General features: G+C 42.1%; 4 protein-coding genes and 1 long non-coding RNA gene across 8 annotated transcripts; 4 read left to right on the forward strand and 1 right to left on the reverse strand.

Annotated features, from left to right (window-relative positions):
* The first annotated feature begins 2607 nt into the window (after positions 1 to 2607).
* C2H5orf24 (chromosome 2 C5orf24 homolog) lies at positions 2608 to 12621 on the forward strand. Of its 2 annotated transcripts, none has more exons than XM_084838930.1 (2): positions 2608 to 2864; positions 8009 to 12621. In XM_084838930.1, the coding sequence occupies exon 2, from the start codon at positions 8012 to 8014 to the stop codon at positions 8576 to 8578; it is 567 nt and encodes a 188-aa protein (XP_084695056.1). In that variant the 5' UTR covers positions 2608 to 2864; positions 8009 to 8011; the 3' UTR covers positions 8579 to 12621. The 2 variants fall into 2 exon arrangements, with proteins under 2 accessions (XP_084695056.1, XP_084695057.1); XM_084838931.1 differs by lacking the exon at positions 2608 to 2864 and adding an exon at positions 3426 to 3504 and having other exon boundaries at positions 8009 to 12615.
* Positions 6465 to 17348, reverse strand: LOC146354459 (uncharacterized). The gene is made up of 2 exons (XR_014788397.1): positions 17150 to 17348; positions 6465 to 6572 (listed from the first exon to the last, which is right to left on the reverse strand). It is a non-coding gene; the product is annotated as an uncharacterized LOC146354459 (long non-coding RNA).
* Positions 17349 to 18318: 970 nt separating this feature from the next.
* Positions 18319 to 26721, forward strand: TXNDC15 (thioredoxin domain containing 15). Of its 2 annotated transcripts, none has more exons than XM_084838928.1 (5): positions 18319 to 18471; positions 20222 to 20709; positions 22338 to 22501; positions 23019 to 23149; positions 25198 to 26721. In XM_084838928.1, the coding sequence occupies exons 1-5, from the start codon at positions 18402 to 18404 to the stop codon at positions 25392 to 25394; spliced, it is 1050 nt and encodes a 349-aa protein (XP_084695054.1). In that variant the 5' UTR covers positions 18319 to 18401; the 3' UTR covers positions 25395 to 26721. The 2 variants fall into 2 exon arrangements, with proteins under 2 accessions (XP_084695054.1, XP_084695055.1); XM_084838929.1 differs by having other exon boundaries at positions 20225 to 20709.
* Positions 26722 to 27495: 774 nt separating this feature from the next.
* On the forward strand, positions 27496 to 67770 carry PCBD2 (pterin-4 alpha-carbinolamine dehydratase 2). 2 transcript variants are annotated; one of them, XM_084838933.1, is made up of 4 exons: positions 27496 to 27555; positions 34933 to 35064; positions 64394 to 64474; positions 66103 to 66740. In XM_084838933.1, exons 1-4 carry the CDS (start codon positions 27520 to 27522, stop codon positions 66196 to 66198), a joined length of 345 nt encoding a protein of 114 aa, XP_084695059.1. In that variant the 5' UTR covers positions 27496 to 27519; the 3' UTR covers positions 66199 to 66740. The 2 variants fall into 2 exon arrangements, with proteins under 2 accessions (XP_084695059.1, XP_084695058.1); XM_084838932.1 differs by lacking the exon at positions 27496 to 27555 and adding an exon at positions 27827 to 27958 and having other exon boundaries at positions 66103 to 67770.
* Positions 67771 to 78742: 10972 nt separating this feature from the next.
* CATSPER3 (cation channel sperm associated 3) lies at positions 78743 to 124034 on the forward strand. The gene is made up of 8 exons (XM_084829807.1): positions 78743 to 78858; positions 79722 to 79875; positions 87737 to 87976; positions 109844 to 110026; positions 111775 to 111915; positions 113811 to 113930; positions 114388 to 114545; positions 123579 to 124034. The coding sequence occupies exons 1-8, from the start codon at positions 78743 to 78745 to the stop codon at positions 123712 to 123714; spliced, it is 1248 nt and encodes a 415-aa protein (XP_084685933.1). The 3' UTR covers positions 123715 to 124034.
* Positions 124035 to 144179: the final 20145 nt, after the last annotated feature.

The raw sequence follows: 144179 nt of genomic DNA on the forward strand, positions 1-144179 counted from the left end.
ATAAAAATTCACTGCAACTACAGATAGAAAGACCCCATTGGTGCCAACGGGAGCTGTTTTCTATCACTTATTGCAGTGCAGGAACCCCATTTTTTTTTTTTTTTTAACATCGGGGGTCATAGCAGGGGAGGAAAGGCGTTAACCTCCACTCCCTGTACACTGTGGTACTAATAAAATCACCCAACACTTTTTTTTTTCTTTCAAAACCTGATGTCACTGCAAGCAATACATTTCAATAACACATAGTTAGGCTCCTAGTGTCTGGGCAAGTTCACAATTGCACATAAATGTGGTAAGAGCATTTGAGGGGCTTTAAAAGACATGATGCGCAGAGATATATAGCTTCATTTTGCTTGCCTTGCATTGGATGCAATTTAGTCATTGCAACAGTTAAAAGTCAAGATGGAGAGATCCAATTGCAAGTTAAAAATGCATCTGAAGATTTTGCTTACATAGCACGGGCCTCATTGTTGTCTCTACTACAACAGATTAAGACTAGAGGCAAACAGGCAATGTTTTTCTTGTAAATTCCAACCCTGCCCCTAACCCCAGCTACCCAATCAGGAGGCTGTGAGAATCTTATTTCCCCCCCCCTCCCCTGCCCCTAATGTTTTCTCCTCCTTACCTTGGCTCCTGTCTCATTCCCCCCCCCCCCAACTTCTTTGCTGTCTTTCACCTGTCTCAAACTTTTCTCTCTGGTGTCTCCCCTCCCACCACCTTATCTTATTTCGCATTTCTACGTTACCTTCTCTCCTGTCTCCATTGTCTGTTACTCTCGTCTAGGCCAATGTATTATTTTTTGATAGTTTCTAGAGTGTTAGATCATGGGAATGCTGTGCACATGGCATAATCTTGATTTCTGAAAAGCACTTGACAAAAGTATCTCCTGATATCCTTGTTGATACAATGGTAAAATAATGGACTCTTCCTAGTGTTGGCCAAGTCCCCTGCCAACTGCCAGCATTCCACTTGCTATCTCTGACCTCAGAACGATTCCTCCAGGGGGTGGGGCTTGGACACCAAGCCCCGCCTCCTGGAGGAACCCAGGGGGCTCTGTGCTACAGAGATTCTGAATCTCTGATCTATGTGAAACTCTTGAGTGAGGTCACCCAGAGATTTTGAGTGCAGTGCCACCAGCATGCTGATGACATGCAAATCTATGACCCATTTTGCATGTAATGGCAGCAATACCTGGGTTGTTTCTCATTAGAGGCACAAGTGCCCTCTGTGAGATGGAGCAGCAGCTTAGGGGGGTACACCAGCTGCAACCCTACTTGGATAGAGTCAGGCTGGCTTCAGTGATCCATGCCCAGGTAACTTTCCATTTAGGTTACTACAATGCATTTTAATGCTGGGCTGCCCTTGAAGACATCCATAAACTTCAGTTAGTACAAAAAATGTCTAGGTTACTGACAGGAGTTGGCTACGCCAGTATTGTAATCACATGAACTGATTCCCAGTTTGTTGCTGGGCCCAGTTTAAAGTGTTAACCTATAAAGCCATTCATGGCTTTGGGTCAGTGTATCTGAAGAAGTGCCTCTTCCTGTATATTCCAACCTGATCCCTGATATCATTATTAGAGGACCTGCTTCACATGGTGTGGCATGGAGGGTGGCTATGTAAGAGCAGGCCTGTTCAGTAGTAGCTGAATGGAACGGAATACCCTCCTCAGAGAGGAGTCTGGCACCTACTTTGTCATCTTTTCAGCAGAGAAAAATATATTTAAAAAAAAATTCTCACAGCGGGCCTATCCATCTGTACATTTCTGCTGCTACATTGTGTTTTCAAGTAGTTCTTTTTCTCTGATACTTTTCGGTCTTGTTTCGATGCTTGTTGTTCTAGCCTTTGCTGCTTTTAACCGATTGCAGCTTTTAATTCATTGTTTTATCATGCTGCGTTTGTTTTGATTTTATTTGCAGGGCAACTAATAAATCTTAGAAATAATTAAATAAACGGCATTTAGTTTTAGTATTTACTAGAACACACAGTTCTTTTTGCACTTTAAGTCATTTATACACCAATCCTAAACATGTGCGGCATGAGCAAGCCCCACCAAGTTCACTGAGCTTGCTCTTTCGAAATCAGGTTCAGGACTGCAGCCCTGCGCTCCCAACAGCTGCCCCTCACCAGTTACTTCTGTTGTGAGCGGACACGGTACTTATTTTGCGTTCATTTCCGCTTCAACTGAATGGTCACGGAGGCCGTGCTTTTTGCGGTTCTTCGCCATCTGACCCCACAGTTTCCGCGACTTCTCTCTCTCCGCCCCCGCCCGTATATGCCCGCCAACCGAGGATCGCACTTCACGCGTCACGCGAAGTGGGCTCTAGCCCACGAAGGGGAAGTCGCGCTCCACAGCCTGGACGGTGCCACCAGGCTCTTTGTTGCGCCTTCTCCCCCTCAATACTCCTCTTTTCCTCGAACATGTGACGCTGCGTCCCCACGGACGCGCCAGGCCAGGCCCCGCGGCGGCGGCGGCGCTCTTCCTTCGAGCCACCCGCCCCGGCGAGCGGCCCCTCTCGGAGGCGCCCGTCTGCCGCTCCCTTCCTCCTCACAGACCAACCGCCACCCTCCCGCCGGCCTCGGCCGCGGCCTCTCCCGCTCGCTCCCGCGGCGCAGCGGCCCTGACCAGGAGCGCGCACGTTGCCGCCACGGCTCCCTGCAGCTGCTCGGCCCGGCCCGGCTCGGCTCGGCTCGCTCCGCCGCCTGTGTTTCTGCCCGGCCTGTCGTCTCCGCCTGCCTGTCCGCCTGCCTGGGACGAAGGAAGCCGGCCGCGGGGAGGGGCCCCAGCGCCCCGCAAGGCATCGCCCGGGCCCTCGCCGAGCTCGCGCCGCACGGACCAACCGCCCCCGCCCCGAATCCCGCAGGTAGGAGCCGCCCCGGGCCTAGTAGCGCCTTTCCGTTCCCCCGTTTTCTCGGGCGGGCGGGCAAGATGGAGCCTCGCCCAGTTGGGGGGGGGAAGGGCCGAGGAGCGCCCTCCCTCCGGCGCAGGCCTTGAAATAAGGACGGGCCCCCACTCGCTTTCTGGGGGGAGGGGTGGAGAACGTAAAACAATTCCCTCCTCCCGTGTCTGAGAGAAGGGGGCACAATTATGGGCCCTTCTTTCATGTCTCCCACCGCACTAATGCCTGGAGGGAAGAATCAGGACTGGAGTAGATTTGGACCCGCTTTTCTTAGTGTGTGTGGGCGGCCGGGGTGGGGGGAGAGGATCCTGTAACAAAATCTCTCCCCCCGCCCCCGAGAATACAAAAGGGAATCTTGCCGCCCCTTTAATTTCGTTTGTTCTCCAAAGAGGCCTCCGCAGGATTAAGCCATGGTTTTGTTGTTGTTCTGGAAGAGTAGATTTGGAATAACCATCCTTAGCCCTGTCGTCACAGGAATTTATCAGAACAAACAAAAATACACTGAAAGCGAGCGAGAAAGTCCAACCTTCTGTTACTAAAGCAAACGAGAAAGAAGTCCATCCTTCTGTTGCTAACTGTCCCACTAGCAAGAACAAAAGGAAGGGTAAGAACATGTTAAAGGATAACTAGTTTGATAAACTATCTTGAATAAGGCAGATGTGCAGACCTAACAGTTATTTACCTGAAATGGAGTGGTGGCAAAACCCATCACCCTGTACCCCCTAATCTATTTAATTTTCCCCAGTGATGATAATGAGGCACCTTCTAATACACAGCCATACGATTTTCCCTGTAAATGCCTCAGCAAGGTCGCTAAGACTCCCCTGTTCCATGGGGCAGTGGTGGGTGGAGAGAGCAGTGGTAAGCTGCTGTCACTCTCTGTTCCTCGCTGTTCCTTAACTGATGTGGCCACCCACTTGCAAGGAGAGCTACTGAACCTCTCATATACAGTACTTCTCTAGAACTCGTTCCATCTTCTTAAGTGTCTTAGAGCACAATCCTGTACCCACTTACCTGAGAGTAAGCTCCACTGAACTCAATGGGGCTTACTTCTGAGTAGATGTGTGTAGGGTAGTAACACATCTTGGGTATTTGTTAATAGCCAGTATTAGCTGTTCTCTCTTTGGGGGGAGGGGGCGCAGGGTAAGAGGTAAGTTATTTTCCTTTTTTATTTCTAGTCTACTACATATTTAATGGAACTCTTTAGCTGTTCCAGTATTTTGTATATATCTGTAAGCTTATAGCTAATACATCAGATGGATAAATATTTGTCTTTCTTATCCCTTAAATATTGTTTTGATAAATGCCATGCTCATTTATTAAGATCAGGTATTTCAGTATTTTTAGTTTGGACTGCTACCTGTGTAGTATTATTAGTGTATGTGTAGTCCTGTTGATTATAGCTGGGGCCTAAGTTTAAGCTCATAAAGACTTATGCGGCAATCCTGTACACACTTATATGGGAGTAAATCTTAGAATTCCGTGAGGCTTACTTCTAAGTAGACCTGTATAAAACTGCACTGTTAACCTTTTCAGCACATTTAGCTGGTGCAGCATAACACATGATATTGGGCTCATGTGTTAACTTGTACTGTAGATGCTTAGGAGGAAACAGTGAGTTTTCTGCTAATTTCTGTTCAAGATATAGCTGTGAAAATATTGTTTTTCTGATCATCTTCAATCCAGTTTTTGGCATGCTTTAAAGTTCTCTTGCTACTGTCTTTATTTTGCATCTTCAGATTATTACTTTGTATTGTTAAATTGTTAAATTATAGTAATTATTAAATTATAGAATTATTCATTTAACATATGTCAGGATCCCAATGAAAGCTGTTGAATTCCAAAGAAGGTACATCAAGATGCTTTTATACACATTGCAGTATGTGAATTGCAGATGCAATCTTTTGTTTAATGATAAAAGCCAGAAACTGCAGCATGCCAACTCCCTTAGGAATGAAATTGACTAGGCCAGAAGATAGCTGCCTGCAAGGAAGTTCTCTCATTAGTAGATTTCTTATGAGCAAGCATTGCAGGCTATTTCTTAAGACTTACTTACCAGACTACCTAGGACTAGGGGCATTGTTTGAGAGCACATGATGCAGCAACCTTGCTGGAAGCTAAGCTGGTCTGGGTCTGGTCAGTGCCTGAATAGCAAACCACCTGGAAATCTTGTATACTTCACCTTGAGTTTCATCATAGAAGAAAGGCAGGATATAAATATAGTTTTAAAAAATCTTGTTCTCATCTTTGTCACAGGAACTGCAAATGCTCAAAGAGCAGCATAGCAATTTACTGGTGGGGGAGTTGTGGATTTGCTTGATTTTAATTACTTTATTGATTTCAATTGGTTATTAAAAGCTAAACATGATTCTGCCATTTAACCAAGGCCTATCTAGTCCAGCATTCTGTTTGCACAGTGACCAACCCACAAGCAGGACATTAGTGTGACAGCATCCTCCCACTCATGTTCTCTAGCAACTGGCATACAGAGGCATATTGCCTCTGATACTGGAGGCAGTATATAGCCAGCATGACCAGTAGCCATTGATGGCTTTATCCTCTATCAATGTCTAATCCTCTTTTAAAGCCATCCAAGTTGGTGGCTGTCACTACATCTTGTAGGATCTTTTGCCCCAATGTGCATCACTTTATGTTTGCTTAGACTGAACTGCATTTGCTATTTTAATGCCTAGTTTGGACAGATCCTTTGGAGCTCTTTGCAATCCATTTTTGTTTTAACCACCCTAAATAATTTGGTGCAGCAAACCTGGCCACCTCACTGCTCACCTGTAACTCCAAATCATTCTCCACAAGTTAAAAAGCAGCTGTCCCAATGCAGTTCCTGGGGGATCCCACTGTTTACATCCCTCCATTGTGAGAACTGACCATTTATTCCTACTCTTTGATCTCTGTTCTTTAGCTAGTTGCCAGTCCATAAGAGAACTCTCCTCTTATCCCATAACTGTTAATTTTGCTTAGGAGTCTTTGGTGAGAGACTTCATAATGATAGAGGGGTTTAAAATAGTCTTTCTTTTAAAGGGCTTTTTTTTATCAGTTGTTAATTCCTGCAAAGAGACATTGGAAGTCTAGGGCTGCTACTGTAAACAAAATAAAATAGGAGTAAATCCCACTGCATACATGGGGCTTACTTCTGAATAGGCATGTATAGAATTGTACTAGGAGCCTTTGATTAACCTGAACTTTGATTTTATGTCTAAAGTGGTAGTCATTAAGGCTGCTGTCCTACACTCATCTGGGAACTCAATGGGAATTAGGTTTAGGTAGACAGGTATAGGATTGCACTGTCAGTCAAGGTGAATACTGATTATTTTGTCTGAAAAGTTAAATGGCTAACCCTTCACAGCAGGTAATAACATAACAATCTCCAGGTGGAGTCAGCCCCGATTCACCAGGCCAACGATTCAGGGGAACAATTTTGCTGGATGGTGGTTTATAGACACAATGGTAGTAGAAAGAATTTTTCCATATTGTAGTGCATATGTGTGCACGTTCTCCCATGCGCACATGCTTCTACTTACTACATTCAGTTAGTTTTGGTGGGACTCAAGCTCCAGTTATGTTCTAGTCTGTCTTCTTGATGATCAGTCAGCTTTCCAGTAAACCAGGAGGACCAATGATAGAGAACAGGGTTCCAGTGGGCACCATGAGTCTCTGAAGGGCATAGGAATGGAAGGAATTGTGCCTTCAGAAGGTTGATAACTATAGACTCCACCTCCAATAATTTGATTATCTCTTTGCAGGATAATGTAAAATAAGGGTTGCATCATAGAATCAGAAGGAGCCTACAAGACCATCGAGTCCAACCCCCTGCTCAATGCAGGAAGCCTGATTCCCAGGCGGTCTCCCATCCAAGTACTAACAAGGGCTGACCCTGCTTAGCTTTCGAGATCTGACGAGATTGGGTGCATCCAGCCAGCTGAATATCCAGTGGTGTCCCTCCACTGATGAAGGCTGTGTGATCCAGAGCGTTTGTCACTGGAGGCTTCCATTAGTGGAAAAGGAAGGGAGGTGTTTTTTGCTGATTCAGCTGTCTCCGCCCCCCAGAAATCTGCCCCAGAGGGTTGCGGGACCCTTTGGAACATCATGACAGGAAGTGCGGGAGGAGTGAGGAGGAATTGGTAAAAAAAAAAAAGAGGCCTCCCTCCTCATTCTGTTATGGGAGCTTCCATTGGACCAAAGAGCCTTCTGTCAGTGGAGGGTCACCAGTGGATACAGCCCTAAGTGTGTCCTGGGAGCTTTCAACACCATCTTGAAGGCCAGCTTGCCCCAGAGATCTGTTGAACAGAGTGTTGGCTGGTATACCAATAGCATTCCCAATCTTCCCTGTTCTCAATGTGTTCTATATCAGACAGGTCAGGTGCCGAAAATTATTAAATGAATGTAACCTTAAAAAAAAAAGTTAAGCTCTTCTGAGAGGAATTATTGGATGTAAACCAGTGTGATATCATCTTCCTATACAACCAGGTGCTTTTCACAAATTGCTGAACTATAATCAAATGAGTAGTCTTATGAGCCATATTACTATATTCTTATTAATTTTACTCTAGAAACAAAATTTCCTTAAAATTTCCATACAGCTTCATTGATGCCATTGCTTTTACTACAACTTGGCATGAGAATAATCCTTTAATAATGAAGTATCAGTTTAGTGGGCTCTGCTTAAGATGTATATTTTTTGTTTAGGAAGATTACTTCATAATGGTTTACTCTTGGTTTATGTTCAGTAATTCCTGAAAAGTGTGTAGCTTTTTTCAAAGCTTATGTTTATTTAGAAACATTTAACTCACTGTGAATTTTTAAAGCACTAATAATTGTAACACTGAAATTTTGTGTAAGGTTATTTGTGCAAACTCAAAGTTTCGTGAAAAAAAAAGTAAAATTAGCATAAAGCCAGATGGCAGGTGTTCTTTGATAATGATATGGAGGGACCTTTGCCTCAGACAACTCCTTTAAGTGTTGTTTTATGTCCTGAGCCAATTTATCTCATTTTGGAGGACATTCATAGCCATAAACCAAACAAGTAATTTCCTGTTGAATGTTGTCTTGGTTTTATACATCTTTCAATTTTTCATTTTTTATTTTGATAGAAAATGATGCATCCTGTTGCCAGTGGTAACTCCCCTTTCTGTGGGACCGGAAAGAGTTCCTGCCTTAATGATGACAACGGGACGGCCACTGATCAGTTCGATTTATATTCCACGCAACAAACCAAGTATAGCCACACAGTCAGCCACAAGCCAATACCATGCCAGAGACAAGATGCATTAAATGAACCACATTTGCAGACCACAAGTGGCAGGAGTATAGAGACAAAAGATGAACTAAAGAAAAAGAAAAACCTCAACAGATCTGGTAAACGTGGAAGACCTTCGGGGACCACAAAATCAGCGGGGTACAGAACAAGCACAGGTAGACCGCTGGGGACCACCAAAGCAGCTGGATTTAAGACAAGTCCAGGTAGACCCTTGGGTACAACTAAAGCTGCAGGATACAAAGTCAGCCCAGGGAGACCTCCAGGTAGCATTAAAGCTCTATCACGGCTTGCAAATCTAAGTTATACTTGTAGCAGTGCAGCTTTTCCCTACTCTGTGGTGCATAACAGAGGAGTGCATGCTGCTGGTGAAACAAGTAGCAAAATCAAGCAACCCACTGAGTGAAAAAAGAGGAATTAGATAACATATCCTCAGTAATTCTTTTTAAATTATCCAAGTTGTGGCATGTTTTTTTCACTTCTTTTGTATCTTTTCCATAACTTACTTTCCTACGTTTTTTTTTAAGAGATGTCATATCATAATCATGTAATGTTTGTTTTGTTTACAAGTGGACTCCTTAGTGATGCCCTTGTGTGTTTGCAGAAAGTAATTACTAATATTCTAAGTGGCAAAGTTATTGTCTGGCCATCTTAGTTGAGTGGTTAGCAATTCAAAATAGCAGAAATCTGATTCCTAGATTATTTAAGGTCACAATAAAGACTTGGTCAAAAATAATTCAGATAGACTAGAAACCAATCATTCAGGACTGTTTTACCAGTAATAGCTCTGAAAATTTTGCAATGTATGTCTCTCTTTTTTTCTTTTTTCTTTTTTTACTAGGAGAGAGTAGAAATTAAATTTTCCACAATTGCTGGAACTTAACACGGACCTCAAATATTTGTAGATATTTCGAAACTTCAAAACTATATTTTTTAAAAAGTGGTCATTCCAGGCAGTCAGTGCGTTAAAGTGCTATCAGTTTCAAGTAACTCAAACATTTTAAAAAATAGTTCTTATGTAGTACCTGATACATATTCAAAGTTCTATTTTGCCATTAAAATATGATAGCTCTCCTGGATGTGTTAACTATTGGACAACGATTTACAATTTATAAAAGCCTAAGATTACACATACCAAATTACTAATAATTAAATATCTGAAATGTTTTATAAGTAACTTATAAAAAGTGCTATCAAATATGCATATAATGTACAAGTGTAGTGAAGTGTAATGGCTGAGATTCTGCACATTTGTGTGCTTATAAATCCAACTGATTTCAGTGACATTTGGCATACACAAATGTATACAGGATTTGGCCTATGTTCCAAAATCTGTCAATAAATGTATGAGTTTTAAGTGACTTTGCTACATCTGCATAGATGGCCACAGTTTTTTAGGATTTCAAATATTTGGTTTGGTTGAACATTATACCTTTCAGGTAGATGATCTTGTCATTTTTAATAATTTTTCCAGTAGAAGTCTTATGATTTATCACACAGACTGTAGCTAAGAGAACGTATATCTACCAAAGGAAGACATTTCATGGTTCATAATTGGAAATTATACAGTTGATGCACAAACAAATTGCAATTTAATGTGTTTATAGACCCCGAATATATAACAGACCATAGGAATACAGCTATGCATGGAGGTGCAAAACTATAAATGCATTTTCTGACACTTTGTGCACCTAAAATAAATGTTCTACATTGAATTGGGTATGTGTTGTTATTTTTAAATGTATGTGTGGGAAAGAGAGACGATGTATAATACACACATTACATTGAAACTGAAAAAGCTCTCAATACTGAATATATTCCAAATATTTCTTTAGAACTAAAGCTATTCTGAAACTTAAGTTTACATATAGTTATAGATTAAAAATCTAAATTTGTATCTTCAAGTACACACACACACACACACACACACTGGTTATAGATAAATATTTGCAAACTCATGGGAACAGAACACTTTCAGGTTAAATTAGAGAGATGAAAATGAACAGTATTGATTTTTTTCTTTGTAAGATAAATGTTGTGGCCTGCTGACATTTTGATGACAACTCTGATTTCAGTAATGACAACTTAAGAGATGGATGTCATTTCATGCCTTTTTTATCAGGAAAAAAGCAGCAAGCCTTCAGGTGTTCCAGTGATGCCTAACTCATAATAAGCTGGACTTTATCCTGTATTTTATAATAGGTGTGTTGAATTGTTTTGGGGGGACTTTGTATGCACTGGCAACCATGAACCTCAACAGTACTGGAAGGCTCTTTAGTCATGTAAACTAATGGCAGCTAAACTGCTAGTAAATAGATTTTTGCTGAAGCTATGAAGTTCATTATATATTTCCTCAAGAAACTTCGGAAGTATGAAACTTTCATTAATTTTTCCCACAGTGGTGCAACTTTTGACACACAATGCTAATGTGAGCTAATTCACCCTCAGGACATATGGCTGTTTTGTTAGATGATTTTTTCAACCAAAAGGCTGCTTCAGACCCTTTCTGAACTCTCTTGGAAAGCAGCTGAATGTAAAAACTACAAGAATGGCACACCTTTATGGCAAGGAGCAAGTTACATGTCACCAGTGTACCTTTGAGTAACTCTACTTCTTACCTCCTCCTGTTTTTCTCATGCTACCCTTTTACTTCTCACGTGTGCATCTACACAGTGGTGTCATGCAGTGTGTTGGGAGATATCTCAGAGGCATTATTGCTCCAATATAATGAATTTTGTATTCAAGTATGCTGAGAAAATAATGAAATAACCTACGCAATTTATGCTCATAGATAATGCTTATTATATCAGATGGAAAACACACCCATTCAAAAGACTAATATTGTCAGTTGTGAAAAAAAATAACAGAAAAACACCTCTTCCATTGCTCTAAAGGGCAGTTTAACGCCCAGGATTTATTAATGAGGCCAGAAGAACACTGTTGGGCATTCCTTGATTCTAGTTCATTTTATCCTCTACTGCGGTTTACAAGTGCCATGCTGTGGGGGAATGGAGAAGTCAAGAACTTGAGATGTTTGAATGATATATTCAAATATTTTTGCTACTCCTGTATATAATCTTCAGAATACATTGTGCTTTTCTTTTTTTTGTAACACTGTCTCTTGTCATGAAAAACACTGAAACAGCATGTTAATTCCTATACTTCGATATTATTGGGAAGGTGGAGGAGGAATGCCCCTTTCCCCCATAGTATTAATACATGATTTGTAAAGCAAATTGATAATTTTATATTATATACATGAATTCTGCTCTTCATAAGCTAGGATTGTTGATGTGTATTGGCACTGTTCAGAAAACCACACGTCAAATTTGTTCTTTTCTTTTGGTTAAATATAGCATTTTTAATTTGTCTCAACTTTTGATAAAGAATTTAGCATTAATCATTAATAGGGATCTATACTACCATCGCTACTTTAAATATAGAAATTGCTGTTCACTTTCTGATGAAATTTACTTAAAACTGTAGAACCAAATAACTTTTATTGCTATTTTTGAAGTCTTGCACTGGATGTTTTCGAAATCTTGACTTACACACATTGGTAGACATTTAATCACAAAGGATGCTAATTATTGTGAAGGTAGCACTTCTTTTTGTAATAACTGGCAGTTTTCTTTCAATGCACCCAGTTTCTTTCACATTTTGCAACTTCTTAAGATAACATGTCATTGACCAGGACTCATCTTGCATTTGTTTTGCAATGCACCATTTTATTATGTTTAAAATCTTGGGACAAACCCAGACCAGTCATAGCAATGCATATGGGACGAGAAATTCCTTGATCTACAATGCAAAAGGTAGTTAATATGAGAGCATTTTTATTTTGAAGGGCTTTGAAAGGCAGGGTAGTAGAGAAAATTTTACTGCTATTTCCTAAGTTGTCATTCTGCTTTCTATTACTATATGTACAGTGCAGTATCATGCTACTTATTAAATACAAAACTGTTGCTTGCAATCAGAGTTTTGGGGTTCTTCTTATACATACATTATGCTTTTTTATTATACATATATTTAACATAGCTCACACATTATTATACACATCAGAAATTACTAGAGCGGCCTTTCCTTTTGATTGTTTCTCAGATAGCTAAATTTCGGTTCTGCAATGTGTAATCTATTTCATCTTGAAAATTATCATGTTATGAAATTTTAAGAAATCTATGCTTAAATGGGCCTTTTTAAGATTCTCATCTTCCACAATTTGCTTTTCCCATTGGACAGGTTATTTTGGTGGGAACAATTGCTCATTCAATAACATCACCTTGTCTTCTGCTGTAAAAAGTCTGATTAGATACTGTGTATGTTCTTACGTCCATGAACTTCAGCTACTCGTGTGCAATTGTCTGTATGGGAATGGAGTAGTGTTCATGATCTGTATTTACGTCATCATATGGATGTATATTTATTAATAAAGTAATTGCTTTAAACACCAAATACTTTTTCATGTTTTATATTTTTGCCATATCATTGTTTTTTCCCCCTTTAACATTAAATCAGTGAATTGAACCCACCGAACCCTTGTTCAGTTTGCTTGCCGAGCAGGTGAATTAAGCAACTCTTAATTCTCTGATGTTTTCATTGTTTTATCCAGGGTCCCAACCGTTTTGAAACCATGGGCACATTGGAGAATTTGAGAAACTGCTGTGGACATTGCCACAAAATGGCTCCCATGGAAGATGAAATAGTAAGGCTAAAGGCTAAGACTGAGGGGGAAGTAGCAAAGCAGCCATTATGTGACTAGCCAAATCCTCCATGGGAGCTATTTTGTGGTGGTGGCCACAGCAGTAACTCAAATTCCCAAATGTACCCATAGGTCCATAGAGGCTGGGGACCCTGGTCTATGGTATAATCTAATATGAATTTTATATCACTTTTGAACTCCCTGTTGAGTGTGCACACTGCTTTCTGCTGTCGCAATGTTGTGCACACTGCTTTCTGCTGTCGCAATGTTAAGCTTGTGTATCTAAGCTGTAACAATATAACCCATAACTTCTGTAATGCTTAGCAGTGTTAACACAGCATTGATATTTTCCTTTACCAATTTTAAGGCATTGGGGTTGCGAGAGAGAGAGGCCTAGCAAACATACTCTAGTCTATACAAAGAAAGAACTTTTGCCCATTAATATCACAATAACAGGCTGTTCAATTCATCTGAACAAAGAGCTGTGTTACTACTTCTATGGTTGTTCTTAGTAGCTGTGCCACATGATTTATCAATAGAAATGGCAAGGAAATGTGCTCCCTCAGACAGGGCTTTCTGCCAGGTGCAGAATGGTTGGCAATAGATCTACCCTATGATTTATTCATGCAAGAGCCTCCAGGACTGTCAGCCTTTTTTTTTTTTTTTTACACTACTCATGACAGACAGCATTATTCTGATGGTTGAAGAGCATGTAGGGAGTCCTATGGGACTTTGGTAGATATTTGGGAATTATTCTCTTGCCTTATCCATAGTTAGCTGCTTACATAATGAGACAACCTCAGACTTCCCCTCCCCACCTTGTAGCACAGGCAAGCTTTGTTATATTTGTACAATATGTGACCCAATAGGCTTCCTTTCTTTGGAGTTAAAAATCTGCCCCTGGCAGTACTATCTATTGGGCGTAGCTTTTTCAGTAGGGAGTATTGTAGCCAATCTCAACACCTGTGACTTTCCCATCCCAGTGAAACAAACTAATTTGCAAAGGGATGATGTGCAAGATCCAGCTACTAGACAAACCTGGCTTGAACCCATAATTTCCAGAATTGTGTGCTTGGATTAAAGCTATAAGAGTATTTTAAAATGGCTTTTCCCTTTCTAAGGCATGTTTGCTTTGCTTTTCAGGGTTTTCTATGTTTAAGAAATGTCAATGTACTAACTATTCCATAGTCAAGGTTTTTTCATCTAGAATTGTATGGCAAACATGCAACCTAAATTTCTTGTAAGTTATATAATTGTAAGATGTTTCCAAGATTAAAAGCAGAATAGAACTTGCAAGTAAGATCACGTAAGATTGTTAGCATTGTCTTAGACGAATGGATCTCTTTCTGTGCCATTTTCTAGCTTCAGTAGCGTAGCATGAAAGCTGCCTAATGAATCCATTGAAACTTTTTGTCATGGTGACAGTAACAATAAAATCCAGTTTATTTGGTGTAGACACTTGCACACTGCAAACAGTGAGTGGTTGGCTCTCTTCATCTGCTTCAAACGTCTCATAAATTTTGCATTCAGATACATTGAAACTGGGCCATTACATGTCTGGTGGGTAGATGTGAGAAGAAAAGTACGTTTTAAGAATAGTTATCCAGAGGTGCTAAGTAATATGTGTCATATGCCTCCTTAGATGAGTGCAAACAATTATCTATGGATTGCTTGTATTATTTTGCTGCAGATAACAGGGAGGCTCCCATGAGTCATTCCCCTCATGTTTTATTGTAGGATCAAACCCCCTTGGTTTAAGGGAACATTTAAGGTGTTTACAGATTTACTCATGTACCAAAAAGCCTCATATGCCCCAAAGTGTGGAAATTGCAAGTTAAACCACTGTGACTCAGCCTTTACTTACAGTCATGTAAGCATTATAACACATTATAATATTAAATGATTTTTAAAAAACCTCTGGTTTAAGAGTTAAGTCTATCTCATGCTGGCTCAAGCTCCACAAAGTGAGGGGAATCAGATTCTAAGACTGATGTCTTCATTGACATGTCCTGTGATCAGTGACGATGTTGTGCAATGTCAGAAACCATGTTTGCTTACAACTTACCCTCCATGCACCCACATTTTTCCTTAGTTATCCTCATCAGGTGGATCATGGATGCCAAGTTTCAGGTCATTAGCTCAACAGGTGTCATTTTTATAAGCAGTACATTTCTGAGGCTTATAATGGCAGAACCTTGTTTTTTGTGACTCAACTAAAGAGGCACTCCTGTGCCCCTTTTAATACAGGCTCACATATTAGGCCTACATGTATCTGTTGTCAATTTTATTAGTGGGGGTGCAGGAAAGCTGAGAGTGCTTTCAACAACCCTGCATGTAGCAGTGTAGTCCACAGTTGTTAATTTTCAGTCTGTGGACAATTTAAGTGAACGTAGCAGAGATACCAAGAGATCAAGGCCTGGATCTAGCATCTACATTCTGCAAGCAACCCCCCACCTTCCATACACCCTCCATATCTGCTCCAGTGGGTCTCCCAACCCTCTGGAGCAGATTTGGAGGGGGGTCTGTGTGGGAGGGGAGGACCTCAGAGGGGGGGAGGAGAGGACATGGAAGTCCCACTTTGCGAGAAGTGTCCTTCTACTGGTGGCACATCAATGCTGGATTCAACCTGAGATGCAGAGCAGCACACTAGAAGAAATGCGCCAAACCAGAGATTGCAAATCAAATGAAGTCATGGCACCTTCCTCTTCTCTCCATCAAATACACACCCGCGTGCACACACATAACGAAGTGGTCACATGCAAATACAAGCAGTAGCAGGTCACATTCTCAGGACAGCACTACATGTACTTGGGCAGGAGCAAGGCACATGCAAACATGGGCAGCAGTATGCATCAGCATGCCACACACAAGCACACCCAGCAACAACCAGCAAAATTCTGGTTTTTCACAGCTCTGACATACATAATCCTTTTATATGTCAATAAGTAGGCTTTAGAATTATCCCATGTCTCCAAAATAAGTTCTGGATAAATGTGTTACATTGAAATAAGCCGTACTGGTTTCCATTGGGAGCTATTTCCACATAGTATAATTAGGACAGGGGCCTTTAATTTTAGCTTTGAGATTAGCACAGTGCATTGGGCAAATCTTTGGGAGAAACTAGGCATCCTTTGGTCATGTAGCTCTAGTGTGGCCACAACCTTCTAAAGTTGGAATCAAATAGCTCTGCTAGCTCCATTTTGGAATAACTAAACATTTTACAGACACCGGTTGGGCAACAAACATCAGCGCTACCATGACTGTTTTCAGACCCTGACCAATGCAATTTCTGTACAATACAAGTAACCCAGGAAACTCTATTCCATAAGACAATTCTCAAAAATGTATTTCTTACAAGGTTTTTTTGTTGTTGTTCTTCATGATAATACTGATGACAGGAATATCCTCAAAACTAGAGAGAACTACCAAAACAGTCAAAGATGAAGCTGAGAACAGAATTGTGTTACTTGTAAGAAACTAAAGTCATAGTTCACTGCATGTACAAAGTCCCAAGATTCATCTTTAGTACCTCCACTAGAGAGCTGTACTCTCCCAATATCATCTGACTCTTCTTGTTAAAGTCATAAGCTGTTAGGTAACTCTTAGCCAATAAAGTACCTTGTGTTTTATAACACTGTGGAAGCTCTGCTTATTACATTGGAGGGTGATGCTTTGGGAACAGAATGCATGCTATCAGCACCCACACTCTCAAATTAACTTAAACCTTTATTGCTGTGTTATACAACTATCCTAAAGAATTATTATTTGTGGGCAGAAGCTGAATGTTCCAACATCAGGGGATTTGTTTTTTGTTTGTTTGTTTGTTTGTTTTGCTATCAGTAGCTCGGAAATGGGATCATCCTTAGGAACTTCTACCTTCATTCAGGATATGAGAATTTAGCTGGCACTAAACTTCAAATTGTATAAAGATGATATTGCCGTGTCTTAATAAACAGAGAAGGTTGTCAGGCAGGATAAAAATTATTGTAGAAATTGTTTCCATGGAATCAGTAAAAAATGGGATCCCATATCCGCCTTCTGAATTTTTCGTTAAATGAAATGGTATAAACTCCCATTCAAAAACAAACGATTGGACAATAAAGTACAATACTTTCCTGATGTTTGAGCAAATAATTCTATAGCTTGTAAACAGAGTGTCGATGACGCCTCGTCTCGAGTTTATTGAGCTATAGAATCGGGGTTTGGGATCGATTTTGACACGTTCAATTTGTGCTAATTATCTTAAACTGATACTGTTATTAATTGGCGTGTGCATACCTTAGGTATTGTTTTTTTCAATCCCGTGAATCAAAAGCAGCGCTGTAGCGGCCGCTACCGGCTACATTTTCCGTGCAGCTACAGTCGGACTGCGTTATGCCTTCTTTCTCTTTCCGACTGCCTTTGCCGGCTCTCATATGGTAGGGAGGCGCCGTTTTCCCGGGGTACAGTAAATGAACGGACGATGTTCGTTTGTTGTGAATTCGAGCTCAGGACAGGAGGGTCCTTTCTGCCCAAATCCAACATGGCATTCATAAGCAAATCAATAGGCGAGAATGTTCCGCCCGCGATAGAGATGGCAGCTGCATCAGCCTTTGACATCGCCAAAATGGATCTCTATGGAAACTCCCATAAACCACAGCCAGCATAGGTAACGGTCAGGGATTGTGGGAGTTGTAGTTCAAAACCTCTGAAGGGTACCAGTTTGCTTACCGCTAGGACCAAGTCCAGAACAGCATACGCCCCAGTGGGTGGACCAGGTGGACTGACATAAGTAATTCTACTTCAGCCTAGTTTTCTCTTCCCGACCCCAGTAGCATGGGAATAACCAACTGGACGACATTACAGGGTTGACATAAACTAGTCTCAGTCTGTCCCCTCAATACGGGTATAATATCTCTCAGTCTCAACCCATTCCATTTGCAATATGGGGTCAATGCTAGGCAGTTTATTTTTCTTTGCATAGCAGCTGTAAAAAAAATAGACTGAAAAAAAGACATTTCCCCCACACGACAAAACCTGAGTTTCAAAGAACCCACATTTCTGTATTTACTTCTCCTTTACTTTGTTGTTTAAGCAGGGGCAGGAGGATACAGTACTACCAAATATTTGCAAAGACACTGCCCTGGATTTCTACATTGTCTCCTACGAGCAGATGTCCTGCCCACTATAAAAGCGCGATCCTATGCATGTTTAGACAGCAAAAAAAGTCCTACGACGCCCAGCATGCCCCAACCAACTGGCTGGGGCATGCTGGGAATTATAGGACTTTTTTGCTGTCTAAACATGCATAGGATCGCGCCCCACAGAGATAAAGTCAAGGCGTCGAAAATAACCAGAACGTCCGGTCTGCAGACAAGACACTCCCCAGCCGAGCATTTTCCATAGAGACTTTAGTTTGTTTTCGGAGTGCACCGGAAACGGAAAGGAGCGAAGACCCGGAAGCGGCTGTTGTTGGGCTAGGCACTGTCCGGCGGTTACTCTGCTGGTTCTTGTTCTTCTTCCCCTCCCAGCCCCCTCCCTTGCGAGGAGGATGATGGTGTCCTCGCGCGGGCGGGGGTGGCGCCTGTGGGTGGCCTGCCTGCTTGGGAGCCTTTGGGCAGGTAAGGAGGGTTTGGTTACCATGGTAATGACGCGGTTGTGGAGAAGGGGCGAATGAACCGGTGTCAATCGGGAGAGGAGCCGAGGGAAGGTGGAGCTTCGCTTGGATGCACCTGCTGCTGGGGGCTGGGGGGGCCGGGGGGGCCGGGGCGGGCCGGCTCGGCTCGTGTCGCCACTCCTTGTGTCTTTATCGAGCTTTGGGAGGAAAGAGGGAAATGAGTCTCCGCTTCCCTCAGTACAGCGATGAAGTGGGCAGAAGGTAGATGGTGGTTGCGAAGGACACGGGCCCGGGTGGAGTTTAGTAAACCAAGCCCTTCTTAAGCAAGAATGGTATGCTCAGGAACACTTAACATAGATTAGTTATTCCTTGGGAGATCCGGAGAGTGCATTCTTGCTTTATGTGTTATGTTAGTCAGAGTTGTGCTTGTGTTCATGGAGTGCAAGGACGGTGGTGTTTCCTTTTCTGTATGGATATTAAAATGGATAATGATGTTTGTTAGATAAAACAAAAGAAAAAATGCCCACAGCTTGGAGTTCTAGGGCTGAAACTATTGTAAAATGCTGTAAAACTAGTAAAATGGCAATGTTTCTTGCAGCTGAATAATGCGGGAAACCAGTCTCTACCAGGACTTTAGAAAGGTTTCACAGTTGATCAGTACTATATCCTTATTCTGCCCTTGGATATTACAAGCATTGTTTTTAATAGACAAAAAGTATAGGGCTGGAGGGAATTTGAAAGTCTTCTTGTCTAGTGTAGCACAGGGACAAGGTTAGTAGCCAAGTAGGCCTAAAACTTTAGTTGGATGCGTGACACAAGTAAGAAAAACTCACCAGTCTATTCTGTGTCAGTTACCTACAGTACAAAGAAAAATGTTTGTAAAATGCACTGGGCCTTGGTCAGCACTACTGAATATTTTATGCCAGGTTGGTGTTACAATCCTTATTTATAGGATGGGGTGGGGGTGGACAGAATGTGAGCAACACTGAATGGTTAGCTTTCTTAGAGCTCTCTCAGTTTACTTTATATTTTACTGGATTATAAATTCCATCCATTTCTGCTCTGTTGAGATAAAGGCTTTTCTATTATACCATTGGTTATCCTAAGGAGAATAAAGCCACAGTGAAAGCTTCGGAATATTCAGGGGTGCTCCCTCTATTTAAATGTTCTTCAGGGTGTAATCCTATGGATGGGTACTTGTAAGCCCCCAAACTTGGAGGCTTACAAGTATCCTATACAGAGAGGGAGGTGCCTTGTGCCTCCTGTGCTGTATTTTAGCTAGATGGGCAATCTCGCCTGTCTAGTGGAGGCTTTGGGGAGGGGGAGGAAAGGAGGCTGGGGCAGCAAAAGGAAAAGGCATAAGCCAGCCAGCCCAGTCTCATTCCCTCTCCGCCCCCTGGAACGTCTCCTTTCTATGGTCTCCATGCACTGACTGTGGAGAGGGAGCTGGCACGGTTCTCTCTGTGCTGGCTTCGAGGGGGAAGGGGTGGGGAGCGCAGTTTCCTGGGTCCAAGCTTGGAGCCCTGTGTTTGATTGTGGAGCCAGGAAACTGAAAACTTCTATGTCCCGCAGATGCTGTCTAGGGGACATAGGATTGCTCCCTTAGTCTTCCATTTAACCCTGACTGTGTGAACAAAATGGAAGTTAAGGTATAGTAGAGCTAAGGTAATTATGCCAGTGAGCCAAAAACAAATGAAGGTAGATGTGCTCATATCACTTAAAGTGACGGTTACATGTTCTTGTATTTTTTGTAGCAGCAGCTGAAACAGATGAAACTACTGACTTGCTATCTGAAAAGTTAAGTGAAACTATCCTGCCATTCACTGTAGAAAGCAGTTCTGCACACACAAGCAGCGATGTGCCTAAGGAACCGGTCCAGTACAGGACTGCAGAGATTGCTGATGCTATGATGGGTAGCAACATGCCTGCTGGTCAACCTGTAGTACTGTCAGTTATTCCTGGTGAGACGAAGGAGAGACGTGTCTCTGAGTCAGACACAGACACCTGTGATGTAGCAGTTGATGAATGCAGTGCACAGGGCATTGTTTCATCACTATCTCAGCCAGGATCTCATGCTCAAGAGTCAATAATAGCTCCACCCGTAATACTGGAAGCAGTGCATCCTTCATCAGTAGAGGATTCTAATAGTACAGACAGTATGAAAACCCCAAAAGTGAATTGTGAGGAAAGAAACATTACAGGAATGACTAATTTCACATTACAAATCTTGAATATTTCCCAAGTAAGTGGAAAGCATTCTAATTTCTACGTTGTTAATAAATATTTTATATTTATAAATATGTGGTTTTCTTTGGGTGTTTTTTTTACTGTCAGCATTCTACACAGCACAACTTTCCATTTAAACGTGGGAGGTATGACTGAGTAAAATAATTCAGAGAATAAAGAGGAGAGATTGTTCTGTATTTTTATATCTTTTCTCCAAGTCTGAAGGCTCCCACTATGTTTTGTACCACTTCCTTTACATCTCACATTAGGCAAATCTTCCAGGGGGTTTTCCTTGCAGATGGCCTGCTCCTACTGACCTGCCTTCACGGTTGTTGAGTGCTTGAGCTATATGGTGGACACCACTTGATGTCATTTGGTACCTGACCCAAGCCCAGATGGATCTTCCGCCCAGTGTTTGGACCAGGGACCAGGTTTTGTGACGTGTGAGCTTTCCCAGTTAAGGAATCCCCGTGCGCAATGAAGCTGAGCCAACCTAGTCCTCATCCCTACTTGATGGAGGAGCAACAGGAACTTGGTGGGCTCTGCTCCTGTTTTTGCCCCCCCCCCCCGGCTCCTTCTCTCCAAGGGTGGGTTCCCTTCTCTTCTCCAAGGGAGGAGCAAAACAGACTCAGCCTCTTCACCTGCGCTTCCACCTTCCTCCATTGCAGGAAGGAGGCAGGGCAAATGAAGCAGGAGGCTCCCCTTTGTGAGGAAAAGCAGCTGCTCTCCCTGGCACAGGAGAATCCCAATGCCTGCCACCCCACATCCCTGCTCCTATCTCCAATCTGGATCGGAGATAACAGTGGAGGTTCTGCTGCTGGCGCATGCCGGCAAGGGAATCCCGGCTGTTATCTCTGATCTCAGGTTGGAGACAGTGGGGTATAGTGGAGGATGCCCTCTGAGGGGATTCCTTCTGGGGGTGGGACTCTGAGCCTAAGCCTTGCCGCCTGGAGGAACCCCAAGGGGCTGAACAGGTAGATTGGGGTTCCCCACAGGCCGAGGTTCTGCAACCCTGATGTAAGTGCTAAATGTTTAGTATTAATTTTTTTGTAAAGTTCTTCTTTTAAAGCATCTAGTATAGATCGCTGTTGGATGTAGGATATGCACCATTAAGTATAATATGCGCCATTAATCCAGGCTAGTAAATTTGGATATCATTGTTTCTCAACAATACTCCCTTGATATTCCTCCATCTTCTATAAATAGTTGTTATTTTAGTAGGAATTGGCAGCAAACTACATTAGGATTTGGTAGGCTCTGGATTTCCTACTATACGTGATGGTTAAAAGGTCTTTTCAGTTACACTTACATGCTCTTCAAAGCTATCCTCCATTAAAAAATCAAACAAAAGAAAAAGCGAAATCAGCATGAGGCTGTGAATTGTGCCAGTGCTGCTAGGGGAGAACAGGCGACACTGATACTAACGTAACAAACTGGTTAGTTGGTGAATACCAACATATCTTCTGAATCTCATGATTTCAATGACGGTTAAAACCCCTAATTCATCCTGTTACTGTTGTGCAGGTAAATGGAAAATATATCTTTTTACTGAATGGCAAATTTCATTTTGGATGTAAATTCCTGAGGAAGGAATGTATAAAACGTTTAATGGCAATTCTTTTAAAAATTGTTTCCTTCTCGCAGGATATAATGGAATTCTTAAATCCAAATGGCAGTGACTGTACCTTAGTCCTGTTTTATACTCCTTGGTGCCGTTTCTCTGCCAATCTGGCTCCTCATTTTAATTCTTTGCCCCGAGCATTCCCAACTCTTCATTTCTTGGCACTGGATGCCTCTCAGCACAGCAGGTAACTTTTATATCTCCTTTTGGAACTAGTCTGCTATTGTGTTTGTTATTCTTTTATGTTGCTAAACATGTGTGCTTAAAATACACAAATGGAGTAATGATGTGCAAAGGTAGAGAATGCTTGTATCTCTCAGTGTATGGTTTTGCCAGAGACGTTTCTACCTCCTTCAACTCTCTTTTACACTTAAATTCTTGAAATGTACTTTTTAACTGAATAATGCTTTATCTATAAATTGGTAGTCCAAGATGTAGTACATTTCTTACTAGAATTAAGCAGCCTACATCTTGTTGATTTCACTCTAACCCATGCAGTTTCTTGAGCACACATTTGAGGCTAAGCTAGTGGTGACCAAAGTGAAAAGAAATACCCTTCCCCACTGGAATCTTTAAAATCTCCCCATTGAAGTTATGCAATGGTCCCAATTTTGTAATAAAAACCAAGTGCTCAGTTATTTTGTTATGGGGTTAAATGAAAGATTTATTTAGTAAAGCTGACTCATCACCTTATGTCTTTGCAGTTTGTCAACCAGGTTTGGAACGGTGGCTGTTCCTAACATCCTTCTTTTTCAAGGAGCTAAGCCCATGGCAAGATTTAACCATACTGATAGAACCCTGGAAACACTGAAAGCTTTCATTTTTAATCAAACAGGTAAGATTGTCACATTTAACAGAACTGCAGAGTTTATAGTCTGATACAGTTCCATTTAGGTCTAGATTTAAGAGGCTTATTTTATGATCCACGTGAACCTTGATGTTGTCTTGAGTTAGGAGAGTACTGGGAAGCATTTTTCAGCCTTGATCATGCTACAACATTTTGAGAGAAGCCAATTAATCTGCAATCCTTGGTGCATTTAACTGGGAATAAGAACCACTAAACATGGTATGGATGCTTCCGATTAAACATGCACAAGTGGGATCTGCAACAAATTGTTGCAATGCGGAGTGCTCCTGTTCAGTGTTCCAGCAAGTTAGCCATACCTTATTTCTGGATGCTCTATTCCATTCTCTTCATCAGTTTTCTGTTCTGTTCTTCCTCAGTTTTCTGTTCTCCAGCAGACACTCAACGTTCTGTGTCCATTGGGCATGCTCTGTCCTCATTGGGTTGATTTGGGGGGGAGGTGTTGTCTGTTAGGGTTTTTTCCTAAAGTTTTTTCTACTTCTGCAAACCTTGGGGTTCCACTGCCCCCAGCATACCAGTATTTCCCCCTTTTTCTTAGCCCTGATTTGGCTACAGAGCCATCATAACATCGGAGTTTGCTATTAGTTAACGCATATAATGATAGGATCTGGCTGTAAGGCAGCTTAGGGATCCTTCAACTCTTCTGTGGTAGCAGAAGTTAGGCATGTCTAATGTATCACTCTGAAAGTGCATATATGAAAACTTGGTTTGAGAACTTGGTTCCTGGATTAATTGGTGGGAAGGGGTTGAGTCCAAGAATTGAAGGATATCTATTGTCAAAGTTATCCCTTTTTGCCCATGTTAGCAGGGAAGGAAACCAGTTGTCTTGGGTGTTCTCTTTCAACTCCATTCTCATATACTGCAGCAAATAATTCTGAAAGCTAAGATAGAAATAGACTTACCCAAGCAAGCTCTTTTCTTTTTCACTGGCTCATAAGTGAAAGAGTATAATATAGAGTATTCTCTATACGAGGGGTAGGCAACCTTTTTGGGCTCATGGGTACATTTGTTGTATCCCGGGCCCATGGGCCCATTTGCCTTTTTTTTTTTTCTCCCAGGAGTCTCTTTTTTCTGCCCCCCTTCTTCCTCCTCCCCTCCCTGCTTAAGATTTCCTTCCCACACCACCTCTCCTTCCTTCTTTCTTTCTCCCTGCTGCCACACTCTCCTCCTCCCACTACCTGCAATTTCCTTCTATGCTGCCATACTCACCTTCTTCTGCCTGCCTGCCCACCCACCCATGATTTCCTTTCTCCTGCCTCTGCTGCCATGCTCACTTCCACCCGCTTGCTTCCTCCTCCTCCTGCCAGCTTGCCACTTCTGCTCCTCTTGCCCACCTGCTTGCTTGCGTGTGTGTCCTTCACTTACCCACTCACACTGCCACTTCTACACTGCAGCTTCCTTCAGTGCCACCACCAGATCCCTGCTTCCTGGCTGCGAAGGCAGGGAGAAATGGTGGTGGTGGTAAGAAAGCAAGAGGTTGGGGGTGAGGAAGGGATCTTGGCTGGTGCTATGTTGCCGACCCCTGTCCTATACTTACATGTTTTCAGATCTTTATTAGGACTAAGAAGACTAGAGAATTGTCTGTCCAGTTTCTATTACTTTTCTCATGGAAAAATGGAAGAGTGTAGAACTTAATTTTTAATAGGCTAATAAATGGGCATCATGAAATTAGTTCGATATTTCATAGATATGGATTAGATGGATAATGCATATATTCTTATAGATATATTTGCAGGGAGAACTGGAAATAGTGCAGTTCACTAACATCACTAAAATATATATATAAATTTGAGAGGGGGTCATGTTTTGCATAATACTGTTAGAAGTGTCTGTTCCTGTAATGCAGCAGAGGAATATATTTTGAAATCTACAGAGCTTGGATGATGTTATGACAGGTGGTAGTTAATGAAATTTCTTGAGCCAAAATTTCAAAATGGAAAATGGAGGTGCTTATATACAAATACCCATAGCACAATTCTGTTTAATCCTGTGTCAAACTAATGTTTGTTTTCTTTCAGGAATAGAGCCCAAGACTGATGTGGTAGTGACTGAGGAAGATCAAGCTGGTCCCCTGCCTAGCACACTGAGTAGAGGAATAGATTGGCTCCTCTTATTTTCTTTATTGTTTCTTATCAGTTTCATCATGTATGCTACTGTTCGAACTGAGAGCATCCGGTGGTTAATACCTGGTCAAGATCAGGAGCACCAGGAATGATATGTGAACAAAATTGTATGCTTTCAGAACATGTTAAACTATGTAAAATTGTACAGTGGGTCAACTCCTTGTGACATTTTGTGAGGCAGAACCCTCCCTTGTTCATCATGTGTTACAAAACACATGCCATTACACAGCAGAAATTATTTATGGTACAAATATGAAATTGTATAGCTGGAAATTATTAATAAAATGCTGCTGGACCAATTTTGTATGACAAAAATATCTATCCCTGTTGTAGGTCTCCAGAATCTCTTTTTGCAGTTTGTGTTTTGAGATCAAGAATTCTCTGGGGTTATCTGCTCTCTGGTAAAGCTAACAGATCATTGCTTCACGTTGTAGAAAATTACAAGAAAGTTTTGCACCGTGGAAGATGACTGCAGATGTATAAGATTGTAATATGGAAATATCAGATGTAGGTATGAGCTATAGGTTTTAGAAAGCTACCTGACCCTTCTACCTTGTTTTTTTGCATCTTGGATGCTTGTATAAGCTACGTTAGACTTGGAATGTAATAATGAACTAGGTGCTTCCCTACACACATTTTTAATGTAAGTAGGAAATGTATCAGAATTGGCTCTTTTGTCAGGTGTCTTACCTGTATCTAGGTATGTTCTTGAATCTATCTTTAAAACCTATAATGTCTTTAGATGGACCTCTGATTTGCTGATACTGTCACACTTGTGGTGCTTTAATCACAGTATTTGAATGAATGCTGCTGCACTTTGTGTCAGGACTTGTAAGGAAAGTTTCATTAATTTCTGATATGTAAACGTGATATTTACTTAAGGCTGAACTTGCAGTATAGGTTGGTGTTTTAAGAGGGCAGAAAGCATAGGAAGAATGCACATGATAATAAAACAATTATAGATGGGTAAGAGGATGTACATTATTTCATGCTTAGCAATGTTACATGAAACTTTAGGCAGTGGTGTGATTATATCATTTGAAAGGGAATTTTTTAAAACTGTGTGGTTCTTTTGAGGCTTGTGTTTTTACTGAAATCATTTGAATCAGCAGCTGACTTAAAAGTAGTCAGTTCTAAACTGGGTTGTATCCAGTCAGCTCCCCCTAACAATGGCTTCCTGTGTGCCCTGCAAATCTGCTCCGGAGGGTTGGGTGACCATCTGAAGCAGATTTATGGGGGGCTTTAGGGGGAAGAGAGGAGGGGAAAGTCCCATTGTGCGAGCAAAAGTTCACCGGACTTGGATTTCACCCAGTGTGAAGAAAATAGCATTGTGGCTACAATGAATCCAGCAACATCAAAATTCTGTGGCATTTTTGAGACTATATCACAATAAACCTGTTAAATGTCAAAGTGTCCCAACCTTTTTTTGTCAACTTCATTCGTCTCCTATGCATGCTTTTGGGTGTAGAATACCAAATTGCTGTATCATGCAATGTAACAGAAACCAAGGAACATCTAATGAAGTAGGTGTTCCAGCTGGAGAAAAGAAACACACACACATACACACACGATTGTTATCCTCGTGGTTACTGATCAGGACTGAAGTCTGTAAGCACTCATAAAGCTAGGACCCTATGTAAGTGCTAGACGGTGTGCACTCTTGTATGCAAAATATTCAAACGGAAGATTATACTGGAAGGCTAGTCAGCATGATTCTTGTCTACTTTAGTGCAGTAGTTGTCTTGGGTCAAGGGAGAAGTTCTTGCTCTGTGTCCCCTCAGGTAGTAGCAGTACCCAGTAGTAACAAAGGGTGGGCTTCTATCTCTCTGGTTAGGTAAAATGTAGGATACTTGCTTTAATGGTGGGCAACTTGTTGCCCTCCGGATGCTTGGACCTACAACTCTCATCAGCCTTAGCCAGTGTAGCCAATGATGAGGGATTATGGGAGCTGGAGGCCAAAACGTCTGGAGAGCCACACATTTCTCACCCCGAAGGCAAGCAGTCCACATTATACCTAGTACTGTAGGCACTACTGCTGGGCATGTGACGCAAGAAAGGCTTTTTTATTTTTGGTCAGGGAAGCTAGATGTTGAGAACAGTAGAAACGCCGCCGTTGCTTGAGATGAGAGATCGCTGAGGAAGATGGCAGGCAACTGTGTACCTGTCATAAGTGATACTGCTGCAAGGGGGGAAGGGGGCAGGAGGAGGCGGGAAGCCATGGCGTCCTCCTTCCCTTTCGCACCCCACCCCGAGGCAAGCTCTGAGGGAAACAACCGCAGCTTCTGGTCTGACTTTTCCAAACTGATACGGAGGTGCTGCCTCCGAAGGGCCGCGCACGCCCTTGCTCCTCTCGGGAAGCGCCCGATGCAAGCGCGCCTCACTGCCTTCGCTTCTCGTGGCCGCTGGCGGGGCCCGAGACGGCGCTTGCGAGCAAGAAGGCTCGAGGAGCCCCCCTCGTGGCCGCGCAGAGTCGGTGGCGGCGGCCGCCTCCTGCGCGGCGCAGGCGCTCGGCTGCGTGAGGCCTGAGGGGGCGGGGGCGCACGCCGAAGCCATGCTGGGCAGCGCCGGGCCGGGCGGGCGGAGGTGCTTGTGGCTGTGGCGAGCGGGGCTGGGAGCTGTGGCGGGACGGGGCGGCAGAAACAAGTTCTCCGCTATGGTGAGAGGCTGAGCAGCAGGGAAGGGAAGAGCAGAGGAGAAGTGGGATTCGGACCCCCCCCCCCCGAGTGTCGCCTCGGCCGGGGCGGGTTTCCTCAGACTCCCGTTCCGCACAAAGTGGGACCCAGCGACCATTGCCGATACCTTGTTTTTAGACATCATTCTTACTGGGATTCCGAGAAGCAGAGAGAATAGGATAGGGAAGCGCCCGCTTCAAATCTTTATTTGGCCTCCCCCTTCTTTGCACACGAGGGAGGCTTGACACGAATGTTTCGGGGGGGCCCCCCACACGTTCTTAATCCGAATGTCAAGCCTTCAGTGGTGAGAATGTGTATTCAGTTTAAAACCGGTGCTCTTCCGTTTTCTTGCCTGCGTTAGTACCGTTCCTACCAAATTTTCACTGAGGTGGGAAGTCTGTGTCTGGACTGTGCCGCTCAGACTGGGGAGGATGACTCGCATGATGGAGCACTCCTGGTTGTTGGTGGGGCATTCCTGCGCATAGCAAACTTAGGGAGAAGGCAGGCTGGAACCCCGTTCGAAGTGGTGGTGTGCACCTTTAAAGCTCTAAGCAGCTTGGGTCTGGGTTACCTTAAGGCAGGGGTGGACAACTTGTAGCCCGCCAGATGTTTTGGTCTACAACTCGCCTTATCCCTCACCATAGGCTATGCTGGCTAAGCCTAATGAGCAGTGTAGGCCAAAACTTTGGGCGGGCCACAAGTTGCCCAACCTTGCCCGAAGGGCTGCCTTCATCTGCATGGTTATCTAGGACTTTGGAGGCCCTACTCTTTTCGCTCACTGTTAAAATCAGTTAGGTTGGGGAGCGGGAGAGACAGTTGACTTGTACTTAGCCCCATCAGTACAGGCCTTTAAGAAAGCCTTGAAAACTTAATGCAGCCTTTCCTTAACACTGTGAATAGTTTGTGTGATTCAAAGGAGTTCTCTTAATGTACACTTACCTGATCTTGTATTTTTCCTCTTTGTACATTGCTTTGGGAGGACTTGGCCATAAAAAGCAATTTATACATACTTTAAATCATCACCATCATCATCTTTATCTGTGGTTTCTGATCTGTAATGGCTATTTACACACATGCAAGTGACTGCTTGATGCTGTGCTTTTTAGTGATGATCAGGCATGTGTGAATTAGCTCTACAGTGTTTATAGGGGCAGTTGGGAGGAGACAGGGAATTCTCATAAACATATTAGTGGCCTGACCATATGCATATTTACTCAATGTGTTTACTCCCAAATAAGATCCTTGGGACTGGAATCCTTTGAATTGTTATCCGGTGTAGTGTAATCAAGGTGGACTTTCCCTCTTTCTTTCAATCCATTCTTAGGGGCTCGCAGCAAGTTACACATATACAGGTGATGAAATTGTGATATGAAACAATATTACTGATTATGGGTGTGATAGTTACTCCAGACTAATTAACCTTGAATACAGAGGTACAAAATGCAACCCTGTTTAAATCTATTGGCAGAGAAACTGTGTTAGTCGCAGGTTTGTCAGTGTTGTATAAGGTTAAAGAATGAAAAGGAAGCATATTTTGAGTTGCAGGGAGGAGGAGTATAATGAAATAAGGAACACCGGAAACTATTGGTATTACTCAGTGCATGACAGATTATGGTTAAAAGTAATAATTCCTCTCAATTTACTTTGTTTATATCTCACTATTCCTCCACATTGCTCAGGGTGGTATAAATATTTTTACCATTTTATCCTCGCAACCCTGTGAGGCAGGTTAAGCTGAAAAAGTGACTGGCCTAAATTCACCCAGTGAGCTCCATGGTTGAACAGTGATTTTAATCCATATCTCCCCAGTCCAAGTTTACTAATGGTGTTGACCTTCTAAAGCTTTTCTCTAACTACTGGGTAAAACAAAACTGTAGAACATCCAAAATAATTCAGTAGAATAAAGAGAAGAAGTCTCAGGATGTTGAAAAAAATACATATAGTTTTATGCGGTTGGATCTCTGCAGGCATTTATTATAAAAACTGACCCTCTGAAGAAGGCAAATACTCAGGGCCAAAATGCATAGAACTATTGGAATAAAACCACATATATTTTTTCAATATTTGGAGACTTTGTCTCTTTATTCCATTGTGTGGAACTACTGCAAGATATCTATAATTTTAGTAATACTTTCAACGTTTATTTTGCTCTAGTTGCGTGCTGAGCACTGTAAAAATATAGACAGTTTATTACAGTGATAATAGATACAAAAGAGCAGAGTGGATGAATTCGGGCATATAATTAGGGATTTGTATGTAGAGGTATATATTAATGGTGGATAATATATGTTTGTATACATGTCAGAAGCAGAGTAGTTACTGATTCCTTCCACCAATTCTCTTCAGAACAAATTACTCCCCATGACAGTAACTTGATTGTGCTGTGCAGGCATGGAGTATTGGGTGGAGAATTCAGCCTTCTGAGAACATCAGCTTTCATTTAATATTTTTTAAAATCAAGTTTCTGGCCTTAATGGCCACAAAGGTGGATTTTGACAATTTGTGGGCAATTGTTGGTGAAATCTCAAAAGCCATTGGGAGGGCTTACCAGGGTTTCCAGTGATAAGGGATTGGGGATGAGCCCCTTGCAGCCGACTCATTTATGGCTAGCAGAATAATTTTATGCAAAATAACTGCAAATTTGTATAACATGCAATTTATACTGGGTACTTAATGTAACATTTTTAGGCATATATTTTTTTAATGTAGTGCAGGATATATGCATTCTTTGTAGTAACCTGAGAGTTGTGGGCTTGGAATTATCCTTTTTTTTTTTTTTTACATCTGCTTTCTGTTTCACTAGACCTTCAGTATCCACAAAGCCTGAAAACCTTATTATGGGATGAAATTTCTGGATGGGTATAACCACTGTGATTAAATATATGCTTGTTCTGAGCTAGTGTAAACTACTTTGGTGCTAGCAATCTAGTTTGGCGTGTCTGATGGCGCCTCAGGTCAGCATTGACCTGAGGGATTATAAAAGAGAGTTCTTTTTCTGTAGCCCTAAACCCTGAGCATCCCAGGTGTTTTAATTTTTCCCTAGCTTTCTTTATGAAACAAGTAATCTAATTTCTATTAATAAGCATTTCTGATACCTTTTCATTATCAAAGATTCAAACCAAGTACAAGTAACCTTCTTAGAAATAATTTTCTGTAGGGATTATCTGAATGATGACTGAATTAGCAACACTCAAATTTGGTAGGGGTTAGAAGAAATTTTAGGCCTGAGTATAAATCACAGTGTAAATTTGGTGGGTCATACAGTCTAGTAACATATACAGGATGTTTGTACAATCTGAAGGCCTGGGTTTTATCCTTGACTCTGCCACAAACTTGCTCTGTGAACTGAGCAAGTCTAATCTGTGCCTCAGGTTCCTTGTAAAAAAAGGAACCTTCAGGTTCCTCATGTAAAAAGAAAAAACGGAAAATACTACTTTTCTATTTCATAGGGGAGTTGGGAGATATAGTTTATTGATGGCTTCTACAACTACACAGAAGATAACTTTCAAATAAGTGCATGGCCAAACTAGTCTGACATGGTTTTTGTATGCAACACTGCTAAGAGGGAAGTGGAATTGTACAACATTTAAAGCAAACAGTGCCTGGACATTGAAATGTAAACATTGGACAAACAACTGAAACAACCATGCTTGACCCATGATCTAGTGATTGCATCCTACCACATGATTGAGTTAAAGATGCTAAGTAAATAAAAGGCACTTTCTTTGAAATCACCCAGGAAAGCCATGGCTATGTGCTAATCTGTTCTGTCTCCTGTATTGGTAATTCATATATCATTGGTAGTTAATATTAAATGGTATTCAAAGGGCAATGTTGGGAGAGAACAGAGGCACTAGAGCATTTATTTGACATCACTACCCCTTGGCTTAAGGTCCAGAAAAACATCTGAAATTTCTCAGTGTGGCTGAAAATCATGGCCAATTCTCCCTGCCCAGTCATTTATCCTCAACTTCTTCACCTGTGCTTATGTTTTTTTAAAAAGTCTGAACATTATTGTATCTACCTTTCCCCTTGGATCAGATGTGAATATTTTAAGTATTATTATTTATATGCAAAATAAATGCACACAGACAGAATAATCATGGTCATAAAATATACTGTATCAAAATCAGTCAATTATAAACATAAAAAGTAGAAGTGAATTTCTCCCTAAAGATAAATATTATATTCTCGAAATACGCATTATCTCATTAATAGCACCTTTAATACTAAGTTTAAACATTCATTATTAACATGCTAGAATTAGTCACTGTTTCAAGACATCACAAATTTGTTGACAATTACTGTCAGTCTTTTGATAGGCAATTAATTTGACTGAATAACAATGTCCCATACATTTTTTAACCAATCTCATTTTTTTAGATTTATGGAAAGATATTTCCAAAAGTTTGCAATAAATAAATACATTATTGCAGTCTGCATACTATGAGTACGTGAGAAATACAATTCTTTGGAAATATTTGATGGGAAGAAACTCTTGTCTAATGCATCTTGATGGCTTATGAAATGTACCTTTTTATATTGGTCATTCCATATTAATTTCCATTGTTTAATTCCAGTGCATTAATAGGAGTTGAGTGGCACAGGGAAGATAATTCCAAATATAATTTCTATTACTAAGTATCTAAAGTTCTTCTTATAGAACTAGTGAAAGCATGGTCTGTCGCTACAAATAAGTGAAGGACTTATTTTTGGCTATAAAATGATGTTAAATGCAGCTTTCTTGCTTGTTGTGGCTGTTTTCTCCTTTATGTAATACTTTTAATTATGTATTTGTTTTGTGTTTGTTTTGCTGTCTAGAAAACCTTTTAATAAGGGGAAATCTTAAACTTTTTTGGGGGGAGGTTGTGTCCCCCCTCCCCCCTTGAATGAATAGTAGTTATTTAGATTTGAAATACTGAGCCATCTAGTGGTCAAGATTAACTTTTCATATAACAAATCTAATTCCTTAAATATATAGGATTTGAGTTTCAAAAATTGTCCACTGTTGATATATATTTCATTTTGCAATTGAATTCCAGAGTTTAGAAATTCAAACATTTAACTGGCATTTCAACTACCTATTATTTAAATACCAATTTGCCCTAAAGTGGATTTTTTAGATTTCTTGTTTGGATGTCCAAGGGAAATTATTAATGGAAGATTTTCTGTTTAATTGTCAATAATTTGTAACAGCAAAGGAAAGCAGATTACATATAGTGAGTGGATAAAAACAAATCAGAATACACAAGATCAGATCATGAGTTTTAGCAATGTTCTGAGCAATACTTTTCCTTGAACTATCTGTGTGGCATAGCCAAAAAATCTTGCTCAGAACATGGTTAAAATTCATTATCTAATGTGTATTCGGGTTCTTTTTATAATTTCATTTTACAAATGTAATTATTTATTATATGAATGTAAAACAACTCCAAACTTTGGCTAATCCTGGCCTCAAAAAGCTAGGTCTGAGTAAAATGTTCTTGTGTTTTAATAACTGCTTATATTTGGCTTTCCTGGGTCTCTAAGAGCACAGTCCTGTTCATATCTATGCAGAAATAAGTGCCATTGTGGTCAGTTAAGTGTACATAGGATTGTGGACTAAGAGAAGAACACTCCTTAATTCTGGAGCAGTTCCTAAAATCTGACGTACAAGTGGCAAAGACTATCTGTATAGATGCAATAGTCAGCTGCAGTGCTGTATTAATTTTACAGTTGGACATCTTATATTTTGTCTAGAATATGATATGAATGTATCTTATTATGGGAATAAGAGATAATGTATATTCAGAGAAATATATTTTCAGTTTGGATCTCAAAATATTTTTCAGCCCCAGTTTAGCAGCATTCTACGTCATTTTAAGGTCATTCTGCATTAGAGTAAGCAAGTGGAACCTGCAACAAAATTGTTAGTTTTTTTTGTACTTCTGCAAACCCTGGGGTTCCTCCAAGCCTGCTGATACCTCCCTCTGGTGTATGGAGGATGATGTTTTGGTTACATAAGGACCAGCGCTCACAGAATTGAGTTTGCTATTTGCAGCCTGCCCTTGTTCCTTAATCATGGTTAGGGGATCAGTAGCATCACATATGCACAGACGCAAAATGTTATTTCCACTAACAACCTTGTTGCATTTTGTTTTTTAAAGGGGTATTCTGCTTTTTGGGAGGATAGTATAATTATATACAATATGCATAACCATCTTTACTATTATATATACATTTGTGATTTAAACTACATGCATACTGACTTTTCAAATGTCATAGCCATTTTAACACTGTAGAATTGGTGGAGGTTTTTCCCCATTTTAGAATGAGTGGGAAATAGCTTAACTGACGAGATTTTCAGTTATTTCAAGATTCTCAGTGTGGGATAGTTATACATCACCCAGCAATAACCACTGTTCTAATACTGCTGAGCGCAGGTAGTTTTGAATAATTCAGAAAAATATGGGTACAATGTAGTGAAAGCTGAGCTCTTTAAAGTCCTATTGATTTCTGTGGGAGAGGGTTAAGCACATGCTTCTCTTTCATTGAAATTAGTAGGATTTAAATGTTTAATTTTGCCTGGATCATACTCACTGTTTATATGTGGATTCTGCACTACCTCCTCAGCTAACAGCACAATCCTATTCAAAAGCAAGTATTGCTGCATTCAGTGGTGCTTACTCCCTAGTAAGTGTGTGTAGGATTGCATGTGACTAAGATGTGTTAGTTTAGGTGCTGTAAACTAAGATTTGTTGGTTTAGATGCTGTAAATGGATGGATTTTGCTTGCCTGATATACTGAACATGTAATGAAATAATCTAATACATTTTCTGCTACTGTAGTTCTGCCAAATTTTGTTTGTGAATACACAAACCAATATGACAACAAAAACATTCTGATTGTTGATAAAGAGCAGAACTTTTATCATTTGTTTTTTGAATGTATTTTTTCTCTTTCTTTTCTGCCTTGATAGTCTTCACAGTCTCACTGGTTGACCACAGAAGAGAGGAGTCAAGTTTTATATGACCTCAAAGCTGCAGGTTGGTCTGAGCTCACTGAAAGGGATGCCATATACAAAGAATTCATCTTCAAAACTTTCAATCAGGTAAATACTGTGACTGTTCATTTTTCCTAATTTAAAGGGAATGGATTCATCTATTTGTAGCTGAAAATTCCATTAGCTGCCAGAACCTGTTCTTTGAAGGTCAGCAAATTAGATTTAGGGTATGAAAAGTGCAGAGAAGAATTATGTGATAAGTGATCTTCTCTTTAAAAAGATGGTAGAACTTTGAGCAGAATAAGGCACAATCACAGTGTCTCTTTGTATCTTTGAAACAGAGTTTTTACAGCCTAATGTTTAACATGGTTATTCAGAAGTCACTGATTTCAGTGAGACCTACTGCCAAGCATATATGTTTATAATTGCAGCCTTGGACTCTCTTTAATGCCCTCATCGTTAATACATCCAGTCCAGCCCAGAGTTTAGTAGATGATCCATTCAACACACACACAGAACTCTTGGCAAGTTATGCAGTTCCTCACATTTTGTGGTGATGTACGTATGAAGTGGTTTCCTATATTCTAGGCTAGCATTGTGTGTACAGGGAGTATTCAAATCCTACTATCCAGTCTGAGATACTAGATAGATATGTTGTCTGTCATCTTTTAAAACATATCTAACCAGATACAAAGCTGCGGGGGTGCGGATTTTATGTGGAGAAGTGGTGGTGAGAGTGGAATGTCGGACCTTTCTCCTGTTTGCACGTTCCCACTCAGAATTCACTTCTAGCTGTTTTTTTCTTAATGGGTTTCTGAGAAAAGAAGTAAGCTGCACTGGTAGAAAAGCAGGAGAAAGGTTTAGCAACCCCTTTTTAACCACGACTTCTCTGCTTTAAATGGCACTACCCTGCTATATGCCTTTTTATTATGCCCCATATTCTAACACACAGGTTGTGCTGTTCTAACACACAGGTTGTCCCATATTCTAACACACAGGTTGTACTGTTTCAGGGTCTACTGTTAGACCCTGAAACAGTACTTGATCTGTGTATAACTTGTGATATCATCCATTTGCCTTAAGGTGGCAATTTATTTATTGTTTAGTTATAGTACTTTTATATCACTTAATAACTTACAATCTCTAAGTGGTTCACAATACATATATCATACACTGTAAAACCTATATAAAAACTATGTAACAACAATATAATGTAATTAATACATAATTAATTTAAAACTTTACAACAGAGACAGTGATAAAATGGAGTAGTATCATAGTCCATTACAGGTTAGGGAAAGCCTGGGTAAACAAATATGTCTTTGAGGCATTTAAAGCTCACCAAAGTTTCTGGTTAGAACAATTGGAATACTTGCCTTTGGTGTTAGGCATTATTTACATTTTGAAGGTGGATTCATTTTTTCACCACTTTAGTTCCATTCTTGGTAATATTTGGTAATGCTTTAATTGATTGAAACATCCAAAAGTACATGTGCATATATGCTACACACACACAGTTTTAAAGACCAAAAGCAGATTTTAGCTACAGCATTCTTCCTCAAGTCATTAAATCTTCTGTTTATTGAACATAGTGTAACTGTTTAACAAAAGTCAGACAGCCAAAAAGTATAATTTCCTCAGTGATCTTCACCTTGCCCTTTACAGATGACATAAAATCAGGTGTATAAAAAGCTGACAAGTTGAGCTGACATAAAAGGCATTTCTGATTTATGTATTGCAGATGATATTGGGTTGATTAATCTATTCACTGAAATTTTATTGCTTTCACAGATAACACAAATGACATATAATGCATAGGAAACTGTGAATACTGTATTGTTAACATATTTTATTGGAAAGTTTTATAAGGGTGATCAGCCAGATGGGTGATTAATAAATTTAATAAATAAATAAATTTAATAAATAAAAGTTTTATAAGCCCATAGCCATAATTGTGTTATTTTGCATATTACTTTCAGTAGCAGGAAGTATGGACAGATTCTTTGGAAATTAGGACAGATATGGCTCAGAGGTAGTTAATTGGAGGTTTCTAATGAGTTGCCTTTGAAGTAACAGACTTGTGAAATTGCTCTACGATACTATGCTTAGGAATTCTAACAATGTTTACTTTTTTTAATGAGTTAAAAAATAAGCTATGGGGGCTTATGCGCAAACCTAAGTTGAAGAATACATTGATATTTTACATAGAGGCTGGTTCTTTTCTTGTTTCTTTTTTGCTAATGCAATGATGTCATTTCAGTGATGTCTACAGGTACCCTGCCACTGTTACCATAGCATTGCCTTTGTTATTCTTTGTAAGCATTGATTCAGTGCGGACATTGTCTTTGTCTTGAATAATTCACATCTCAAACCAACTTGGTCCATGTGACCATATGTTTGTACCAGTAGAAAAATCCATTATAATCTGACAGTAAATTTTAAGTATAATAATACTTAACATTTGTATAGCACTTTTAAGTGTTCAGAATGCTTCACATGCATTATCTGGTTGTAATCCTTACAACCTTGTAAGGTAATTTAATTTTATTATCTCCCATATTGCACTTGGGAGGTGCTGAGGCTAAGAGAGGCCCAAGGCCACCTAGTGAATTCATGGTAAAGGCAAGATTCAGATGAGGGACTTCTTGATTCATAGCTCTCTTGGGCACTATGCAGAGAATCCTATATTTATACACAGCTTACAGTGAAAACCAGTCACTAGAGGAAAATCTTGATCCCCTTTGAGCCAGAAAATGTGGCTGTTGGAAGACTGATAAAAATATTTTCTTCTTTTAGAATGAGAGGAAAGAGGAATATTTGAGGCAAATTAGTAACCTTTGCTTGAATAGTTTGCTTTTTAGGTACAGTACTGATGTTGTGGTTAGCAACTGTTGACGCCTCCCTTTTTTTTGTGTCTGTTCATTTCCAGAAAGGAACAGGAAAATGGGGGTATGAGGAAACTGAATATATGTTATTTTCCTAGATAATTTGTATGCAGTTCTGTACAGGTAACTGTTTTATAAAACACATAGAATTATCCATTAAAAAGTAATTACTTGTATGGCACATTTCTGCAGTACAGCATTCATTAACTCTGTTTCCTCTTGATGTACATAAAAAAAAATGTTCCAAAAATCTAGACCACAGAAGGTCATATTACCGAATCTTTGTAGATGAGACTTCTCTGGTCTGCATCTACATCACCTCAGTTTGTTTCTGCTTGCATCCCAATCTGCTTTTTGAAAAAGGCCATCATACAAAAACCTGGATTTCATTGCAAAATGAATTTCCTTCAAAATAATGACTTGGACCCAATGATGTCATTCCACCAGCAGACAGGAAACCACTGGCAGAATGATCCCCCATGCCCCCATCTGCTCTGGATGGTTGGAGTACACTCCGGAGCAGATTTGGGATGGGTGTGGGAGACTGCAAGGGAGACGAGAGAATGGGGAAGTCCAATTGCATAAGTGGAAGTCTGCTCATGTGATATTAGATTTATCCCAGTATGCTGGAGGGGAAAGATTCTTCTGGCTTTTTGTAGATAGTTTAGAATATGATTACAGTTAAAATTGTTGAGGAAATAGAGGGCAGTATCTAAAAGGGCACTTACGCCCATGCCAATTCTGTTGTGCCCCATTGATTCCCTTTCACAAACAGTGCCCACTGCTTGCAGGACAAAGATGTAGCGCTTCTGGAACAAACCGGAAACATGCAAAAATGCTAGTTTCTGGAATAGGATAGGTCAGCAGAGCTTGTGTAAGGGAGCTCCACCGACCTGCCCAATCCAAAAATGAACATTTTCACTCTTTTGGGGGCTTCCTTCGGGAAGGGTTAAATCTCCATTGCGCGTGTGGTGGGTACTGCTTGCACAGTGGAATTGGCAGGACCCACCACTTGCACAACAGAATCAGCAGTGATGTAAGTACTCCTGTGGATACTACCCAGTTTCTTGGTTTTGTAAGCTGTTGTAGAGTTTCCTCCTTTCTCCTTTATTGTCAGCCAGGTTTCCTGTTTATTTTGACCAAATGGCAATAGAAGAGAATAGGACATTTAGAAAAGGGGGTACAAGTTAAAGAACTACAGGACTGGCTGGAATACTTGAAGGCAGTTTACAAAAACTACTATGTTTATTAAATAAAAGCTTCAAGTTAAGGATTTCATTTAGTTTTTAGTGCAACGTTTCTGCCTTTTATATCTAATATGAGAAAGTAAACTGTATGTGAGTGTCAGGACTGTATTTAATATTAAAAACAGAAAAATATTTTCAAGGGTGCTGGTTTGATTTTTTTTAAACACATGATTGGGTTATACTATCTCTGTTAAATACAGGAATAATAATTTAATGGGGGAAGATTGTATGCAGGTTGCCAGTCCAGTTATACAAAGTAATATGTTTGAGCAATCTCACTGAAATGAATAGAGCTCCCTCTAGAAAAGATTTTTGAAGGTTGCTGCCTTCATCTACAGACTTTTCAAGATCCTGAATCATAAGAATGGTAGCAAACGTCCTTTCACTTGTCACATATTTGTATAAAGACTTGCACAGTATATGGAGATGCCTACCAAAGCAAATTAAATAGTAGTTTTTGTATTGAGGTTTTATATTTGTTGATTCCTTAGGTCCAAAATAATTCGTAAAATCTCCCAAAGCTTATAGGTTTCAGTCTGTTACCTATATCCTATTATGTTACCTATATCCTATTATGGTATTTGTGCACATTTTTAGATGTTCTTAGTGATATCCCCTTTAATGGAAGCTTATAAGCAGGAGTCTGCTTATTCTGCATGTGTATAGAACTTGAACTCTGTGAGAATATGTGGAATCATTTTTTTTCTAAAGCACATTTTTATTCTTCATACTTTGGGAGAAACGTTCAAAAATATACAGGTTAATGACTTACATGGATCTGCTGTAAAGAAGGTGCAATAGACGTGGGGTGGGTGGGGGAATGAGGCCTGCAATCATGCTGTGAGTCCAGTGCAGCAGGTGGAGGAGGGAGAGAGCCATCTTGGAATACTTTCAGTAACAGATTGGCACTGCAAGAGGCTTTTGAGTGAAGCCCCCCTAACCAGGAACATCCATCAACTGTTGAGTGGGTAGAGAAAGGGAGAAGGAGACGATGAGGACCCTTTCCAAAGATAATGAGTAATGGTGGCTAGGAGAGATTTCACAGAGAAGGCACTTGTTTGAGGAGAACTGTGAGCACAGCAGCAGATGTATAGCCGTTTCTTGTGTTTGTGGTTGAGAGTTGGTTGGTGGGATGCAAGGATTGGGTTATCTTTCACTGCCCAGGAAGACAGGGATCATAGGATTATCGATCTCTGAAGGAAGTCCTGGTCCTTCAGCTCTGCTTCCAGTTTCCTTCTCTGCCTTCACTCATGACACTCATTACTCTTGGAGCTCTTCCTTTCTATATTCCATTTTTTAAAAAAAAACACCTAAAACAACCCTTTATTAACCCTGATCATTACTTTGTTTTTTGACTTCAGTCTTCTTCAGCCTCTTTTTAAGAAAATATAAAAAGCATTCTCTTTCACTTTCTCCTTGTTCTGTCCTCATGGCTCCAGTGGGGAAGGATTCTTCTGCAGCCAAGTCTGCAAAGCTGAAAAAGAGGACAATATCAGTCATGCACGTAAGACTGGTTTCAGACACTGCCACGTGCAACAGTAGCTCCTTAGTGGCATGGGAGCTTGACCACCAAGGCAACCCACTTGAATCCACAGAATTTTATGCTCCCTTACGTGATGTCGGAGGTTTGGACACAGACGTGTGGGCAGCGGGGGCGGAGGGATTTTAATTCTGGTTTGGGTTTCTGCCACCTTGAGGCTTCTAATCCAAGGGCAAGAGGAGGAGTCTCACCCATTTATACCTCCTGCGTAGTACCAAATGGGAATGACTGCCGTTGTACCCTTGCCCCTCATCCTTCACCAACCAGCACTTTCTAGTCAGCTTGGTCAGCCTGGGATCCTAACCAGAACCAGCAGCTTTGCTCCATTCACCCAGCACTCACCCCCAACAGTGGCCGATTTAGCCATGGTGTAACCCACCCTACCCCCTTGTAACAAGGACTCGTTTATTCAGAAAATCAAAAGGGTGGTAATGGGCGAAATTAGTGATCAGCTTTTGCAATGGGAATAGCCTTCTGTCTCCCAAAAGAGAGCTAGAGTCCAGGCCTCTTATAATTTCTCCACTTCTCCCCCTCCAGTGCCTCGTTCCTCAAGACCTAAAGGAAGCAATAAGGGGAATTCAGACAAGAATAAGGGCAATGCCAGCAATGCCTAAGTACAATGCCTAAGTACAGAGCCTCAGCCTCTAAATCTTTGCCCCCTTTACAGTCTTCACAGGTCTCTAACCAAGACCCTCCTAGTCCCCCTGCTTTATTACTCAAGGGAATGATGTCCTCCACAATTTCACCACTCATGAAAATTTTCAGGGCAGCAATGTGGGCAGTCCTAACAAATTTAGTCGTCACTACAGACTAGACAAATTTGCCTCAGCAGAGACCACCTTGGGGAGATATGTTCTCCAGAGCATGATACTTCTAGAGTCAGCCCCAAGCCCACTTGTAAGAAGGAGGGTAGCTTGGGCACATTCCAGTTCTTAGATGCCTCCTCCCAATAACCATAGAATGGAACACTGGATATTATTCTGGGTTAGTGGGACAGAGGAATCCAACCTCGCCTTTCATATGGCTGACATAATTTTCTTTACCTGACTGGCCTGCTCTGCGCACTCCATGTTGCCTTGCCTTCTAGAGGGATCCTTTTCGCCTTTTGGGTTTTATTTCTGGCTCCACTGTTCTGCCCTCTCCTGGTCTCTCCTCCAGGTATTCTGTCTTAGGTTTGGCCATGTACGGAAACTGGAGGCAGAGCTGGAGGACCAGGACGAACTTCAGAGATCACTAATTATGTGATCCCTTCCTGAGCAGTGAAAGGAGATAACCCAAGTCCTTGGATGCCTCCATCTCATCAGCCCAGAATAGCTATCCAGTGTTCCAATCTGGGATTGGTGGGATGTCAGGCAGGAATTCATCCTGTGAGGTACCACCCAACTAAAGTATGCAAAGGAGAGAGGAAATCCATAGACTGATACTCAATACATAGAAATTTAGTATGGAATATAATATGGCTGATATATATTGACATAATAGTCTTCCTCAATGGAAAGAATATTTAGCACTGTCTTGTTCCATTATCTTATAACAGGAGTTTATTTGGAGCACGTTTTATCTGTTTCAGCTGTGTTCCCTGCAATAGACAATTCAACTTGCTTCGCCTCTGCCCTCTCCTCCATACTTGGCATGAGCTGAGTCTGACAGTGGCTGTGTGTGTTGGCCTATGCTGAAGGCTCTGCCGCCAAACAGGGCTTTGAACTGAGCTTTTGGGGGCAAGGATTCAGTGCTCTAGGAAGTTCCTTGCTACATTTGCTACACTTGCTATAGCCCACAGCTATTGCAATTATGCAAGGTTTCTAAAATGTGAATACTTCTGAGTACAGAATGTAAGTTGAAGAATTTAGTTTCCTTCCAAGTGGAATTCGCAGCTCAGGGACAAACAGACTTTCTTATAAGTGGAGCACTAGTGGTGAACTAGATGGACTGGTCTCTGCCTTCAGTAAACTTCATACATGGTGATGGTTTCTTGGCATAGGTTCTTTCTGTATGTACTTAATTAAAGGCTATGAAGGGAATATTTTACCAAATTCTATGGACTTGGAATTTTTTGGCATAAGTTTTTAATTAATTGGCACTTTGTTGGAGTCAGTTATTCCTTAAGTGTAGGTCAGTTTGCTATGTAATTCTGTTAAACATCTGATAACTTAATCAGTTCTGATATATTATTTTTTCATGTTCTGATCACATGACTTTTGTCTTCTCTGTTGATCAAAGTTTAGCAAATTAGATTTTATGATCCTAGTCGAAGTATTTCATAGCTGTCTTGCATATTTAATCTTTTAGCTCTTTGACTGAAAAATGTCCACGCCTTTTAATGTACTGAAAACATAATATCTTTTAGCCTACAATCTGCAAACTTAAAATGAATTTTATGGCAGATATTCATTTATGGACCACATCTCTTGCTTTTTATATGCCACAGTGGCCTTGTATTTCCCCCCTCCATTGTCTGATAGTGAGGTCATTTCTAGTCCTCTGAGAAATTTTATTCCCAGCCAGATGCAGCCCATATATTAAAAGTAGCACCTGTGGCTAATATCACAGCAGCTTACCATAAATTTACATGGTAACCAGGATTATATTTGTCAAGACTGTTAGAAATGTCTAGATTTAATTTGATTTCCAGTATTGAAGGGGTTCGCCCAACATTTTGTTTCATAACTATATTTTAAAAGTTTTTAAAATCACTCTGCTGTTAAGTTTTTATGATACTCCCAGCGCCCATCAAGTTGATTTGTTAAATGGAGGTCAGAGTAATGCAACTTGGCTACATTAGGATCGGAAACGAATCCATGACAAATTTAGTCCTTGTGTGTGAATCTTCTTTGAGGTACACCTGGTTTCAGGTATAGCCTGTGTCAGTTGTGTTTACTTTCGAAAGATGAACGCTGAAGATCTGATAGTTTTGACTATTCAGAAGGTAAGTTCATTTTCATTTCTTCTGGTAGATTCATTGGCTTAAACATTGCTGTTGACTAAGTTGCCCCTTTTTAGACTGTTACACTTGATTACTTTTTTGAATGAATTTTATATCCACCTTTGTTGGCCCTGTGTTTTTCATATGTTCATTCCTAAGCTGCCTCATTTCCCATTATCCACTGAGTCTTCTGCCATATGCTGTGATTTGTGCACCTGCAACATTTATAACAGTATTTTGGGGGGTAGTTAGGTTGATGGGTAGCCTCCCTACATAGAGGAATAAAATAGCCAATTTGCTATAAATCAGGATTATTTATGAGCAGTGTTTCAAAGTGGAGAAAAATATCTGTATCTGAAAAGGATGGTTGAATATTGAAGGTTTCTGTGCCTGTTTGAGGTTATTTCTTTTATGAAAAGCTGATGGCAAAATTCCCAGAACTCACAGATAGCAATTCATCGGTGTAATTGTATCAAAATCCATAATGCAAGAGTAGACTGGTAATACAAGTCCAAGAATATATAGTAAAAACATGTCGTTCTGACTTGACGAGAACCTCTTCTGGTTTACAACTTCTCATTGGCTGAGAAAACCTTGCATATGATTCAGAAGATCACAGGTCTCCACTTTAGCTCCAACTGCTCATGTTTTTAACATATTAGTGCCAAAAGCTGATTATTTGGATGATGATTAAATGAAGTTTAATTAATCTTTTAACATTATCTTTCCTGGCTTAAGGAGAGGAGTAGGCAACTGTGGTGTACTATCAACAGGTTCTGTTTTTAAAATAAAAATATGAAGTTGTCATAGTTTTTCCTGGTAATGGCCATGAAGTTACACAAGTTGCTGTAGTTACCTGCATTAAAATGTTAACTTCACAGCAGTCAGAGTAGAAAACTCAGTAGAAAGCTGGTTCTGTTGAAGGTGAAGGCAACATTTGCCCATTATACAGGGAGTTTTAAAATAACATCAGATATCTGTCTGCATTTAAATAGTAGCACTTACATACTACATTAGTAACATTTTGTCCATCTGTTTTCATTTGCATGTATGCTCTCAAAGAGCAATAGTTTACTCCTGCAATAAAGTACTTCAGTTTGGTCAGTGCAGACACACTGGAATTAAGGAAGTAGATTACTCTTCATTGTTTTGGCACTGCAGACAGTACAGAAGAGCAGGACTTTAGTGCAAGAGCTACTGCTGGAGTAAACTATTTCTGCATGAGTGGTATGAGCATACCTCATGTTGCTTTTGTTTCCATTTCCACTGGTGAATCAAAGGTCTAAACAGAAACAAGTCCATTGTTTCTGTTTAGACCTTTGATTCACCAGTGATGCCTGCCACAGAATCATGGTTTATCAAACTGTCATATTAAAAACTAATTTCTGCTGCAAATAGCAACATGATTATGAGAGATAAATTAGCACAGTACTATATATTATTTTTATTACATTTATCATCTTTAGATAGCTGGCTTCTCTTACTATCCTCATCCAGTCTGCCTTCTTAATATGGGGTCAGGCCTTTTGTCAGACTAAAAGAATTTATATGGCCTAGCAAAAGGGATCCAGTGTGGTGGTTGTCTTTGAATCCCATTGCAGCAGAAAGGTAATGATAACTTCTACAGGAATCAGAGCTTACTGCTATGTTTCCGTATGAATCAGTTTTTAGTACTTTGAGAACTTAGAAAAAACTATAAATACTAGCTATATTCAATTCATGTTTATCTGTGCTGTGCTGTACTAGTAAATGATAGTATGAATATTAAATGGCAGTACAAGGAGCCATAGCAAATGCTGCAGAAGTATTTGGGAGTCCATTTGGCCATTTGTACTTATTGAATTTGACAATTGCTTGGTACAGAGGATGACACTGATAATTTTTGCCTGTATATTCAAAATGACATGTGGAACTATGAGGGATAGAAATTGAAGAAACAAGTGCTGGGCTCCTCGTGATCTGTATTCCATGAACTGCACAAAAGAGCTAGGCTAGGTGGTGAAAAACGGGGTTCATAACCTCCAAGTTGCACACACTTTCCATAGCGCGTATATTCAAGCTCTGTGTTTGATTTTTCTACAAGACTTAGCTGTGATTTTCCTTCAGTTAGTCTTATGAGGTTATTTACTTGTTACAGTTGAATACTTGATAAATAATTTACCCATCCCTTCCTACAAGGAGCTCAGAGCAACGCTTAGCCTTCCAATAGCCCATACGTTAGATTATGAATAGAGATGGCGGCTTGCTTGAGGGTACCGAGTGAACTTCATAGCTGAGCATCCAAGACCAATACTTTGCACTATGCTTGCTGTCTTTAGCTTTCACCTGAGTAATATATATATATACACACACACACATGTGCATGCGCACACACACATACTCACAATCTAATAAAGCTTCTTTTCTAGAATTTATTGTGAGAATTGCAACTCAGATTTAGGCATGTTAATCCTGGTCTATCCAAAGTAAATTTAGCCAGGAAGTTCCATACTATGTTTGGGTCTTTTAAAAACAATTTTTGGAAAGTATAATATAGATTTATTAACTATAATATGCTATAATAATTATTCTACGGTGGATCTTAATTTAAGTATGTGTGAAAATATTGTCCAAAATCCAAAGAACTGTGTGACTATCTTAGCTTCTCTGTGGGACGTAACACATTTTTTAAAAACAATATTTTTAAAAACGTTGGCCCTTTTAGGAGCCAGTGTGATTGTGTAGTCTGAGTGTTGGACTAGGGCTGGGGTGGCCCAGGTTCAGATCCCAATTCTGCCATGAAGCTCTCTGGGTGACCTTAGGCCACTTACTCTCTTTCAGCCTAACCTATGTAAGGTTGGTTTGAAGATAAAATGGTGGGGGGGACCACGTACATTGCCTTAAGCTTCCTGGAGGAAAGCCAGGATATAAATATAAGAAATAAACATAAATTTGATAGAAGCCCCCACCTGATACAGCATGCTGCCTTTTGAATCTTGGGAGAGTTTCAAACTCAACTTTATACTCTGATGTTTGAAGTGGAGGGAAAAGTCAAAAGTCCCACTAAGTATCTGTTGTGATAATGCCCATTGACTTTTCAGCTTATTTGAAAGAGCTAAAAGAGACATGTTTATATAGAATAAGTTTAATTTGCTGGTTTCCATATAGATATCATTATTTTGTATCCTACCTTTCAGCTTCTAACAGGACCACAAGGTTAGTAGTACCAAATCCACAAGTATATTATAGTTCCTAGCTTTGTAAATCCACCATTCCTCGTTACATTCAAAAGGAGAGGAACATATGGTTGGGTCAATTGCAGAAGGAAGGCAGCTATTTATTCTTAATTTGAGCTGTTGAATACTTGTAAGATGACTTGATTAACTAAAATTTGGACTTCTGCCATGTCTGAAAAACCCATCACTGTTCCATCTGTACCATGTATTGTTTTCAGCTGCTTTGTTTAAGTTGTGTAAGTTCAAGTAAGATTTGCATTGTCTCTGTCTTCAAATGGTACCTCAATTGGACATTTAGAAAATTTTTAATAAACATTTCATCTTGTATATTTAATGAACACTTTTGGATAAATATTCGGCATCTTGGATGTAACTTTTATTGCAGAAGCTATATCTAAATATCTTTAACAGCTTTCACCTACTTTGAAATTGTGGCCATGAACAAGTTAATAAAAATGGTGTATGGCATTCCCCCCCTCCTTCTCCCTAAAAGCATTTAAAAAATATACTCTGTAATTAAAATGGACTCTGGATGGTAAAAATGTATTGGGGCAGGGGGAGAAAAACTACTATTATACCTATTTTAAAAATTAACCATTACTTGCCAAAAGAACATCAAACCCACTTAGCGGACATCCGTTAATCCAGTGGTTAGCTGTTTCAGGCTTTAATGCACACTGTTTTACACGTTAACGGTTTTGAAGTTCCAGGCCAAGGCTGACCTTTCACATCTGCTCCTTTCACAGTAGGAATCTCCACTTACTGCTTCTTGTCAGAGTGGATTACAATGACAAAGTGCAGAGCTTGTGCTGGCTGCAATTTCGTTTTTGATCAGAATTATTTCTTTCACAAACAATCACATTTGCTAAAATGTTACATCTGCTCTGAAAAACCACTGGCAGCTCCACAGTTTATCAGTTGGGATCAAGTACAGCTTTTCATTTTGTCTTTTCATAAAGCTGTAAATCAGCCTTACATGTGTTTGCTGGGGCTTTCAGTTTTTGGTATTTCCTCCCCACTTGCTGTTTTCATCTATTTGTTTTGGCGGGGCCAAGGAAGAAAACTTGCTGATATGGCCAAGTAGCATGTGTCTAAAATTTGTGGGGGACTTGGGTGAATTTTTTCTCTAGAAACCAAAGACTTAAGAGTTTTGATGTTGGATCCATATCTTCTTATGTGTTTCGAGCCTACATTAACTCGACTCTGTGTTTAACGTATTTTGATGCTGTTCATTGGTGAAAGCGTCTGGTAATATTAATAACATTTTGAATTATAAAAGGAGGGTGGGGTTAATTTCCTGTGATTTGATCTTAATTCCTTGAAGAAAGTGCTAGTAGAATAACTAGAAGCGAGTTAGAATAGATTCTTCATACAAAGGACCATGTTCTGTAATCTGAGACTGGATATATATGACACATGTCCTTTAAAAAGTTGAGGGTTAGTCTATGGATTTATTACATTTAAATAAGCATGCGTGTTGTAGAATCTCAACAAAGGTGCCTTTTTGAGATTCCCAAAGGGAACAGTTTCTCTTAAGTTTGAAGTATTTTAAAAGTTGAAACTAACTCCTAGCTTTGGATAGGGACTGCCATCTTTAACTTTCTTTTCCATTAGTAAATACAAAGACGAAACTGTGCATCAGTGTGGAGTATATGATGCTTGGCCAGTTCCTTAAGGATCTCAGATTTGAGTGTTTGCTTGTAAATAGTCCCATCAGTTAGCCAGGGAGCGGAGGGGGGGAGGTTTTTTTAAAATCATGATTGAGTGTGCAATTTTATACATATCTACTCAGATGCAAGTCCCATTGAGTTCAGTAGGGTTGACACCACCCTGAAAGCACGTGATCCTGTCTGATCTCAGAAGTTAAGCAAGGTTGGGCCTGGTTAGTACTTGGACGGGAGATTGCCTGGGAATACCAGGTGCTGTAGGCTCCATCCTTCTTCATGGAGGATAAGGCTATCAATGGCTCCTAGTTATAATGGCTATATATTACCCCCAGTATCTGAGGCAATATACGTCTGTGCTTGTTGCTGTGGAACACTAGCAGGAGGGTGCTATTGCACTCACGGCCTGCTTGCGGACTTCCCATGGGCATCTTGTTGGCCACAGTGTGAACAGAATGCTGGACTAGATAGGCCTTTGGTCTGATCCAGCATGGCTGTTCCTAGGACGTCTAGGTAAGTGGTATAAGATGGCAGCCTAGTGCTTTAGCTGACTAATCATACCAATTAAATTTTTGAATCTAGAATAAGGGTGCAATCCCATGGGGATATTCAACTGCCTCCAAACTTGGAGGTGACCAACTATCCAATATAGGGCGGGTGGAGTGGATCTGCTCCTCCATGCTCCTGCTGCCTTGTGTTTGCAGCTAGATGGCTGATCTCAGCTGTCTAGCCGGAGCAGCGTGCAGGGGTGGGGGAGGCTGGACGGTACATTGGAAGCGTCATACTAGTGCTTCTGCCATCCCCTCCCCGCCCCCAGGAATGCCCCCTTTCCCCCCATTCCACGCTGCTCTCATGAGTGTGGAGCCAGGGACAAACCATGCAACCTATGAGGCAGTGGGTCAGGGAGGCAATTTTCTGGGAGCACTGGCTCCGAGGTTAGTTTCCAGAAAAAAAAAAATCCTATGACCATCTAGTCGCTTGCTAATGGCCATAGGATCGTTCCCTAAGTTAGTCATACATCCTAACGAAATCAATGTAAAAAGTTAGCTATGATTCATGACCCATTTAAGTCCCATTGATTTCATTTGAAATTAAACACAACTAAGTTACTCTGCATTGAACCCAAAATCTGCAGCTCTAATAAAATCTAAGCAGATTTCTTTACCTGCACCTCCCAAAATAATGTGTGTTAGATATATTGCCTAGCCCTTAATCATTCAGGGTACATCAAACTTTTTCAAAATTTCTTTCAGTTTGCAGAAGATCTGTTACTAGGTGCAAGGCATTATTAATAAAAAATACTTTATTTGTAACTTGGCATACTTTTTCACTATCATATTTCACTATCATGTGTGTGTGTCTATGAATTACTAGTTGTGTTTTTTAAAACGGTTTTAATATAAATCCTTATGGACTGAGCTCCTGTATTTAGATCCTTCTTTCTGTAAGAGCATGTTTTAAGATCTTTGCTACCACACAGCTGTGTGTCCTTTTTATCCTCTGTTAAACAAACGGATCTTTGTGGAGAAAGGGCATTATTATGCTGGGGATGCCCTTGGGTTTATTATACTATTGCACTTTTCCTAGGGTTTAACACTGTCAAACATACTGTGTTTGACGCGCTGCATAATATACCAACCATTCAGGTGAGTAAAAGTCATGTGAGGTAACAGTTCAAAACCACATATTCCAATCAGAAGTAGGCCCAAATCGTTTAGTTTTCTTTGAGAGTTAAAATGTAGCAGTACTTTGAGCGAGTTTGATTAACTTTGGACCAAGTAACTTTATCACTGTCCTTTTGAATTGCACAGAGATGCTATTATTTAAAGCAACTGATTCCTTTAACAGGTGCTTTGCTGCTTAGAGCTTATGGAGTTTATACAGACAAACTCTCAATCAAGTGGAATGTTTTGGTTGGGTGCTCAGAGTCCATTTATTTAAAACAAAAAACCCAAGCAAACACTCCACCATCATACAGGCGTATTTCCTAATACAAATACAAGAGAAATCGTCATTTCTTCTCTGATCAGGCATGGAAGATCTTTCTTTCTTTCTTTCTTTCTTTCTTTCTTTCTTTCTTTCTTTCTTTCTTTCATTTCTTCTGGGTTCTTTAATATTTGCCGGACATAGTTTATGCAACCCCCCCACCCTAAATAAAAATATAAGCATCACTTAAAACACACTATGAATCTTGAGTATACTCTGATATAATGTTATATTGAAGAAATACAACTTTATTTTAAAGAGAAGTATAACTTTATAAAGAGGCCTCCGTGCAATATACTTAAAAATCAGTCAGTAGAGTAGATATTCTACCTATTTAACATGATTTCTAACTGAATCTCTATGCCAGAAATATTGTGGTTTAAATAAATGTGGGCCAGAATCCAAAAAGCTAGGTTCAGTGGCACTTTCCATACAACCCCACCCCCAAACAGCTGATTTTTGAGCCTTATCGAAACCTTTTTGAAATTCCCCTCAGATCAAAAGTATTTTGTCATTTGGAATAGATTGGGGGTGGGGTGGGGCAAATGCCGCATAAGAAAATAAATTTGAGGCCCTTTGGGCTCAACGAACTAGTTGCATGGGTTGTTAGATCCTGGCTGTAGAAACCAAGTTCTTAGAATCCAAGTTCAAATTATCTTAATTGAATTTTGTTCATAGTCTGTTATTTTAAATCAAGTTGTAATTTTGGAAACTTCTTTTGAATGTAAATGTATTGGTACTTCACATATGTTTGAACAATTATGTGAGAAATGAATACATCTTACAAGGGGTCATTTATGGAATTTGAACAGACAAAGGGAAAATGTTGCATGAAAGAGTGTGTGCCTAATTGTTACTAGTAGTTTATTTATTTATAAAAATGTGTAACTCTCCTTTTGGTCCAAATGGGCACCCAAAGTATCTCACAACAGTAAAACAGAAATATAATTGTGAAATATTATTTTAGTTTCTTTTCCTTTTGACAGATCATACTGCTACTGTAGTATATAAATGGTATTCATTTGCACACTCACCTAATGCCAATTGTGTGCATATCATACTGCCTCAAATATACATTTCCACCTGTTTTCCAACCAACTTCCGCTACTTCTTAGCTCTCTGCTGGGCCTGTCTATAAGTCTGTTCTTCTGGGATTAACACTATTTTGATGTCTTTTGAAATATGTAGCTTTCTAAAACTGCACCAGGATTAAATTGTACTGATTTAAACTAATCTTTTCTTCACTATGATTATTTTTTATATAAATACTTATAACAATATTGTCTACTCTCTCTTGAAGCTCTTGACATTGTGCTAATACCTGCATGTGAAAATATTCCACTGTGTAACAGGCCATTCCCCTTACCCACAGTTTGACTTGACTGCATTTATTCTTCATCTCCTGAAAATTAGCAAATCATATGACAATAAACAGAAATGCCCTCAGTGAAGAGAGAAGGGGAAACTGTTGTTTATCTGGTCAGGTGGTTTAGATTAGCAGTGGTGCTGGTCTGTATTATGTTACTTTAAATCATGGTGTCCCAACAGGACATAAATTATGAAGATTGTTACAGTATGTTTCATCCGATGTAAGATCAACAAATTGGAATAATTTTATAGGAAAATCACAGCATTTTGGCAGGACACTTGTTAAAGAATTTGATCTAATGTGAAGTTTTGTTCACATTATTTGTTAATATGTAAAACATTGTTTGAATAACATATGAAGTGTAAACATTCTAAATATCAAAGGCAAGAATGGCTTTTACAAGATTACACCGAGTGGCAAACTACTTAAAATAGATCAGTGTTTGTGCTTTTGCTGTCAAAATGTTTGATATAGAACTGGCTAGCTAGTTTCTTCACCAGCATAATTGTAAACAAGTTTGGAAGCTATAGAGCAGTCTACAATTCTATATACTGTTAAAATTCTCCTAATACTCTTGGAAGAGGACAGAACTGGGATGTAGAGCTTGTAATAAGAACATTAGTATTTGACCTGTTGCTGGACCTAAACACACCAAATGCTCTGGGTTAAATCTAACATGCTAGCAGAAGCCCACTAGTGCAATGGGACTTTCTCCTTCTCTCTTCCCCACTTGCCACCTTCCACACTACCCAAAAAATCTGCTCTGGAGGGTTTCCCAGCCCTTTGCAGCAGATTTTATGGGTGCACAGGGGAGAGGAGGAATCACTCCCTTCCCAGTTCCACTGATAGAAGCTGTTCCATCAGCGGAATGACACTGTTGGATTCAAGCCTACATTTTCTGTGGACAAGATGTAGAGATAAGGACATCAGTAGTCAAGTAGCATTCTGATGTGATGTACCTTGTTTGATTTCTAATGGAAGAATCCACATTTGGAGGTCAGCCTGAGTTAGTGTGCGCATGAGGTTAAAGGTGTATAAAGGTGTCATACAGCTGTAAATGTATTTTTATATTCCTCAGCGAGTGAAACATTTTAAATTTCATCTTCATGGATGCCCATGGAACCGTCCTCTAGGATGTGGCAGCATGTTCCCACACTGGGCTGGTTACCCAGACCTTCGCCATCTTCCTCTGGTTTCCCGTCTTCTGTGTTGCCAGTGCAAGCATGTAGTATGAATCTTTGAATGTGCTAATTCGTCCAGAATCAATTTTTTGTTGATGTGTAGATCAGGTTGCCCAGTCCTAGTCATCTGAGGAGCAAAAGAGTATAGTTTTAGGAATGGTTGGTATACTACACTAGAGATGGGCAGAAAGTAGATCTCCACATGTTTTGGACTTCATTGGCCATGCTGGCAGGGGCTTCTGAAGTCCAAAACAACTGGAGATATACTTTCTGCTTAGCCCTGTACTACACTGTTTGAACAGATTTGAGACCCTTCTTTGATGTGAGACCTTTTCTCAGTATGCTTGATCTGAGATCAGGAAGGGAAGAACCCTTATTGAAACCTAATTTAAAACAATAGTATACCGTTTCATTAAGTTAAATCAAGACCTCAGTTTGTAGACCTTCTGTAGACAACAGGGGATGTCAGTTGCCTTCATGCCCTGCTTGAGAGTTTCCCAGAGACATTTGGCTGTCCGCTGTTCAAAACAGAATGATAGATTAGTTGAGCCTTTGCTCTGATCCATTTCCTAACTAATTCCTATGTTTACCTTGTCTACCAGGGCAGAAGTTACATGTAATATTGATGAATACCATAGGAGTACTTAACTTGGATTTGATGATTAATTATAGAAAGTTTAGCAAAAACCAGTATAATGCATTCATTCCTGATATTTTATACCCTAACACCCATTTCACATTCATTTACTTAGGCGCATGTCCCATTGATTTGCATTGAGTTTAATGCCAGCAATGTGTGTTGGATCACAGTAGCTGTTAGCACAAAAATAGAAAATCATGAAGCTAGTCAGACCCAAGTTAGTGAAAGATAAATAGGAAAATAGCTTTCTAAACGTAGCATGACATTCTGTAATTTTGTTCCATTTTCCAGAGAAATTGTATAAATCTTTGAAGTATATAGTATGTAAGTGTGTTTCAAAATTTAGCCAGAATAATAGTATGTAATTGACTATATCATAGGATAAGGTGTGCTACAGCAATTCTTTAACAATATAAAAGCAAACTTACCAAGTACCACATATTTAAAAGTAGGGATTTATTATTATGATATGTATTGCCCTTTATTTTAGTGTGCCCTATCAATAAATACAATTATATGGCAGCAATTGTCATTACTTAGTGAAGCTATTATGAGATATAAGCTTTACCGTTAATGCAGCTTTCAGTAGAATATTGACACATTGGAAGTGGCGGGCTTAGTAAATTAGCATATTTTCCCCCTCTATTGGATGCTTAAACAGGAGTGCAGAACCCCTGGCCTATGGGTCAAGTCCAGGCTGCTGGGCTGCTCAGACTAGGCTGTGAAGCCTCCTGGGGTTCCTCCAAAGGGTGGGGCTTGGCCTCCAAATTCCTGTGTCCTGGAAGTATTCCCCTAGTGGAATCTCTGATCAGAGATCAGTGGGGATTCGGGCAGCAGGGGACTAGGCCAGTGCTGGAAAGAGCAGCTTCCCAGCGCCAGCTGAGTTGCTTCACATGGTGCCCCCATGGGTACACCGGGCCCTGCACTAAGCCAGGGACTTGGCTGGCACTTCTAGGAGCACCTGCTTCTCCCAACACCAGCTGAGTCCCTTTCTCTGTACCTATCCTAGCACAGTACAGACAAAGGTAAAATGGGCAGGGGGATGACAGCAGTAAGTCGGGTCCTGCATCACAATAACATTCTGCACCCTTAGCTTAAAGGATGTGAGGGAAGACACTCATAATGAATACAGTATATTTTTTTGCTAAGTCTCGTGGCTCTTTTGAGGTGATTTCTTTTCTCTATTTTTGGTGAAAAACATAATGATGATACAATAGCTCACCATAACATCTCTTTGTATTGCTTGGATTAAATATTTGAGAAGTTTATAGAATCATAGAATCATAGAATAGTAGGGTTGGAAGGGGCCTACAAGGCCATCGAGTCCAACCCCTTCTCAGTGCAGGAATCCAAGTCAGAGCATCCTTGACAGATGGCTGTCCCACCTCGTCTTGAACGCCACCAGTGTGGGAGAGCCCACTACCTCCCTAGGGAATTGGTTCCATTGTCGTATTGCTCTGTCAGGAATTTTTTCCTGATGTTCAGCCGGAATCTGGCTTCCTGTAACTTGAGCCCATTATTCCGTGTCCTGCACTCTGGGATGATCGAGAAGAGATCCTGGCCTTCCTCTCTGTGACAATCTTTCACGTACATGAAGAACGCTATCATATCTCCCCTCAGTCTTCTCTTCTCAAGCTAAACATGCCCAGTTCTTTCAGTCTCTCTTCATAGGGCTTTGTTTCCAGTCCCCTGATCATCTTTGTTGCCCTCCTCTGAACCCTCTCCAGCTTGTCTGCATCCTTCTTAAAGTGTGGTGCCCAGAACTGGACACAGTACTCCAGATGAGGCCTAACCAGTGCTGAGGAGAGGGGAACTAGTACTTCCCAGGATTTGGAAGCGATGCTTCTATTAATGCAGCCCCAAATAGCATTGGCCTTTTTTGCAGCCACACCACATCGTTGGCTCATATTCAGCTTGTGATCTACAACAATTCCATGATTCTTCTCGCTTGTAGTGTTGTTGAGCCACGTATCCCCCATCTTGTAACTGTGCATTTGGTTTCTTTTTCCTAGGTGCAGAACGTGGCATTTATCCCTATTAAATGTCATTCTGTTGTTTTCTGCCCAGCACTCCAGTTTATCCAGATCACTTTGAATTTTGTTTCTGTCTTCCAAAGTATTAGCTATCCCGCCCAATTTTCTGTCCTCTGCAAATTTGATCAGCATTCCCTGCACCTCCTCCTCCAAGTCATTAATAAAAATGTGGAAGAGCACTGGGCCCAGGACTGAGCCCTGTGGTACCCCACTCGTTACCTCTCCCCAGTTTGAGAAAGTCCCATTGATAAGCAGTCTTTGAGTCCGGTTCTGTAGCCAAGTGTGGATCCACCAGATCGTTGTTTCATGTAGCCCACTTTGAGCTAGTTTGCTCATCAGGATATCATGGGGCACTTTGTCGAAAGCTTTGCTGAAGTCAAGGTATATTATGTCTACAGCATTCCCACGGTCCACAAGGGAGGTGACTTGATCAAAAAATGAGATCAGATTCGTCTGGCAGGACTTGTTTTTAACAAATCCATGTTGGCTTCGAGTAATCACGGCATTGTTGTCAAGGTGCTTCCAGATGGATTGCTTTATCATCTGTTCCAGAATTTTCCCAGGGATTGATGTTAGACTGAGTGGTCTGTAGTTCCCAGGTTCCTCCTTTTTACCCTTTTCGAAGAGAGGGACAACATTAGCCCTCTTCCAGTCATCTGGCACTTCACCCGTCCTCCATGATTTCTCAAAGAGAATAGACAGCGGTTCTGAGAGTTCTTCTGCCAGTTCCTTTATTACTCTAGGATGCAGTTCATCTGGCCCTGGAGATTTGAACTCATTCAAAGTAATTAGGTGTTCCTTGACCATATGCCTATTGATCTCAAGCTGCAATCCTGCCCCTTCAGCCTGTACTTCGCCTTTGCCAGGGGGGTCATAGACCCTCTTTTGGAGAAGACTGAGCCAAAGTAGGAATTGAGCACCTCTGCCTTTTCTTTGTCATCTGTTATTGTTTTGCCATCCTTATTTAATAGCTGAACAACCATTTCTTTCCTCTGTCTTTTACTATGCACGTAGCTGAAGAAAGCTTTTTTGTTGCTTTTAGCATCCCTCGCTAACCTCAGCTGGTTCTCAGCTTTAGCCTTTCTGACACCATCCCTGCAATTCTGTGCTACCTGCCTGTACTCTTCCTTTGTTACCTGGCCTTCTTTCCATTTCCTTTATGTGTCCTTTTTTGTTTTCAGATCATCTCTACGCTTTTTGTGAAGCCACATTGGCTTCTTCTGTTGTCTTCCACCTTTTCTTCTTGTTGGAATTGTTTATGATTGTGCCTTGAGAATTTCCTTTTTTAAAAGCTCCCACCCATCTTGGACTCCTTTTCTCGTTAGCGTTGCTTGCCATGGGACCTTACTTATAATTGTTCTGAGAGTTTATTAAAATCAGCTTTCCTAAAATCCAGGGTACGCGTTTGACTACACATGGCTTTTGCTTCCCTTAGAACCAATAACTGAAGTACAACATGGTCGCTTTCCCCCAGAGTTCCTGTAACTGCTACTTTATCCACTAAGTCATCTCTGTTGGTTAGGATCAAGTTAAGGATAGCCGATCCTCTAGTTCCTTCCCTACTTTCTGTAGGAGGAATTTATCCGCCACACAAGTCAGGAATTTCCTGGAGGGGCCATGTTTTGCAGAATTTGTCTCCCAACAAATATCGGGGAAATTGAAGTCCCCCATTACTACTACATCATGCTTCCTTGAAACATTAGCTATTTGCTTTTCAAAAGTTTCATCCTCATCTTCTCCTTGGTTGGGTGGCTGGTAGTAGACTCCGACCACCAGGTTCCTTTTATTCTTTGCTCCATTTATTTTGCTCCAAATGCTCTCGATGGGGCTACCAAGCTCATCCTCCTGTATTTCTGTGGAGAGATAAGTATTTTTCACATACAGTGCAACCCTACCTCCCTTTCTGTTCTTCCTGTTCTTTTTGAACAAGTTATATCCTTCAATTGCTGTATTCCAGTCATGAGAGTCATCCCACCAAGTCTCAGTTATACCTATCAAGTCATAATTTCCCTCTTGTATTAAGAGTTCAAGTTCGTTCTGTTTGTTTCCCATACTCTGGGCATTAGTATATAGACATCGAAGACCATGACCTTCATAGTCTGGCTTTCTTCCTACATGTGTCTGAAGACTATTATTGGGCACTATTAGAGCTGTTCTCTCCGTTGCAGTGCATGAGCCTACATCCATTGTTACCCCCAACTTTGCATCTCCCTTCCCCGTAGGATTCAGTGTAAAGCCCTCCCGATGAAGTTCTTCATGCTGTGGCCAAACACATTCTTCCCAGCCTTTGTGAGGTGTAACCCGCCCCTTGCCAATAGCCCATCTTCCAGGAAGTATAGCCCGTGGTCCCAGAATCCAAATCTCTCTCGTCGGCACCAGCTTCATAGCCAGTCATTCACCCGGAGTATTTTTCGTTCCCTTTCTATCCCTCTTCTGACTACTGGAAGGATGGAAGAGAAAACTATCTGGGCCCCAAAGTTCTTGAGTTTCCTTCCCAAAGCTTCAAAGTTTGATGTGATCTCTTCATAGCTCCGCTTGGCGGTATCATTTGTTCCCACATGGATGAGAAGAAAGGGATACCTGTCAGTGGGCTTATGAGTGCAGGCAACCTTTCAGTCACGTCTCTAATCTGTCCTCCCGGGAGACAACATACCTGGCGAGTCCACGGGTCTTCGCGACATACTTGGGTCTCGATCCCACGCAGCAAGGAGTCTCCCACTGCTACCACTCTTCTCTTCTTGTTGTTGTAGGCCTGGGTTTCATCGCCTCTGTTTGACTGACCTTCAGCCTCTTGCTCACTCTCATTTAGGTTCCCCTGTGATTCTTCCTCTGCAGGCTGTCCTCCAGTCTCATCCACAAGTACCTGGAATTGGTTCCACAGCTCCACTGCTTCCACTGGTGCAGCGTGGCATCTAGTTCTTCTCCTAACTGTCACCCTTTTCCAAGGAGTATCCTCTACTCCATTTTTCTTCACCTCAGCATTTCTCACTTCTGCCTCATCTTGCTGTTGCTCTTCAAGCTTCTGGTCTTCCCTTTGCTGCTGTAGTTCCCCCATTCTGTCCAAGAACTTTTCGTGATCTCTTATTCCCTGGAGGGTCGATAGTCGCTGCTCCAGTCCACTTACTTTTTCTTCCAGCAGCGTCATCAACTTGCACTAGTTGCAGGTGTAGGCCATGTTGTTCTCAGGCAAGAAAACAAACACTGCACAAACCTTGCAGGTCACCACCACTGGAGAGTCTTGTCCTTCCATAGCCTCTTTTCCCTTTTTGTGTCTAGCTTTGTGATTGTTCTAGACTAGCCTGTGCCTGCTCCTCTACTCAGTAGAGGTTAAAAGCAGAGTCCCACTGGTGTGGAAGTGTGTGTTACAAGACAAATAAAAAAAAAAGTTAGTTGAAAAAGAAAAAAAATGTTAGGGGCCTCCCCTGCTGAACTCCCCTGGCCAACTCCTGTTTGCTCCCCCTGTCCGCTCGCTCTGGTCGCTCACTCTCTGGGAGCTTGCTTGCTTCTGTAGTCTCTGGACCAGCTGGAGCAGCTTGCTTTGCTCTGCTCAGCTGAGAGGCGGGAAACAGACTGAAGCTTCCTGCCCACTCAGCTGCTGGGAGTACTCGGGCCAACACCCCCGATTCAGTTGGAGCTCTCAGAAGCACCTGGTGAGCTCACAGCCACTCAGAAGGATAAAGGGCAGCCCCCTGGGCTTCCTGCAGCCCGCATACCTCTTAGCCTCTGTCTCCTTTGTCTCCTTTGTCTCTTCTACCACTGCAACTCCCCTGGCCAACTCCTGTTTGCTCCCCCTGTTCGCTTGCTCTCTGGGAGCTTGCTTGCTTCTGTAGTCCCTGGACCAGCTGGAGCAGCTTGCTCTGCTCTGCTCTGCTCAGCTCAGCTGGGAGGCGGGAAACAGACTGGAAAAGCATTATCCAAAATCAATTGGCTTGAATCCAAAGAACTATAAGTAGAAGGAGAAAATCTATTGGAGATGTTCTGTTAACTCAGAGGTGGGCTACTGTTTTTGCCCAAGGGTTGGCTTGCCACCTGGGAAACTCAGCATGATCTCCACAGGTCAGTTTGAAGAATGGAGAGCGGCTGTTCGAATCCCCACCTCCTTCCAGTATGCTGCAATGAGGATTAAACTCAATGTTATTCTTCTGGATAAACTACAGTCTTCAATCTCAGTGTAATTTGTACAAATTAAGACAACAGCATCACTGAGCCCATTTTGTTGTTGTTGTTTATTCATTCAGTCGCTTCCGACTCTTCGTGACTTCATGGATCAGCCCACGCCAGAGCTTTCTGTCGGCTGTCGCCACCCCCAGCTCCCCCAAGGTCGAGTGCATCACCTCCAGAATATCATCCATCCATCTTGCCCTTGGTCAGCCCCTCTTCCTTTTGCCTTCCCCTTTCCCTAGCATCAGCATCTTCTCCAGGGTATCCTGTCTTCTAAGGCAGCAATCCTATAGCTGCTAGTCAGTGGCTAGATGGCCATAGGATATCTTGTTTTCTAGGAACCAACCTTGGAGCCTGCACTTTGGTCGGTTCCTGGAGAACTGACCTTCCGCACTGCCTTGCAGGGAGCGTGGAGAAGCCCTACGCTCCGCGCTTACAAGATGAGTGTGGAGCAGCTGAAATGGGGCATTCCAGGGGGCGTTTTGGGGTGGGGAGGGCAGAAATGCCAGTACAACACATCTAATCTGTCGTCCGGCAGCCTCCTCCTCCACTCCGCTGTCCTGCAGCTAGATAGCTGAAAGCGGCTGTCTAGCCGAAAATGCAGGGCAGGAGGAGCATGGAGGGAACGATCCCCTCCGTGCTTCTCCTGCCCTGCATTGGATAGGTGGTTGCCTCCAAGTTCGGAGGTGGCCGCCTATCTGCATAGGATTGTGCCCTAAGATGTCTTTACTGACGTCACCATGCTGAATTTATTATGAGAAAACAAGTCCCATTGAATTCAACCTTTATGAAGGTTCAGCTAGGCTTTATTTGTCTTTTTTTATTTAAACATTTTTATACCACCGTTCAACCCTAACAAGGTCCCCCACAAGGTAATTTAGGTCATCCAACAAAGTTTTTGATGTCTAGGACAAGGAATAATTGTGTCTTAAATTAGCATGCTTATTAATTTGAGCTTGATACTAATTTTCCATTGAGTTGTTTTTAAATATTGTTGGATTATTTGAAAAGAAAAATCCAGATGCTAAAATAACCCTCATTGTGGTAAGTTTAGAGTAGTCACAGTGCTGAGATGAAGGTCAAGGCCATGGTGGAATTTTTTCAGAATAAACAAAACACTTTCCAACATGAAGTGTTTGGCTTGCTGGTAAACAGAACTCACCAAAACTAATCTGACTACTGCCATATCATATATGCTTGACCATGATCTTGGCTCGCAGACTGCTTAATAATATTCATTATTTTAAATTAAAGTTGAAGAAGTGCAGACTCTAGCTCAAATTAAGATTGGTTGTGTTGCCGGAATCTGGTAATTACTTTAATTGATCACCAGATAGTTTCCTTGATCACCAATTACACCCAATTACTGATTATGTTTCAAGACGTGAAGAAATGTCCAAACTGATTATGTAATAATGTTTTCATATATAATCAATCCTAAATAGCTTTTCCCTCCACTGCCAATTGTATTTTATGAAAGGAAGGTTACAGGCCTACAGATACAAAAGGTGATCCATAAACAATAAAGTTCTAATTTCATTTAATTAGCAAGGGAAGTATTTAGGGGGCTTAATAGAGATTGCCCTGCTGAAATTGCTTCAGTGGACCTGCTTCTCATTTTCACGGTACAAAATGCTTGGAATGGGGAGATTGCTGTGTGTTTAAAATGGACTGTAACCAAGTTATGTGTCTCTTACATGTGCATATAAACCTGATTGTAACAGGCTAATATTTCATAGTATATATTATGCAAATCAACTGTTTTTAGAAGCATTGTGTATTTGTTAATTAAAATGTCATGGAACCTTTGAATGCCAGAAGATCCTTCAAATGCTCTTGTAGGAAATGAACTGATTCGTAATACCTAACAGTTCCAATGGGACTTAAGTGTGCTTAACTTTCTCTAGATTGTGTCCAATGCCTATTCCCTTCTAAAGGCAGAGATGTTTAGCCTATGTTCTAATACTGATTGATTCCCACTGGGATGGTTTACTCCTAACTACCCTTTGCCCTCTGATTTGCTTACTATGGTCTACTTGTAACAACATAGGGAGTTGGCTATATATGGTGGCCAGCTCTACGTTGAGGATAACCTTCCTTGCTTCTGCTTCTCCATAATTGTAGTTGGTAGCTGAAGCATAATTTAAAAAAATCCTCACCAATATGGCCAGATACTACAGACAAGCAGATATGCACACCATACTAAACACTGAGTAAGTGCTATAGGCATATGTAGCCACTCCCTATTTCAGCATCATTAGTGAGTATCTTTAAGACACTGGAATGTGGATTAATCTCCCTGCTTTTAGGACCTGAACTAGATGGATGTTGGGCTCATTCCAAAGAATATTAGGAACATAGGAACCTGCCTAATACCAGGTCAGACCCAAGAATCGTCTGTTCTGGCAGGCAGTAGCTCTCCAGGATCTTAGGCAGCAATCTTTCTCATCGCCTACTACCTGATCCTTTTGCCTGGAGATGCCAGGGATTGAGTCTGGGTCCTTCTGTGTGCAAAGCATGTGCTCTAACACTGAGCTATGGACCAACCCCTAGGTTAAGCATCATTAAGGCACACTTAACTTTGCTTTGGATGAGTTACTTATTGGTGGTCATGACTTTGGCCGCCTTTCAGACTATTCCCAAATTCAGCTTTCCACTTTTTATGTTCAGGGTGATTTGTTATTGCTGAGGTAGGTAGGGAAATAAGCTGCTGGTTTGCTTTGAAATTATTCTATAGAAGTAAATAGTGCTTGTGTCTTAATTACCTTCTTTTATAGGCCATTGGTAATTATTTCATTTAATTGTATGCTTTTGAGGCTGAAATGTATTGATAGACAGGCAGCGAGCAAAATGTGTGGTAGAAGATCAGTAGGAGGATGTGTGTGTGTCCTGAATGGCCAAAGAAGCATCATTTGAATGTTGCTGACTTTTATCCATTCTGGCTTAAGTAAGTAAGAGATTGCTCAGCAACCTATCAGTATGGAACTTGACTGAAGAGAGAAGTGTGTTGTGCGCGCAGAGCTAAAGGTGAGGAGTGAAGAATATTTTACAAGTTGTAAAATATTTCAAAGTCACTAAGGGCCTCACTTCCAGAAATATTTGTAACTCTTAAGGTTCTGCCATAAGTCAGTGCAAAATACATCTGGAGTAAAATACTTAGTGGAAAGCTGAATCTTTGAACTTTTTATCTGGACAGACTTCGCACCTGGATATTAGCATGATGTCCAAAATGCCATTTTTGTGTAAAGTGTGTGAAGACTTTATTTTTAGAAATATGATAGGCAAAGTTAATTTTTAATATAATTTCACAGCCAAAATATTTATGCTGTTTCTTTGGACTATGTGTGCTGATATATAGATATGAACTGGACACATGTAGATTTGGACGGGATTTTTATTTCCTTTCATCTCCAGGCAGAATAAAGGCAGTGTACCTTCAATATGTTATAAGGCTGTAACTCCATGAATTATCGTGTGTGTGTGTATTGTGTGAATTACAGCCTAATATTCTGCATGTTTACTTGGAAGTAAATCCTGCTGCATTTCAGAGCTATTAACAGTTATCTAAAACTAGCCACAAATGCCTTTTGTATCAATTAACGCTGACCACTTTTAAGAGAAGGCAGCAACATTTCTAAGTTTCAAACCACTTTCTACAGTGTTTTGAAACATAATTATTTAGTGCAAGTGTTAATGAAGGCTGTAATCCTATACACACTTACTGGGGTGCAAGTTCCATAGATCTCAGTGGGACTTATATTTGAACAAACATGAATAGGTTCAGGCTACTAACCAAACAAGAGCTTCAAGGAAAGTTAGCATTCCGCCAGTATAGGAAAACTCCTGGCCCTTTCAATTGCTGACAGTTTGGTGATTTGTAAATGAAAAACTTCATTGGACTAATTTGCTCTGATTGTAATGACTGCATTCATTTGACTGACAAAGTGGTTTGCAAAGTCATACTTCATTCAGTCTCCAGTGGTGGAGAGAAAAAATACTAGAACTATTACCAACCATTATGCTGTTTCTTAATTATATGTTTGTTCAAAATTGCTATTGTAGAATTGAACGTGTTTCTGTGCAGAGCCTTTTGTAATGAGACTTTGGTAGCTCAATGTTAAAATATTAATTTATGAATAGATATTTTAAAACATATTGAATGCATAATAGATTCATGTCTTTTAAAGTACTCCTTAAATTAGGTTTGCAATCTTGTGCTTAGATCAATACTTTTGGTTTCAGTATTGGAAGTTACCTTACAGAATTAGATGCCTGATGTTTCAGGAGCTATCTTTTTTGTTTGCACAAAACAAAGCTGGTGTAGCACAGCAGCTAAGAGTTTGTGCTTTGTGTCTGGAAGTCTCTGGATGAAATCTCAAATCTGCCATGAACTCACTAGGTGGTCTTAGTCGAGCCAGTACTTTTTTGGTCTCCATTGGTTGTTCCTTCTTTTATTCTTTCTTGCCCGGTTAAATTCTGTTACTTTTCTCCTCTTATTTGTCTATGCATATCACCCAGATGTTACCATAAATTGCCATATATTAAAAGTTATGTATGTATGTAAAATTTGTGAATATTTTTTTATTACCACAGGCTTTTGGTTTTATGACTCGTATTGCTCTTCAGGCTGAAAAGATGAATCATCACCCTGAGTGGTTTAATGTATACAATAAGGTAATGAGCTTAATAATAATTTAGATGATTTAATTGGCCGTTGGGAGATGGTGGGCTCTTACTGGTCAGCATCTTTGACAAACTGAGTAACTTAAAAAGAAAAGTAAATGTGATTTTCAGTTCCCAGTGTTACTCATTATCACTGCTATCATATATTTGTTCTTACCTTTTCCAAAATGTACTGTCTTCATTCAGAACAAGTTTTGAAAATCCTATTTGTTTCTGAAAGTGGGTTGAGAAAGGCATTGCTTCCCATGTTATCCAGGCATATTTCTTTTGTTCCACTGTCACCTGGGATCAAACAGGTTGTGTAGATTTTTTGAACCAATAGAAAGCCCTCCCCCAAACCCCTGTTTTACAAGAGGTGAAAGTAGGACGAACCTACACACCTCCAGGAACAAATCCCTCTTTCAGACCTCCTGTTCATTTCTCTGGAAAACTGTCTGTCTTGAACCTCAGTCCCTTTTAAAGTAAAGAAAAATAAAGTATCTGACATTCTTGCCTTCAAATATCTCAAGTAAATTTTCCAGTTGATACAGTCAGTTAAGAAGTATTTTTGAGGAGAACTCCAGACTCTTAGTAAGCATAGAATCAAAATATACCTGTGGACTCTGAAATAAGGGACAGAAAACATCTGGATGAGGGTGTAAGTTTGTAGGAAAGAAACGTAACATGAAAGACTTGAAGAAGGATCTCAGACTTTTCATAAAGACATTTTGGGTATTATGAATATTATGTTGTAACTGTTCACATTTCACCATGAGAAATGTTTTGTTGTTGTTGTTCAGTCGTTAAGTCGTGTCTGACTAGAGAAATATATATCATCGATCTTAAACCAAATCTAAGGGGTGGCTTGTATGGCTGCGTATGCACAGCATAATTTCTGATAATAACAAACGGCTTTGTTTTGAAACTAGTATTCAGTAAAACTAGAAAGCAGGAAGACAGAGTAAATGCATTTCTAGTTATTTTGATATTCTAACACACTTTTAATATTCTGAGAGTTAGATAAGATCATCTATACTTATGGGCTGTATTATCCCCCCCCCCCTTTTGCTAACCAGGAAAATCTAGCAAAGTAGCACATAACTTTCTATTGGGGAAATGTAAATAATCCCTCGGAGGCAGCTGCATCATACCAATAGAGCACGAGCCTGTTTGTTTTTCCCTTTAGAATTGACCTGCAAAGTATTGCCAGGCTGTTCATCTTTAGGATTCTGGCTTGAGTTGCACAACTTGGCATTTGCAGTTGAGTTAGGACCTGAATTCCTTCTAAAACCAATATACGCAACTGCTTTTTAAAAATGAGTAATTTAATTGGACACCTCTTTCTGGAAAAAGCCCAAGGATCCCAACCCGAAAGTGTTCTGTGCTGGAGCTCTCTTTGGTTAGTCTCCAAGTTTTCTCAAGGCTGTTCACCTGACAGCTGTGTTATGCGATGCCTTTTATTTGAAAAAGCTTTTCCAATTTACAATCAGCAGACAGGAATTAAAACCCCCCAACAATTTGTAAATATACAAATCAAAATGTGTGTGAAAGAGTTTCAAACTGAATCCGGATCTGGTCTGTCTGCATGGGAACACGTTGGCTGGTGAACTGTAATGTTTTTTCTTCTCTCTCATCAACAGGTCCAGATAACTCTTATTTCCCATGACTGTGGTGGGCTGACGAAGCGAGATGTCAAGCTGGCTCAGTTTATTGATAAAGCTGCTGCATCTGTCTAACAACCGGGTGTTGAAATCATCACAGAACAACATTTCCTTCAAAATGTTTCCTTTTGCATTGTATGAGACATTTCTTCAGTCTTCTCTCTTTTAAAGATGTTAATCCTCAAATCCCCCCATCGCTTCAGGGGCTGAAGTTAGAGAGATTCCTTAGGTAGGCAGCATACTGGTGGTACTGGGTAAAGAGGACAGAGCTGCTCTGAACTCCTTTCATTTTGTGTTTCCCTGGCACTGTAACTATCTTTCCCTACCTTATCCTTGGTTAATGCTGACCATTCCATCAGGAATTCCCAGAGAGAACACTGCTGAAAGCCCCAGTGATCTGGGCTTAGAAGCAGGGTCAAGCTCCACTTCGCCAATCAAGGTTCTCTTTTGTCCTCTGTATCCTATAGTAGTGGAAGTAGCACAACTCAACATGACAATTAGAGTCTGAATTTCTGATATTGCATTGAATATTATTTGTAATGGCAGTTTTTGCTTGAAAACTAACTGGTGGTAATTGGCAAATCATTACTTGGAATTAAAGGTACCTGTGCAATTTCTGTGTGCATACTGGTATTTTTTCATCCTGCCCCCTCTCACACTGAGACTCCTGTTTTCCTCACATCTCCAGCTGCTTCTGAGTGACAGGACACTGTGGAAAGGGATGCAGCTGGGGGTGAGGGTGCGGCGGGGGGGTGAAATCCCTTTCCCCCTGTGTGTGCAGACATGCTTTCCATTTGTGCATGGGGCACTTTGGATTTTAGCCATTAGCTACTGTCATTAATTGTGTGCACAAAAGTTGCATTATATTCTTGGAAATCATAATAGTTTACGAACATAAGAAATTTGGGCACAATCTAACTAAATGTTAGTTCATTTAAGTCATTGATTTCATATGCCTTTAACTCTTGTTATAAGCTGGGGCATGGTCCAAGAGGACTGTCCACTGTCCTGCTACCTCAGACCCACATCTGGGTATAACTAGAGAAACAAGGGAATTTTGGATCAAGGGATCCTATCTTGTGGTAATGCTGCCACCAGCCTGTTTGAGTGTGTGTGTAACATTCTCTAGGCCAGGGTGGGGGGCAACTGCAGGATATTCAGAGATCATTTTCATCCCCTGGACCCCTTTTGCAGGTTGCACTTGGAAGGGTTTTTAAAAAAAACAAAAAAAACCACTGGTTTATTGCCCAGATTTGGTGGCCAACTGCTGGATACCACTCAGTAGCACTAAAAGGACTACATTTAGCTTACTATCAAGTTGAATTTGACAGAGCCCTTTTAGAGCTCTGTAGCTGCTATGGAGCGCCATTTTGTTTCTAAAAAACATCCTTTTTTAAAATTGGGGGGCAGCAGGGCATGCATGCGCCCCACAGGCCACATGTTGCCCACCCTTGCTCTAGGCTGACCCAAAGGCACAATCCACATAAAGTAATGAAATGGCAGAAGCAGGTTAGGCAAAGTTTTAGAGCACAGCCAAAGCCTTGCCTTACCAACCAAGAGTCAGAAGATTAAAAAAGAATTATTTGTTGAGGAGCAACTTGTTCTAGGCGCATACATGTATGTATAAGCAAAATAAAACAGACATGTAAAATTATTCAGTAAGGCTCAATTTGTATATGATGCTCGGTCCCATGTAGTTTTCTTCCAGTTTTTTTTTTTTTTTTAAAGACCAAATTCAGTTGCAGAATCTGTAGTTTGGAGTAGAAGACTGGCACAGGAAAAGTGCCAGATTTGTATCTACAGATTTGTATGTGTGGAAGGAACTTCGGGCAATTTTTATCAGAAAAACCCTGATAGGGAAAGTGCAGTGAAGGATGGATCTGTCAATCTATGTCTCATCAAGATTTTTTGAGGTCAAGCTCGTTCTCTCTCATTTTTGGATGAGCTTGCAATTAAAAGAGAAATAAAATCTGTATGGCAATTTCTACGCAGTTTTTTAAATGTATGCATTTTGAAATGTATGCATGCACTCAATAACAAAAGTGTGTTTGTGCACATTTTTGAAATGTATTCATTTTTCTTTATGCATTTTTCAAATGTGAGCATGTTGTTGAATGCATTTTTTTGTTTTGCAGAACATATCACAAGCTCAGAAATGTTCGGATTTCTGACTGCAAATTACATTCAGGTCTGAGAGTAGAAAATTAGGTAAATGCATTTAAAAAAATCATCGGAATGAGTTTTTCACACATCTGTAGAAAAGAGTTAAAAAGCCACTTTCTCTCCCCTGTGCTGGGGAAAAATGTTAGAAGAATATTTTCATATAACTGAGTGTTATGTGTACTTTGGTCCTAAACAGACATGCCCTAACTTAGATGAAGAATATGCATGACTTTGTACTTGTGTTCAGACTTTCAGATCCATGTGGAGAGCTTGTACTTAGTGCCTCTCCCTCAGCTATCAAAGAGTCAACGCTGGGTCAAATTTGGCAGTCAAGCAAAACGACACAGGCATTTCCTGGGTTTCTCTTTTTAGAGGAAAGAAATGTAAAGAGCAGGGGCAGGGGGCGTTGCCTTAGCTGTGACGTTAAGAGGGCCAGGTTTTGTTCCTGACGAGTGATTTGTTCCTCTGCACTCATAATAAGGGCAATTTGACATGGAAAACACTTCATTACCCGGTAGACGAGGGATAGGTAACATGGTGTCCATGGCACCAGTGTGCCTTCAGGCACCTTTTTTGGTGCCTGCTACGGTGCTCAACTCGTCCCATTTCTAATTTTTTAAAAAAAATTCCTTACCAGCAACTGAGATCACTTCAAAGCAAAGTGAACACCTCCAGCTATGGCCATCTTCATTTCCCATGAATGCCTCTGGGTCACACATCAGGCTCAGATATGTTCTTAGGAAATGTAGATGGCAAGCCAATGCTTTCCTCTGCAGTTCACCCAGCCACCAAGAAAAAGAGAGGAAAAAGAAAAAGGGACTTCCATCTGGAAGCTGCCAGGCGGGGGGCGGGGCGTATGAATGACCAAGGAGAGCCAGTGGGGAGTGGGATGCTAGAGAGAGCAGTGGGGGAGTTAGGAAGGGTAGTGGTAAGCCAGCTGGGAGATCAGGGAAGCCAGGGGGGAGGGAAAGCAGCAGAAAGTTGCTTGGGGAGCTAGCTGGGAGCAACCTTGGTTGGGGAAGGTCATGTGCTTGTATGTCTGAATGGATGGGGGCTGCGTGTGTTTGAGAAAAAGAGAGGGAGAAAGGGTTTAGGGGGATATTGGAGGGATCCTGTCAGCATGCTTTTTCGTGTGCTTGTAGTGAGGAGGAGGAGGGAAGAATGTGAGTGTATGTATGCATCATGGATACGTGGCGTGCTGTGTGTGTGTATGTCTGTATGGGTGAAAAAGAGCATAAATGTGTCTATGGGTGGTGAGCTGAAGTGAGAGAGAGAGAGTATGGGTGGTGATCCAGAGCATGAGAGAAAAAGAGAGAGGAAGAATGAGTTGACTGGCAGAGAACAGGGGGAGAGAAAAAGTTTACCTTCTGTGAAATGGGTTTCTGACTGTTGGTACTGAAAACTGTGGGTTCAAAGGAGTTGTTTAGTGTGTTAGAGCTCAGATCCCACCACTGCCTTGTACTAAGTCTTTTGGGGAGGTTACTTGTCCTTTGTGACTAACCATCTCTCCTATGGTGGCCATTTTGTGGTGGTGCCCAGGACAGGTTCTCAAATTGCTAAATGTTTCCATGGGCCCAAAAAGGTTGCCTACCCCTGCATAGACAGTTATACAAAGGAAAAGTAGAAAATATACATTTGTTCATGAGAGAGGTAGTTATCAGAATTCCAACACATGAATACAGTACAACTGCTACGGTACAGTGCTTTTAACTGTAGCACTTAGCACAAGAGCCTGGTTGGGTATTTTAAATAGGACAGGTCTATTAACATTTAGGTCGAACTTTCAAGCTCAGGTGGGTGGAAATTATTTGTATCCCAAAAACAGCAGAATCTTGTGGCATCTTAAAGACGAACAAATTTATTATGGCATAAGCTTTTGTGGATTAGCATCCACTTCATTAGTGTCCAGTAAGCCACTTCTGGCTTATACCATAATAAATTTGTTAGTCCTTAAGAGGTGCCACAAGAGTCTTTAGACTAACACAGCTAACCCCTCTGGAAATCATATCCCAAAGTTATCTTTGAAATGTAGGAGGCAGATAAATGGCAAAACCTTCTGATAGTTATGTGGGACTTAATTTAAAGGCAAAATGGTTGTGCGCCAATACAGTTTTGGATATTACCATCCTCATAAATGTCCTGTTCATAATATTCTCTCCAAATGCAATAAATGGAAATAAATTGTTGTTTGCTTTGGCTGAATTTTTCCCTAAAATTGTATTTTGGGGTATTTTCAGCTAGCATGCAAATAGGAATGAGTGCTAAAGCACTCTTTTATCTCCCTACGTTTCCACATTCACATAAGAGTACTAAAGCATAATTGTGCTTCTGGTTCCTAATGCTACGTGAAGGCCCTGGATAGATTTTTCTTTGCTCAGTACTTTCCAGAAAATTTTCTTCTCTAATAAAACTGTGCTGATTTTTTAAACCAATGTTTATCAATGTCTGCTAAACATAATGTAAGGAAAACTTGAATGTATACTTATAAAAGCAGATTTCAGAGATGCACACTGCAGTGGAAGAATGCCCATCTTATTAAACTAGGTTTGATGATAGAGCTAATGTATGATGGCCCATGTTCTTATTACTTAACATTTGGTGTGAAGACTTCATTTCAAGAGCTGTAGATCGCAACAACATAGTTTTATTTTAAATTCTACATATTCTTTTTAAAATCATTTTGCTAGCAGTAAAATTCCTGCCGGAATAAAAACAAGAATATATCTTTATCAAATATATTCTGCTTTTCAATAAACTCTGTTGATAAAAAGTTGACAAAATGAGGCAAATTCTAAATTGCCATATATGAAGAATGTCACCAGAAGCAGTTACAAGGAAAATAGATATAAATTGAAACGTTGCCATTAAATCAATACATATTATGGTCTCCCATATATTTTTGATGCAGTTTGGTGAGTAACATATTCCCCTTGGTAGCATTTTTAAATCAATTACTAGTTACTTGTATTGACAGGCACTAACAGGTAACGTTTATGTCCTATTAAGTAAATAATATTTATTACACTATTTAATTATACTCACACTATTATTACACTCACACTATTTCATATTCGCATCTGCAGACTGACCCAGAATTATACATAATGGCTCCTTAAAAATTACAAATTAGATTATGGCATAAACATGAGAAAGGGAAGGAATTGTAAGCAGTAAGGTCAGAGAGAAATAGGGATGTCCATTGCTGGGAAATCCAGCCCCTTTGGGGTTTGCTGGATTTCTGCAGCACCCCTGATTCAGCGTACATTTGCAAGCTGAGCCAGGGGTTTCTTCCTGAAATCCAGGAACTTTTTGGTTGATGTTTTTTATTTGCATAAATAAATAAAAACACAAATTGTGTTTTACACAAATTGTGGCTGCGATCTGCAATTTCCGCAAATGGCTTTTTATGCAATGCATTAAAAAAAACAAAAAAACAAATCTGTGAACTGGCCTGACTCAGTGCAGATTGAGTTGGGCCAGCTTGCGGGGAAGTGAGCTGAAGTCTTGGGGGGGGGGGGCGGGAGCTGATTAAAGCTTGGTGAGCTTCACCCTCCAGACAGATTCCTCCCCAGGACATCCCTAGAGGGAAATGAAATGCAAAAAGTACAGACAGTGACAATTACATTAAAAGGTTAATGGTGACCATTCACAAGGCAATGTTTGTAATAACACAAACATCCTGATAGTGATAAGTTAATTAACACATATTATGTGATTAAAACCCATTATCCTGATGTAGGCCACGACTGATAAGATACTGAACTTCTTAATAAATTCCGATTCAGTGATTTCATGCATCTGACAGTCCATGAAAGCATATGCAATTGTATTTGTTAGTCTTTAAGGTGTATTGCCAAATGCATAAACTCCACAATCATTTCAGAACTGATAGAATGGACCCAGACAAGGAGACTCTGTTTCTGTCTCAAAAATATGAGGATAAGCCTCCATTACAAGGGTCATAAACCACACGTCTGCCTTGTTATGTTTGCAACACCTTCTGGCTAAGTTAATTATGTTTCATTTCCATTCTGCCATCTCCCCTGTATAACTTGTTAGAAATTAAACATGCCCTTGGCATGACCTTTTCTAGAGAAAAAAATCTGGCCAAGAATGTATTCTGGTTATATATGAATGTAAATCCTGTCCCTTAATGAATACCTAGGTGGAAAATCCCAGAGTCAGTCTTTCTCCAGGATGCCACCTCTTAATCCTTTAAACATTCTAATCTAGGAGCCCCCAGCCTTTTTGAGCCTCTGGGCTCAAAAGTGCTATGTACACCAGCACAAACATGTATAAAACATGCCATGGGCACTGTCACAAATGGCTGCTGTGGGGGTGGGAACAAGCACAATATTTACTACCGCAATTTAGGGCGTAATCCTATGGTTTACACCCTGGAGGATCATAAGCCCCTGAACTCGGGGGCTTATGAGCATGCAGTGCAGGGCGGGAGGAGTGGTGGTGGTGATCTTTGCCTCCTCGTCCTCCCACCCTGCATTATTTGCTAGATGGTTTTTTTTGCCCTTCTAGCTGAGGTGCTTTGGAGGGGAACGGGAGGAGGCCAGAGAGGCCTCAGGATACGTTGTATCCTAGCCTCTCCAGTCTCCTCCCCTCCCCTCCCCCTGAAATGCCACCTTCTCTGAGGCTGAGTTCCCGACCTTGGAGAGCAGTTGGCGTAGTTCTTTCTAGACAGTGTCTGAGAGGCCATAGGATTGCTCCCTCCAACATCCATTTCACAGAAAAACCGGTGAGGCTAAAAGACAAGTAACTTGTCCAAGAGGTGGAGCTTGTTGGGGTCCCCAAAACATAAAGCCTCTCCTTTGAACCCAGTTTTCTTCTCCTGCAGAACAGCGTTTCACAGAAGGCAAACTAATTTCTCCAAATCGCTTCTAAATGAATTTCTTTAAAAGTAGTACACCACCGATAAATACGTGCATAGCCTTCGTCTCCCGGGATCATCACCCAAACAAACTCTGGCTCCTTGTTTTTTCTTGCTTGCTCAGCTCCCACTTCTCCATATTTTCCTTCCTTAAGTTCTGGTCTCTGTTTTTCTTCCTTCCCCCACCACCCTCCTCCTCCTCCTCCTCTTCTTATTGTTATTCTTATTCTTATTCTTATTGTTATTGCCTTTTTTCTCTTGCAAGAAACCCAATGTCCTCCTCTCCATTTTATCCTGACAACAACCCTGTGAGGTAGGGTAGGCTGAGAGTGAGCTTCATGGCTGAATGTGGACTACAATCTGGATCTCCCAAGTCCCAGTTTAGCATTCTAAGCACTACACCACAGTGATGTACCTTTTTTCCTTTCCTGGAGGAACTACTCTCCCGGAGGAACTACTCTCTTTTCTCTGCCGGTAGCATCCTCAGAGAACAGTTCTAATTGGCCGCTACCACAGAGAGAAGAGAGAAAGTAATTAGAATTGTTTCTTTTCCCTCTTCTTTAGTGAGTTTGCTGGACAATCAGAACTACAAGAGGGTCTGAGTGGACAACATAGGGGATAGAAGAGAAACCGGCAGGCATTATAAGTTATAATTGGCAGTGACCAGAGCAGAGACCCAGGTGGGCACCCTGGTAGGTCTCTGCAGGTAGATTGGTGCCCACCGGCATCATGCTGGGGACCTCAGTTCTAATCCAAAATTAGAAGACCCTGGGAGTGGTGAGACAGCCATCTTAATTATTAAACTCAGAACCAGGGATAAAAGCAGGCCTTCAAGCCACTGAAATTTAAGCAATCTTCCAAGAATTCTCACTGTGACATTGTAATCTTGCTTTTCTCTGCCTTTTGAAACTCTTCCCCCTTTTGGGAGACTGATGGGCACTTTTCCCTACAATAATCGCAAGCCGTACAGACCAAGGATAGGTATATTCTTGTTAATCCCTGTTGCTTATCTACTGGTCCATTAGCCACCTGGAACTTTTTCTCCTCTACTTAATAGTTTATCAAGTTTTTCTATCATTTCATCTATTTGTTGTGGGTTCCAGGAAGAACTAGCTACTCTGAAATCCCCGCCGCTGCCCCATCATCGCCTTTCTGGTGCACCTGCATTCTCCAACACTTGAGATAGAAGGTGTTTTAAATGGCTACCTTTTCTGAGAATGTAGCATTGGCTGACCAATCCTTTTTTCTGGCTATTTGAGAAAGATTGGTAATATCAGTTACTGGTTCTCATTTAAATGATTAAAATAAAGGGTTTTAACTTTCAGTGTTTTAATTTTAATAAACAGTTCATGCTTCTCTTTCAAAATCCTTGTCTCCAGCTTCTGATTCCTCCAATACTAAGATGCCTATTTTCAGTGGCGCTTGGGGACGCAAGGTTAAAAGATCCCCTACAGGAGTTCAGGTTGAACCTCTCAGTGGTCACATGCATGTCAGCCAGTACATGTTAATACGTGCTACAAGATTTTTATTTTTTTTGCTGCAACTGACAAACACAGCTACCCATCTGGACATTAGGTCTGAAAAGGGGTTCTAAGTGCATTTGGCTGAACATGCTTAGAAGCCTCCATGTGACCAGGAACCCTTAGAAACCCTGTTCAGACCTGAGTTTGAAAGTTTCTACATTTCAGACTTGGAAACCCTTTTCAGACCTAAACTTGCAAAGGTCTGAACAGGATCCTGCGTACTTCTGGATATTGTGGGTTGAGCTTGCAAATACACCTCTGCCCCCTACGTGGTTTTAGTCCATCTATGTTCAATGGGGCTTACTCCCTAGAAAGTGTGTTTAGGATTGTAGTCTGGGGTTAAGGAAACACTGTCTTTTTTTAGATAACTTTCCTAAAATAGCTGTTTGGAAGATAAGTATTTGTGCTGTTTTTAAGCAGCCTGCTGTGGAATTTATATATATACACACACATACACATACTGTGTTTTAAGAGAAAAATGTTTGAGTGAGAAAAATGTTTGGGATGAAAATAATTGAGTTCTGTAATTTGTTCATGCATTATTTTTATTCTGTATCATTATTGTACATATGTGTAACAAAGTGATTTAACATAAACAATAACTACTTACTGGAATTTCTTAGATTTATAAAGTTCATATTTATATATGCCCTCCTAAAACAAATCCCTGTATTAGGGTTGCTAGATGTCCCATACTTTATTGGATTTGTTATGTAGAATCTCAGGGTGTTTGCTTTCAGCATGGTATGATTTTTTGTTCCTTTTTGTGAGAAATCAGTGACAACAGCTATACAGATCTGATATGGACACTTGTGCGTTAAGTTTCATGTTTGTTACTCCTTAGCTTTCTTAGGCATAGGAAGAAAAGCCATAGGTTGTCCCGAAAGACTAGTACAGAACTGAGATTGTATTGCCACTTATGACACAGGAAACCATTTTGATAATTACCAAAGCTAATAGTGGGTGAAAGTATATTCACATCTAATGCACCAGAATTAAGGCTCTGGTCCTTATCTTCAAAACTATTGAAGCACTGGAAGCACAGCTGTACTTGTTGGGGTTTCCCATTGTTACATATGCTTTGCAGGCAGCGTTGCAAGCCACACCGATATTCAGTAGAAGATGAGAGATCCGGGGAGAGATTTGTTCTGTACTAAAGTCAATAATGCTACTGTTGGCAGGAGAACACTATCGCACTGCTATTTTGTGTCTCCTTTCACAAACACCTTGGCTCAAAAAGTTCTCTTTTGTCTGGAAACGAAGGCTAGAGATCAAGCTAGGGCAAAATGCGCTTGAAATTTCCCCACTTACACCTTCCATTAAAATGGATAAGGGTATTGCAGACCTTCTATACTCTAGTGTGGGATCTCTTGAAATCGCTAGTTACCAACATTAGTTCCTAATCTAATCAAACAACACTCCTGTCACTTACCAGTTGGCTATGGAGAGCTCAGAGGTTTCAAGTGTCCTTAGCAAGTACTTTAAACTCCACCTAAAGCCTAGACTCCCCTCCTTTGCTAAGCAGAAATAATACAATCATCCTTTTGAGTCCCTGGAAATTGCTCTTCCAGGGCCACTTACTTTTTTGTGAGTCTTTTGTCATCCAAACCTATAACCAATTTTGGATCTCTGAACTTAGAACAGTCTTCCCCAACGTGGTGCCTTCCATATGTGTTGGATTACAATTTCCAGCATCCCCTAGCCCTGGGTCATGCTGGAAGTTTTAGTCCAACATGTATGGAAGGTTGGGGAAATCTAACTAAGGGTGCAATCCTAACTAGATAGGCGACTGCCTCCGACCTTGGAGGCGACCGCCTATCCAAAGCAAGGCAGGAGAGGCACGGGGGGATAGTTCCCTCCGCACCTCTCCTGCCTTGCTATTTTTCACTAGACAGCCGTTATTGGCTGTCTAGCAGCGGGGGGCTGACCAGGAGAGGAAGCTTCTGTACGACACATTGGATGTGTCGTATGCACAGCTCCGCTCTCCCTGCCCCGGAACACCCCCCAGCCCCACCGCTTTTCAGTCGCTCCGCGCTCCTTTTGTGAGTGTGGAGGATGGGGCTTCTCTGCACTGCCTCCGAGGCAGCACAGATGAGCGGGGAGGTCAGTTCTCCAGGAACTGACCTTGGAGCACAGGCTCCGAGGTCATTTCCTGGAAATGAGCATATCCTATGGCCCGTTCAACAATGTCTAGCGTGCCATAGTATTGCTCTCTCCGAGACTGGGTTTGGATGACACGGTGTGGCTCGTTGTGGGTTATTGGACCCATGACATGCCATGTTGCCTGTAGGCACTATTTTGAATATACAGCCCCTGCTCAGGGGTTGTCGTGTAATGCAAACCTGGTGAGCGTGGGTTATGCATGGGGTAAACAATCCTCGCATAACCTTAAAACAGACCATGGGTTATGTGAGGGTTGTTTAACCCATTTTATAAACCTAGGACATCTCCCTGTTCCTCTTCCAATTTAAACATAGTCTTTGAGGTGCTATCAGAAATCATTTATCATTTTTCTTGTGGAGTTGTTGTTGTTGTTGTTGTTGTTATTGTTATTATTATTATTATTATTATTAATTTTCTCTTCTGTCCCTTCTCTGCCTCAACCTTGCCCTTCCTGGGCTCAGTAGCACACAAGTCTGAACCAATCAGTCCAGGTTGATTGGCAAATCTGAGATACTTTGAACCAACAACATAGCAATCCTATTGCTGGCCTATGCAGAGGAAGTATGGGTGCTGTTTTTTATTTTTTATTCTGTAATTGTTACATTTTTATTGTATTTTAATGTATGTTGTTGTTTTAATCCATTTTTATTATGCCTGTAAGTCGTCCTGAGTGCCAAATCAAATAAATAAACAAACAAACAGTACACTCCATCTAGCCTTCATAGACAAAGCTTGGCAAGTAAACTGGACCAACTGCATAAGTATGTCAGTGGCAGGTGGCAGAGGTGGGGGATCATTTTGGGTTCTGCTTCAGGCAGCAGAATATCTTGGGGCAGCCTTATCTAAGGCATGTCCAGTGAATTTTTTAAAATTCTCTTCCCCCCCCCCCACACCATTGGACAGCAAATATACCCCATGTCATATCATAAACTACTTTTGTAAGTAGCCTCAGTTTCAAAGGCAGTTTGCCATGTGGAATGGGGTGCTGCTCTTTGAGAAATCCTAAGTCCTCTTGGGCAGATGGTAATTAGTTTTGTGGTTCTTTAGATCCTACTATTTTTAGGAGTCATCTAATACCCTAGTTCTAATCACAAGTACCTTGAAGCCCCATTTTTAATGGAACTTCCGAGCAGGGAGACATATCAGTATATTTTCAGTCTATCAGTCTGCGAACTATATTTTAAGAACGCAAGAACATTTGTATTTATTTTCAAATGCAATTTTCCCAAGCATACTCATTGTGTACACAATTTTCCTAATACATGCCTTTTGTAGTAAACTTTCCCTAATATATGCAAATTTGGATCCAAGGACCGCATCACAAAATTTGGAGAAGTGCACAATCTGAAGAATAATTGTGCTCCAATCTGCATATTACTCCAAGAAGTGGGAATTAGGTTGGTTCGTTTAAAAATGTGGACCAAATGAAATTCTCCCCAATCCCTAATTCCAAGTAGGCATTTTAAGGATTTCTGAGTTCTTTTTGATTTAAACTGTTTAAGACACCACCTTGCTGTGTTTCCCTATCTTTCTTTTAGTAGCTATTTTGTTCTAGTTCATAATTCTGCCCTGTACGTTTATTTCAAATCAGAATTCATATTCATTCTAGCTCTTGTATGTACCATTCTAGAACTGTATCAGTGTACACTCTGTGAGGTCACATAGGAAATTCAGTTCTTTTTCAACTGAGCTTTCTCGTTCTAGTCTCCAGTGTTGCTTAAGGAGATTGTCTGTCTGTCTGTCTGTCTGTCTGTCTATCTATCTATCTATCTATCTATCTATCTATCTATCATCTATCAATCATCTATCTATCTATCTATCTATCTATCAATCATCTATCTATAATCAGGCACCCACCTACATAAGCGAAGTTCAGACATCTGAAAGTATGGCTGTGGAGGTGATAGAATTGCCTGAAGATCATCGACTTATCGAGAAGCTATCTTATGAGGCTTTTAAATCTGGCTCTGAAGTTGAAGTAAAACAATATCTGTTTGGATACAGGTAAGATTTCAGTCAGGTCCTTTCAGCTCTGCTTCATGTGTTGCTTTTTCCTCTGAAGGTGTTCCACAGAACTTTGAATCACATATTTCACAAAAAATATGGTTGGTGCAATCTTTCCTAAGAATGATAAAGATTTTGAACAACATTTCCTAGGAGTGAACGATGTGGTAAGGCACTGACCTGTCATTATCCTCTGTGAAGAGCTTGGTATTTCCCATGGCAGGAGGATCTGACACTGGTCTACACCAGCCATACCTAAATTTTGTACCAGAGTGTTGCTTGGGTGTTGTGAGAAACACATTGAAATGGTGTTATGCAAGCGTTCTGTCTGGTCTCATAATGTGGGCACATGCATGCTTGATGGTGCCATGTGCATGCTCCCGAGCATATATCATTCTGAGAATTTGTAGTTCCTAGCACCAAGCATAGAGAAAAGATGCTAGGAAACCTATCCCCTTCCTCTAACAAGCAAATGCAACCAGGATAAAGAAAAGTTTTTAGATCCAAATATGGGATGACAATAATCAAAATATTATTATTTTGACAATATCAAACTTTTTACATTAATAATTAAAAAAATTAAACCCTCCCCACCAACAATAATATAAAATATTTGCAAGAAACAACAGAGAAAATTGTCCTAGATTGAGAAAATACTAAACATAAAGGTATACAATTCTGAAATAATAAATAAAAATAAATCCAAAGCATTTCTCATAGCCACCCCCAGTGCATGGTATGAATTTGTCTTTCTTTGAATAAGCAACTGGCTGGCTGGCTTAAGAGATCTGTTTGACTGCTCAGATAAACAGGAATCTTCTCTGTTTTATCGATTCAACTCTCTTATTATCTTTCTCTTCCAGGAGAAGAGACAATGATCTATATCAATTCATCGAGACAATATTCTACCATCCTCTGTTTAAGTCAATTATGATCAGCACCATCACACTTAATGCAATCTTTTTGGCTGTAGAAACGGATTATAAAGTTCGTTATGAGTCACATTTCTTCCTGGAGGTAACAAAAGTCTCAGACTACCAAGGCTGTCTTGATTTCTTATTTTGCTTGATTATTCTGAAGACACTTTGGGCTCCTTCACACTGAGCTTTTATCCTGTGATTGAGATTGCTCCTTCGTGGAAGTTTGCAGGCTCTTTACATGACGCCGCGATCATTCAAGGAGTCTCCTGCACTAAATGCTCTAAATAACTTTGTTCCATTTTTAAATAGATCACAGATAATGAGCCATCAAATCACCCCATTGTGTTCCGCTTCATTTTCCTCCATGAAAAGAGTAAAAGCGGCAAGAAGAGGAGCGAGATCAATGAAAGATAATGGAAGACTCAGATACGGGGAGAAGGAGGGGGAGGGGGGTGGGAAAAAGGAAGCACGTGAAAAAGGGAGTCGTCGTGATCCTGCATTTAAAACAGAAGGAGAAATCCCAGTTTTAAATGCAGGACTTTAGGCTCGTGTAGAGATGCCCTTTCTCTTTTCCAGAAGAGCAGAGGAATAAACTGGGGTGGGGAGGGGAGTGTAAGGTTCACAATTTAAAGGAGAACTCTGTTCCTCCTTCTTTCTCTCTCTGCTTCAAGTCAATATGTGGATAGTACCTTGTTTTACAGCTTTGTCAAATTGGTGGAACACACGATTCAAATGTGCTCACACATTATACTAGCTAGAATTTAGGGGCACGTTCACTGTCAATACTGTTCTATAAAGCAAGGGTTGGGAACATGGGGTCCTCCAGATGTTATTGGATTGCAACTCCCATCTGCCCTAGCTAGCATGGGTAATAGTGAGGGATGATAGGAGTTGCAGTCCAATAGCATCGGGAGGACCACCTCTATGCTGTAAATTATTAATTGGGGGAAAGACCTGCATAAATATTAAGGCTCAGATCTAGGTAAGGTTAATTATGACTGAGTTCTACTAAAAGCAAGGGGCCTCAAGTCACTAACATACCATTGGTTTCAGTGAGATTCTGATGGGAATCCCTCCCCCCATGCACATAACAGGGGCGGGGTCCCCAGTATGGATCGGAATCATGGAGGGGACAAAGTATTAAAGCCCCATGCCAGCATCCCGGTCCAGAGTGGGGGGAACCATGCCTGCAATATACTTTTTTAAAGCCATTAATGCAATAGTGTGAACGTTGTTGCATCTACTTTGGTCATTAGTCATGACTAAGCTTTAAGTGAATCAGGGTCTAAGTCAGGAATGGGCAACATCTGGAGATGGGGGGGAGGCTCCACTGTTCTCCGGAACCCTCAGAAGCTGTCCTGTTGCCCCTCACCACCACCACCGCCATCGCACCACCAAATGTGCCAAGACAGCAATTTTGCTTGAACGATTTTGCTCCCCGCGCCTAGTTTTAGAGCAAAATTGACAAATTTTTGTGGCTCCCGTGCTGCTGAATTTCAATAGCAAACTACAGTTTTTTGCTGCTGCTGCTGTTGCCACTGCCGCAAAACCCAGCAAATTTGGTGACTGGTGGGTGGATGTTGGGAGGTACAAACATATCAGGGTGGCCACATGTTGCTCACTCCTGGTCTTAGTACTCAAAGCATTTCACATACATAGCCTCAGTAAAATTTAAATTAACTCTGTAAGGTAGGCCAAACACCGATCCTGGTGGCTGGCTGTTACTATTGAAAATTTCTTTTGGCCTAGCAGTGAAAACAGAAATGACATGTTTGCTCTTCAGAAAACTTACTATGTATGTTGGGCATGTGCAAGGTTGAAGAGAGAGGACAGAACTGAGATTAAAAATGGGAGCAAAATGAGTAAAATAGTAAAAAGTATTTCATGATACTATGAAGCAATGATAGACCAAATTTCCCAGCCTAGACTTTTCATTCTGTGTTGTGTGTGTCCCTAGTTCTCCGAGTCCAAAAGATTTATGTACTGCCTTTGGCTGCTTTAATATCTTGTGTTATTTAATTGAAAACTAGTATTTACCTTGACTAAACGACCTGATTTGGTAGATTCATATGAATATGGTTTCAAAACTTAACATTCTGCCATGTAATGGAACAAACTTGAGAACTATACCTCAGTAAATGGTGATAAACCTGTCTCCCTGCTAATATCAGATGTATACAAGTTTTGCACATGTTGTTGAAGAGGCTATTTGTCTTTACAGTAGCTATAGGCATTCGTCAAATGGTCTATATGTACTTCCCATAAATCCCAGTTGTCAAATATATGCATAGTTTATTGTCTGCACCAAATCTTCTAATTTACTATCAGCACTGCCCAGCTGAGGAAATAATTAGAAGGAGGCTAAGGAGGCCGACTGCTTGTTCTCTTTTGTGGCCTCTGTATGGTTCAGAAACTTCTAGAGCTTTTAAGAATAGGAATTAATTAGCCCTGCCTCTTCAGCTGTATCTTCTGACTGTTTTCAGACTTGATTAACGCAAGGGATTGAAGGCTGAAAGGTTTGGCATTCCCATAGCCTGGAACAATAACTCACCGTCTCTTCTCCCCTCCCCCTTTTCCTGCTCCTCAGCCATCTTTTTAACATGCCTTTTAACATAGTTGTTATGGTCATTATGGGTTTTAAAGGTTGTTTTTAATGTTTTACTATGTTTTTATTTGATTATGGTTTGTTATGTTCTGACATTTTTGTAAACCACCTTGGTTCATTTTCGAAAGGCAGTATAGAAACACAATAAATAACACTAACAGTAACAACAACAACAACAACAACAACAAACTTCTACCATGTGCATATATGTGTTACTGTGAGGCCTGGGACTTCTACATTTACTTTAGGAGGGTGGCATAATTCAACAACAGGATGTCCGCACAGCTAGCTTCTTGCCCTTGAAGCTGGCACATCAATATGATCCAAGTCCTCCGATATCACCCCATCTGATGCTGCATACACCCACTGGTGCAATTGTTTCCCACCTCCCCTCCAACCTGACACATTCACTGTGTTTGTCTGTCATATGCATGCTGTCTCATTAATTAACCTCACAAATCTCATCTATTCCACAAAGCTGGTGGAAAACTATATTGCACATTTCATATGATGGAGACCTGCTTTATCTGACAACAATTTTTGCACACTGGTACTCAGGGTACTCAGTATTGTTAGCGCTCTACATGCTACCTGATGATTTGTTCGCATTTGAAGAATTCTTGTTTTATCATCTGGCTTGAACGCTATTCTGAAGTTGAAATGAAAACGTTCACGCTGTTAATCACCACTCTCCCATGATTTTGTCTTCCTCTTCAGAGGCACTTATCTTTCACACACCTTGAATGTCTTTACTTATTTGAAGTCAGCTACTGTACACAAACCTCTGAGCTTTAATTATATATTCCTGTGGCATGGAAGCCAAAAAAGAAGTCTGGCTAATGTCAAGATGTCCATTCATTACTTTAGAAGCTTTTTTTTTTTTTTTTAAAAGCCAAGTTTCTGAGAAGGAGAGTTTGCAACCTCTACTTGGACCTTGGGCACTGAGGGAAATGTGTAAGTGTTTTGGATTTTAATTTCCACACTTGTACTATATTCCCAAAAGAAACACACCTATTATTCCGTAAAGGACACAGTTGCATTAATACTACTATTAATTGTGTCTCTGCTATTATTTCCCCCTTCTTGGCCTATTGATCTTAATCACATTCCACCGTCAATGGGATCATGACTCCAGTGCATCAACACACCACAACCCAAGAATTAGCATTGCTTCACAAGACAAATCTTCTACACTGTTCTTTCTGTGTAGGAAATATTGTGTACCTTGTAACATATGGTGAGTGTAGGTCAGGGAACTGGAGATAGTTAATAGAAATGTATGCATAACCCCTATGATGGAATGTACACACGGAACATTTACTATTTCCTACATCCAAGTGATATCCTTGTGGTGTTTAGTCCTGGACCTGGGAAACATCAGTTCATTTCTTGAGTCGTCATCTGTGTTCCTCCAAATGTTACAGCCGATTGCAGGATTATAGCTGCATGTATAAGAATTGTCAAAATAAATGTGTGCATGATCACTTGATGTGTGTATGATCATCTGATCCAGACATAGGTTGCATAATTGCATACCATGTGAACATGCTTTCTTGCTAGGAGATATTTTTTAATGTTTGACAATGCAACTCAAAATTTTAGACACATTACTAAAACCTGAATAGTTTGATTGATTGGCTGGTTGGATGGCTGGCTGGCTGGCAGCATTTATATGCCACACAGTAACATTGTTCTCTGTAGAGACTTGGCAATCTGAGAATGAACAAGATAAAGACTGACTGGACAAGATACAGGCATCCACATTCTGCTGGGTGCCGGTAGCCAATGAATTGGACAGTTAGTTGAAATCAATGTGTGAAATTCAGCCTCACTTGTCTATTTACCCTGCCGCTACTTTGTCCCTTCTTGCCCCCTTAGGGTTGACAGATCATGATGCTGTGATGTTAGAGAAGTCGCAACTGGCAGAGTTCCCCTATCAGAGTATAGACTCTAGACTTCACATATCTCTGTCACTTTAGGTCCCTGATGCCCAGAGCCTCCCTTGCATGCCCACAACCATCCTGCCAATAGTGCACAGCCCAGTTCTACATTTTCTTTAGATCCTCCTTTGTTCAACCTCATGTCTCTACCACCCGTTGTTTACTTAGTTCTTGCTTCTCTGGCCACAGTCTAGTCCAGCCTTCTTCAGCTTGGTGCCCTCCAGTGTTTTGGACAACAATGTCCAGCAGTTCCTCTTTCTCAGCCTATTTTCCAATCTTCCGTGGCTCAGAGGTAGAATACCTACCTTGCATGCAAAAGGTCTCAGATTCAATCCCTGTCATTGCCAGGTAGGGCTAGGAAAGACTCCTGCCTGAAACCTCAGAGAGTGTTGACAGTCAGTGTCGACAATACTGGGCTAGATGGACCCGTGGTCTGACTCAGTTTAAGGCAGCTTCCCATGGGCAGTATCCAATGCGACTGCTCTGCTGATTCCGTTGTGGAACCAGGAAACGAGTGGAAATGCTCATTTCTGGATCAAGCCATTCCAGAAATGAATGTTTCCATTTGTTTTGGGTTATTTTTAGAAGTGTGAAAGTCCCATTATGTGAGTGGTTACTTCTGCAAGCACAGGGGCATAATAGAATACTACTCAATGTTCCTATGTTTCCTTAGGGTTCTTGTCTCTGATTTTTCAGTCCCTTATCATGACATTCTGGGACCTCTTCCCAATCCTCTGGGTACCATGAGAATTTGCTCCTAACCAAACTGCCATGTCTCCATTTCCTTGTAAACAATTCCCTAAACAATGAAACACTGTGTCACCATGTTTCACTGTCACAAGCATAATACACTCTAGATATAAATGGTTAATGACATCTTACATAACTCCCTAAAACCTGAAAGTATTGCTTCCTAATTTTCATAATTTTAAAACTACTTCTTATTACATTACTCAGAGCCAGAACCATAGAAGCAGAACTGTATTCAAAATCACAAGCAGGAATAAATTATGTAGTGGATACCATTTAAATTTAAGATTAGGGTTGAACCAAAATGACCTTATAGTCATGCCTGTAAGTTGTCAAAAGCACCTCATATTTCAGTGATGGGGGTGGAAGCTGTGAAGAAGGATGTATGTGTTCACCTGTTCAGAGTGAAGTAATGCTTTCTGTCCTCGTTTTGAATTGACTTTTTAACATCCCTTTGCTAAATCTAGCTATGTAGCTATGTATTTTCATCATACTCATTATATCTGCCTTCCCCCAACTTGCTTCGCTCCAGATATTTTGCACTGCAACTTCCATCAGTCGTAGCCAGTTTGGCCAATGGTAAGGCATTATGGGAGTTGTAGGGCACCAGGTTGGGGAAGGCCACATTACCTGTCTCACGATTCGCTGGAATCATGCAGTGAAAGAGAATAAAATGTTGCCAGATTAATAGCAAAAGAGAAATGGCTACAAATAGCCTCAAGTGTACCCCAAATAAGGTATCTTTGAGTGGTTGGGGGCAGCATTTCATGCCCCCTTAATGCTCTTGTCATGTTGAAAAAGTTTGCCTGCAAACATTCAGCATGGCCCTATGTAAGAGTAAGGGCATCTCTACACCAGCCTAAAATCCTGCATTTAAAACGGGGCTTTCTGCTTCCATTTTAAATGCAGGATCACAACTGACGCTCTTTACACGCGCTTCCTTCCCCCTCTCCCCTTCCCCCTTCTCCCCTGTAGCTGAGTCTCCCATTATCTTTCATTGATCTCACTCCTCTTCTTGCTGCTTTTACTCTTTTGATGGAGGGAACTGAAGCAGAATGCAACAGAGTAATTTGATAGCTCATTATCTGCGATCTATTTAAAAATGGAACAAAGGGCATTTAGTGCAGGAGATGCCTGGGATGATCACTGTGTCATGTAAAGGGCCTGCAAACTTCCGTGAAGGAGCAATCTCAATCGCAGGCTAAAAGCCCAGTGTGAAGGAGCCCTGATGGGCATGTACTGAAATCTGAATATGGGGAAAGGAAAGCTACAGATTAGATTTGATCTGCTGTTAAACTATCCCAGCACTGCTGGGCCTGGGTGTCAATCCTTGGTGGCTTATGAAGTGGTAGAGCTTTGTAACTTAATTGGATGGAGCCTTTAAACGACTCATTGAGAAGATGAATCATCAAGCTTAAGAGGGCATGACTATTTTCCTGGGATGGATTGGGTGGCTGCTATTCCACCAGACTACTCTGTAAGGCTGTTGTCTGTCAAATTATGTTTGATTTTCTTTGGTTGTTTTTGTTTCTCTGGATTTCTTGAAGAGGTATTACTGTTTCACACTGACCTGGTTTGCATGATCACTGCAGCCCACCGTGGCTTACCTGCCATGGTGAGTTGCGGCACCTGTGGACGCCAGGTTGCCAGTCCAAAGCCCCCCCCACTTCTCGTTATGTGTGAACCCAGTGAGGGTAGGTTGTTGTGGTGGTGGTTGACAAGCCACCCAGAACCCATGTGTTGTTTTAAGGTTGCAGGTGGCTTGCCAATATTCAAAATGGCAGCTGCCATTGCAACATGAAGCCCCATGGAGAAATTCACCCACAGTGGCTTCTCGTTATGTGGGAACCAGGCCACTGTGTAAGAGTCAGAGAACTGTTCTTTTTCTTGCCCAACATGTGTTGACTTTACAGTCACCATTCCATGAAAATTAAATGTAACTATTTTGTCTGACGGGAACTGATGCCCATTAGGCTTCACAGTTTGTTTCTGCAGATCATTGTTTATGGAATCTTTCATACATCAGACCCATATCAAACATCCTAGTTCCACTCAATTGCTACAACTAGAAAAATCAATCCCTGTTTGGTTAATAAGTCCTTGCCTCAGTCCTTTCCATCCCATGCACCACATCACTGAGGATGTTCATTTCCCCCTAAAAAAGTAAGATCCCACAAGCAGATCATGCTTCTACAAAGGCAGCCTTGAACTTTTACCTTTTTGTAAAAAGGCGGTAAAACAATATTATTTTAATTACCATACCTTGCATCAAGAAGTGAGCAAATAAACATCTGACAAAATAGAAGCTATGTTTTAGAAGCTTTGAAGAATCTGGTTGTATTCTGTATGCTAAGGACTCATGCAATGCTTTCAGAAGTTCTTTATTTTTGAAACAATGAGCCTATGGCCTACCTCAGGGATGGGGGAGTGTGGCCCTCCAGGTGTTATTGGACTGCAAGTTCCATCAAATCTCAATATTAGCTATCCTGTCTAGGGCTGATGGGAGTTGCAGTCAAGCAGCATCTGGAGCGCCACACATTCCTTGCCCCTGGTCTAGGTAATGCAGGTAGCTTTTAGCAGCAGCTGAACATTCCTTTGTAACTCAGTCCCCAAATATGTTCCTTCTAACAATACAGTTCACATGCATTTTATTTCCTTTTTAGGTATCAGATCTGATTATCTTAGCTATCTATACCATGGAGTTTCTGATGAACCTTTATTTGGACCCCATTAATTACTGGAAGGATGGTTATAAACGATATGATTTTACTGTCCTTGTCATCGCTTACCTCCCGTATACCATTGACAGAAGCAACCCCAAAATGCACCATGTTGCGACTGTGCTGAAAGGCTTTCAGGCATTACGGGTTCTCAAACTGATCTACTATAGCCCAGGGATGACGGTAAGTGGATGTGCTTTTGTTAGTGGTGTAAAAAGATATTGTAGATACTGCTTTACTCTCCCTGCTCTGGACTAACATCTTGTTTCTCCTGAACACCATAAGCTGTTTTCTTTCCCTTGTCCATTCAGGACTAATTCCATTCTTTTTTATTCAAAACGGGATTCAAATGTGCAGGTGGGAATCACATGTTTGAATACTTCCCCGGTGTTGAATCTACCCACCAACTCCTCCTTGCATGCAGATCATTAGCATGGGTTTTAGCCCACCTCCCACCTTACATGCCTGTCTTCTATCTGCAAGTTACTTGGGAAGACAGACGGACTAATGTTAGCATATTAGAAGAAGGAAAGACCACCAGCGTTGAAACAATGATTCTCCAACATCAACTTCGCTGGACCAGCCATGTTGTTTGAATGCCTGATCATCGTCTTCCAAAGCAGCTACTTTATTCCCAACTTACTAATGGAAAGCAGAATATTGGTGGACAGCAAAAGAGATTTAAAGATATTATCAAAGCTAATCTAAAAAAATGTAACATAAGTATTGAGAACTGGGAAGCTCTAACCCATGAGTGTTCCAACTGGAGGTCAGCCTATATTAAAGGCACTATGGACTTTGAAGAAGCACGAGTACAGAATGAAGGGAAGGAATGAGCTCAGCGGAAGGCACGTCAAGCAAACCCTCACCGTGACTGCCTCCCACCTGGACACCCATGTCCTCACTGTGGGAGGCTGTGTGGATCCAGAGTTGGCCTTCACAGCCACCTGCAGACCCACTGCTAAGACTCTATCCCTGGAAGACAATCTTACTCCGTTATGAGTGATCACCATGATGATGATGACAGGGAATATTTTTTTTTAAAAGGGAGGGAAGCATGTTTGAACTCACACAAAGTTTCATCAGTAGGGAAGAAAATAAATGCTCTCAGTTTCAGACTAACAGCACAGTCCTATACGTGTCTACGCAGAAGTAAGTCCCATTACATTCAGTGGGCTTACTCCCCAGTCAGCAGGTACGATTGCAAATCGTATAGTGCCAATGACTTTTTTTTTTGCTGGGTTCTGTTTGCTGTACTCACTGCTGACATCTGATGTCAGGATCAAGTAATATTCCTAGTTGTCGACATTTTTAATGTCTGCCCATTTCACAAATGAAACTCTATAATATGCATCTGAGGAAGATTTGTGTTTTGAAGTACTCTCAAGGAAATTCCTTCTGTGAATGAAGTAATTATAATGATGCCGGCTTGGATCCAGATTTAAGCTGGATCCGCTGCATTGGCAGAAGTGGACTTCCTTGCCCACCTCTTCTCAGGGCAGCCCCTCCAGCCCCCCTGAAAATGCTACACAGAGAGTCAGGAGGCCCTGCTGACTGACATGTAGGGGAATGAGCTTGTGGGGAAGAGGACCAGCTGCACCAGGTGGACCCTGAGCCTGTTTCTGCCCCTGCCCAACAAGCAGGTTCTTAAGGCGGGGCTGCCAGAGGCAGTGCCCCGGCGTCACTCCAAGTGCAACGTTCAGCGTCGCACTTGGAGACACACGGAGGAGCATATAAAGACCCACCTGCTGCCTCTCCACAGATACCCGCAACCAGTTACTAGTAGCAAATAGCAGCAGCAGAGGGCAGCAGTTTTAAAGACCAGGAAGAAAGGGGCAAGCACAGATCTTCTCTGCTCCCTCTTAGCTGCTGCTCTCTTTTATACTGTTTTATATTTTACATCTTAACATTTTTATATGTGCCTGGGAAGTCCTTCGAGCAACTCAGGGGGTCGGGGAGGTGCCACCATAACCGTGGTCATGGGTAGGGGGAGGTATGGTGTTGGGGGATTAACAAGCCAGCTGAGGAGAATCGAGGCTAGACACCTTATGGCTATCCCCTCTTCTGGGTCTCCCCCCAACCTGATGGTTCCTGGCGGCCTTACTAGCTTGCCCTTGGGTCTGGTGGTGCTGCTGCTGAATGCCAGGTCGGCCCAAAATAAAATCTCCTTCATCCATGATTTGATTGTAGATGAGGGGGATGACCTGGTATGTATTACTGAGACATGGGTGGGGGAAATGGGAGGAGTCACTCTCTCCCAGCTGTGCCCTCCTGGGTACTCAGTGCAGCACCAGCACTGACTCGAGGGTCAGGGAGGGGGAGTTGCCATAGTCTATAGGAATTCGATTCTCCTCTCTAGGCTTCCTGCTCATTCAAGTGCAGATCGTGAGTGCTTGTACCTTGTGTTGGATACCCGGGGCAGATTAGGGATTCTGTTGGTGTACTGCCCACCCCGCTGCCCATCAGACTCCCTGCCTGAGCTGACGGAGATGGTCTCAGACTTGGTGACGATAGTCCTGGGGGATCTCAACTTCCATGCTGAGGCCGCTGTACCTGGGGCGGCTCAGGACTTCATGTCCACCATGACAACCATGGGGCTGTCCCAACATGTCATCGGCCCAACACATATAAAAGGACACATGCTTGATCTGGTTTTCTCAACTGGGCAGGAGGATGGTGATCTGAAAGTGGAGGAATTAACATCTGTCCCTTTGTCATGGTCAGATCACTTCCTGTTGAGGTTTAGACTTTCGGCAGCCTTCCCCCTCTGCAAGTGTGGGGGACCTATTAAAATGGTCTGCCCCTGGAGGCTAATGGATTCCGATGGATTCCAGAGGGCTCTGAGGGATTTTCCTGTTGGTATGGCTGGTGCTCCTGTCGAAGCCCAGGTCGCTCTGTGGAATGCAAAGAAGACTCGGGCGGTTGACACGATCGCGCTCAAACACCCTCTCCCTCTGAGCAGACCCCAGCCAGCTCCTTGGTATACAGCTGAGCTGAGGGCAATGAAGCAAGAGGGAAGACGGCTAGAACACCGGTGGAGGAAAATGCGTGCTGAGTCTGACCGAACATAGGTTAGAGCTCATTATGGAGCCTACTCTGTGGCGGTGAGGGTGGCCAAGAGGCAGTTCTTTTCCACCAGCATTGTGTCTTCTCAGTGTCATCCAGTGGAGCTTTTCCAAGTGGTTCGCGGCCTGTTACATAGAATCATAGAATAGTAGGGTTGGAAGGGACCTACAAGGCCATCAAGTCCAACCCCCTGCTCAAGGCAGGAATCCAGGTCAGAGCATCCCTGACAGATGGCTGTCCAGCCTCATCTTGAATGCCTCCAGTATGGGAGAGCCCACTACCTCCCTAGGTAATTGATTCCATTGTCATATTGCTCTAACAGTCAGGAAGTTTTTCCTGATGTCCAGGGAGAGAGACTGTGGAACCCTCGGTTGCACACTGTGACGAGTTTGCACAGCACTTTGAAGATAAAGTCGTTCAGATTTGTCATGAATTGGACACCACGATTAATGCAGTTCCATTGGTAGAGGCGTTCAGAGCACCGTTTGGTCCAGTTTTATTGGATGAGTTTCAGTTATTGAGGCTTGAGGATGCGGACAAAGTGCTTGGCCAAGTCCGATCGACCACTTGTGTGCTTGACCCTTGCCCTTCATGGCATATTACATCAAATAAGGAGGGGATGTCTGGCTGGGTCCAGGAGGTTGTAAATTCCTCCTTGAGAGAGGACTGGTGCTGACCTCTTTAAAAGAGGCGGTAATCAGACCACTCCTGAAAAAGCCAAACCTGGACCTGGAGGATGTTAACAATTATAGGCCAGTGGCCAACGTCCCCTTCCTGGGCAAGGTGCTTGAGCGGGTGGTTGCAGGACCGCTCCAGGCACTCTTGAATGAAACTGATTATCATTTCAATCAGGCTTCAGGCCTGGTTTTGGAACGGAAACTGCCTTGGTCGCCCTGTGGGATGACCTCCGCCGGGAGAGGGACAGGGGGAGTGTGACCGTGTTGATTCTCCTGGACCTCTCAGCAGCTTTCAATACCATCGACCGTGGTATCCTTCTGGATAGGTTGTCTGGGCTGGGAGTTGGAGGCACTGCACTGCAGTGGTTCCGCTCCTACTTGGATGGCCAATTCCAGAAGGTGGTGCTGGGGGATTATTGCTCTGTGCCATGGCAGTTATGCTGTGGGGTTCCACAGGGCTCTGTTTTATCCCCCATGCTGTTTAACATCTACATGAAACCGCTGGGGGAGGTTATCCAGAGGTGTGGGCTGAGATGCCATCAATATGCGGATGACACCTAGCTCTACCTCTCTTTCTCATCAAACCCAGGTGAGGCAGTGGCTGTTCTGAATCAGTGACTGGGCATGGTAATGGACTGGATGAGGGCCAATAAACTGAAACTCAATCCAGACAAGACGGAGGTACTGTTAGCGGGTGGTTTGTCTGCCCGGCTAGGTGATATTCAACCTGTTATGGAGGGGGTTGCACCCCCCTAAAGGATAAGGTTCGTAATTTGGGGGTGCTCTTGGATCCAGATCTGTCACTTGAGGCACAGGCGAACTCAGTGGCATGGAGCACTTTTTATCAGCTTAGGCTGGTATACCAACTACACCCTTATGTGGACAGAGATAGCCTAGTTACAGTTATCCATACTCTGATAACTTCTTGTCTGGATTACTACAATGTGTTATATGTGGGGTTGCCTTTGAAAACAGTCCGGAAACTTCAGCTGGTCCAAAATATGGCAGCAAGATTGTTAACAGGGATTGGCCAACGAGCTCATATTACGCCAGTACCTTTCCAGCTGCACTGGCTGCCAGTCCATTTCCAGGCCCGATTCAAAGTGCTGGTATTAACATTCAAAGCCCATAACGGCTTGGGGCCAGGTTATCTGAAGGATGGCCTCCTCCCATATGTGCCTGCCCGGACCTTAAGATCATCGTCAGCGGCCCTTCTCCATGAGCCCCTGCCAAAGGAAGTGAGGCGGGTGGCGACTAGAAGGAGGGCTTTTTCTGCTGTGGCACCCCGGCTGTAGAATGAGCTCCCTAGTGAGGTTCGCCTGGCACCTACATTGTATTCCTTCTGGCACCAGGTGAAGATCTTTTTATTTTCCCAGGCATTTTAGCATTTTAGCTTTCTAGACTTTTAGTTTTGCTGTTTTAAATCTGTTTTTTAAATCTCTGCATTGCTGCTAGGTTTTATTCTGGTTGTATTGTAATACTGCGTTTTTAATGTTGTATATATTTTATATTGTTTTATTGTGTGCTCTTTGGTTTTAATTTTTGTGAACTGCCCAGAGAGCTTCGGCTATTGAGCAGTATAGAAATGAAATGAAACAAATAAATAAATAATGAGGGGAGAGAGGGACATTCCATGAACAGAGCGCTTCCTCTCATGGAGGGTCCCTTATTCTTGCAGGAGACAGATCCTGGATCCAACCCATGGTAGCTAATTTTGTTGTGTTCTTTTCTGTTTGATTCGCATTCACAAACATAATGTAAATTTGAACTACTCGGCCAATAACATTCAATATATCTGTAGTCTAATGGTGTGAAGACACAGGTGTACTGAACTGAGCCTATAGTGCAGGGGTGGGCAACTTGTGGCCCTCCAGATGTTTTAGCCTATACCTCCCATCATCCCTCACCATTGGCTATGCTGGCTGGGGCTGATAGGAGTTGTTGGCCAACACATCTGTAGGGCCAAAAGTGGCCATTTTGATAGTATGACCAGCTTTCATTTTATAAAAGGCCCCAAACTCCACTGTAGGCGTTAACAACTCGTTGTGTGCATCATGTTCCTTTCTTTTGTCTGGATCCTGCTCTTCACTTACAGGGAGCCATTTTTGTGAATTCTGACTGGCTGGACTCTCGTTTTTGCCAAGAAATGCTAGTGAGGCGTTATTAGGCAGAACTGATTTGCCTTACTCTAACACATGATGCCATTATTGCCTTCCCCTATCCTGAGTGGCTTTTCACAAGCCTCGCCTCCTGCCCGTATGCACAGTGTTGATTGATTCATGTCACTTGTTATGCTGGCAGGATAGGGACAAAAGACAAAAGGCCCTGCTGACATGGGTCACTTGGCATTGTATATCAGAGCAGGAGGCAAGACACCAGTGGTAGAGCGCCTGCTCTGCATGCAGAAGGTCCCTGGTCCAATCTCTGTCTTCTCCGGATAGGGTTAGGGGAAAAAACCCTGCCTGAAGCCCTGGATAGCCACTGCCAGTCAGTGTTGACGGTACTGGGCTAGATGTACTAATGGTCTGACTCTTCTGTCCCTATACCCCTTAAGCCAGCGAGAACCTCAGAACATTCAGATTGAGGTTGGCGGATCTATTTTCAATTACGGTTTGCAGCCAAGTGGGAAACTTCCTTCATTTTGCTCCTTAACATACTAAGGACTCATAAGGAGATGGTCACTCACCTCCTTGGCATTTAAAACTCGCTTTGGAAATGGACTTCAATTTCCATAATTCTGTAACTAGACAAGTATATATGTACATATATGTCTTGTCACAAAGAAAGTATTTCTCTTTTTTGAAAGCCAGGTTTTGACATGCTTTTCTTTATGTTTGCAAGCTATGTGATTCAGATTTCCTAAAAACAATCCTATTATCATTTTTGCTACTATAGATTTCAACCCTCTGAGTCTGCCCCAACCACTCAGTCTTCTACACTACTGATAACCAGATATTTGGGGGCTATGTTGGAGTGGTCACAAGGGATGGCTGCCACTTTGGGGATATATTTGATTCTTCGCTAGGAACCACTTGAAAATACAAGGCAATACAGTTAATAAAAACCCCTCCTTGGCACCAGACCTCCTCAAAAACAGGGAGCTGCCATTTCTCCACATGGGACCAAAAGCAGTGGAAATGTGAGTTAATTCTTGAAATAGTTGGAGTGGGTTCAGACCATCTTTTCCTCAATATTACCATGCAGTGAATTTTTCAATCACTTCACTGGTGGATCCACAAGGAACTATGTCCCTCAAGGCCACCCAGTGCAAAATGGGCTCTGAAGCCGCCATGTGGCAGGATAAGATGGTATCTGTGTTTTAGCATTTTAGACAATCAAATCCATGTGCACCATGTACTGTTGTGATGGAAAGTGGTTGGTGTGTTTATAGAATGGCCATTGAAGTGAATAGCCAGGACTCAGAGTTCAGTTTTGTGCTAAAAATGTGCAACGCTACAGACTCTGGCTTAAATCCAACATTGCGTGGGTGGACATCCCTCCAGAGCACACGTGGAGGGCTGCAGGGGGGAGGGTCCTTCCACCAGCAGTTTCTGTTCCACTGGTGGAAGGACACCATTGGATTCAACTGGTATTAGGACATTTCTGCTGGATAGCAATGAAAGAAAATATTGACTACTTTTTAGGCTGTTTCAGATTTATTTAGTTGTATCCTTTTAAACATTTTGGAGTTCTTTCCTACTGCAGAGTATTAGCTTTCATTCATCTTTTTATAGTAAATGTATTGCATCTTTACTAGTCTATTCATGTGCTTAACTATGTAGGACTGAAGACTGTGTGTGTTTTCAGTTTATTTGTTTATTTATTTAGGGCGCGGTCCTATGTTGACAGTCAGCAGCTTCTGAAGTCGGAGACTGCCGAGTGTCCTAATGCAGGGTGGCTGGAGCATCTTTGCCTCCATGCTCCTGCCACCCTGTATTTTTGCTAGATTTCACCCGTCTAGCTGCAGCACTTCGGAGAGGGAGAGAAGGAGGCTGGGGCAAGCATAGGAAGCTGTGTAAGCAAGGCAGCTTCCCTGGTCTCCTCCCCTCCCTGCCCCAGGACCATCCCCTTTACCCATCTCCATGCTCGGGTTCCTGAGCGCGGAGAGTTAGCCAGCGCGGTTGTCTCCGCACCAGCTGGGAGGGAGAGGGGTGGGGAGCGCTGTTTACTGACTCCGAGGTCTGAACTCTGGCTTCAAGGTTGGAGCCCTGGCTCTGAGGTTGGAGCCAGTAAATCAAACAGTCCTCTGGCCCCCAGCCACTGTCTCAGGGCTATGGGGTTGCCCCCTTGCTACCTTTACAGACCACCTTTGAGTCACAAGGGCTTCCAAAGCAGTTTACAGAAAAAGCAGTTACAGCAAATACAATAATTATATTAGCCACTCGATGCAACAGAAGGGAGGCTGTGTGTGGGGGGAGTTAGGTCTAAAAACCCCTTGTTGGCCTTTTAGATGTTCCAGATGCTGCTACATTCTTGCTTCACAGGACCTGTAGCAAGGTTTGGGGAAATGGTGCTCCCCAATGGAAAAGTGCTTTGAGCGGAACTCTATAGCCTAGTTCACAAGTAATGACTACCCAGAGTATGGGCTGAGTATGGGTTGTTGTTGAAGTGTGGGTTGTTGTTTCATGCCAGAGTATGGGCTGAGTATGGATTCTTGTTGAATCGTGCGTTGTTGTTTCATGCGCACCCTGCACTATGGTTTAACTATGGTTTGTTAACCACAAACAGCCCAGGAAGAGAATCCATGGTTTCTTGCTGGGTTGTAAACTCTGGGTTGTTCGTGGTTAACAACCCATAGTTAAACGATAGTGCAGGGTTTGCACATATCAGGATCATATGACAACCCACGATTCAATAACAACCCATACTCAGCCCATACTCTGGGTGTCATTATCTGCGAACCAGGTGTACATGCTGTGATCTTCTTTAGGGGGAGAGGAGAGCTCCTCCTTACATGGTTGCCAATCACAGCACAGCCCCAGTTCTTCTTGGCAGGTGACAGCACTGAGAATGTGTGATAATCAGATATCCCTCCAGATATTCTAGTTACTTCTACTTTCTTGCTTCACAAGGTCCACAGCATTTGTACAGCATGTTTGTGTTATCAAGCTTCAGGAGGAAGAGAAAGGTAGTAGTGTTCAGTGAACGTACTGAGCGCATTTCTACACCAGCCTAAAATCCTGCATTTAAAATGGGTTCTTTCCGCTTCTGTTTTAAATGCAGGATCATGACTGACTCCCTTTACAAGTGCTTCCTTTCCCCATCTTTCCCTCTCCTTTCCCCCCTTATCTGAGTCTTCTATATGTTTCATTAAGCAGCCGCTAGATGGCGCTGTGGTCTAGCGCCTCTTAGTGCGGCTTTTCCTTTTTCATGAGGGAACTCAAGTGGGGTAATTTGATAGGTCATTATCTCCGATCTTTTTTAAAAAATGGAATCAAGGTCATCTTGTGCGGGAGAGGCCCTGGAGATCGATGACGTCATCTAAAGGACCCGCAAACTTCCGTGAGTGACCAATCTCAGTAGCAGGACAGAAGCTCCGTGTGAAGGAGCCCTGGGTCAGACCGTTGATCCATCTAACCCAGCACTGTCTACCCTGACTGGCAGAGGCTGTCCAGTAGAGGCCTTTCCCAGTACCTGCTCCATGGGACTTTCTGTATGTGAAGCATACTGAACGGTCCTCACCTGCTTCATTGAATAGGCATCTGGGAGGGGGTTTGGGGTTTTCTAAAAATGTGAATTGCCCCTAATGCAAGATATAAGATCATCTGTCTGTCTGTTTGTCTGTCTGTTGCTGTATCAGAGTTGCCACAGATTAAAAGGGTCTTATTGAGGAATCATATAAATCAGGAATGGGGAACCTTGTCCCAGGGACCATTTCCCACTCCCCAGAACCCTCCACAGGCTGCACTCTTGCCACCACCCTGCCACCAAAATTCAGTGGGCAGAAGCAAAAAAAAACTGAAAACCAGCTAAATCTGTCTTTTTTAAGCCTCTGTAATAGTTTGCCACTGCAATTCAGTAGCAAATTGCCAATTTGTTTTGCCAATTTTTCCCCCTACCGTTGGGACGGGGGCTGCACCAGAGGATGGGCGAGCACATGCATCCTGTTTCCTGGGTGTTGCCCACCACTGATATAAATTTTAATAGATTTTGATTAAATCTGCATATAGTTGCATATGTATACAAGCAGCTCTGGAGATCAAACTTTTTTTTAGAGGATCAATGTACATGTTGTAAGAGGGAAGAGGCTTTCCATGTTGTAAGAGGAAGAGTGAGAGGAGGAATGCCTGTTCTAAGGTGGTGCTGGCCATTGTTTTAATTACTTGTATTGTAGATAACAAGTGTGTTTAAAAACAAGTTGCCAAATTAATCAGGGGCAATGTCATAATTGATCAAATGGGTATTAATCAATTAATCCAGTAAATTATTCATCTAAACAGAAGCCTTTTCTGTCTGCCTTTCAGTATAATGGAACCAGGGCTGCAATGTTTAATTGATATAAATATATACATGTATGCGTATACATAGGCATATAAATGATCACACAGCAAGTCTAAACTCATGGTTTTCTCCTGGCAACCTTGGAGGTTTAGTTTTCAGTAGGGAGCTAATGTGTGTGGTGTGGCTGTTCAGCCTAAGTCTCTGCTTGTCATTAATTGGCTTGGGAGTTCACCAGAAGTGGGACATTTATAGGCACAAAGCTCTTATAATGATCACTTTGGAGCCTTTATCCTGCTACTTTTGATCTTGGACTTCAGTTATCACCAGGTTTTTATATGCTAATTATCCAGTGTTTCTGGAAAAAGGGTTGAGAAGGGGGTATATAAAACATCCAGCAGTTTATAGGAGCTAAATCAAGCATTTCTATTTATCTTTGCTTAGAAGAAAGGAATACTCCATATAAAACTGGGAAGATAGCAAATGGATTTAATACAGTGCGTAATTAACCTGTGGAAGTCACGTTTTTCACCACTTCATTGAGAAACACCACTTAATTTATGCAAATCTGATCATATAGAATTAAATTACTTTGAACCTGAGTTACTTTTTGTTTAATGGCACACTACCCAGCTGCAATCCTATACACATTTTCCTGGTCCCATTAAACTCCATGGGACTTACTTCTGAGTATGGCTTATGGTTATGGTTGTTTGCTTGAGACTGCTTGTCTGAAGTCGTTTTAGATATATGTTCTCTTGTGCATATTGTCTGTTCGTGTGTTTATTATGTAAATAGCTTTTAATCTCTGTATTGTTGTTGTTGCTGTTGTTCAGTCGTTCAGTCGTTCAGTCGTGTCCGACTCTTCGTGACCCCATGGACCATAGCACACCAGGCCTTCCTGTCCTGCGCTCTCTCCCGGAGCGTGCTCAAGTTCATATTCATTGCATCGGTGATGCTATCTAGCCATCTCATCCTCTGCCGTCCCCTTCTCCTTTTGCCTTCAGTCTTTCCCAGCATCAGGGTCTTTTCCAGGGAGTTTTCTCTTCGCATTAGGTGGCCAAAATATTGGAGCTTCAGCTTCATTATCTGTCCTTCCAATGAGCACTCAGGGTTGATTTCCTTTAGGATGGACTGATTTGACCTCCTTGCAGTCCAGGGCACTCGTAAGAGTCTTCTCCAGCACCACAGTTCGAAAGCATCAATTCTTCGGCGCTCAGCCTTCCTTATAGTCCAGCTCTCACAGCCATACATTACTACTGGGAAAACCATAGCTTTGATTAGACGGACCTTTGTCGGCAAGGTGATGTCTCTGCTTCTTACTATGCTGTCTAGGTTGGCCATAGCTTTCCACCCAAGGAGCAAGCGTCTTTTAATTTCATGGCTACAGTCACCGTCTGCGGTGATCTTGGAGCCCAAGAAAGTAAAATCTGTCACTGCTTCCATTTCTTCCCCTTCTATATGCCAGGAAGTGATGGGGCCAGATGCCATGATCTTAGTTTTTTTAATGTTGAGTTTCAAACCAGCTTTTGCACTCTCCTCTTTCACCCTCAACAAGAGGCTCTTTAGATCCTCTTCGCTTTCTGCCATTAGGGTGGTATCGTCTGCATATCGGAGGTTGTTGATAATTCTCCCAGCAATCTTAATTCCGACCTGTGATTCATCCAACCCAGCGTTTCTCATGATGTACTCTGCATATAAGTTAAATAAGCAGGGTGACAATATGCAGCCTTGTCGTACTCCTTTCCCAATTTTGAACCAATCGGTTGTTCCATGTCTGGTTCTTACTGTTGCTTCTTGACCCTCGTACAGGTTTCTCAGGAGACAGGTAAGGTGGTCTGGTACTCCCATCACTTTCAGAATTTGCCACAGTTTGTTGTGATCCACACAATCAAAGGCTTTAGCGTAGTCAATGAAGCAGAAATAGACGTTTTTCTGGAATTCTCTTGCTTTCTCCATGATGCAGCGAATGTTGGCGATTTGATCTCTAGTTCCTCTGCCTCTTCTAAACCCAGCTTGTACTTCCAGTAGTTCTCGGTTCGCATACTGCTGAAGCCTAGCTTGTTGGATTTTGAGCATCACCTTGCTGGCATGTGAAATGAGCGCAATGGTGCGGTAGTTTGAACACTCTTTGGCGTTGCCCTTCTTTGGAATTGGAATGTAAACTGACCTTTTCCAGTCTTGTGGCCACTGTTGAGTGTTCCAGATTTGTTGGCATACTGAATGCAGCACTTTAACAGCATCATCTTTTAGGATTTTAAATAGCTCGGCTGGAATACTGTCATCTCCGCTAGCTTTATTGTTACTAATGCTTCCTAAGGCCCACTTGACTTCACTCTCTAGGATGTCCGGCTCAAGTTCAGTGACCGCACTATCATGGCTATCAGGGACATTCAGATCTTTCCTGTATAGTTCTTATGTGTATTCTTGCCAGCTCTTCTTAATCTCATCTGCTTCTGTTAGGTCCCTGCCTTCTTTGTCCTTTATCATGCCCATCTTTGCACAAAACGTTCCCTTGAGATCTCCAATTTTCTTGAAGAGATCTCTAGTCTTTCCCATTCTGTTGTTTTCCTCGATTTCTTTGCATTGTTCACTTAAGAAGGTCTTCTTGTCTCTCCTTGCTATTCTCTGGAACTCTGCATTCAGTTGGGTATATCTTCCCCTTTCTCCCTTGCTTTTCGCTTCCCTTCTTTCGTGAGCTACTTGTAAAGCCTCATCAGACAGCCACTTTGCTTTCTTGCATTTCTTTTTCTTTGGGATGGATTTCGTTGCTGCCTCCTGAACAATGTTACGGACCTCCGTCCATAGTTCCTCAGGCACTCTGTCTATCAGGTCTAATCCCTGAAATCTATTCCTCACCTCCACTGTATATTCATCAGGGATATGATTTAGGTCATACCTGAATGGTTTAGTGGTTTTCCCGACGTTCTTCAATTTAAGCCGAAATTTTGCAAGAAGCAGCTCATGATCTGAGCCACAGTCAGCTCCAGGTCTTGTTTTTACTGACTGTATGGAGCTTCTCCATCTTTGGCTGCAAAGGACATAATCAATCTGATTTCGATATTGACCATCTGGTGACGTCCATGTGTAGAGTCGCCTCTTGTGCTGTTGGAAAAGAGTGTTTGCTATGATCAGCATGTTCTCTTGGCAAAACTCTATTAGCTTTTTTCCTGCTTCATTTTGTACACCAAGGCCATGCCTGCCTGTTATCCCGGTGATTTCTTGACTTCCTACTTTAGCATTCCAATCCCCTATGATGAAGAGGACATCTTTTTTTGGTGTTAGTTCTAGAAGGTGTTGTAGGTCTTCATAGAACCAATCAACCTCAGCTTCTTCGGCCTCAGTGGTTGGGGCATAGACTTGAATTACTGTGATGTTGAATGGTTTGCTTTGGATTCGTACTGAGATCATTCTATCATTTTTAAGATTGTACCCCAGTACTGCTTTTCCCACCCTTTTGTTGACTATGAGTGCTACTCCATTTCTTCTAAGGGATTCTTGCCCACAATAGTAGATATGATGGTCACCTGAATTAAATTCGCCCATGCCTGTCCATTTGAGTTCGCTGATTCCCAAGATGTCGATGTTCAATCTTGCCATCTCATGTTTGACCACCTCCAGCTTACCTTGATTCATTGATCTGACATTCCAGGTTCCTAAACAATATTGTTCTTTACAGCATCGGATTTTCTTTTCACCACCAGACACATCCACAGCTGAGTGTCCTTTCGGGTTTGGCCCAGCCGCTTCACGCCTTCTGGCGCTACTTGGAAATATCCTCTGCTCTTCCCCAGTAGCATATTGGACACCTTCCGACCTGAGGGGCTCATCTTCCGGCATCATATCTTTTAGCCTTGTGATACGTTCCATGGGGTTTTCTTGGCAAGAATACTGGAGTGGGTTGCCATTTCCTTCTCCAGTGGACCACATTTTGTCAGAACTCTCTGCCATGACCTGTCCGTCTTGGGTGGCCCTGCACGGCATAGCTTATGGCTTCACTGAGTTACGCAAGCCCCTTCGCCACAACAAGGCAGTGATCCATGAAGGGGAATCTCTGTATACTGTATTTTAAATGTTTTTAATCTTTGTAAACTGCTCAGAGAGCTTTGGCTATTGGGCAGTATAGAAACGTTAATAATAATAATAATAATAATAATAATAATAATAATAATAATTCTGAGTAGACATGTATAGGATTGCACTGTTAGATTGCAATTCTGTCAGACTTATCTCAGACTATGCCATGCCCTAATGAAGTCAGTGGGACTTACTTCTGAGTAGACATGCTTAGGATTGCACTGTGAGTTTATATAAATCCTTGAGCAGCAGAACACACATACTCTAGGCTCTGGCAATCCCTCAGCTACTTGAAGATTCCCTTTGAAGCAATGTAGCCAACTCCAGGATCACTGTTATGTATCTTGCATTCTCCTCTAAAAGCCTTTGACCATGGCGAAGATAAAGACTTGATAGGCCTTTGGCCCAAAGTAGGGTGACGATTCTCTTACTGTTTCTAAGGAGAGCCATTATTTTTTTTAAAACATACTTTCCACTCTAGTGAGGGCCTCCTCTCTCAACCCCCAGCAAAGATATGGGAGGTTATTTATATCTGTATGTGCATTATAATTTATTAATTGCAACCTAAATTACCCGTTAGCAGGGAAATCGTATTCAAGGCTGAAAAACAGGTCACACTTTCTTACTATGGTTCCCTTTTATTAATTAAAAAGCAACAACCTCTTTACAACTTTCTGCCTTCCACTTTAGTGCAATAAATTTCCACCTTGAGGATTTCCTTGTTGTATTGCACACAGAGACACAATCTTGCTTACAATGGAGGCTCCGTTCATCCACCTTTTGCTTTGCAAATAAATGTTTAGAATGCAAAATGGTTCTGAAAATGGCCATTTCAGGAGATGGACTGGAAGACTATTTTCAACATTGTTTACAAGATTCAGAGGCAGAAAGCCTCTTCTTAAGTACAGATGCCTCTAGGAATGGCTGTGGATTTTTGAAGGCATAGAAGGACGCAAAGGTGGACCAGGGTAACAAAGTTATTGGATATAGGTATACAAGGGGTGCTTGCTGGCATGTTGCTGCCACCAGCATTTTTATAGCTCTCCTGTTGGCTTCACCTTAAGGGAGGTTGACTTTTTAAAGATTGTATCTAAAGCCCTGATTGACTGAACCGCCATTACATAACCTTATAAAAATGTTCCATGCTGTGGAGTGTAAATGGGCTTGTTCCTCCTTCTTATTTTGAGGGCCACTTTCTAATGGCACGATTAAAAGCTTGATCATGCAGAGTGCTAAGCCCATTTTTTGGGGCTGTTATTTATTTACGTACCACTTTAAGATATGATCCTTCCTTGTGTTGATGCTTTGGCCACACATGGAGGGATCTGTGTAGGGCATGTGAAGGTACCGATGTGAGGCCATGATAGGAAATGGGAAACCCATGTCTACATCCAGTACACATTTCCTAACCAGTCAAGGAAGGCAGACTTGATTGAGAGGAGAGGGTTGTGAGGGTTGTGGGAAGCACACACAGGTCACCCATTCCCCATAATGTCCATGTGCGTGCACCGAGGGGTGTGTGTGAGGAAAACAGGATTCTGTTATACCCTTTGGCCCTATGCACATGTACTATGCACATACAGGGAAGGATCTTGTCCTTAATGTTTGTGCATGTTTTAATATTGTATACATCTTGGCCATAGTCCAATACAAGACTTGAAGGCAATGGGATTAAACACATTTAAGTACATTGGATAGGGATGTATGAAAGTCACTTACCTTTTCGCGGATTCTGTTCATGGGGGGGGGAGGCGTTCCGTCCCTCCCCCCGGAATCCTTGATGGGGGGGAGGCGATTTGGTCCTCCCCCCTGGAATCCTTGATGGCCGGCTGTGCTCTGCGGCAGCTCCGCGGAGCAGCTGGCCAGGCCCAGGCCAGGGCCGTCCGCAGCCGGATTTCTGGCTGCGGAGGGCTCTGGGTAAAAAAAAAAAAAGCACCCCCCCCCTCTTTACATAGCTTATCATGTCTATGGGGAAAAAAAAGAAAGAAAAAGACCAGACTGCAAATGGCGGTGGTGGCAGCCGGTCGGAAGACCAGCCGCCGCTGCCGAAGCCGCCACTGGAGCCTCTGCCGTCCGGAACATCCGCCCCAGGTAAGTCTCGTCCCGGGTGGGGATCCGCGGGGGGTGGGGGGGTGGCAGGCTGTTCCGCGATGGATTTTGGGGGGCCGAATGCACTGGCATTCGACCTCACCGAGATCCGTCACGGAATTCTCTGACATCCCTAGCATTGGATTGTGGTGTCACTATGTTGTTTGTCCTTCCATCAACCTCTTGAATTAAGTCACTGTTAATTTCGTTTTACCAATGAAAGATTAAAGCTGTAACTGACATGGCCAAGGCCACTTGGCATGTCTGTAGCTGAGCAGTGACTTGAATTCATTTTGTAGGGTTGGGATTTTTATTGCTCCAGAATCAATTTTCTATTAAGCCATATGGGCTCCCTGTTTAGCAAAGGACGTAGAGCCACTGTATATGGTTCCCTGACACATGTCCCTTAGTGTCTAGAGATGTGCAGCTCTCTATATGTTCGCTAGCAACAAATGTTGCACTGATTGAACCAGAACTCAGCTGCCACCAGGGTTACTATTTAGGGAAGGCAATTTCCCCTCCTGTGTTTCAGTCCTGATGTGCATTATGGATGCTTCCAGATGAGGCTTTTACAGTGCCATCATGCAATCATTTGAGACCCATCCATCCTTTCTAACTTTGGTCCAATTTCCCTTCAGTCCTTTGCGTCCATCTTCTGGAGTATGCCACTTACTTCCACTCACCTTTCTGTCTTCCAGCTGCTCTCTTGACTCCTCCTGCAATCTGTCCTGCACCCTCTGCATTTCACTGAAACTAACCTCACCAAACCACTCATGATCTTACTGCCAAATCTAAAGGCTCCCATCCTACTCTGATGTCTTTGATATCATTGATCATGCTTTCCTCCTTGACCATCCAGCTTTATCTCCCTACCTCAGGACTTCTTCCCTCCATCCAATATCACATTTCGAACCACCTCTCTGATAAATCCACATGGATGTTTCAGCCCCTGCTCAAACTCAGTATGTCTATATGGAAACAGAATGCGAAGCACTTTCTGGTTATATCAAGATTTTCATGAAATTGCTTTAGTCCATCAAGGGCACACGAAGCAAAAAAGGCAGAGTATACATGACCTAAACCCCCACTTTCATGGGTCACACAGCACTTGAAACCACCATACTTCAGGGCTGGGGGTGGGGGGCGAGTAGAACTGAATGTCATTAGCCCTGTAGGTGCTGCTTAGTGAATGAGAGAAGCTTGCTCCCGACCCCTGTCCACACTCCCCTGATCAGGGAAGTTTACTGGAAGTACTAAATTAAACCCCTGTAGTTTACCCCCCACCTCTCCCCTCTCATCTACCATTGGGATATTGCAAAAGATTAAAAGATACTGTGCTATTGTGAATGGGTAAAACAGGCTACATAATCTGAATGGGTTAAGCAGCTATTGTGGTATTGTGAATGCTTTAACCAGCACAACTGCTCTTCTCAATGGGAAAAACAGGTTACATAAACAGCTATTGTGTTATTGTGAATACCTGAAACAGTGCTATGGCAATCTTATGAATGGTAAAAACAGGCTACATACAGTGAATAGGGAAAATAGCTAATGTGCTATTGTGAATGCTTGAAACAATACTGTTTCTAGACTTCGATACTGTGAATGGGAAAAAGAGGCTAGGTATTATGAATGGGGAAAAAGAGGAAATTATGGGGGTAGTCCCACCCCTTGACCAGGTCACAGCCAAGGTCACAGAAATAGGCATGCCCAAGATTTAATGCGGTGGGATGGGGCACACTGCAGTGGAACTGCATGGGAGCTGTGTTTAAGGAAAAAAGACACACTAAAAGGACTTTCCGAAAATGCACCTTTTCCCGAAGGAAGCTGTGGGGTTGCTGTGGACTGGTGACAGCGTCATCTGTTGCTAATGACCCTGACGTGTTGTCGCTCCACACTAAATACGTCATGTAGATTGGGCCCAAGACTCAACTCCCCATTCCTCCAAGTCCTCCTCCCTGCTGTGTCCTCCACATCCTTTGACAATATCACCATCCAACCTGTTGAACAGATCCACACTCCTCTCTCTCTTTTGCTCTCCATATTCAGTCTTTTGCCAACTCAGATAGCTTCTGTCTGTACAACACTGCAAATATATGGGCTACATCCAACGTTCCATGAGTGGAATTTCCTCTTCCTCCTTCCTGCCTGCAGCCCCCTGCATGGCCCCAAATCTGCTCCGGAGGGTCCTTTCGATCCTCCAGGACAGAGCAGGGTATGTGCATGGGACTGTAGAGGGGAGGGGGAATTTGATCCATCAGTAGTATCCATTCTGCTGGCAAAAGAACACCATTGGATACACCATTGGATAAAGCATCATGGGATATGGCTCTTCTTCTCCATCCCATTGCTGAAGAGTCTCCCACCTTGACTATTGCAACCTTCTTCTCTGTAACACCTCATTCACCTTCCTCATCACACTGGCCACATGAAGTTCCTCCTCATATCCCTTCCCTGGCTTCCTCCCTGCACAAGTCCTCCATGGCTTGGCTCCCCTTATCTCTCCACTCTCAGATTCCAAGATATGCCTGGCTGTGACCTTTGCTTTTCCAGCCCCAGCATGTGATGGTCTGCTGCTCCTGCCTGGAACTCTTTGCTAGAAACACACCTGATGCTGGCTTCTCTCTTCCTTTAAATCTCTCCTCAAAACCTTACTTTTTGGAGAAGCCTTTGATACACAGCTTACTTTACTGAAAAGAAGCCTAAGAACACATAACTGAACTAAATGCATATTCAGTCCCTGTTTATCCTGCTCTCTGTCTCCCCCTCCCTTTATTTCCTCCTCTTTGTCAAAGTTTAGATTGTGAGCTCTTTGGGGCAGGAGCCTCTTTTTCAGTTGTCATTTTGTAAAGCAACATCCATAAACGAAAACAAATGAACAAACAAATGTGTTCAAATCAAATTTATGTTTAATGCTCCAGCAAAGCTCTCTCTGCCTTTGGTTGGTTCCTGCCCTGAATCTTTCCTGAATAGTTGTGAAGGATACATTATGATGCCAACATGCTCCTTTGATATCAAGAGAACCACTTTGAAAGACCTTCATGGTGACATTTGGGTAGGGTGCAAACATGCAGTTGGCTCCATCCACATAGTTCCTGTGTCCAAATGCTTAAAGCAACAACATAGGAACACAACATGGGGCTGCCACTGGAAGTTTTGATTTCTTAATTGATTTGTAATTTTAATTCAGATATTTATATTTCGCCTTTCTTCCATCATTGAACTCAAGGTGGTTACATGGGGTTCCTAAGTGGTCTCCCATTCAGGCAGTGACCAGACCCAGACCACCTTAGCTTCAGCAAGGTGGCTGCATCATGTCTCCTCAGGCCATGCCCTGCAATGCAGTCTGCGTGAATAGGGTTTAAATAGGAAATTCATGGCTCTCTGGATGTTTTGGCCTACAGCTCCCATGATCCTTCACCATTGGCTACGCTGGCTAGGGCTGATGGGAGTTGTAGGCTAAAACATCTGGAGGGCCACAAGTTGCCCACCCATGGTCTAAATAATCCATTGAAGGGAGTTAGCTAATATTTAATCTAAAGACACCCTAGCGTGAGTGGAAGGCATTTCTCTCTGTGCAAAGGGATGCTCCTATTTCTGCTGATTTCTCCCCAGATGCAGCCCCCTACCACATTGTGCACCATTCCCAAGGGCCACCCAACCCTTAGGAGTGGTTTTTCCACAGGAACAATACATGGGTCTGTAGCAGGAAGTGGGACAAGAAAGCCCCATTTCACAAGCAGAACTCTGTGCGTGGCTCTCTGCATGCAAGGCATTGCCTTTAGCATCAGTGGTAACTGATTCTCTTCCTTGCCTGAATTACTAGTCCCACACAGAGTTGTCACCCTTAAAAGGGAAGTAGTTACTTCTCAAGGACCCCTACGTCCATAACAAAGCCACTACAGTAGTGTTGACTGAATACATCAGTACTGTCTATTATGAAGCAGATGTTGGCCTTGTTGGTCTTTTGCACTACAATAACTTCTGCTTAATATTCCCCTAGAGGAAGCACTGCAAAGCACAGGGTCACTGGGTAAGAACTCTAAACAGAATGAACTCATATAAAGTACTACAAATTACCTCAGAATGTACACTAGACTCTCCTAGGAGCTGATGGGAATACTGACTTGGGAATACTGCTTGAGTCAGACTGTTGGTCATGGATCTTGGCCAAGATCACAAACATTTCTATTAACTTGGAACTACAGAAGAATTCCGCACTGCCTGAGTATTATATTACTCTAGAGACTGACTAAAGAATGGGCCGGCTGCCTTCCTTTCACTATGGAAAGCATGCAGATGCCAAATACAAATGCCAAAGGGGTTCTTATACAATCTGCTGGTTCTTTTAAAACAAACATCTGTGACTGCCAACACTGTCTCATACTTCAAATCCAAAATCCATTTGTCAGTCTGTTCAGGTGTCAGTTCCTGGTTAATGGGTTTGTGCAAAGCCAGGATAAGATGCTCCTCCGTAACTTTGTATGGCAAAGGAATTTTTGTTTTGTTTTGTTTCATTAGATCAAGGAGATCACCAACTCGGCAGCTTCCTATGCCTTGTTGAAGGACTTGGCCCTTGTAGCAGTAACTCCACATGTAGCCATATCTCAGACAGATTCATACATTACATTTTGTACCTGGTGGGAACCCATTCTTGCAAACACAATTCAAGGGCATGGTGTCAATGTATCAATGATGTGCAAGTGTGAATATTGTAGATTTTTGCCTGTCAAATATAACCAGTGACTATGAGTTGGATCCAGATTTAAGCTGGATGAACTATGCTGTCGGAAGTTGACTTCCCTAACCCCTCCTTCCCACTGCAGCCCCTCCAGCTCCCTAAAAATGCTACACAGAGGCCCAATTCACACAATCATGGCTTATTTTCCCTGCCGCATCTGGTGGGGGTATTAGCATAATTACCCTCGGGAGCGGGGCTTATCATGTCATGCAACCCTGGCCAGGGTGGCTTGTTGCCATGGTTAACAAGCCACCCCAGAACCTTACAACTGCTCATGGGTTCTGTGGGGCTTGTTATCCATGGCAACAAGCCACCCTGGCCAGGTTTGCATGACACAACAAGCCCTGCTGCGGAAGGTAATTATGCTAATCCCCCCGGCATGCGACCAGCATGCGCAGGGTGTTTAACAAGCTACTGTGGCTTATTAACCACTTTGCAATAGTGCAAGCCAGGTCAGAGGGTCAGGAGATCCTGTGAATGGGGTGAGTTGTGGTGTGCGGGGGAAGGGAGATCCCCCAAAATCAGGTGGAGGGACCTTCTGCAAGCAGAACCCCTCCTCTCACGGAAAGCAGATCCTGGATTCAACCCTGTGGAAGGACTTGGCAAAAGTAATATTTTATACAACTGGAATTCATAAATAATGCTAAGTGTGTATTTTGTTCTCTGGAATCAGTTCCCAAATCCAAAATGTCCCCTTGAAGTTGACTGGAGGCCTGTTAGTTCTTTTGGTTCAATCCCCCTATAATTAGCCATGTCCTGCCATCGACAACCACGCTGTGAAGCAGCATCTCTACTTGAGATGGAAAAGGATATCTCCAACTCTACTTTCCCACCCCATTGTTTTAATTCAAGAAACTTTTTTTGTCGCACAAAGACATGTAAATTGTATTCACTTTCTTTTCTTTTCTTTTCTTTTCTTTTCTTTCCTTTCCTTTTCTTCTCTCCCCTCCCCTCTGTCTCCAGATTCTGATGGCAGCTCTGGCCAAGACTATGAAAAATGTGATATATGTGCTTGTCTTATTGTTCCTGTTAATATTTATCTTTGCCATCTTGGGTCACGGTTTGTACAGAGACCCTGAAAATGGAGACCCTCAGAACTGGGGCACCTTAGCAGCTGCCTTCTTCACTCTCTTCAGCTTAGTAACGGTAATTTTCACAAGCATTTCAATTCTCAGTCAGTTCTGTTAGACAAATGGTGCTAAGTAACATTCCTGACTTGGGGCAAGAAGGAAAGACACTGAAGCTAAGCGGACTTTTCTCCATGTTGGTTCCATCCAACAGGGGAATTAACTTGGATAGATACCATTTTGGGATGCAACTAAATGAGACATCAGGAGATGCATTGCGATCCTGCATGTTTATAAAAGGGCAAATGTAGCTGCAAGGGGTGGTCTATTTCGATAATTGCCACAGCATTGTGAGGATGGGTGCTTAACCCTTTCCACTGTGGTACGGCTAGGTAATTTTAGGTTCTGGACTCAGTTATCTTACTGGGGGTGGGGGCACTTTGGATGGCTGTGTGTATTGGTTCAGCTGTGAAGCACACAACCAACATTTCTCTTCTCCCTGCCCCCGATCACTGTTTCCTGCTTTACAACTGCTTCAACATTCCTGACATGTCAGAGCAAAAAACAATCTGTTTGCCAGGAAAAAGAAATGCTCTGAGCATATGCAGTTCCACATTTTGAACACAAATCATAGTGCTATCATGATGCTATGGAATTTGCTTCTGCTAATATATATTTTCAAGTAAAAAATAATCAAATGAGTATCAGTAACTATCTACATGCCCAGCCTGCTGCTCCCAGACTATAAAATGTTTTTAAAAAATAAGAAGGAAGACAGGATGCTGTGGCGAGCAGCATCAGCCCCAGTGGGCTCCAGCCCAGATGTTGAAGCCAGGCCTGTTTGCCACTGCTCCTATCACCTGCTGCTGGGCTGTGGTGCGCTGGACTTCAGCCGAGGTCCAACCCTAGCTTTCCTCCAATATCCTCACAATGTCTAGACAGACTTTGAGCATCTCTACACCAGCCTAAAATCCTGCATTTAAAATGGGGCTTTCTAAATGCATGATCACAACAGACTCCCTTTACACATGTTTCCTTTTCCCCCCTCCTCCCTCTTATCTGAGTCTTCCATATGTTTCATTGATTTCGCTCCTCTTCTTGCCACTTTGCTTTTTCATGGAGGGAACTCAAATGGAACACAACAGGGGTAATTTAATAGCTCATTATCTCCAATCTTTTTAACAATGGAATGAAGGTCATTTAGTGTAGGAGACACCCTGGAGGTTGACGACGTCATCTCAAAGGCCCTCAAACTTCTGTGAGGGAGCAATCTCAATAACAGGATAAAAGCTCTGGGTGAAGAAGCCCTTTGTGAGCAATACATATTATGATGACTCTTTTTATCAATCACCTCTGATTCTATGTTGATCTTTGTGCATATGTAGGGCAAATTTACAGATAGTAGTGGAGGAACAAACATAAGAAGACTGTTGTTCTCATGATTGGTATTCAGAGGCAGGCTGCCTCTGATCCTGGAGGTAGTGATATAGCCATCATGACTAGTAGCCCTTGAGAGCCTTATCCTCCATTAATTTGTCTATAGATGGGCAATGAGGAACAAGATGTAAACAGAGAAAACCAAAATGAAAAGAAATGCGATGGGACAACAGCAACAGTGTGGACAAGACCTCAGAGACAATAATGATTACCAATTGGTAATTTTTATTATTAAGAAGTAAGAGCAGTTGTTGTAAATCTGAAAGTGTAGGCATTGGTTGGAGTGTATGTGTGTTACGGGGAAAGTATGTATTGCATTACGGCAGTAATTTATATGATTCTTGACTGATTCTTCTTTAGAGTTTAATGACTGATCTGATAACCTTTCAGGTTGATGGCTGGACAGACTTGCAGGAGGAATTGGATAACAAACAAATTGTTACAAGCCGGACATTCACAATAGTGTTCATTCTCTTAGGATTTTTTGTGTTTTTCAATATGTTTATTGGAGTTGTCATTATGGATATTCAGGTACGTTGCCTTTGTGTGATGGAGGTAGCAATGTCCTCTCTGTACAAATCTGTTTATTTGATAACTGGCACCAACTGTGTCCCCCCCCCCCCCGTCCCAAAAAAGAAAGGAAAAGGAAAAAAGCACTTGTGTGTGTGTGAGCTACTTGTGATTGAAATTCTGCCATTGCAGAATTAGAACACCGTTATGTCTTAATATTTCTTCTCATTTGCCAAAGCCCTGGTGGGAACATCCTTATCCTTCTGCAGGCAGAACAGTCCTCTGTATGACAAACCAGTGTGATATTAATACCAAAAGTTCATATGAATAATTACTTTGATTAAATGCATGATTTCACTTCTCAGGAGTGATTTATCCCTGTCTGGGCATGAAATAAAAAGGATATTGTTATGCACCAGGCTGTTCTGCTATTCAGAGTATCCCTGTGGACCTAGTATGGCCTGTCCAGTAATAATGGATGCTAATTAATGGGCTTATTGAGGGAGAAGATCACTCTGGCACATTTGGATTGCCAGATAACACCCACCCTGTAAAGGAGAAAAAAGCTATGAAATTGGTTTGCAGAATCTGAGGACCAGTTTACATGTAACAGTGGCAAATCATGGATTAATTAACCCATGATTTGCCACAGTGCATGCCCGATGCATGCCACTGCCATGTTGAATTTGGACACTATGGGTTAATTGTGGGTTAAACAACTCACAGTTAACCTAACTAATTGTTGGTTTACTGTGGGTTGTTTAACCCATGATTAACTCATAGTGTCCAGGGTCGCATGTCACAGAGCAACCTCCAACTGGGCTGATTGGAGGTTGCATATTCAAAATGGTGGTGGCACGCAGCCCACGATTTGCCCCATGATTTGCTGCCAATATGTGCAGCCTGGCTGTGTGTGTGTGTGTGTGTGTGGGTGCATGCATGTGTAGGCCAAGAGGCCTAGAAAGGAGGCCCTTGAATTTAGACAGAGGAAGCAGTTTGAACCTTGAGCCTTCATTGATGCTGCTGTTGCTTTGGGACTGGTGCTGCTCACAACAACTTTCATCTGCATAGTTGCAAATAAGCGGATGTTGCAACCTTTTTCAGCGGAGATGCCTAGGGGTGTGTGCATTTGTTTCTAAAATGAATGAAAAATGAAACAAATGTGCCACAGTTTGTTACTACTTTGATTCTATGAGAAACAACGGGAAACGAGAAACAAATGGGAGAAACTAATTTAAATCCTTTTCTTTCTTCCATTTGTTTCTCATAGGAGGGCTTCTTGAGACTGATGAGAGGAAATGCATCGCATTGCTTAGCAAATTGATACATGTTGTTGCATCCAGGGGATATTCTGTAGGGAGGGGATACTTGGAGTGTTCTGGAAGCGATGAGAATTGAACCCTATGCAGACCTCATGCCTTGTCATGATTACCACCGTGTAATTACGACTGTGCTTGCTGGCCCACCATCCATGCATTGCCGGGGAAGGTCTGGAGTGGAGAGCACACTTTTAGGGTCCCTCGCACAATGCAGAACCCTGCTGCGCCATCAGGCTGGGGAAGCTACACCAACAGAGCAGTTGCCTGTTCCAGGCCTCCTTCTGCAATGCATGGAAGGTGAGAGAGTTGGGGGACGGGATGGAGGAGGCTGCATCAGTGAACACATGGGCGGGGGTGCTTTCTGCCTCAGGTGATTCTCATTGTGTGGGGATTGCATGCCTGGATAAGGCTTTGAAAACTGTCCCATCTGAAGCATAAATCACTGGAGGCTCAGAGGATGTCTGCCACCCTTTTTATTTGCTTCTAAAACAACTGTAGATTCTTACTGGGTTGAGAAATTATCCTTGGAAAGCAGGAAACAAAGAGGACCTCTGTCTCTGCAGAGATCATCTATCATCCTTTGCTTGGTGTGTGTAGGATTCAACGGAGCAATATGAGCAAAAGCTGAAAGCGGAGAGGCAGGCCGCTCTGATTGCAAAGAAGCAGGCCATTTTAAGAAGGCAACAGGAAGAAGTAAGACAGTTGCTCAGTCAGCAGGTCAGCAATATATTTTATATTGTTATCTTAAAGGCATGGGGTTTTTTTTGGTAGATGACTGTATTAATTAGCCTTCATGAATTCCTAAGTATTATAGAGTTTTAAAAGTAAAGTAAGTTGTAGATTTTCATTACGTTTAAAGCTGAGACTTAAATGGGTCACTTTGCTTACAAACAGGAAAACGTTATTTTTGGCTTGACTGCAGCTATTTTCCACCCTGTGGGCCACAGGACCAGCCCTGGGCCAGACATTATCTAACTGGCCAAGAGAGAGCAGGATAGCTACAGTTAATGTTTAAGCCAGAGTTCCAATCCTGATTTGGGTGTGGCTTCCGTTACTTTAAGTACTAATGCCGGCCTCTTTCCGATGTGGGTTGTTTGCTTTTTGTGGCCATGGCTGGCCATTTGTATCATCATCGTGCTGGTGTTTAAACAGTGTGCCTGTCTTTTCACATCAGAAATCGACTGAATATCAAACTTTTGATGAACTGGTAGAAGACTTTAAAAAAACCCTGCTTCACTCAGATCCTGTGATCTTAGAAGAGTTTTGTGCCAGCCTACCATTCATCGATCTCTACTTGACATCCCTAGACCGCCAGGATGCCACGGTTTATAAGTACGTAACTCCTCTTAGATAAACAGAATAAAAATTATATCATGCTCACATTACTTCTAGGGATGGGCGAACTTTCCCACAGAAATAGTAATTTGCTCACCAGGTTCTGAATTCCTCTGTCCAGTCTTGGATGAAAGTTACCCATTATTCCAAGTTCTCATTTGGCAGCACTTCCTGGAATGTTCATGTGACTATGGCAGGGCACGTCACATGGGGTGGTCACATAAGCATTCCAGGAAGTACCTGTCAGGCTAATGAAAGAGAGACAAATGTGCTGCTACAAGCATGGAATTAGGTTTTCTAAAGTAGTAAGAACTTTAGAAAAGCTCTTTTCTGGCTGAAAGGATGGAGGAAAAATGTAATGTAGGCCATGCAGGTGCTCGTAATCAATCTTGATTTGAATAACAAAGTTCATTGGATAGCTGTCTAAGCTTGGTAGACATCTGAGCATTACGAACATAGCAGATTCGACTTACGATCCACCAAATTTTGACTTTCGCCGGCATCACTAATTAATTCATTTTATAATGCCCATTATATTAAGTTCTTAACCCTCCTTAACTCCTGTACTGTTCATGCTAAAGTGTAATGGAAACATAAAGGAAGCATATGGTATAGTTCTCCATGACTGCAGTTAAGGATTTCAGAATGCATGTCAGGGATAATACATTTGTATTTTTCTCAGAGTCAAAGGCCTTCTCTGCATGTAGAGAGACAGAACTTCATTTCTGGCATAGATTTCTCCCTGAAGTATTACCTTTCCAAATACAAGGTGATTTTGAAATGGAAAGCAGTCAGATTTGCAAAACCCTCACCACCACCCATACAAATTCTCAAGTGGTGCTGTTCTAAGATGGCTGTACCATGTGCTTTTTCTGAGTATGCATCAGCTCTCAGAGAGCAGTTAAAGTAGGGAAGGAACAGAGTAGGTTCCTCTTTAATATCTTCCCTTACTTCTTTTTACATTTGTTCATGTAAAAATTAAAGAATAGAGTCTGTTCTTCCTAGTCAGGGCACATCTGTTGGAAACAGAGAGCTTAGCTTACTAAATGGAAGGAAATGCATTATTTAAATTCCTGCTCTTAAAACATGTTATAGGGTGGCCATGTGTCCTCTTTTACAGAAGACATTCCTCTATTTGAAGGGTTGTCAGAGGACTGTCCTCTGTTTTGAAGGTGCCCTCTGTTTGAAGTCTGTCCAGTCCAAGTCCAGTTAAAAGATAAAGGACCATCAGGAGAACAATTGGGCCTTGAAGTTTCCCATCAACAATACTGGCACAGCAGACTGAGCAAAGCACATAAGTCACCAGGTTATAGTCTTCCACATTATGGTGCTATGTGCTGTATTTCTATGTAAATTACAATACGTATTTCTAAATTTGCATCAGTACATATAAATTAGCATATGCAAATGTTACACAAATCAGTGTGCTCTTTTGTCTTCTTTTTTGGAGATTCCTAAGTGGCTACCCTATGTGTGAATGCTTGTCATAGATCTGGCCTTTGCTGAATGTCTTTAAAGTAGTATAGTTCTCGTATGTGGGAAGCCTTTGGCTGCCAGTTAACTATTTATGGCTGATTACTATATTTTAAATAGTATAGCAAATAATAAAACAAATTATAAAAAAAGGGAATTGGATTCAATTTTGGTTTTGTATTAACAAGAACTAGTAAGGGAAAATCCTTCTGAGATTTTTTTTATCTTTATTAGAAACATATTTGTAATCTCACATCAGAATATACATTGCATAAAATAAAAATATTTCTTGTTGTTAAACAGAGCATTGCTAAAGGTTCTTAGATCTTAATAGCTTAACAGGAAATAGGATTAACTAAACATTTCTTAGTCTTTGACTTTTAGTCCTAATAGTTTAAAAAGCAAAGATCTTATTTTAAATATCAAGTTCTCCATTCCAAGTCCAATAGGCTATTTAGCTGATAGGTGGACAAGGCCTGGTGAACTTCTAGTAAGAAACTCCATTCTAAAATCAGCACATATTATACTTGTTTGTGTGTAGAAATTACTTCATAGGTAATATTATTTCCTTTTTTATAAATTAGGGCTCATAGTTTTAATTATTTTGTTGTTAATAAACAAGTTTTTAAAAGTAAAACATATGTACACCTTTCAGTCTAGATACAATAAATTCTGAATCATATTTTGAGAAGATAACTCTTTACTCAATATTTGCTACTTAAGCCTAAGTCTATGAATTTTTATAAATATCTGCATATTAAGCTTTTTGATGTATATACTTTACACAGTATTGTTGCTCATTAATTCAAATATATATTTTTACTTAAAGTAATATATAGGGATGAATGAGAAATTCTTTTCAGTTCATTTTTATCAGAACATACCCAGTTTACACCTTCCAGGCTGAACATGGACTCAGGTGCAATCTGTGGCCAAAGTCTGTACATTTCTGAGCTTGCAGTGTGATTAGCAGACCAAATAAAATGTGTTCGACAGCATGCATACATTTTAAAAATGCACACGAAAAAATGTATACATTTCAAAGATGCGCACAACTGATGCGTGCATTTGGAAAAATATGTATGAAAATATGCGCGGATTTTTATGCAAAAAAACAAAGCTCGCAGTCTTATACGGACTCAATTTGGAATGAACTTTGGTGAGCGTGAGTTTTGTTGACTTGCACATCACTAATAAAACAGTCTTACACCTGTTCATTACTTAATTACTTAAATTCTTCCACTGTTTTATCTTTTGTGTTCACTACTCTGAAATCTGTTTTAGATATGGAGCGGTATACAAATACTGCAAATAACTAACTAACTAACTAACTAACTAACTTACTAACCCCTTAACCCAAATAATAAAGCTTTAAGCATTTATGGGAGGATACTATCCAGGTCATCTTAACAATTGTTTTTTAAGCTAATTACTCAGAATTCATGATAAACCTACATATATTTTGTATGCCTTCTTCTTAACACAATTACTACTTTTTACTTATTTATATTTCTAAATTCTTAATTATTTATTGTTAGACAATTAGCATTTAGATTTTATAATAAAACATCCCATATTGTTTTAAAAGAGGTAGATTAGCAGTTTCTCAATAGCCTTCCCAGCAAGTTCAATAAAACAAAATCAGGTATTTCTTAAAAATCCAGGACACAATGGGCCTGTTCGCATGCCACGACAGCCCACCATGGCTTAATTTATTTGTGGAGGCTCTTGCATCATGCTGGGTGCCTGTGGGTGCCATTTTTGCATAGTGCCTGTGGGCACCTGGCTTATCATGTCGTGTGAACCCAGGCGTGTGAACCCAGATGAGACAACCCTCAAATAACCCTAAAACAAGCCATGGGTTATTTGAAGGTTGTCTGGCCCTCAAACAACTTCTGTGGCTGTGGTTCGCATGACACGGCAAGCCATAGGAAGCTGGGGCCCGCAGACACCATGCAGAAATGGCACTTATGGGTCCCCAGCACGATGCAACAACCTCCCCCCCTGTAAATTAAGCCACCGTGGGGTGTCATGTCATGCAAACTAGGTCAGTATAGAAGACACACCCTCCTGAATAACCCCAACAGAAATCTGTTATGCTGGTAACTTAGGACTATGTGAATGAAACTTTTGATACCTTCCAAGAGCACCTTTTAATGTTTTAGTTCACTTCTTAAGACTTGTCTGGACATGGATCTTGTGGTCAATTTGTTCTGATAGCTGAAAATGTGGCAGGCCTTTGATCAGATGGAGGGTGCTTTCAGATGGGGGGCTTTTAGTGCTAGCAGTCAAAAGAGATTGTATAGCTATTTTGGCTTTTCTTCCTTAATGGGATTTTCTGGAAAGAAAAAAGACATGAGAAACAGTGGGAAAAGACACACAGGAGGGTTACAAGTTGAAGATGTCATCATCAGGACTCCCTGTAAAATTCTGTGAATGAGGCATGACAAAAGCCTCATCTAGAAGCAGTATCAGAGGCTACACTTGAGAATAATTGAAAATGTTCTGGAATCTTTGAAATACTGCTGCCATGATCCAGTCATCTTGTATGCTCTGTGCGTGATGCAAATTGCATTTATTTATTTATTAAAAATATTTCTAGGCCACTGTTTTTTTTAAGAAAATATACCAAATGGTTTCCAAAGCAAAACAAAATGAACATAAAACAAAGCAGGAGGCTGAAGCAATGCAAATAAGGTAATTTTAAACTTTAAACAGAGAAAATCAATATTACTCTTACAATCAATATAGGGAAGAAGTATAGTTCAGCGACAGAGCACATAATTTGATGGAAAAGGTTCCAGTGGGACCCAATCTCTAGGTAGGGCTGGGAAAGTCTCATGCCTGAAGCCCAGGAAAGCCACTGCTAATCAGAGTAGACACTGCTGAGTGAGATGGACCAATTTTCTCACTAAATATAAGGCAGTTTCCTTGTTCCTGATATAAGCAGCAACAAGCTGTCACTAAAAGCCACTAAAATTGTATGGAATAAATGGCATTGGGGTAACTTTGATTTAATGTTCTCAGCCGTACCCTGTTACATGCAGATGCCACCATGCCTTATCTTTTTTTATTGAAAAGTCATTTCAGACAAGGGCAGCGTGGAGCCGAGAAGCAGGGTGAGGTGCTCTTAACCTTTCCTCAGCTCCCGTGCAAGTACACACTGGATTGTACATGGAGAAACCAAGGGTGGATAGAGTGAAGTGCCTCCTCTCCTGGCTGCCACTCCATTTACAGTTGCCATCTCCCGAACAGGCTTTTTTTCTACTAGTCCACACATTTACATACACAACATGTGGTTTGGCCCTCATTGTGATAGTTCTGAGGTGTACAGTTCACAAGAGTTTTCCCACCCAGTTGGGACTGCCAAACCTCACATATGTGAAATGAAGGGGGAGAGAGAGATTACCAGCCAAAGCTTAGTACAATTTCTTAAAAATGTGCTTTTGGGTTAACTTTAGCTGTTGCAGCAGAATGATTTGTTTATTTTATGACAGCTCCATCAGCAACCTATAGTCAGCAAGTGGAGCAAAGCCAGCCAGCTCCATCCCACTGCTTGGGGTCCACCAGAAGGGCACTTCACCAAGAGGGACCCCTCAAACTTGGGCTGGGCCTTGCCTGTGGTCTCTGTGCAAGCACACACATGGGTTCCATGCCTGTGCAAAGCATCATTTGTGGACCCTCAAGAGCATCAGCCTACAGATTCCCCCAAGCCCAGCATGCATGGCCTACAGGATGGACCCCATGCCTTCCCACTCAACTCTTCTTTGACCACCACAACCTTGGGAAGAAGGTCCTCTTGGTATCTTGGAATTCCAAGTGACCTAGGCCGACTTCGCTCTTTCTCTCACATGGTCTGGGTCCTGTTTTTTTCTCTTCTTCCTCTCTGTTTGTGATTTCTTTCTTTCCATGTTATGGTTTTTGTTTGCCTGCAGCTTCTCTCTAGTGCTTTGATATTGGGGCTGTAGTGTGGACAAAGTCATGGTAGTACAGCTCCTTAGGTTCTCCCTCTGACTCTTTTTCCCAGCACTAGAATCATAAGAGGTTGTTGTGCTGCTGAGAGGCTGCTTCATAAATTGATCGGTAACAGCACTCAGAGTGAATTAATATTTTGGGAATGTATAAAACCAGCCAGTGACATCATTTTAGTCCTCTGTTCCAGTTCAAAGTATGCATGAAGTGCCTGCATTTCAGCCAGCTGTATTATCACCGGGGCTGGCCCTTCTATTAGGAGGAGTGAGGCGGTCACCTCAGGCAGCTGATTTGGGGTGTCTTGAAGGGGCAGCAAAGTGTTAATTATTAAGAGCGCAATCCTGTGGCCGCTAGAGAGTGGCTAGAAGGCCATAGGATTTTTTGGTTTTCGGGAACCGACCTCAGAGCCTGTGCTCCAGGATCAGATCCCAGAAAAGAAAACCACCTTCCTGCCCCCTCCCCTGCCACCTTGTAGGCAGCACAGATCGTCCCGGGTTCCATGCTTGGAACAGCGACATGGAGCAGGAGGAAAGGGTGTGTTCCTGGGGCCGGGGAAGGGCGAGGATGGCAGAAGTGTCGTTATGACGCTTCCTATGTGTTGTCAAGGGCTCCTTGGAGGGCTCTCTCAGTCTAATCCAGTAGCCAAGTCCAGACACAGACAAAGGGATTGTTTTCAAAGCTTTATTCTTTTACAACTTAACAACTCTACAGGTAGCAACTAGATCTGAGCAGCAGCATCCCTATGCCCTAAGTTGGAACAGTTGGTCCCCGTTTGAAAGGCAATTACTGGCAGACCCCTGAATATAAGGACTAGGGAGAACCCCTCCCCTTTTCCCTTGGATCCTCTGGGCGCAGCCGTTCTTTGAGCGCGAACCATCTGGCGCCGCTCTCTGCGTCTGCGCCGCGCATCCCCCCCAGTCTGCTCTCTGTGCTGAGTCACTCCCTGGACTGCTTTCTAAACTAGGAATGTGGGTGGGAGGAATCTCCGTCAGCTGTTGGTCTTGGGAAAAAAGGAGCGCGCTCCTCTCCAAGGAGCGATTGCTCTTCCTCAGCATCAGAACTACTCTGGGATTCTATGGGCTCAGTGTCCACCCTGACATGTGTCATCTGGCCGGTCCCCCCACTCCAGCTAGACAGCTGAAATCGGCTGTCTAGCCAATAATGCAAGGCAGGCGGAGCACAGAGGAGAAGATCCCCTCCATTCTCTGCCTGCCCTGCATTGGATAGGTGGTCACCTCTGAGTTCGGAGGCAGCCGCCTATCCCCATAGGATTGCTCCCTCCATGTATTATAATTGTATTTTTATTCTCTGGGAGAGGCACTTGTGGGATTTTCTGCCTCAGGTACCAAATAACTTGACTGGCTTTGGATCCTGTGCACCTTGACTTGGGGGCAGCGGTGCCATTTGATGCTCTGCCTCAGACAGCAGAATGTCTTGGTCCAGCCCTGATTACCATGGTGCTGTAGCAAATGTTCTAGTTCCTCTAAACGCTACCCAATAACACATAACGAGCATCACAAGTATCACTCCCAACTGCCATTCATCATGATCCTAAACATTTTCATTGCCGTATCTGACTGCAAGACTGGCAAGACGTCATGTACTGTGTTGTTGGAATGAGACAGCAGTCTGCTTATCTTCTCAGAGGAGTGCTTGCTTGCTTCTGTAGCAAGTCTTAGGCCAATTCACAACCTCTGTAAGCTGTCACTACCCACACTCCCTGTCCATGCCACTGCCTCCAGGCATTGGATGTTGCAACTAAATATCGCAAACGCACAGGGCTGGCCCAAGTCATTTTGCTGCCTGAAGCAAAGCACAGGATGGTGCCCCCTCCCATTCTATGTACAAAAAATGACTGGATTGGCAACTGAATCTTTCTTCAACACTGGTGATGGAATAGCATCCTCCACCACTCCAGCAGGCAGCAAGCTAGCTTACAGAGCAGAAAGCAGACACAGAGCAGACTGCTTGGCACATAGCTTTTATTCTCAACGCTTAAGAACATAAGAAGAGCCAGGCTGGATCAGACCAAGGGTCCATCTAGTCCAGCATTCTGTTCACACAGTGGTCAACCATCTGTTGACTGGGAACCCACAAGCAGGACACAAGCGCAACACTACCCTCCCACCCATGGCCCCCAGCAACTGGTGTACATATAGGCATACCGCCTCTGGTGCTGGAGGTAGCACATAGCCCTCAAGCCTAGTAGCCATTGATAGACTTCAGGAATTTGTCTAACTCCCTTGTAAAGCCATCCAATTTCATGGCCATTACTACATCTTGTGGAAGTGAATTCCACAGTTTGACTATGCGCTGTGTGAAGAAGTACTTCCTTTTATCTTTCCTGAATCTCCCATCAATCAGCTTCATGGGATGACCCCGAGTTCTAGTATTATGAGAGAGGGACAGAAAAATCTCCCTATCCACATTCTCTACACCATGCATAATTTTGTACACCTCTATCATGTCTCCCCTTACCCTCCTTTTGTCCAAGTTAAACAAGCCCAGCTGTTGTAACCTCCTCTCATAGGGGAGATGCTCCAGTCCCTTGATCGTTTTAGTTGCCCTACAATATCTTTTTTTTAGGTGGGGTGACCAGAACTGTACACAGTATCCCAAATTTGTTTGCTCCATAGATTTGTATAAGGGCAGTATGATATTGGCAGTTTTATTCTCAATTCCTTTTCTAATTATGCCTAACATGGAGTTTGCCTTTTTTTTAAAACCTTTTTTACCACCATGCTGCTGCTTCCCAGCATCTCCTGCCTGAAACATTCACCTCACTCCGCCGAATGGTAGGGCCAGCCCTATAAACACATGGTTAGATAAAGGCCCCTGATAGTTCAGGGTTGGGCAAGTTGTGGCCCGCCTGATGCTTTCGCCTACAGCCCCTATAAACCCTAGCCAGCATAGCCAATAATGAGGGATTATAGGAGTTGTAGGCCAAAACATCTGGAGGGCCACAAGCTGGCCACCTTTGCAATAGTTACTCTAGACCATCCTTCCCCAGTGTGGTACATTCCAAATGTTTTGGACTTCAACTTCCATCAGTCCCAGCCAGCATGCCAATGGTCAGGAAAGCTTGGATTTGTAGTCTAAAACATCTGGAGAGCACCAGGTTGGGGAAAGTTGCTCTGGACCCTGTAGGTTAGATGCGTGAGCCTGCTGTTTTGGAAGTTACAGAGAAGCCTGAAAACAGAATACAAGCTGATCTTTCAAATGTCTGAAGCTGCTCTTAGGATCCTAAGAAAAACGTAATCTTAAGATTATATCAAGGAAATCAAGAAAATGGTATGTTGGCAGCTTGTTAGATAAAGGCCCCGATTCAAAGGAGTTGGAATGCTCAAACTTACTTTTGGGCGTATTCGCTCTCCAGAACCAGAGCGTTCGATGTTTCTGTCTATCTTCCACTAAGGGTTGAGGGAGAAGGCAAGTGGCCTACCCTGCGGTGTCCTTCAAAAGCCCATGTCTGTGCATAAGAGGGATCTCTCCTCTTAGATTGCATTAGAATTGCTGTGTTTTCCATTTTCCCTTAAAGCTCAATGAAATGATGAGTGAATATGTTCGCTTCTTGTGTCATTCCAGGCTGCAAGAACTCTATTATGAAATTGTTGCCACTTTGACCGCTCTGCTGCGAGAATCACAAGAACAGGCTTTGCAGTCTTTGCAGTCTCTCAAGATCAAATCTGGGTCATCCATTATTCTGAATAAAAATGACTAAAATGTTATTTGCTTCCCGTTTGGAAAAAAAGAAGACCCTCTGGCACACTGCTTAAGAATTAGTGAAATTAAAAGCAACGCTCCTATGAACATCCAGCAGAGCTAGGATTTTGCCCAGTTACTTCACATCCTAGGAAATGTAAACATTATTTGGCTGCTTTGCTAATGTATCTTTGTGTTTGTGGCTGTATCTCTTTCAGTCTTTATAGGCTTAGGTCAAACTGTTAGATCATATCCTGTGATTTTTCTACGAGGCCATGTGGTAGCTGTTAACTGGTAAACCCAGATGGATTGCAAATTAAAAGTGGTGTTCTGTGTGTGCAGGAGTGTTTTTCTGTTCGTTGTGGATCAAAGATAGGTGACTGTGTGAAACTCTCCCTCACACAGCAGTCAATGGGAGCACAGAGCACAAATGAGGGCTTGCACGATGGCAACCACAGTCTCAAAGGCCATGTTTGAACAGTTGCTTTTCATGATAGAATTTGGTTTCCTGGGCACATAAGCTGCCTTTTAAGCGGTTATGCATTTGCATCAGTCTGTGCCCAGATGACCTAGAAAATGGATTGGCGGTGATTTGAATAGCCACATTTTGGATGCATGGTGCAGCAATGTGAGTCAATCATAAATCCCCCTTAAGGTGAGTTGCAAGTTTCTAGAGGTACTTCCTTTCTTTAACTTCCTCTGACAGCATACTTGGATGTTCTTGGGGACCTTCAAGATCAAGAATGTTGTAGATACATCAGCACGATAACCTACAGGAAAAGCAGATTCACCCCCCTTCACCATCACAGGGACCCTTTCTTCAACAGGGCCAATTTGGAGTTTCCAGTATCCCCAGAGTTTCCTCATTTTGTTCCTGATTGCATCCATTTGTATGTTTCCATTCAGCCCCAAGGAGTCTTTCTTCTGAAGGCACTAATGAAGATCTTATGCTTCATTTATGACAGCTTGTATTGTAAGATCCCATATCTTCTGATAAAGGCTGGAACCCTTCAGGTTTGTTTATATAATGGAATAAAGTCTATTTTATTGGAGGCTAGTGGAAACACCCCACCCCAAGTCTTAATGCAATGCATATGCAGGAATAGCCTATAGCTTATCTATTCAAGTGCATCCTTCGCCTCACAAATGAAATGGATGCAGTATATAGCTTTGCATAACTTGCATGGGCTAGAGCAGGAGTAGGCAAGCCAGTGCCCTCCAGATGATTTGGATGACAACTCCCATAGTCCCTGACTGTTGGCCATGCTGGCTGGAGCTGATGGGAGGTGTAGTCCAAGCCATATGCAGAATACCAGGTTGCCTAACTCCAGGGTTAGAACAAAAGGAATGGTTGGGGAAAGAAGTCATGGTCATGTAATGCGACTTGACTTCCAAATCAGCTGAAACATGTGCTTGGAATGATATCCTTAGCCAGTCTGGACAAAATGGAAAAGATTCTCTGTAGTGATTAAGTCCATTATTCTGGAGCCATGGGATGCTGCCTGTTCACAGAGGGAATGTATCAGATGTTGAGCATATGCCGTCCTTGAATTAACCCAAAGTATGAGAAATAGCAAGGAAACATTCTAGACACTACTGGATGGAGAAATATTCAGCTCTTGAAATATTCTGAGAATTCCACTGATAGAATTTACCAACCCTCTCCCAAGGAAGAAAAAGAAAAGGTTACAATATTTGGTGCTGAGTTTTCTAAGCTCTTTTTTTTATATTACAGCTGTGAAGCACTTTATGATTATATGTAGTGGACTGGTGTATAATATTACAAAAAGTACCACTTGAAAAATGTCCTCTTTAATAGTATAAGTGGTTAGTCTGGATAACTCGGTGGCTTTTTAGCAGTAAAATAAATTAGAAACAGATGTGAACAGTATCTAATTCTAGGCTCAGAAATGTTTGAAAAATGATGTGCGTAAAGCAAAATTATTGACATTTTCTGACAGAGATATGGAGTGATTTTTTTTTTTAGGTTAACAGAACAAGTTCATTTATCATGCTGCACATATCTTTCTGAGTACAACTCACTGAGCCAAATTGGGTTTTGGTTTCCTCAGGCAAATCATTTTAAGGCTGGGCTGTGAACTGTCAATGAACAAATATTCCTCTCCATAGACATGAGTTTTGATATGCTATTTTATAGGTCATTCTTGTACATTGGAATATTTTGTGTTTTTATTAGCTACACAAGTACAGTCTGCATTGGGGAGCAGTGCCTAAATTTGACTGGGCAATTTAGTCTGATCACTCAGTATATTTATTTGGACTGCTTTTAATTATATAGCACTGGATGTCTCAAATTATTCCAACAGCTTCAATTTGAATTCCTCATTTTGTTTTTAAAATGATGGGTCCCAATTCAGAGATCCTGATATGCAAAACAGATTGTATTTATTTTTGTATCTTTATATCCTGCCTCTCAATCTTAATGTTCAAGGTGGCTTACAACAGAATCCCTACTGCACACATAAAACTGATAAAACCAGACAACAATAAAAACAAAACAACAAACATGGTAAGAGCAGCAGCAGCAAAAACATCAAAGGAGAGCTTAATATGTGTTTACAGCCAAGAAACATGCACTCGAAAAGTTCTAAACACTAATCAAAGCTTGTATGAACAGCAGCAATTTTAACTGGTATCTAAAAACCATTCAAGAGGGTGCTGAGCAAATGGAAAGGGGGATGGTGCTCCACATTTGAAGTGCCACCATTGAGAAGACCCTGTCCTTGGTTGCTACGCTTCACCTCTGAAGTTGGGATGCACCCTGAGGAGACCTTAATAAATAGGCAGATTATTTTTGCACTGTCAACACCGACAGCTTTCTGTGTGTGCATGCACATGTGTGTATTTTAGAAATGGGGTAGTCCCCTTAGTGCAAGAGAGCCTAACAGAACTATTAGAGTTAACAGCACTGATCGCCTGTTCGGTGGGGGGACCATTTGTTTACCACTTGCTGCCTCCCTTTATATATAAAGGGTTCCACATATGGAAACTTGTTTCCACCAAGATCACTCTGCTCGACTGTGCTGATTGTGTTATTCTGTAGGATCTTTTATCTTCAAGACTTTAAGGGCAAATCCATCTGCAGTTGCCTATTTTCTACCCTTTTTCTTTGGGAAGACATTTACAACTTCAAACAGAAGCCCCTCATAAAAGTCCTAGAGAGGAACCAATGATACACGTTCCTACTAAATTTAGTTTTCATGTTGTCGTTTGTAGTAATTTCATAGTTTATGAAGAACACTTTCTCAAACTTCTGCAGCATAATGAAAACACATGTAGCTCTAGGAGACAATATGTGACCGTTTTCATGGAGAGAGTATATCAAAACCTCTTTCTTTTTTTTACTTTGACAGTTATATGGACCACATTTCAACAAGACAGAGAAACTGGAAGAATGTTATCAAGTACAGAATTTCTCACTTTAATGATAGCCATTTTTCATATACAGCTCCCAATGCTATCTGAAATAATTTCTTATTTAATAATTTTTGAAATATTTATATTATTGAAAACAATAGGAAATATAGCACAAATTAAATAGAAAATATAATGAAATGTGATTTATCTGCACTAGTGTTTGAAGACAGAAAATTGTTACTGGGCATTGGATTAGATATGATATTGCCTAGTCCTCTGTCTTGCTATTTGCATTTATTGTTGATTTCAGTGGAATTTGGAATTCACCGTGGTTGTCAGAAATACCGTACTTCAGAGGATTGTTCCTTATTCCACACTTCCTTAAAACAGAGTTGAATAGAAGCAGACCATGAACCACCAGGAGGCGGATCATTGACTAATTTCCAGCGGAACATTTTGCACCAGCTGGTTGCAGAATTGCTTGCAAAGTATGCTGTATTTGATGGATCTTGATCAGACCCGACAAGCCAAAGTGCACAACAAACAGAAAGATGGTATTTGTTAAATTCAATGGTGCACCCATAAACCCAGATGAAACAGAAGGTATTCTGTCTTGAATCAGCCTAAAAGGTAGGAAACCATGTACCAAGACCTCACTTGGATCTGGCTGTATCTTTTGAGCCTTCTCTGTAGTTCTGATGTTTAGAACAGAGTGATAGAATTTAAACAATGATGGGATAATAAATTTCATTTGGGCCTGTTTACATAGGTATGAAGCTGTAGTCATGTTACAATTACTGCCTTATTCTGAAATGGCATAAATAGAGCAACTGGAAATATTTAACCAAGCGGATCCTTCTGCCAGTGAGCTATCTGAATACAGAGGGACAGCAAAATGTAATGGCTGGGTTCTTTGCAAGTGCTCAAGTATTGTGTAACCTGAGCTTAAGAGTGGATGAGAATATTTCACATTGGCCAATCAACTCTAGCTGTCTTGCAGCAGTGCCATATTGTTAACTAGGACCAGGGCATTTGAATTCTGAATGGTTAACCGAGGACTGCTAAGAGGATGCTGAGTTTCACATGGCACTAAATGCATTTTAGACTTAGGTAGCCAAACTCAAAAGGCTATGAGTCTTTGTTATTTAACCTCAATATGTGGCTGAATGAGAATATCGGTTATCATTAATATCTAAAAAGCTCTGAAAACAGTGGCCAACAAAAACAAAACAAAGCACCACTCTCCGAGTTTATTAGGGCCTGAAGTTTATTTTATTTAATTGTTTCAAAATCCGCCTCACAAGATAGTAGGGCTGGAAGACAAAGTTGAAGAAAAAGAATTTGACATGCTTCTCAGTGTGTGAAATTTGGTCCTGAAGATGAAAACATTCAACACTCCCCACCCGCCCCTCCCCAAATGTTGGCGATTTACTCCCACAGAGAAATATATGTGGAGGATTACCTAAGAAAAACATTGTAGCAGGGCCAGCTCCAGACACTTTGCTGCCTGAGGTGGAATAGCAAATGATGCCCCCCCCCCCGCCTCCCCAAGACATGGCACATAGTACCCAAGGCTGTCCAAGTTATTCTGGCACCTGACACAGAAAATACCACAAGCAAGTACCTGTCCCTGGGAGTAAAAAGAATACATAAAAAACCCCACTAAAAACATACCGTCATCTCTTCCTAATGGTACAGTTGGCCCTGAATTGCTGGGGTTCAGAATCCATGTAGATTTGTATTCTCCACCAAATATTGAGAGACATATAGAATCATAAGTGTTAGGAGGGACTTGTAGGCCATCTACCACAACCCCCTGCTTGACACAGGAAATCCAGAGCAAGAGCTTTGCTCGACTATCAGATTGCTCTTACTGTTAAGACTTTTCTCCTAATGTTCAAACAAAATCTTCCCTCCTGTAATTTAAATCCATTAAATCTAGTCCTGCTAGATCCTGGAGCAGCAAAGAACAAGTCTTTGCCCTCTTCCGTGTGACAGCCCTTCAGGCATTTGAGGATGTCATGATGTTCCCTCTGTCTTTTCTTCTTTAGGCTAAACAAACCCAGTTTCTTCCATCTTTCCTCATAGGACATGTTCTCCATGCTGCTGACCATACTCACTGCCCCCTCTGAACCTGTTCCAATTAGTCTACATGCTTCTTAAAGTGAAATGCCCAGAACTGGACACAATGTCCCAGCAGAGTGCAAGTCTAAGTGTAAGCATGTCGTCAAGCTCATTATATGTTTTTGAGGGACAAAAAATAAACTACAAAAAGATGTGTCTGAGATCTGATCTAGCTATTATGATCACAATGGGGATGCTAATTGCTATGATGAACTCCACCCCACCTAGTTATATAACCAAGTGAGTTGGTTATATGCAGTGAGTTCCACATCCCACCCCAGCATATGATCTTGCAGGCAAGGAAACTCATTGCATGATGGTCTTGATGCATGCAGTGATGTCCTTTTGACAAGAAACCTTGGAGGCTGGGAAGGTGGAACATTTGTCATGGAGACCCCAAACCCTGTGATAAAGATAACATTTAAACTTCCCCTGAGGTGGTTCTCAGAAGCTAGTTGAGTTGGCCACTTCTGGGTGCCCCCACCAAATGAGGCAAGATGGGTGGCTACTAGAAAAGAGGGCCTTTTTAGTGATGGCACCCGAGAGAGGCTTGCTTGGTGCCAAAGTTATTGCCTTTTTGCGTGCCAGGTGAAGAGATGTTCATTCTCCTAGTCTTTTACTTTTTCAGTTTTAAATATGTGTTTGTGCTTTTTAGATCTTTGCACTGTTGTTGTCCTCTGCTGTTCACTTTGTTTTGTGGCTGTTTTAATTTGCTTTAGATTTTACATTATGGGTTGCATCCAATGTTAGGCCAACTGAAGTCCCATTCATTCCAATGGATCTACTCTAAGTAGGACTAGCATTGGATACAACCCATTGCTTTATTATATTTGTGTATTTTATGGGCTTTTCTTTATTTGTGAACCACCCAGAGAACTTTGGTGGCATAGAAACGCAGCACCGGAATAAATAAACCTAACTTAATGTTTTGATTTACTCCTACACAATTACTCTAGAGTGTGAAGTGAGTAGATCAAGAACAGTTTGAAACTGGGGGATGGGAAAGGAGAACCAGCACCTATTTATTTCCAACTGGAGAAATATTAACTCCCTGGCCCCCACTGCCAGTTGTATGGCCATCTGTTAACAAGCATTTGTGCACACCTTGATCAGAAGACTCAAAACCAATTTTACTAGTCTGTTGCACAGCAGGTTTTTGTACTTATAAAACTGCTCCTTAATTACTTCCAAAGTTACTTAGCAAAGATAATACTGCTTTCGTCCCTCTATTCTCCATACCTTTTGGAGTGGAGGTGGGATGTCTTCAGAATTATATATGCAAGTCTTTTCTCCTCAGACCAGTGGTCTGAGACCATGACTGATCAGGGGGACTTTCTTAGCAGAATGGTTTTATTTTTTAATATTTTAAAATTATGTATTTTACCCATTCATTTACCCTAGGGATAAAGAGCGTTAAAAACATCAGGCATACCTACAAATGGAGAGGTTCACATAAGCTAGACAAAGCAAATTTTGCTTCATACCTGTCTTGGACATCAGATGCATGCAGCATATCCAATCCCCCCAATTATATGTTGGCTTCCCACCCATCTCTAGGGCAGAAGGGGTCATAGTGTGGACTGTGCCAACCTCAGAAAGTTGCATTCCACCATGGGATTTCCTTGCCTTCATAAAGGGTGGGAGATGTCTTGTGTGTCACCATAAGCGGGCCAATGCCCCCCAAGGACTTTACCGAGGAGAACCAAGGAGGACAATGTCCCCCATGTCTCACTGAGCTTCCATGCCCCAGCATATGAAGTAAGTAAACTGTCCATTTTGCAACAACCAGAGATCAGTAGAGTTGTATTAGATCATTTGTATGTTCCATACAGTTGTGGCCTTACCTTAGCACAGTGGTGTCTGCCAGGCATCCTTTCTGGGGTAAATGGGCAAATTCCTATAAAGGCAGATTTTTTTTCAGACCCTCCAACTGTATCTCTTTAACAGGTACAGTATCTATTTCTCTCTCCAGGTTGGTGATATGTATGGAATTTGTACTTAATTGTGGAGCTTAAGATAGACCATGTCATGTTATCCAGCTTTGATCCCCTTCAAGCTCAGAGGAAGGCATAAATGGAGAGGAGGCATTTTGGTGGGGACTGTCTTTCTCCACTCCAGGTCTTTCTGGTTCAGGAGATATTGCTTTGCCACACTTCCAGTACTGTTCTTATCACTGCCATGCCATAGCAGCTGACTGCGGCAGAATTGGGCAGTGGCCCTTAAAGAGCACAGACAGCTCCTTAGAGGGGTGGAGCCAAAGCAAGACCAGCCTGACCAGCCTTCATAAGGCCTCTGCATCCTGCTGATGCAACAGCGCTCTTTATGTGGGTGGGAATGCTCCAGGCAGCACTCACCTTCAGTGCTTTGTCCAGGGTCCTGACAGCTTCTGCTTTATTGGACATGACCCTGATGTACTGGGTGAGGCCCTGCCACACCAGAAAGTGCCTCTACCACAGTCAGCTTCCCCTGTGAGCATTTAGCCATTACCAGCCAGATCAGACTGATGAGAGAAACACACCGTGTAATGCTGTAAATGTATACAGACTTTTGAAATTCGGTAACTATTCATATTTGAGGAGAGAGATTCAGTGTGATGAATAACACATTTATGACAAGGAATCATAAAAATGTGTGCACTAATGTGGAGGGAAATGTATAGTTGTCAAGTAAATTTTTTCTTTAGTCTAAAGGCTAAAGATATTTTCTCAAGCATGAATGGATAGCAGATGTTTTCAATGGTTTTTGATTGTTGGGGACTGCTAGCTTTGACACACACAAGGCAAAATCCTTGAGGAAAATAGCTGGGGTTCCAAGTACATGTTGTTTGCTTTGGGGTGGGGGGTATTTGAGGTTGTTTTAATGTTTAACATGGAGTATATATTTGTAAATAAACTGGTATCACAAAACTTCCAATATTCTATCTTCAGAATGAAGCTGAAAGTAAAAGGCTACACCCTTGAAACTTCCTCCTGTTCAAGGCAGCGGGGAATATGTGAAACAATATATTCAAAGAGAGTATTTAACAAAGTGAGTATTTCAAACACTTCTTTGCTGAGTTAGGTGTGTCACCAATTTCCGAAAGGAAGGGATTCGTGCACATTATGTATTCCTTATTAATGTGAAACAAATGTAGTTCCCCGCCACCCCACCCCACATCACATGTTGCAGGGAGCAACTCTGCAACTCCAGAGAGTAAAATGATTCCCACAAATTTTCAGCACCAAGTAATTTCCCATTCCTCACAGCTGAGATGTTTCTAATACCCGTTTGCTTATGCTCTAAGGGAGCTTCCAACAGTGGTGTCAGGTGTCTGTGCACATCTGCCACCTGGTTTTATTAATCGGTCTGTGTGTGAACAGAGTGACAGGTGTTACCTGCTTACTTGCGGATGTCAGTTCCTGGGGCATCCTGGGTTTTCTTTGGAGGCCTCCCTTCAAAATTACGACTGTATTTAGTGTCAAAGATCTATTGATATCCCAGTCAAAAGGAATATTAAAAATAAATAAATCTGAAGACTGATATTACTTTAGACATCTCCATTTGTTCTGATTGTCCATGCTATGACAGATTTACATGGCAGATTATGTAGATGACTGAAGACATCATGGCATTAGGGGATGTTAAATTTCATGTTACTGTCGTAAATTTGATCCAACTGAAATAAGCTTGTTGTTAATCTGTGCTTACAAAGTGAATGCAAAATTACAACTTTTTTTTTTTAATTGCCAAAGGGAGTGGGAGAGGCCATTTGGAAAATATCCATTTAAAAGAATATAAAATACATCACAGGCTTTACAAAATGGGAAAGATTTATTAGATGTCCACCAACTCTAGGTTTTAGCAACTAAAATTTAGCTCGTCCCTGGCTATTCAAAATAAGAAATGGTGCAAATCTTGTATAAAGCCCATTATTTCAAACATCTTAAGGCACTGAGTACACTTTTATGAGTTACAGATAGATCCAACGATAAGTGATACAAAAAACAACATTAGTCGAGACTATAAGGCTAATACACCCTGCTGGAAGAGGCCAAAAATGCCTGCCAGGAGAATAGAAGTGTGCATGTGGGAAAAGATCTTAGCCTTTAGGCAGCTTCATGTGGTCCTTCTAGAGACCAAGGTCCCAAGCTGTATACATCTTTAAAGATTAAAACAAAGCCTTGGAATTTTGATTGGAAATGGACTAGCCCTACACAGGACACAGTGCAGTACTTTTAGTACAGTGTGGATAATGATAGCCAGGTTTTAGACCTGACACAGCGGGTGCACAAATGCCACATGGGCAGCCAATGCCAGGGCCAGTTCTGAAAGTAACACCAAGCTGCAAACAGCATCCTTTAGGGGGAATGCCTTCCCATGCAGAACAGCCTGAGCATGCCTCCCAATTCAGATGAACTGCCTATCAGCAGTACCTCCATCTTATGGGGATTGAGCTTCAGATTGGCTCCCATCCAGTCTATGACTGATTCATGACATTGATTCAGCACATTCACAAGCCCTATTCAGTGGTTACTGAAACTAGCATTATTCACCATGTGAGCAGGAACAGGGCCAGGTCAAGTAGCCCTGCCTCCCGACTGGAGCAGAGTGCCCTGAACGCCCATCCTGAACAGAAGGATGACATATCAAAAGGCACCAAAGGGTCCAAAGAAATTAACAGGGTCTCACTCTCCCTGTTGTTTTCCTGGCATAGGTTGTCCATCAGAGCAGCCAAGACTCTTTCAGTGCCAAAAGCAGGTCAGCAACCAGACTGAAATGGATCCAGATCATCATGTCATCTAAGAATGCCTGGAATTGCCTTTCAATCATCTCTCAGTGGCTTTCAGTACCATTGACCATGGTATCCTTCTGGAGAGGGTGTCTGGGCTGGGAGTTGGAGGCACTGCACTGCAGTGGTTCCGCTCCTTCTTGGACAGTCAATTCCAGAAGGTGGTGCTGGGGGATTATTGCTCTGTGCCTTGGCAACTATGCCATGGGGTTCGACAGGGCTCTATTCTATCCCCCATGCTGTTCAACATCTACATAAAACTACTGGGGGAGGTTATCTGGAGGTGTGAGCTGAGATGCCATCAATATGCAGATGATACTCAGCTCTACCTCTCTTTTTCATCAAATCCAGGTGAGGCTGTGGGCTCCTTCACACACAGCTTTTATCCTACTATTGAGATTGCTCACTCACAGAAGTTTGCAGGCCCTTTAGATGAAGTCGTCAACCTCCAGGGCATCCCCTGCACTAAATGACCTTTATACCATTTTTAAATAGATTGGAGATAGTGAGCTATCAAATTAGCCCGCTTGTGTTCCTCTTGAGTTCCTTCTATGAAAAGGAAAAGCCGCAAGAAGAGGAGCGAGATCAATGAAACATATGGACGACTCAGATTAGAGGAGAAGGAGGGGGAAAGGGGGCGGGGAGGAAGCACATGTAAAGGGAGTCCATCATGATCCTGCATTTAAAATGGAAGCAGAAAGCCCCCTTTTAAATGCAGGATTTTAGGCTCGTGTAGAGATGCTGTGTGTTTGTTCTGAATCAGTGCTTGGGCATGATCATGGACTAGTTGAGGGCTAATAAACTGAGACTCAATCCAGACAAGGTGGAGGTACTGTTAGCGTGTGGTTTGTCTGCCCAGCTAGGTGATGTTCACCCTGTTCTGGAGGGGGTTGCACTCCCCCGAAAGGATCAGGTTTGTAGTTTGGGAGTGCTCCTGGACCCCGAACTGTCACTTGAGGCACAGGAGGACTCAGTAGCATGGAGCACTTTTTATCAGCTTAGGCTGATATACCAACTATGCCCTTATCTGGACAGAGATAGCCTAGCTACAGTTATCCATGCTCTGTTAACTTCTCATTGGGATTACTGCAATACATTATACGTGGGGCTGCCTTTGAAAACTGTCCGGAAACTTCAGCTGGTCCAAGACAGGGCAGTGAGATTGGCCAGTCCCTGTTAACAATGAGATCACATTATGCCAGTACTTTTCCAGCTGCACTGGTTGCCAGGTTATCTCTGAACCTGATTCAAGGTGCTGGTATTAACATTCAAAGCCCTAAACGGCTTGGGGCCAGGTTATCTGAAGGATCGCCTCCTCCCATATGTACCTGCCTGGACCCTAAGATCATCTTCGGGTGTCCTTCTCCGGGAAACCCTGCAAAAAAAAGTGAGGTGGGTGGCTACCAGGAAGAGGGCCTTTTCTGCTGTGGCACCCTGGCTGTGGAATGAGCTCCCTAGAGAGATTTGCCTGGTGCCTAAGTTGTAATCTTTCCATCGCCAGGTGAAACCCTTTCTATTTTCCCAGGAATTTTAGCATTTTAGCATTCTAGTCTTTTAGTTTTGCTATTTTAAATTTGTTACTGTATTTTAAATCTCTGCATTGCTTTTAGGTTTTATGCTGATTGTACTTTTATACTGTAGTTTTAATGCTTTTATATTTTTTATGCTGTACTTGTGGTTTTCATTTTTGTGAACTGCCCAGAGAGCTTGGGCTATTGGGAGGTATAGAAATGTAATAAATAAATACATACATAAACACATAAATAAGAAACTTTCTTTCTTTCTTTCTTTCTTTCTTTCTTTCTTTCTTTCTTTCTTTCTTTCTTTCTTTCTGGTCATATAAATAATAATACTAGCAGTTTGTTTAATCAGTGTGGAGATCAGGCTGGCTAATAATTCTGTATTCTGCAGAGACTCATGGACAGTAAAGTTAAGACCAAGGTTAAAGAAGGGCCATAGCTCAGTGGGAGAGCAGCTGCTTTGCATGCAGAAAGTCCCAGGTTGGATCCCCGGCATCTCCAGGTAGGGTCTGACTCGGTGCAAAGCAGCTTTCTGTGTTCCTGTGTTCCAAGCCATGGGCATTGTCTTCTTGCAAGATGCTGAAATAGTTTCATCAGTGCAAGGAAAAACAGATGTTGTGTTGGTCATTCCTGTCAGTGGGACTGGAGAATTGCTTAAGGGATTTTACATGCTTGAAAGTAAAAGCAAGACAGGAGGTACATTCCAGACTTGCTCCACACAGGAAGTGTCCACAATCCACAATGACTTCCAGTTTTTCCAGGGGCTGTTGGAAGATGCTCCAACTAGTTCATCCCTGACATTTAGGAATCCCCTTATGTTTCCCTGTGGCTTTGAAGCATGAAACCTGTGTGAAGCATGGAAAGAAATGAGGGAGAGGTGGCAGAAATTTTACTAGCCACATGCTAGGTGAAACCCAGAGGTTTGCCAGAGAGGAAGAAAGTCCTGGCAAGATGGGAATAGTTAAGATGTTTCTAACACCGATGAGCTGCAGTCAGGAACTGCAGCTGTGCAATGAATGGGCAACAGTAAGTGAAACAGGTGACTCCTGGGCCAATGTAACTTGTTCAGTGAACCATTAAAGGCACCTGGACCCTTTTGTTCCAGAGTCGGAGCTGCTCCTTGCTAAGCAGGCATTTGTCTGGCTGGTCATTGTCCAAATCACCCCCCAAAGAAGACAGACAGCTCCTGAAAATCAGGCCGAGACGGGATAAAGAGCAGAGCGAGTGGGTCAGTGTGTGGAATGCACAGCCCCAGTGCTGGTCTGGGAACGGTCATGTGTAATTGAGCCGGCTAAAGGTTAAACATCCTTGGATGCGTCTTGGCCTGCTGTCAGTCATCGTGGAGGCTCCTTGTGGCCTTTGGGAGGGTCTCCCTTCTCCACTAATGAGCACCAGAAAGAAATTGGCATCATTTGTTAAGGGAGCTGTTGGGAATGGCCAGCAGTCCTGTTGCTTTACTGATTATCCTGAGGGGAAAATTCCTGGTTTGTGAATGGCCCAAGTCTTGATATCTTTTACCTGGTGACATATGCCCATGACCTATGGTGACTGATATATGCTGTAACTCTAATTCATACATATGTGACAGCTGACATACATCTACACACACACAAAGAGAAAGAGGCCTTCTGTTTAAGACCCAGTGTGGTGCAGTGGTTAGAATGTTGGACTGGGACTCCAGAGACCTGGGTTCAAGTCCCCAATCAGTCATGAAGCTCACAGGGTGACTTTGAGCCAGTCACTGACTCTCAGCCTAACCTACCTCACAGGGTTGTCGTAAGGTTAAAATGGAGAGGAGGGAGATCATGTACACCACCTTCAGTGGGCTTCTTGGAGGAAAGGTAGGATATCAGTGTAACAAACAAGCAAACAATATGGACTTTTGCAATTGGACCACCCAGCCCATTGGTTTCTACTCTGAGCGGCAGAGGCTTCTCAGGTTCTCAGGCAGGAGTCTTTCCAAGCCCTGTTATCTGATCTTCTTCTCACTGGAGATGCCAGGAATTGAACTTGGGACCTTTTGTGTTCATAGCATGAGCTCTGAGCACAGGACTATGGCCTGTCCCCTATTTTGAAAGGTACAATCACCCCTTATCTCTCAATGAGCCCCACTGGGGATTTGAACCCATTGCTGCATAAGGACCAGAGCACTCCTTTATAGGCTGGCTCTACCAGGGAAGACAACTCCAGCCATCAAACCTAATCATCGCTAACATCTCTGCTCCTTTTTAGCAGTAGAGTTTCAAAAGGCAAGGGTGATATGGAACACACACACAACTGACCATTGATGTGTTTACTAAAGCCTGTAGCAGCCCCAACCAGTCATCTTTACTAAGGCAGTAAAGATAACTAACTAACTATTAACTAACTAACTGAAAATTACCACTTGAGAAATTATGGAAACAGAAGAAGTCTTCTTGCTGAGTTCTGTGTACTAGTTGGATTGCTCTGAACCTAGTGATAGCCACAATTTTTGTTGTGGAGGGGAGGTAGAATTACCAACTGACTAGCTAAAAAATCTGATTTGGCTTGCTCTTGTACTAGATTTGGAATGTGTGGCCCCAAATTCTAGCTCAGCCATTGACCTGGTTTGCACATAACAACAAACCATAGTTTAATTAACCATGGTTTGTTGAATTATGAGTTGTTGTTAAGTGCAAACCCAGAACTATGGGTTAACTATGGTCGTTAATGACAAACAACCCAAGAGGAGAATCCATGGTTTGTTGTTGGGTTGTGAACTGTGGGTTGTTTAAACCATGGGTTGTTATTATGTGAGAAACCAGAATTGTGGGTTGTTCATGGGTTGTTTTGCCAGGCTACAGGGGAATTAGGCAAGAGTGGTAAAAAAACCCAACCCAGTCTCTTTACATGCCAGCACTGCAGTGCTGCAAAAGCACTTGGGATACAGGGAGGGAGTAGGTGAAGGAGAAGGGAGTCAAACAACTCAGGGACTGAGAAAACAACCCACAGGTTTGTTCAACAAACCCTGAGGAGGGCAACAAGCTATGGTTTAAATAAACCTTGGGTTAGCATTACGTCTGAACCAGGGGTAGTATCCAATGGTGTCATTCCACAAGCTTAATTAACGCTAGTGGAGATATGCTGAATCTTTCCATTGCACAAGTGGTTGTATTTATGCTTGCTCAAGCAGCTGTGCACATGTAACACACAACCAGTTGCACAAGTGGTTCTGCATGCATAATGCACAATTGGTTGCACAACCAGTTGCAGAAGAGGTTGTGCAAACATAATGTGCAAACATAACTTTAACCGGATTCTCCTTTTGCACATAATTTGGAACCTAGTTTCCGCTAGCACAACATCATTTACACTCGCAGAATGACACAGCTGTATACTGCCTCAGACCATTGACTTTCTAGGACAGGAAACCTGGAGTTCATTGCACAATGGGAATAATTTTCCCATCCACTATTGCTACGAAGAGAAATAAGAAAATGATTCTTGCCTTATGAATGCCTTATGAACAGGATGAGTTTTGAATGCAGATCTGTCAGTCTGCTCCTTCACAGTAATTTATTAATTTCAAATTACAGGGCTGGCATTAATTCTTCAGAATCACAAACTGAATTCTGAATTCATATAACACACAACTATTTGAAGAAATAATCTAATCTGGAGGGCACAAGGATGTTTCTTTTTTCTCGCGCATCACTGCTCTTTTTGTTTGTTTTGTTATGAAGCTAATATAAGACAGAGAATGCATATGGATAGTGCTGTTGGTAAAACCAGATCACAAATATAATCTTTACATGGATAAAAAGACAAGCTAAAATGGATATAGGGGTCATCGGAAGATGAAACTGGTTATTGTGAAGAATGGCATGCTTTTCTGGAACATGTTGATTTTCCCAGATAGTGGAGCTTAAAAAAAATGTCATAGTATGTGAACAATTAAATACATAATTAATTAGAACATTTATATTGCACTTTTCCTCCAAAGAGCCCAAGGCGGCTTACATAATCCTCCTCTTCTCCATTCTGTCCTCACAGCAACCCTGTGAGGTAGGTGAGGCTAAGAGCCAGTGACTGGCTCAAAGTCGCCCAGTGAGCTTCATGGCCGAATGGGGACTTGAACCTGAGTCGCCTGAGTCCCTGTCCAACACTCTAACCATGACACCACACTGGCTGCTTGTCATCCAGTGGGCTGGTGAATATGACATGTTTGTGACTGGATATATGCAAAACTGTCTAATCGTAGCAAGTCAGTTTGTAATGGAGTCGTCTACTAGTAATAATATTTGGCTTCGCACATAGAGTGGGAGAGTGGGGGAAAGCTGGGAATCAGAAATGAGTTAAAATGCTATCAAGTTTGCTTGCGTTCTTTATCAAGGGTTGGCGGAGGGACACATTCATGTGACTTCAGCCTGAGGGATGTCCCCAACTTCCGGCTGCGAGTGGTTGACTTACAGCCATTTTTTGTTTTTTGTTTTTGTCCCACTGAATTGCAACACCCCCAGAAACTTCACTCTCGCTTAAGTCTTTTGCAGGGCTCAAACTGAACAGAGGCCTGAGGAAACAGTTTCCCTTGTTAAAATAAAGGCATTAGTTTAATATGTACCAGGAGAGGACAGGGAGTTCTCTTGTTAAATGTTTACCAATCAAATCCTGATGAGGACTTGCTTAGGGTAAATCGGCTTTAAGCTGTTGCCTGCCATTCTTGGCAAATGTTCTGGTAGGGCAGCAAACCAATTATCAAGGTTGGAGGAGAGCACAGTATTAATACTTAGATGTTAGTATCTTTGCCTCTCGGTAAGTACCAGTTTAAAACTGGGAAATGGTGCTGAACACAGAAGGCATTTTCATTGTACTGATAGGCATATCTCTAGCACTGTTTCTGAAGACTCGCATTTGAAGGACATAGACAAGAGGTAAATCAAAAAGGTCTACGTCACAAATTAAGCTAAGGAATATATAATCTGCTGAAAAGGAAGATTTTGTGTCCATGACAAAAGACAGAATAAGTTATCCTAACTGCTATAATGTGGGCTTTAGGGACATGTTTTTATTTGCACCTGTGGCAGAACATCCACACGTGGCTCTGAGAGAATAGGAAGGAAGAGCTGCTGCTTTCATCGAAGAGAGCCCTGGGTGGCTATGAGAACCATGTGAGCAGGAACAGGGCCAGGTCAAGTTGCCCTGCCTCCCGACTGGAGCAGAGTGCCTTCAACGCCCATCCTGAACAGAAGGATGACATATCAAAAGGCATCAAAGGGTCTAAATAAATTAACAGGGTCTCCCTCCCCCTGTTGTTTTACTGGCATAGGTTGTCCATCAGAGCGGTCAAGGCTCTTTCAGTGCCAAAAGCAGATCAGCAACCAGACTGAAATGGATCCAGATCATCATGTCATCTAAGAATGCCTGGAATTGCCTTTCAACCATCTCTCAGCGGCTTTCACTACCATCGACCATGGTATCCTTCTGGAGAGGGTGTCTGGGCTGGGAGTTGCAGTGGTTCCGCTCCTTCTTGGACAGTCAATTCCAGAAGGTGGTGCTGGGGGATTATTGCTCTGTGCCTTGGCAACTATGCCATGGGGTTCGATAGGGCTCTATTCTATCCCCTATGCTGTTCAACATCTACATGAAACCGCTGGGGGAGGTTATCCGGAGATGTGGGCTGTGGTGCCATCAATATGTGGATGACACTCAGCTCTACCTCTCTTTTTCATCAAATCCAGGTGAGGCTGTGGGCTCCTTCACACACAGCTTTTATCCTGCTATTGAGATTGCTCACTCACAGAAGTTTGCAGGCCCTTTAGATGAAGTCGTCAACCTCCAGGGCATCTCCTGCACTAAATGACCTTTATACCATTTTTAAATAGATTGGAGCTATCAAATTAGCCCGCTTGTGTTCCTCTTGAGTTCCTTCTATGAAAAGGAAAAGCCGCAAGAAGAGGAGCGAGATCAATGAAACATATGGACGACTCAGATTAGAGGAGAAGGAGGGGGAAAGGGGGCGGGGAGGAAGCACATGTAAAGAGAGTCCGTCATGATCCTGCATTTAAAATGGAAGCAGAAAGCCCCCTTTTAAATGCAGGATTTTAGGCTCGTGTAGAGATGCTCATTGTATAAAGGGTTGATAAGCATGATGAAGGGTACTTTCAATGACAGGTGGTCAGTGTACATAGGAAAAGGTATGGGGAGAACCAAAGCATTTTTCTGGTTTTCTGGTCCCTTCTTTCCCTTGTTTTGGATGTCCTGTGTTGTGGAAGTTATTGGCATGTTACACCGAAACCAAGAATCTGTGAAATATCCACAAAACCCATTGGATCCCTTAAATGTTTCTGCTCTATTCAAAATGTTGATTTAGTGGGATTGAAAAATGGAGTATTAATGGAAATGAATGCTGTGATATTATAGAAGATTAATTACTATAGTAGTTTTCAAGGAATCTCTGTGTGTATGTCTGCTGAGAACCCCTTGTGTATCTGAAATGGAAACCCTGTGTGTTGCAGGGGATTCTGGGACATTTACTTGGGTGTGCAGTTCACACAGAGTACTGACTGGGCTGGTGGGGCTTCACCATTATTCCATGAGTCCTGAGAGATGGTGTGCACTTTAGGGGGACACTGGTAACCGTGGACGTGTTGTCTTCTCAGGAAGCTTGTCCACCATTGCTATTCATTTGAGGAATCACTGATAAGCTTCCGAGGAACACTAAGATTCCACAAAACCCAGTTGAATTAGAACTTTATATTTTGCATCAGCTGGAAAGGATGAGTCCGTGGCTAAATGTACTCAGAATTCTGATTTGGAAATTAAATGTTTTTTTTCCTTAAAAAATAATAATAAAGGAAGGAATCCATAGCACTTAGTTAACAACAGAATAATCATTGGTTGAGTGGAATTGGTATAATTTATGGTAAACCTACGTTTGCAGTCCCACTCCTGCAGCATGTGTATGTGTGTGTGCATTTTGGACACATGTACCCACTCACATGAAAAAGGTATTAGGCTCTACTGATGGTTGCCTGGGTGGCAGCAGTCTTCCGGAGTGTTTTGTTACCAGCTGCTCTCTTATCTAGGAGCTGGGGATCTTGCCTTGATAACTTCTGGAGAAGACTTCAACTACACTCCTACAACAGGCTACCCATGAAAACAGCCCAGAAACTTCAGCTGGTTCAGAATGAGGTGGTTCACGTACTAACTAGTGCTAGAAGACTGAAGTTTTTACTCAGGGCTGACCTACACTTACTTTTTTTATGCTTCCAATGAGGTTTCGCCCCCCCCATCTTTCACATTACGCCATCCCCGCCTCATATTGGAACCGCAATTTCCTGCTTCCCTGCTACCGCTTTCAATACCCTGATATTTCAGTATTTCCCATTCATGTGCTCTGCTCTTCCGTGTTCGTCACCATATAAGGTCGTAGTCCCCTCCCACGCCTGCCCATATATGGCGGTGTTTGTATTTCCCGCCTGTCCAATCACAGCTCTCAATGTTCCCATGTGGTCTTCTGGATACTGATTGCATAGCTTCCTCAGCACTCAAAGTTTCTTCATCAACCAGCAAAGGGCTGGATGTGCCTGCTCTTGTCTGATCTCGGAAGCTCAGCAGGGTCAGCCCTGGTTAGTACTTGGATGGGAGACCGCCTGGGAATCAGGCTTCCTGCACTGAGCAGGGGGTTGTTCTTTCCCTTCAAATGACACTAAGTTTTACCTCCTTCTATCCTCTGCTTTGGCTTTTGTTTTGTTTTTTAATTGAGGCATTATCTTCAAATCTTTGAAGAATTGTAGCTTCTCCAGCCCAATTTCTCTGGGGGCAAGCCCAGGCAAGCGTAATTTTTTTCAGGGTCCCCACACTTGCAGCACAGAAAGAAACACATACACATATCCAGGCAGACAATCATCACTACTCATGGACTAACATCAATAAAAATGTCTGTGGACAATTTTAGCATTATTTCATGAGCGGTGGACAGGGCAATCTTTGAAGCTTCGAAGTTTCGAAGACTCTAGCAGCTCCCCCAAACCCGAGCGCTGGGTGCTGCCGCCGCTGCCCCTCTTCCTCACGCCGGCTGTCAAGGGCTGGCATGGGGAAAAGAGCATCGGGAGACGCCCCGCAGCCTCTCGCCCTGGCCTCCAGCAGGTGTGAGGGGAGAAGAGGATAGGTGCCTCCTTCTTCCCTCCACCCCTACCTGCTACAGCAGTGGCAGCGAGGGACAAACTGGTTGTTTCCCCTAAGGCCAGGAAAACTTACAGAGAATGACCAGCCTCTCCTGCACCACTGCCGCTGTAGCAATGATGGGGGGAGGACGAGAGGCGCTGCCTTCTTCCTCTCTTCTTGCTGAGGGAACTGGTGTCGGGGGGGGGGAGTGGCAACTTCTTGCCGGGCTCCGAGACCCAACAGGATGCTCACGCCATCCCTACATGCACACAGGAATAGAGGAAGAGAGGGACGGTGGGCAGGGGATTGGCTAACACAGGAAGAGTTGCCGCTCCTCCAATGAGAGCTGCCTTGCTGGAGAGCTGGAAAACAGCGTGGTGCTGGAGTGTGAACCATGCTTGCGCATTCGACGAAGTACTGGAACAGGGAAATGGGGTGAGTGTGGATAATCACGTTTTAATGCGATTGCGTTTAACCCGAGAGTATGCAGACTTCATTGCGATGGTGGGTGCAATGTATATCAGCCCTCAGTCTGGCTTTGGCAGAAATCTGTGGATATTGATATCA

The sequence above is a fragment of the Heloderma suspectum genome, chromosome 2 (assembly GCF_057233095.1).
Source record: "Heloderma suspectum isolate Gila_16-S chromosome 2, 16-S_ref, whole genome shotgun sequence".
In the NCBI taxonomy this organism is placed as follows: domain Eukaryota; kingdom Metazoa; phylum Chordata; class Lepidosauria; order Squamata; family Helodermatidae; genus Heloderma; species Heloderma suspectum.

Excerpts from the sequence above, each read along its gene's own strand:
- C2H5orf24 (XM_084838930.1), top strand. The coding sequence starts at position 8,012 with ATGATGCATCCTGTTGCCAGTGGTAACTCCCCTTTCTGTGGGACCGGA.
- TXNDC15 (XM_084838928.1), top strand. The coding sequence starts at position 18,402 with ATGATGGTGTCCTCGCGCGGGCGGGGGTGGCGCCTGTGGGTGGCCTGC. Across the intron at positions 20,710-22,337 it reads AAATCTTGAATATTTCCCAA|GATATAATGGAATTCTTAAA; the intron begins GTAAGTGGAAAG and ends TCCTTCTCGCAG. Across the intron at positions 22,502-23,018 it reads GATGCCTCTCAGCACAGCAG|TTTGTCAACCAGGTTTGGAA; the intron begins GTAACTTTTATA and ends ATGTCTTTGCAG.
- PCBD2 (XM_084838932.1), top strand. The coding sequence starts at position 27,854 with ATGCTGGGCAGCGCCGGGCCGGGCGGGCGGAGGTGCTTGTGGCTGTGG. Across the intron at positions 35,065-64,393 it reads TCTTCAAAACTTTCAATCAG|GCTTTTGGTTTTATGACTCG; the intron begins GTAAATACTGTG and ends TTATTACCACAG. Across the intron at positions 64,475-66,102 it reads GGTTTAATGTATACAATAAG|GTCCAGATAACTCTTATTTC; the intron begins GTAATGAGCTTA and ends TCTCATCAACAG.
- CATSPER3 (XM_084829807.1), top strand. The coding sequence starts at position 78,743 with ATGGCTGTGGAGGTGATAGAATTGCCTGAAGATCATCGACTTATCGAG. Across the intron at positions 111,916-113,810 it reads TTGTCATTATGGATATTCAG|GATTCAACGGAGCAATATGA; the intron begins GTACGTTGCCTT and ends TGGTGTGTGTAG. Across the intron at positions 113,931-114,387 it reads GACAGTTGCTCAGTCAGCAG|AAATCGACTGAATATCAAAC; the intron begins GTCAGCAATATA and ends TTTTCACATCAG.